Here is a 120,375-nt window from a genome sequence, read left to right as displayed (position 1 = left end):
TACGTCCAAAATTAATGAAATTGTCTCTTGTTAACTCCTTTTCTCTATTTTATTTTTTTTTTTCCGCAGCTCTTTTCTTCCCACGCTTGGAAAAATCATATCAGCCTCCCCATTTGTCAAATCCTTTATATTAATTGCAGAAAGTTGCCATGTTTTTCTTTTCCCATTTTTTTTTTTTTGGTGTCACCTGAGGACTGGGCAAAGGCATGGCCTCAGGGACCGATTTTGTCCCCTCCCATCAGCAGGAATCTCTGGGACAGGCTCCAGGGATGTTGGAGTGCCGATGGGATGTGACCCCGCCGTGGCCGTACACCCAGTGGTGTGTTTGCCCCTGCTCGGTCGCTCTTCTCGTGCCACCCGGGCGGTGTGACGTCCCCAGGGCATGGAGAGGGCACTTCTCCTTCTCCTGCCAAGTGACGCACCCGCAAGAAACGTGGGCTTCGGGGACGGTGAGCTCTGGGGACAGCAGGCTTTGGGGACAGCAGGCTTTGGGGACAGCAGGCTCTGGGGACAGTATGCTTTGGCAACAGCAGGATTTGGGGACAACGAGCTTTGGGGACAGCATTCTTTGGGGACAGCGTGCTTTGGGGATAGCAGGTTTTGGGGACAACGTGCTTTGGGGACAATGTGCTTTGGGGCAGCATGCTTTGGGGACAATAAGCTTTGGGGATAGCAGGCTTTGGGGACAATGAGCTTTGGGGACAGTGAGCACTGGGGAGAGCGTGCTTTGGGGACAATGAGCTTTGGGGACAGTGAGCACTGGGGAGAGCGTGCTTTGGGGACAATGAGCTTTGGGCACAACAGGCTTTGGGGACAGTGTACTTTGTTACTAAGAAGTTTGGGGACAGCGTGCTTTGGGGACAGCGTGCATTGGGGACAGCGTGCTTTGGGTACGGCAGGTTCCAGAGCCTCCTTGCCCTGAGGGACGGCGATGTGCATTTCTTCATTTTCCGCCATAATCCCCTTTTTTGGCCCTGCTCTTCCTTGTGCAGCCGCTGCCCCTTTGCCCCAACAGCCAGGACTGAGCCATGGCCTCGGAGGGGGAGTAACGAGGAGCCCCCCCGCCATGGAGGGCAAACACCCAAACCGAAGCACCTTTCTGGAGCTTCTCCTGCCCTTTCCCTGGGGAGACGCCAAGCGCTGTACCGACGTCACTCGCACCGCAGCTCCCTGGAGAGCGGTCACGCCAATTTAGCCCCACGCAGAGGGAACTGAAGCCCCCGTTGATGAACTGCCCGTCGATGGAGCAGGGCTGGCTCCTGGCGGTGCGTGGGGAGCATCCAAGAGATTTACTCATGACTACTCAAACTGGGGAGAAGGAACGAGTGGAAAAAGGGCTGCGACCAACCCTTGTCCCCTGCCGTCTCTCATCGCTCCGCTCACAGAGTCCGTCTTTCAGACCCCCGCTCTTCCCGACCTTGACTCCGCCACTGCAAGTCTCCCTCCGTCTGCCGTCGTCCTCCCTGCAGCCCCGTCGCTTTAATTTTAAAGAATTTTGGCCAGTCTCCTTCATTTTAAAGAACTTCAGGGAAGCAGCTCTCAGGAGTGGGGCCTCGTGGCACCATCTGCCATTTCGAGAGCTGCAGCGGGCGGCTCCGCACGCGTGTGTCGGTCTCTGGCAAAAAGGGGGAAAATGCTGCAGAGGCAGGTTTTGTAGATAAGCAAAAGGGTGAGCAAGTGAAAGGGCTTGCTAAGAAAGGGGGAATGGCAAATCCGAGGCGAACCAGTGAACATTCCTGTGTAAATCAGTGCTTGGACGGTGTCCGCGTGAGATGTTCTGAGCTGAGTGTCCTCCCCGGGTGCAGCCATGCAGGGGAGAGGCGAGAGCTCGGCATCCTTGGTAACAGCGGGTCCGTGTGTCACAGAATCACAGAGTCATTTAGGTTGGAAAAGACCTTTCAGATCATCGAGTCCAACCATCAACCCAACCCTGCCAAGGCCACCACTACCCCATGTCCCTCAGCACCACGTCTGCCCGGCTTTTCAATCCCTCCAGGGATGGCGACTCCACCACTGCCCTGGGCAGCCTCTTCCAATGCTTCACAGCCCTTTCCAGGAGGAAATTGTTCCCAATATCCATCCTAAACCTCCCCTGGCACAACTTGAGGCCGTTTCCTCTTGTGCCATGGCCTGTTCCTTGGGAGAAGAGCCCGACCCCCCCTGGCTACCCCCTCCTTTCAGGGAGCTGTAGAGAGCCAGAAGGTCTCCCCTCAGCCCCCTCTTCTCCAGGCTGAACACCCCCAGCTCCCTCAGCCGCTCCTCACCAGACTTGTGCTCCAGACCCCTCACCAGCTCCGTTGCCCTTCTCTGGACACGCTCCAGCCCCTCAAGGTCTTTCTTGGCGTGAGGGGCCCCAAACTGGACACAGCCCTTGAGATGGGGCCTCACCAATGCGGCTCCTCAGGCCGGGATGAGCAGGGTGGCACCTGGGGCTCCACATCATCTCCCCAGGCCATGCTGCAGGGCACAAACACCCTGGGGCTTGGAACTGGGTGGCATCTCCTCGAAAGGTCTGGGACCCTCCCAGCACATCCTCAGCACCTTTGTCTGCTCTCCCTGGAGAAAGCCTTGAACGCAGCCGGTCCCACCTTTGGCTCTCCAAGAACTTTCCTCCTTGAGCTGTCTCTCCCTCCACCACAGCCCTTCTCCTCTCTCTCAGCAGCTTCTTCACCCCCTTCAAGTCTCCCACCGGCTCCCTTCTCCTCCGGCTGCACCAGCAGCCCCTGTCCCCTGCCCTGGCTGCCCTGTCCCCAGCCGGAGGAGGGCCAGTCCCCTTCCCCAGCCAAAAAATCAGCAGTTTTCAAAGAAAGCAGCTTTCCTCATCTCTCCGCCCCGCAGAGAGGAGCCAGCCGTGAGGACGGGCGGTGGGTTTCTGCTATGGGTCTGCCGTGCCCATAGCAAACTCCCGGTGATGGATCCCAGCCCTCCCAGTGTCTCCCCAGTCCCGTGGTGGCTGACTCCACATCTCGCTGGGAACGAGAGAGGACGGTGGCAGGAGCTTGGCCACTGGGGCACGGGGATGGGGATGCATGGCTCGACCCGGGAACGGCCCGTGGACTCCCCAGCAGATCCGTCCTCCAGGAAAGTGATGATTTTGGAAATGCTGAGACTGGAGGCTGAGCAACCCGGTGAGACCAACACACGCCTCTGCCGCGCGACCCAACTGGGAGAGAAGGCGGCTGGGAGACCTTCTCCAGAGCTGGCACTGCAATGTCCGAGCGTGAGGAAGGTGCTTAAAGCCTCTGCGTTTCTATTTTCTTTCATTTTCTTTTTCTTTTCTTCTTTTTCCCCTTTTTTTTTTTTTTAAATTTGAAATATCTCAGAGCTGAGGTGCAAACCAAGAAGACCCTCTCCAATTCCCACGCCTCCCAGTGGCCCCTACAAGCGAAGATCATTTTACACGGATTATTTTAATACAATGTGCGGATCTCTGTGTGCAATAATATTTTTTTTTTAACATTGGTTCTCGGGAAGACCCTTCCCAAAGGCTTTCCAGGACAGGTCCCTGGTTGCCCTCCTCGGGCAGGAACGGCACCTACTATTCCCCCTAGACATAGACCTGGGAAAAAAAAATCCCCAAAAGCCTAAAAAATGTGAATCTGGGGATGTTTGTGGAGGGCGGGGGGTGCGGGGGGTGTTGGGGAGGGGCGCAGGCCGTGGAGCCAGGGCGGGCGCAGTGGTGAGGGATGGATGGGTGGATGCGCTGGGTGCAGGGGATGTTCAAGAGAAGGTGCTGGGGATCTCAGGGTGCTGGGGGTTCCGTGAGGTGTTCCCGGGCTTCCGTGGTTGCCCGGTGATGGTGTTTGTGAGCCAGCTGGGCCCAGCAGAACCAAACAGGACGGATCCAGGGGAACTGCAGTGCAGGGACCCTCCACAGCCCGGACACGACTGGCAGCAGGTATGGGCTGAGGACCACCAGACTGGCACCCTGGGGACCCTCACCCTGCCCCATGGGCCCTGCACCCATCATGGGTCCTGCACCCTGTCCCATGGGTCCTGCACCCTTCATGGATCCTGCACCCCATCCCAAAAACCCTGCCCCCTTCATGGATCCCGCACCCTGCTCTGTGGGCCCTGCACCCTTCATGGATCCTGCACCCTGCCCCATGGACCCTGCACTCTTCGTGGATCCTGAACCTCGTCCCAAGCACCCTGCACCCTTCATGAATCCTGCACCCCATCCCAAAAACCCTGCACCCATCATGGGTCCTGCACCCCTCATGGATCCTACACCTTATCCCAAAAACCTTGCACCCTTCATGGATCCTGCACCCTGCCCTATGGACCCTGCACCCATCATGAGTCCTGCACCCTGCCCCATGGACCTTGCACCTCATCGCAAAAACCCTGCACCCTTCATGGATCCTGCACCCTGTCCCATGGACCCTGAACCCTTAATGGATCCTGCACCCCTCATGGATCCTGCACCTTGCCCCATGGGTCTTGCACCCTGTCCCATGGACCCTGTACCCTTCATGGGTCCTGCACCCTGCCCCATGGACCCTGCACTCTTCGTGGATCCTGAACCTTGCCCCAAACATCCTGCACCCCTCAGGGATCCTACACCTTATCCCAAAAACCCTGCACCCTTCATGGATCCCCCACCCTGTCCCATGGACCCTGCACTCTTCATGGATCCTGAACCTTGCCCCAAACACCCTGCACCCTTCATGGATCCTGCACCCTTCATGGATCCTGCACCCTGCCCCATGGACCCTGCACCCTGCCCCATGGACCCTGCGCCCTTAATGGATCCTGCACCCCTCATGGATCCTGCACCCTGCCCCATGGGTCTTGCACCCTGTCCCATGGATCCTGCACCCTTCATGGATCCTGCACCCTTAATGGATCCTGCACCCCGCCCCCTGCACCCTGCACTCTTCGTGGATCCTGAACCTTGCCCCAAACACCCTGCACCCTTCGTGGATCCTGGACCCTGCCCTGTGGACCCTGCACCCATCCTCTCATCTGCATTTAACACGCGCTGTAGGAGCCGGGTGCTGCAGAGACTCCATCTCCCGACTGCTCTGCCCTTCCAGCCCCACGTCTTCGTGTTTCCTCGGGCTGTTTTACACGGGTCAGGGGTTGTCCTTTTTATCGGTGGTTGTAGAGGGTGGATTTCCTCCCCGCCTCGTGCATATCGCAGGAGGGCAATGAATAACGCACGCAGCCTTTGAGAGAGGCAGAGGTCTCCCGTGCACCCTGCTAATGCGCCCCCTGGTCCTGGGAGGATTTCGGGGGCTTTTCCTCTCCCTGATAGACCCCAAATGTGTCTCTTGCCCAAATGAGCTGCATCAATTTTTGCCCCATCTCCCCCCTGCCCCAGCCCCTTCCCATCGTCACCTATGTTCCCCCCTCTTGTTTTCTTTCATGTCTCCTTTTGTTCTGTGTAAGCAAAGACTCCTGCTGCGGCCAGTGCTGGTCCAAACTGCCAGGGGATGCCCTTGCCCCGGGCAGCCCTTGCCCTGGGTGGGAATGCCCATTCCTGGCAGATTTCCCCTGATATAAAGCCAGCCCGGGGGCCAGGAGGCTCCTCGCTGGTGGGGTTACGTGCGTGGCTGGCGTCCATCCCTCTCCCTGCTGCTCTCCGAGCTGCTGGAGTCCAGGTCTCCCTTCCAGGCAGAGCTGTATTTGTAGGAGCTCTCAAAAGACCAGAGGAAAAATTATATATACATATATATTTTTAATTATTGAATTTTTAAATATATATATATATATATGTATGTGTGTATATATGTATGTGTGTGTATATATATAATTTTTCCTCCAGTCTTTTGAGAGCATCATTTTCAGCACTGGTTGACACCCCACTCCCAGTTCAGATCTCACCACTTTAACCCCAAAGTGGGTTTGCTGCCCAGTCTCTCGTTTCTCCTCTTCTTCAGCTGCTCTGGCAACTCGGCAAAACGGCAGCCAGGCTGCGGAGACAACGGCCCCAATGCCAGGACGTCCGGGTGATGGGCTCCTCTCCCCCTGCCCGGGGCTGCAGGCTGGCTTTGGCTCTGTGGGGGCTCGCGGGCTTAAATCACGTCCCCAGTTTTTGGCACCTGGACAAGTTCACACAAATATTCCTCCAGCACTGTGGAGCGTGGCGAGCAACAGGCTACTTACATAGCGGATGTCCCTATTGACCACTTTGCTTTGGATTTGTGGCCAGTTGATACTGGTAGAGGTGAACAGCATTGCAGGGCAATGTCACCAGCTGCACGTAGAATCACAGACTGGTTTGGGTGGGAAGGGACCCTAAAGGCCACCCAGTGCCACCCCCTGCCCTGGGCAGGGACACCTCCCACCAGCCCAGGTTGCTCCAAGCCCCGGCCAACCTGGCCTTGAACCCCTCCAGGGATGGGGCAGCCACAGCTTCTCTGGGCAACCTGGGCCAGGGGCTCACCCCCCTCACACCAAAGGATTTCTTCCTCAGATCTCAGCTAAATCTCCCCTCTTCCAGTGTAAAACCAAGGTGTTCAAGGCCAGGTTGGCCGGGGCTTGGAGCAACCTGGGCTGGTGGGAGTTGTCCCTGCCCAGGGCAGGGGGTGGCACTGGGTGGCCTTTAAGATCCCTTCCCACCCAAACCAGTCTGTGTTTCTATGAAAACCACCATTTGCTTTCAGAAACACCTGTGGGAACGCCACCATGAGATACTCCCAGGGTCCCCAGACCGTGGCAGCGCGCCAAGCAGAGGACAAGGAGCTGTACCCACACGTCCCACTGCACACCCCCTTCAACCTGGACGTCAGCCGATCCCAGCAGCTGAGCAGGTTCTACCAGGTGAGGACACGACGGGTACCGTGGAGGGGAGCCAGGGTGGCCACAGGTCCTGCTGGCTACGGGGGGCTGGAGACAGATGTCCCCTCCTCTGCTCTCTGCCCAAAACCATGCGGGCAGGGATGGCACCTCAGCTGTCAGATCTGACTTGAGGCAGCTTGTGTGTCTAGAGAACAGGTCTAGAGGAGCGGCTGAGGGAGCTGGGGGGGTTCAGCCTGGAGAAGAGGGGGCTGAGGGGAGACCTTCTGGCTCTCTACAGCTCCCTGAAAGGAGGGGGTAGCCAGGGGGGGTCGGGCTCTTCTCCCAAGGAACAGGCCATGGCACAAGAGGAAACGGCCTCAGGTTGCGCCAGGGGAGGTTTAGGATGGATATTGGGAACAATTTCCTCCTGGAAAGGGTTGTGAAGCATTGGAAGAGGCTGCCCAGGGCAGTGGTGGAGTCGCCATCCCTGGAGGGATTGAAAAGCCGGGCAGACGCGGTGCTGAGGGCCATGGGGTAGTGGTGGCCTTGGCAGTGCTGGGTTAACAGTTGGACTAGACGATCTTAAAGGCCCCTTCCAACCTGGGCAATCCTATGATTCTATGATTATTAATTTGCCTGTTAGTGCAGCATCCCGAGTGTGTGAGGCCGCGCACGGCTGTGTCCGTCATTTCTGCACTTTAGAGCGGGGAGGGGATGGCCGTGTGCTTGCAATGGCAACCCCTGCAAAATCCTGCTGCCAACAAGACTCGGAGCGCTGAACTCAGGCTGAAACACCGGCATGCTTGTCTTTATCTGCAGCTGACCCAGCAGCACCGTGAGTTTTACCGGGACAAGAGCGGGGCGATGCAGATCGTTCCTTACTTTGTGCTGCCTGCGAAGGAAAAGGAGAGACATCCTCATCCGCTCGACCTGTGAGTACCGATGCCCCTAGGACGTGGTGATCAACCTGTGAGTATCAATGTCCCTAGGACATGGTAGTTGACCTGTGAGCACTGATGTCCCTAGGATGTGGTGGTCAACCAGTGACTACCGATGTCCCTAGGACATGGTTGTTGACCTGTGACTACCGATGTCCCTAGGACGTGGTGGTCAACCTGTGAGTGAGTATCAATGTCCCTAGGACGTTGTGGTCAACCTGTGAGTAGCGATGTCCCTAGGACATGGTGGCACCCAATTCCCAAGGGCTTGGGGCTGGTGGGATGAAACCAGAGAGCTGTGGGGGAAAGCCAGCCCCACATCCAATCCGGGAGGGGAGCCATGGGACGAGGGGATTTTAAACTGAAAGAGGGGAGATTGAGATGAGCTATTGGGAAGAAATTCTTTGGTGTGAGGGGGGTGAGCCCCTGGCCCAGGTTGCCCAGAGAAGCTGTGGCTGCCCCATCCCTGGAGGGGTTCAAGGCCAGGTTGGCCGGGGCTTGGAGCAACCTGGGCTGGTGGGAGGTGTCCCTGCCCAGGGCAGGGGGTGCAATGAGATCTTTAAGGTCCCTTCCCACCCAAATCATTCTATGATTCTAAAACCAATTGAGACCATCTACCTTCACAGCCATGGGTTGTGCATTACCGGCTGGTGTGCTCTGTGGCACAGCCTGGCACGGTGTCCCACGGCCCCTCTGGATGGAAACCCATGGCACTGGCAGCCCCCAGCACCCTGCTCAGCCCTCCAAGGACCAGAGGAGCCATCACAGGAGTGTATTGCTGTCAACCAACTCTGGTAAAAGCTGGCATCCAAAATTCCCTCTTGCCTTGAGCTCTGAGCACAACACCGGCCTCCTGGGGTGATGCCGCTGGACCTGAAATGGGCTGAAAATGCGCCTACGGCGCTGCCAGCTCGGGGCTGGGACCTGCGGTGGGAGGCAGCTGGAGCCGCCGCCAGGAGAAATCCGTGGGTGCCCTCTAGTGCTGTATTCCTGCGACTCAACAGGAGCGTAAAATCCAGGGAAAAAAGAGCCCCCAGTCGTCTTCAGAGGCCTTCAGATAAAGTATCCTCAGATATTTTCCTTATATCCTTGTGCCCATTGCTGCTTCTATTGCTGTGCACATCGAAATTCAAGGTGCAACCTCCAGCCTCCTACATCTCTACGTCCCCTAGATCCTCTCTTCTCTGCTACCTGCCCTTAGACAGACAATAATAAGATCCACCTTTGCCTTCTCCTCTCTCAAGGCTGAACAGCCCAGCTCTGCCTCGCCTTCCACATAGAATCATCGAATCACAGAATGGATTGGGTCGAAGGGACCCTTAAAGGCCACCCATTGCCACCCCCTGCCCTGGGCAGGGACACCTCCCACCAGCCCAGGTTGCTCCAAGCCCCGGCCAACCTGGCCTTGAACCCCTCCAGGGATGGGGCAGCCACAGCTTCTCTGGGCAACCTGGGCCAGGGGCTCACCCCCCTCACACCAAAGAATTTCTTCCCAATATCTCATCTCAATCTCCCCTCTTCCAGTGTCAAACCCTTCCCCCTCGTCCCACGGCTCCCCTCCCTGCTCCAGAGTCCCTCCCCAGCTTTCCTGGAGCCCCTTGAGGGACTGGCAGGGGCTGGAAGGTCTCCGCGGAGCCTTCTCTTCTCCAGGCTGAACCCCCCCAGCTCTCTCAGCCTGTCCTCCCAGCAGAGGGGCTCCAGCCCTCCCAGCATCTCCGGGGCCTCCTCTGGCCCCGCTCCAACAGCTCCGTGTCTCTCCTGTGCCGAGGCCCCAGCGCTGGAGGCAGCGCTGCAGGGGGGTCTATATCATGGGCTCCAGCCCATCTCAGTGGCCCTTGCTGCGGTACGTCCGTGTCTTCCTCGCATGGGGGAGCCTCGGACCAGCCACAGCACTGGAGGCACCAACCAGAGAATCTGGATGTTGCCTCTGCCCCCTGGATGCTCTCACAGCCCTGGAGGTGGCTGGACCCTCCTTGCTGTGAGATGGGAAGTCACGGGGATGCTGTGAGCTATGGCCAGCCCTGGAAATCCATGAATATGCAAAGTTTTGTGTATGGAGCTCAGAGAAGCTGCTTAAATTAGAGGTTAATTGATGGGCAAGGAGCATTTCATCGTGGCTGTGTGCTGTGGCTGTCTCGCGCTTTCTTATCAGCCCTTGGCTGCCCATGAGAAACGAGGAGTGGGGGAGGCTGTCCTTCACCCAGGCCAGGTCTCATGGCAAGGGGGAGAAATGCGTGGGACGAGGAGGATAGATGGAAGTGGATGGAGCAAACCAGATGCTGTCGGGGCCATGAGCACATCCCCCTTCCAGGAGTTTAGCTGGCAGAGGCCAAGGTCAGCCCTGGCTGATAAGAGCTGTTGTGAGCGAAGCTGGCGGTGATGGCTGGCACCTCCCTTCCTTTGGGATTTGTTTTCAAGCTGCAGATTTACCACCAGCCCCCGCCTTTCCAGCTGTGCCACAGCTGGCTCTGCACCCAGGCAGAGCACTTGGGCATCCTCCACTTCAACCTGGACCTGGATTTGGGCTTGACCTCAGACCTGCCTCGCTGTTGGGTGGCCCTTGGGCTGTGCCTGACCCTGACCGCCGTCTCCAGACCTGATCCTCACCCTGGCTTGCTGCTATGCGCCCCTGCTCCTTGTTGCTGAGGACCTCGCTGCTCCCTGACCCGTCCCCACAGAAGTGATTTGGCTTCGTCCAGCTCCCGGAGGGTCAGGCAATGTGTCCCCAAAGGGGCACAAGGAGTGGTGGCCTTGAAAGCAATCTCTACCATCCCTCTGTCCCTTCAAGCACTTTCCCATCCCCAGGGTCCTTCCTCGCTCAGGTGTGTGGCTGAACCCACCCGGGAAATGCCGATACGCAGAGCTGCTTCTGCATCGTTTGTGGCCTGGGCATCACGAGTGCTCGCAAACAGGAGAGCGCCTCTTGGCCTTGCAACATCAGCTCTGGACGTGACACGGACAAAAATCTCCCAATTCCGTCTGTCTTTCCTTGCACTTGGCAGAGAGTTACGCCTGTGCCTGCGCAATCCCTGCGGGCAAGGCTGTGGGTGCCCGTGTGGGGCTCAGGAGCAGGCAGAGCCAGCGGGAATCACAGAACCATAGAATTGCCCGGGCTGGAAGGGACCTTTCAGATCATCGAGTCCAACCATCATCCCAACACTGCCAAGGCCACCACTACCCCATGGCCCTCAGCACCGCGTCTGCCCGGCTTTTCAATCCCTCCAGGGATGGCGACTGCACCCCTGCCCTGGGCAGCCTCTTCCAATGCTTCACAACCCTTTCCAGGAGGAAATTGTTCCCAATATCCATCCTAAACCTCCCCTGGCACAACTTGAGGCCGTTTCCTCTTGTGCCATGGCCTGTTCCTTGGGAGAAGAGCCCGACCCCCCCTGGCTACCCCCTCCTTTCAGGGAGCTGTAGAGAGCCAGAAGGTCTCCCCTCAGCCTCCTCTTCTCCAGGCTGAACCCCCCCAGCTCCCTCAGCCGCTCCTCACCAGACTTGTGCTCCAGACCCCTCACCAGCTCCGTTGCCCTTCTCTGGACACGCTCCAGCCCCTCAAGGTCTTTCTTGGCGTGAGGGGCCCAAACCTGGACACAGCCCTCGAGGTGGGGCCTCCCCAGTGCCCAGTCCAGGGGGACGGTCACTGCCCCACTCCTGCTGGCCACACTGGTGCTGACACAGGCCAGGATGCTGGTGGCCTCCTTGGCCACCTGTGCACACTGCTGGCTCATACTCAGCCTCTGTCGACCAACACCCCCAGGTCCTCATCCGCCGGGCAGCTCTCCAGCCACTCTGCCCAGCCTGGAGCGTCCGTGGGGTTGGTGTGACCCAAGGGCAGGACCCGGCACTTGGCCTTGTTGAACCTCACACCATTGGCCTCAGCCCATGGAGCTGGGAATTGGGAGCCCTGGGGTTGCATCAGCCCAGTGCCAGGTCAGATTGAACATGTCCTTTTGGGTGGACAACACTGCAAGCTCTGCAGCTTCTGATGCTCTGCTGGTGTGAAGGGTGACAGGGTGCCCTTGGAGGACACCCCTATGGCTGAGCCCTGCCTGCAGCCCTCGACGCCCTGCCTGCATCCCTGGAACTCCTGCCCACAGCTCCGTACCTGCTGCCTGCACCTCTGTAACCCTCCGCGGTGCTCTGCTCCTCCCCAGACCACCGCTCAGCACGAAGACCCGCTGGCGTTTGCTGCGAGTGTCACCGATGAACCTGCAGACCTACCAGACCTTCCCCTCGGGGAAGAGGGTCACGTCCCGGGAGAGAGCCATCCGAGACAGCTTTTTTGAGTGCCGAGCCTAAGCGACAGCATCCACCCTGGCCTCGGTGGAAACCTGTTTTTTCCATCCAGGAGAGGAACAACGGGAAAATAAAGGCAAAGGAGCTGCCTGCAGCCTCAGGCTCTGTGTGCCATGGGGACCTGCCTGCGTGTGGCAGGGATGCTCTTTGTCCATGGCGTCCAAGGAGAGGGGGCAGCTGCCCACCAGGCAGCTTCTCCTGCCATGGGGCAGGGTCACCCAGGACCCTCTCACCTGGGCTGGGGGGGCTACTGAAGCGTTGCGATGGCGGGGAAGAGCACACGGACTTCAGTGTAGTCACCAGTGACCTCAGATGGGGTGATGAGGGACTCTGGAGCAGGGAGTGGAGTGATAGGACGAAGGGCAACGGTTTTACACTGGAAGAGGGGAGATTGAGATGAGATATTGGGAAGAAATCCTTTGGTGTGAGGGGGGTGAGCCCCTGGCCCAGGTTGCCCAGAGAAGCTGTGGCTGCCCCATCCCTGGAGGGGTTCAAGGCCAGGTTGGCCGGGGCTTGGAGCAACCTGGGCTGGTGGGAGGTGTCCCTGCCCAGGGCAGGGGGTGGCACTGGGTGGGCTTTGAAGGTCCTTTCCCACCCAAACCATTCTGGGATTCGATGAGCCTGTGGATGGCATGAAATTACCCAGGGTAACCAAGACAAGGCTGCAGGAGGGTCTCTGAGGAAGGTGCTGCTGAATCACCCACGGGTTCCCAGCCCAGCAGTACCACCCAGCAGCCAGACCACGGGTTTGCAGCGGGTGGGTGGCTGGCAGTGGTCAAAAAAGCAAATCAGCCTGTGGGAATAATTAGGAAAAGAGTGGAGAGGAGAGCAGGCAAAACTGGGAGTCAGTGGGGGGTTTGCCCTCCTTGCTGCCTGTGCATGGCGTGGCCGTCCTGCCTCCAGGAGATGCTGGAGCAGGAGACGGGGAGATGCTGGAGACAGGAGAGGGTTCAGAGAAGGTCATCAGAGCATTTAGAGGTCCACATGGCGTCCCTGCAAGAAACAGCCTTGCAAGACAAAGCCCATCATCCTGGGAGAGGACAGGGTGGCCAAAGCAGAGGGTTGGTTGCCCACTGCCTCATCCCACACGAGAGCAGGACAGGACCGCGGGAGGTTACCACATGTCAGGTTCAACGCAAACCAAACAGGGTAATTCTTCTCAGCCATGGGGTTCCCCTTCCCAGGCTGCTGCACGCAGCAAAACTTGACTTGGCTTCAAGAAGCTGCCAGAGAAATTGCTGGAAGAAAACTACTCCAAGGATGAGGGACCACAGGGACAGTGAGCCTGGGGCAGGTGTGCTTTGCCAGGAGGAAGAGGAGCTGAATTCCTCCATCCTCTGGGAGGGCTCGTGCTCCCTGGAAAGCAGGTCAGGATGGGTTCAACCGTGGCAGGGCTGGTAGGACAGTGTCCCAGTGCGGGCGAGGGGCAGCGCACAGCCTTAGCCCCGCTTAATTCATTCGAGAAGACCTTTTTTTTTTTGTGGTTTTGGAAGTGGGTGACATGGTAGGGCACAGTCAAGGTCTGTCACTGGTGGTGACAACCGGGGCTCTGCCCCTGTGTGCCACCCATCCATGAGGGGTCTGGCACCTTTGGGCCACCAGCGAGCACCTTTGCAAGGGTGAGACATCTGGTTACCTCTGAAGAGCATTTCATAGAGTCACAGAATCATGGAATTGCCCAGGTTGGAAGGGACCTTTCAGATCACCGAGTCCAATCATCAACGTAACTCTGACAAAACCCATCACTAAACCACATCTCTAAGCACCACGTTTACCCATCTTTTAAACACCTCCAGGGACGGTCACTCCACCGCTTCGCTGGGCAGCCTCTTCTAATGCTTTTGGATTTGGGTTTTGGATTGCTTTTTGGATTTCCCCTGGGTGTCAGCCCGTGCCCTTTGCCCGCGGGGATGGAGAAAGGGCCCTGACCCCTCTTCTGCACCAGAGCTCCATCTCCCGCGCTGGGGGGAGGGAGGCGGAGGCAGGAGGCAGGGGGTCAGGAGCAGCCTCGCGTCCTCACCCCGCTGCCGCCCCAGCCGCATCCCCAGGGCAGGTCCACGACCATCTTTCCTACTGGGCAGGTTCATAACCGTCCTCCCATCGGGTTCCCATTCCTGATTCAGAACACAAAAGTGCCCTGTTAACGAGGGGCTCTTTGCAGCAGCTATTTTGGAAAGCCAGAGATGGTTTTTTAGTGGCTTCTTATTGATTTTTTTTCCCCCCACTGGCTGACATCTGAAGCGAAATAACCCTTTTAAACCTATCTCCTCATCACTCCTCATCCAGTTGATGGGGGCTAACTGCCGCGGCACTCCAAAAGCTGGGGTTTAACACACCAAGGAAAGTCCTTGTGTTTTTTAGCACGTTTTAAAATAATTTTAAACTCCAGTCAGGTCACCATTCGCAGTCAGACGGAGCTGTGGATGCTTTTAGGGCTTGTTCCTTGGCCAAGATCAACCGCGCAGCATCTCTGCAGGGGGGAAGGATGTGTACAGCAGCCACGAGGAAGAAACTCACTTTGTGCCGGTGGTGCAAAGGCCAAACACCAAGAAACATCCATTTGTTTGGGCTAGAAGGCGAAATTCCTTCACGGCATCCTTTCCAACAAATTTCATTTGCCTCCCTGGACGTGTTGACCCTGACGTGGCTGCTGTCGCGGGAAGGCCCTCGTCTGGGTGCTGTGTCGTACGATGGACCCCGGAGTTAAACAAGAGGTTCGAGATCTTTCGTGCGAAGGGCCAGGCTGGGTGGGGGATCAGCAGCTCGCGGGGGTCACCCCTTGCAGGTCCAGGATCTCCTCCTGAAATTGCTTTTAGGCACCCGGAGGGATGGGAATGCAGCATCTGCCCACCCACCCGGGCAGCAGAGGGGGGCTGTGGGTATCTCGGCCCTCACCCCGCTCCGAGCAGCTCTCCGGTGGGTTGGTGGGGGCCGCTGGGGTTCATGGAGTGCCCCCGCCTGCTCCCCCCAGCTCACAGCTCCCACCCCAGGGTGGCCGAGCCCAAATCCTCCTTCGCCGTTGGCTCTGGACTGCGGCCAGCTCAGAACCTAACATTTTTAGATGCCGAGTAAGGACTTTTTTTTACCTTTTTATTGCCTTTTCACACTCTTGTGAGCTCCCTCTGCAGCTCCTCACCACCAACCTAAGCCCCTCAGCACCACCAGCCCCCTCCCCCAGATGCTGGAGGAGCTCCATAACCCTGTCCTTGAAGCTCCCCGGCGCTCCTCCGCACATCAAAGCCAGTGCTGCAAATAAATCTCTTGGTTTTTTTTCTTTGCTCTAGCCAAGACTTCCAAGACAAAGTCATCCTTTCAGCTGCCCCGGCACGTAGAGAAACCCCTGGTCTTTAATAATAGAATCATAGAATCATGTAGGTTGGAAAAGACCCTTGGGATCATTGAGCCCAACCATCAACCCCACTCTACAGAGTTCTCCCCTACACCAGATCCCCCAACACCACATCTAAACGACCCTTAAACACATCCAGGGATGGTGACTCCACCACCTCCCTGGGCAGCCTATTCCAGTGTCTGACCACTCTTTCTGGGAAGAATTTGTTCCTAATGTCCAGCCTAAACCTCCCCTGCTGCAGCTTGAACCCATTCCCTCTTGTTCTATCGCTAATTACCTGGGAGAAGAGACCGGCACCAACCTCTCTGCAATGGCCTTTCAAGTAGTTGTAGAGAGTGATGAGGTCTCCCCTCAGCCTCCTCTTCCTCAAACAATGAGGAATAATCCATGCACGGCGCGGTCCCAGCACCAAACCCCACGAGGTGGTTCCCCATCTGTGGTGGAGAGAGACAGAGACCTCGCTGTAAGGCTCAAACTAAGGATTTATTTGAGCTTCACTCCCAGGTCCAGCACGCCACCATTGCAGGTTTTATGGATCCGACGGAGGAATGCACTATTGCAGTTTAGGAAGCAATTCACGGGATAGACTAGTACAACCTACAAGGGATTCACAGGATGGACTAACACAAACCACAAATGTACTGGATATTAATAACTTAAAGGAGTGCACTAATTATGATCGTAGAATCATAGAATCACAGAATTGTTAGGGTTGGCTTCGAGAAGACCTTCTAGTGACCTATCAGTATCTTAAGGGGGCCTACAAGGAAGCTGGGGAGGGACTTTTTAGGATGTCGGGTAATGGTGGGACTAGAGGGAATGGATTAAAACTAGAGATGGGTCGATTCAGACTGGACATTAGAATCATAGAATCATAGGGTTGGAAGGGCCCTCTGGAGATCATCCCGTCCAAACCCCTGCCAGAGCAGGGTCACCCAGAGCAGGTGGCACAGGAACGCGTCCAGGCGGGGTTGGAATGTCTCCAGAGACGGAGACTCCCCCACCTCTCTGGGCAGCCTGTGCCAGGGCTCTGCCACCCTCACAGCAAAGAAGTTCCTCCTCATGTTGAGATGGAACTTCCCATGGTCAAGTTTGTGCCCATTACCCCTTGTCCTGTCCCCGGGCACCACTGAGAAGAGCCTGGCCCCATCCTCCTGACACCCCCCCTTTCAGTATTTACAAGCGTTGATAAGGTCCCCCCTCAGCCGTCTTTTTTCCAGACTGAAGAGACCCAAATCCCTCAGCCTTTCCTCATCAGAGAGATGTTCCAGTCCCCTCAGCATCTCGGTAGCCCTTTGCTGTCCCCTCCCCAGCAGTTCCCTGTCCTTCTGGAACCGGGGAGCCCAGAACTGGCCCCAGTGCTCCAGGTGTGGCCTCCCCAGGGCAGAGTAGAGGGGGAGGATGACCTCCCTCCACCTGCTGGCCACACTCTTCTTGATGCCCCCCAGGATGCCATTGGCCTTCTTGGCCACGAGGGCGCATTGCTGGCTCATGGCCATCCTGTTGTCCCCCAGGACTCCCAGGTCTCTTTCCACCGAGCTGCTCTCCAGCAGGTCACCCCCAACCTGTCCTGGTGCAGGGGGTTATTCCTCCCCAGGTGCAGCACCCTACACTCGCCCTTGTTGAATTTCATAAGGTTCCTCTCTGCCCAACTCTCCAGTCTGTCCAGGTCTCTCTGGATGGTGGCACGGCCTCCTGGTGTGTCAGCCACCCCCCCAGCTTTGTGTCATCGGCAAACTCGCTGAGGGTGCACTCTGTCCCCTCGTCCAGGTCATTGATGAATATATTGAAGAGGACTGGGCCCAGTACTGACCCCTGGGGAGCACCACTCGTCACTGACCTCCAACTAGGCTCTGTGCCCCTAATCACCACCCTCTGAGCTCTGTCTTTCAACCAGTCTATCCACCTTACTGTCCATTCATCAAACCCACTCTTCCTAAGCTTCCCTATGAGGATGCTGTGGGAGACTGTATCAAACGCCTTGCTTAAGTCAAGGTAGACCACATCTACTGCCCTCCCCTCATCTATCCATCCAGTCACGCCATCATAGAAGGCTATCAGATTAGTCAGACATGATTTCCCCTTGGTGAATCCATGTTGAGTACTTCTGATAGCTTTCCTTTCCTCCACGTGCCTTGAGATGACGCCCAGAACGAGCTGTTCCATCATCTTTCCAGGGATGGAGGTGAGGCTGACTGGCCTGTAGTTCCCCGGCTCCTCCTTCTTGACCTTTTTGAAGACTGGAGTGACATTGGCTTTCCTCCAGTCCGCAGGCACCTCGCCTGTTCTCCAGGACCTTTCAAAGATGATGGAGAGCGGCCCAGCAATAACTTCCGCCAGCTCCCTCAGCACTCTCGGGTGCATCCCATCGGGGCCCATGGACTTGTGAATATCTAATTGACCTAATTGGTCCCTCACTCGATCCTCCTCAACCCAAGGGAAGTCTTCCTCTTTCCCCATTACTTCCCCAAAGCCTGGGACTCCTGAGGGTTGGGCCGAGCAGTAAAGACCGAAGCAAAGACGGCATTCAGTAACTCCGCCTTCTCTGCATCCTCCGTCACCATGACTCCTGTCTCATTCAACAGTGGGCCCACAACTTCTCTGCTCTTCCTTTTGCTTCCAATATACTTGTAGAAGCCCTTCCTGTTGAGCTTGACATCCCTGGCCAGGTTTAATTCCAAGGCGGCCTTGGCTTTCCTTGTTTCATCCCTGCACGCTCTGGCAGCGTTCTTGTAATCCTCCCAAGGGGTCAGTCCCTTCTTCCACTTATTGTAGACTTCCTTCTTCCACTTCAGCTTTTTCAGAAGCTCCCTGCTCAACCATGCAGGTCTCCTGCGTCCCTTGGCCGATTTCTTTCTCTTAGGGATGCACCGATCCTACCATACGTCAGGAAGAAGTTCTTCACCATGAGGGTGGGGAGACACTGGAACAGGTGGCCCAGGAGGTGGTGGAAGCCCCATCCCTGGAAGTTTTTAAGGCCAGGCTGGACGGGGCTCTGAGCAACCTGGTCTGGTGGGAGGTGTCCCTGCCCATGGCAGGGGGTTGGAACGAGCTGATCTTTAAGATCCCTTCCAACCCTGACGATTCTATGATTCCTGGAGCCCCTTGAGGGACTGGCAGGGGCTGGAAGGTCTCCGCGGAGCCTTCTCTTCTCCAGGCTGAACCCCCCCAGCTCTCTCAGCCTGTCCTCCCAGCAGAGGGGCTCCAGCCCTCCCAGCATCTCCGGGGCCTCCTCTGGCCCCGCTCCAACAGCTCCGTGTCTCTCCTGTGCCGAGGCCCCAGCGCTGGAGGCAGCACTGCAGGGGGGTCTCCCCCGAGCGCAGCAGAGGGGCAGAATCCCCCCCTCGCCCTGCTGCCCACGCTGCTGGAGATGCAGCCCAGGCTGCGGGGGGGTTCTGGGCTGCCAGCGCACGGTGCCGGCTCCTGTTGATAGGGATCTCTCAAAGCCAGATGAAGCTGAGTTTCGCCTTTGTGCTCCCAACCCTGTTTATCCAGGTGATCCCATACACCATCCTGGGAAAACCTCTCCCTCTTCTCCCCCATCCATGAAAGGCGGTGGCAGCAGCCAGGGAGCCCAGGGGTTACCAAACCACGTCCCCAGGAGATGACTCCTCGGTCACCGCGTCCCTGGGCAGGGCCGCCCGGCAGGGAGCTGGCAGGAGGGATGATCTTACCGCCAATACCCGCCGCGGGGTCTATTTTTATCCCGGGACGTGCTTTGTCCCTGCCCGGCACGTCCTCAGTGCAGGACCGTGGTGTGCGCAGGGCACGGTGCAGGTTCGGTGCCTGGCAGGAGTGAGAAGAGGGGTGCCTGCATACACCCTGCAGGGCTTAGGTACAGAGAAGTGAATGAAAACAGATTTACTAAGAATCCCGTGGCGAAGAAACCTTCCTGAGAACATCAGGGTGGCTTTTCCAAGCTTTTAACCGTGCTGGCAATTATTGGGTCCAGTCTAACGGAGGCAAGAGCGGCTTCAGCGGCTTTCCTGGCTCCCTCCCCCTCCACCTCCCCAGCAAGTCTCGTGAAGGCACCAAGAACACCTCGGCCCTTCCAGGAGAGGTTTTGAACAGCCAGTTCTGCTGTTCCCGATTCAGCAGCCCTTTAGCGCAAAGAGAAATGAGGATGTTTGCAGCCCGCGAGCACCTAAACCCTCCGGAAGAGGCGTACCGTCCTTTAAACATCTCTGGATGCCTTTAATAGGAAATATCCAAGGTAGGGGAAGGCGAATGCCCTGCAGCATCACCTTGCCCAGCCTTCCCCGGTGCAGCCAGAGCATTAGGGTGAATTATTGGCGTTTTTAGCCCGTGCCCCCTCCCTGGAGCTCTCGCACCCCTGGCGTCTGCTCTCCATCAGCCCAGGAGGGTGGGTGCGTCTCCCCTCCCCCTGCGCAAGCGGCACAGATCCAGCAAACAGCCCCGTTTCCTGGCGGTTCCCCCACGGCACAGGGGTTTGGGGTAGCTGCCGCAGATGGGCTGCAGGGTGGCAATCTTGGCACGCTGAGGACTAACACGATCCTGTTGAAGCGCATGGGGTTTTTTTTGGCCGTTTGGAGCTGCAAAACTCTCCCTAGAAGAAGCAGCAAATTAAAACTGCATCGAGTTTATACCCATAAAGCCTCTCTCAGGGGTCCTGCGGCTTTCTTGTGCTCATCAGGGCTTCGATGGCCAGGTCGCTTCGCTCCGCAGCCCTGGCACCTCGCAGGCAGGGTGGCAGCAGGGGCGACACCAGGGTGCTGGGGTGGAAGGAGCTCCCCCCCCCCCCCAAATCCCTGCTGTGTTTCCGAAGCAGAGGAGATCTGTCTGGCAGCAGGGGGTCTGTCCTGGGGACGAGCCTGCTGGGACGTCTCCCCTGCTCTTCTCCCTTTAGAGGGCACCAGCAGCCCGCAAACCGTGCTCCGTGGTCACCTCAGGCGGGAGGTGGGTTATGGGACCCCCAGTCCTTTGGGCTGGTGTCCGAGCTGGATACCGAATTTGCCTCTCTGCATCTCCACTCGCGTTTTGTCCCACCCTGGTGCCGCGAGGTCACAGAACCATAGAATCACAGACTGGTTTGGGTGGGAAGGGACCTTAAAGCCCACCCAGTGCCACCCCCTGCCCAGGCGTCGGGGGAGCCTGAGGCACCCAGATCCCATGGGGACCGTCGCTGCCCTCGGGCATCCCTCCTGCTCCCGGCACGGGGCAGGGGAAGGAGAAGGTAGAAATAACGGGGTCCCTCCTACCCGGGTGGCAGAGCTAGGGCAGGGACAGCCTCCCTCCGGGCAGGGGAGGGTGCCAAAATTTGCGAAACCCACCTGCATTTCCCAGCTGCCTTGTCTCCCAGCCCTCCGAGATGGGATTCCGTGTCTGCAGGACCCTGCCCCAGGCGCCTGGGGAGAAGGGAGAGCTACAAACTCCCCCGGGGGACAGGGACCCCCATGGGGCTGTCACCGTCTGGGCCATGGGGACTGCGGACTCAGCCCTGTCTGGGGTTAAACCCCACCATCCAAGCAAGGCTGTTGCGTGTCCCCAGCACGGTGGGAAGGAGTTGTCCTTTGCGGTGCAGACAGATCCTGGCTGCCACGTCCTGCTGCTCCTGTGGGGCTGGAAGGGACTGGAAGATGCTGGAAGATGCTGGAAGATGCTGGAAGAGGCTGGAAGAGGTAACCCCAAATGTGATGGGGTGACAGGAAGGGGAGGAGCAGCAGCCAGGTTAGAAATAAAGGGTTGGAGCATCCCCTCTGCAGCAACAGCCAAGGGCAGGGTGTGAAGGTGGCCTTGAAATCGCCTGAGATGGCTGGAGTTCCTGGGGAACGTGTGTCCAAGAAACCCCTTTCATCAACTCTTCAGGAGGGGAAGCCCACCGGGCTCTCCCCAAGGTGACCTCAGGAGGTCCCCGAGGAGGTGGTGGTGTTGGGGGGCCACCTGCAGACCCCCCCGAGAGACATGAGAGACCTGCTGGGGGGGATGTCCTGTTGTTACGGAAATCCCGCGTGCCAGCCACCATCGCGGAGCTCGACTCCAGGTTTCCGCCCAAGCCCAAAGACAGATTCCTTCATGAAAGCACTTTTTATTAATAGCGCTACAGCTGGAGCTGGGTGCCTCCAAAGAAGGACCCTGAACAAAGAAATCCCCGGGCAATTATACCCTTACAACCAAAGTTCCCCACCCTCAGGCGACAGATCGGACCAATAGGAATATTAAGGGCTGGGGTCTTCTTGCTTTTTGGTGGTTTGATTACTTTGCTGTTTTGTTACCGAGGGGTTGCTGCGTGGTCACCTCCTTACACAACACGCAGTGGCTCTACATCCCATTTCACATCCCCTGAGCTCTGTTTCAGCTGGTTCTGTAATTAGCTCCGGCATGTTGTAATAGGGTCGTTACACTTCATATACCACCATCTATAGGCTTTGTCTACTCCAGCTATTAATGTTTAAGCCACCGCTGCAAAGTTTTGACTAAGCTTTTCTACAACACCTGGGTGGAGGAGATGGTCTGGGGCACCCTGAGCAGGGACCCAGCACCCTGCCCTGCATGCCATGCTGGTTCCAAGATAGATATCTTGGAGGTGGAGGTGCTGGGAGCAGGTCCCCCTTCCCGTGATGCTCTGTAGAGAGGCCAAGCAGAGCCCCAGGGACCCATCCCGGGCACCAGCGAGAGGTCACCGAACCTGAGAGACTGAAAAAAACAAACCAAAACTTGTGGCGCTCCAGGGACCGGCGTTTTGCACAAGAATTTTACTTGGCTGGAAAAGCTCCAACCATCAAAATGATGATGAAGGGATAAAATCCCAAGTGTCAGGGAGGACTATATAAGGCGGTGCGTAGACGGTACGATGTCGTCAGTCATTAAACATGCTCGGGAGCCCTGAGGTGCGCTGCCACGGCAGAAATTTGAGGGCCACCACCTCAAAGGCTATGCTGGTGTCGCTGGGAGCACCCTGTGATTCCAGGTCCAGGATCTGCACTGCTGGCTGCTGGGATCCACCACTGGATTCAGGAGGAGGAACATGGGCATGGTCACAGGGCTGATTGGGAAGAGGTGCCCACCAATGAGGACAGTGCGAGTGTCACCGGTGTGTCACTGAGTGAAAGAGTGAAATCCTCATTAAACCTAAGGGATCGTGCCGAGCACTCTCCTACAGCTCTAGGGAAGGGGACACCAGCTCCTCCAAGCTGCAGGTCAAGGTGCTCCTCTACCCTGAGCAAAGCTGCGTGCCAAAGAGGTCTGCAGGGGACTGGGTTCATCACAAAGCTGGTGAGGGGTCTGGAGCACAAGTCTGGTGAGGAGCGGCTGAGGGAGCTGGGGGGGTTCAGCCTGGAGAAGAGGGGGCTGAGGGGAGACCTTCTGGCTCTCTACAGCTCCCTGAAAGGAGGGGGTAGCCAGGGGGGGTCGCGCTCTTCTCCCAAGGAACAGGCCATGGCACAAGAGGAAACGGCCTCAAGTTGTGCCAGGGGAGGTTTAGGATGGATATTGGGAACAATTTCCTCCTGGAAAGGGTTGTGAAGCATTGGAAGAGGCTGCCCAGGGCAGTGGTGGAGTCGCCATCCCTGGAGGGATTGAAAAGCCGGGCAGACGTGGTGCTGAGGGACATGGGGTAGTGGTGGCCTTGGCAGTGCTGGGTTAACAGTTGGACTAGACGATCTTAAAGGCCCCTTCCAACCGAGACAATTCTATGATTCTACGATTCTATTCTATGATTCCTACTTGCAGCTGTGGTTTGGGGACCACAGTGTGCAAGCCACTGTCCTGGGGTGCTGCTCCAGTGGGCAGCATTGGCCACGTTGGAGGGGTGGCTGCTCTTGAGCAGGATGGGGTGAGGAGCTGCTCGTCTCAGCTCACCCATCTCAGGCTGCTGGTGCAGGGCCATGGCGCTGAGCTCTGTTCTGTGATTCTATACTTCCATGATTTCCCTGCTGGGTCAGGCCCAGGCTCTAGGATGGGTCTAGCCCATAGCAAGGAACATTTCCTATTTCTCCTCTTCATGTGGCCCGAGCCTGCAGACTCACACCCTCCTGAGCTGCCCCTTTTTTGGGTGGAAGAGCCCTGCTCTGTCCTTCCTCTCCTCCTAGGGCAGCCAAGCCACTCCACTCCACCCCATGCCATCTCACAACGCTTTCCCTGGGACGTGCTTTCCAGAGCTGCATGACACTCTCAAACACACGGTTGGAAGCAATGTCCTCCTTCGACACCCCCAAATGCCCTGTTGGAAGTAATGTCTTCCTAGAACATCCCCCAGACTCATTGTTGGAAGTGATGTCCTCCTTCGACACCCCCAAATGCCCTGTTGGAAGCGATGTCTTCCTTCGACACCCCCAAATGCCCTGTTGGAAGTGATGTCCTCTTTCTCTCACTCTTGCTTTCCTGGGAAGCCCTAAATGAGGTTTGCCCTCAAGCCCGGGCACCTCTCCAATCACCCAGAGCGTGTTTAAAGCCCGTTGTGGCTCTCTCCTTCCCTTGTACATTACTTTGCACTCATCGATGTCGAATTTCATGACCCATCTCCTGCCAAGGCAGCCTGCAGTGGGAGTTCCTTCTTCACCTTGCCTGGCTGCAGGCTGGGTTTGAGTGTCCCAGCCCGCTTGGTGCCACTTTTCCATGTTGCCTGTGAGTGCTGTTGAGCACAGAGCTGTGGAGAGCCCCACCGTCACCTCTTCTCCGCTGGGAAGAGGACCCATGCCTACCTCTGCTTGCTTTATCCGCTGGCCTCCAAGCAGCTCCGAAGCCACAGGAGGACGGCCCAGCCCATCCACGTGGCTCTCACAGCCTTTCCTTTGGGTCTTGGTCAAACCTGTCTGGAAAATCTGAGTATACCCTGTGTACTAGCAGAGACTCCTGCCTTTCACACAGGCAGGGAGAACGTGAAGGCAAACCCTTCCCTGCCTGTCTTATTCCCTTCATCCCTTCAGTCACAGGTTGCCCAGAGAGGTGGTGGCTGCCCCATCCCTGGAAACATTCCCAGGTTGGACGAGGCTCTGAGCAACCTGGTCTAGTTGAAGATGTCCCTGCTCATGGCAGGGGGTTGGACTCGATGGCCTTTAAAGTCTCTTCCCACCCAAACCATGCTGCGGTTCTGTGATCCACCGCAGCAGAGATGTCAGGGATAAATGACGGGGTTGTTTACAGCACTCTTCCCACCCTCCAGCGTGTCCCATTAATTAAGTCAGGCTCGGTGTTTTGCAAACGCGGGTTGATTTTGTCCAGACCCAGATTAGCTCTGACCAAGCCTTCCTCCTCCTCCTCCTCCTCCTCCTCCTCTTTTTCTGCCCCTGGGAAACCTCCCTCGGACCCCCCCTGCCCCTTCCCCACCCTGCCTACTCCCAGATCCCATCTCAGACCCCTCCTCAAGGTGGGGTCCCCCCTCGCCACCAGCCGGGGCATTGGCCGGCACAGCCGCCGGCACCGATTAACCTGGTAAGGGTTAACCCGTGTCCGCACCCACCCTTACAGCCCCTGCCGTGTTTTTCCAGCTGCGGAAGCGGGCAGGTGGATGTTTACGGGATCGATCCGATGCTCTTTACCCTCTTTTGACAACTTGTTTAATCTTCCCGTGCTCCGGCTCCCCGAGCCGGTGACGTTGGCTTTTCCCCACCTTTCCGTGTTTAGACCGGAGCTCGTTTGGGCCGGAGATGTGTTTTATTGCGTTTTTCAGCCAGCCAGCGGCACGGAGCGCGCCTGGCGCTGGGCAGGGCTGTTGGATCCTTGCATAAAACAGACGATGCGTAAGAAAAAAGTGTTTGTTTTCCCACTCCCAACGCGAAAAAAAGCACCCTCTCTCCTCCCATCCCCAGCTCTGTGCAAAGTCCAGCTGCACGGAGGCAAACCAGAGCCCTTCCCCGGCGGTGCTGGTGCGCTCGGTGCTGGGTTACCTGCACCAGCAATCAAGGCAGGGAGCCTGAGCCGCCTCCGTCCTCCGTCCTGCCGTTAGGGGAACACGCGCGGTTGTGTCTTCTTCATTGTCTGCTCGGCGGGTAACGGCTGCAGGGGCGGCCCGGGCACAGGCTCGCTCGAGCGTTTTATAGCCCTCCCGAAAATGCAAAGTGTTCATCTGAAATGATCCGTGGCACAGACACCGACTGTCTCCCGCTCGCTCTGCGCCGGGGATGCTGCGGGAATAAATAAGAAGGGGGGATGCTCAGCGCCCGTCCTCTCGCCTGGGGGGGCTGGTTTGGTTTCCCCAGGGGGGACATTTCTGCTGGGGAGGAGAGAGAGAGCTGCGAGGCATGGGGGCCAGCACCCCAAAGTCATAGAATCACAGAAACCTAGAATCACAGCATCGTAGAACCCCAGGGTGGAAGGGACCTCAAGGATCACCTGGTGCCACCTTTCTTGGCACGAGCACGGTCTAGACAAGATGGCCCAGCACGCTGCCCGGCGGAATCTTAAGTGTCCAACGGTGGGGAATCCACCACTTTCCTGGGAAGATTATTCCAACGGCTGATTGTTCTCATCGTGACAAATTTTCCTCTTGTATCAGTCAGAATCTCCCCAGGAGTAACTTGTACCCACCACCTCTCATCTTTCCCAAGTGATTCCTTGTCCAAAGGGAGCCTCCATCCTCTTTGTAGCCCCCCTTTAAACACCGGAGCGTGGTGATAAGGTCTCCCCTAAGCCTTCTTTTCTCAAGGGTGAACCCAGTTCTCTCAGCCTTACAGCAGGCTCCCCCGTCCTTGGATCATCTTGGTGGCCCTTCTCTGGACCCTCTCCAAGCCTGTCCACATCTCTTTTGCAAAGTGGGGACCAAAACTGAACGCAGTGTTGCAGACGTGGCCTGACAAGCACTGAGTAGAGTGGGATAATGACTTCTTGATCTCTGCTGGTGACGTCCTTGGTGATGCAGCCCAGCATCCAGAGAGGACAGGCTGTGCTTGGGGATGGTTTCCCTGGGTGGTGTTCCCCTGCCGTGAGCAGAGTTTTGGGAAAACCCAGAGCTGAGCTCTGGGACCCAGGCTGGGATGCAGTGGGCTCGCTTCACCCCCCAGGATACCCGCGGGACACACGTTGCATGGTGTGGAGACCAGGGCGGTGGGGTGTCTGCACTGACAGGTGGGGATGGGAAGTGCAGAAGAATCATCTGGGTTCACTCACACTTCCACAGATGATTCAGGGGGTACAGAGGAGGCCCCGGAGATGCTGGGAGGGCTGGAGCCCCTCTGCTGGGAGGACAGGCTGAGAGAGCTGGGGGGGTTCAGCCTGGAGAAGAGAAGGCTCCGCGGAGACCTTCCAGCCCCTGCCAGTCCCTCAAGGGGCTCCAGGAAAGCTGGGGAGGGACTCTGGAGCAGGGAGGGGAGCCGTGGGACGAGGGGGAAGGGTTTTACACTGGAAGAGGGGAGATTTGGATGAGATATTGGGAAGAAATTCTTTGGTGTGAGGGGGGTGAGCCCCTGGCCCAGGTTGCCCAGAGAAGCTGTGGCTGCCCCATCCCTGGAGGGGTTCAAGGCCAGGTTGGCCGGGGCTTGGAGCAACCTGGGCTGGTGGGAGGTGTCCCTGCCCAGGGCAGGGGGTGGCACTGGGGGGGCTTTAAAGGTCCCTTCCCACCCAAACCGTTCTGTGATTTGATGATTTCAGAGCCCTGCTGAGGATGCAGCAAGGCAGGGAGATGTCCAATCCGGCCGGGGGGTGACTGCGTGGGAAGCATCAGTGCCTGTGGCCGTGCATGGCACGGCAGAGCTGCCTTCTGCTAGAAAAAAAATAATTATGGGATCAGGAAAAGCTCATTGCTAAGAGCCAGCACGACTCCTGGCCACTGGGAAGGGGCTGCAAAAACATCAGTGAGCCAAGAAGCATTGCTCGGTGTGAGCGGGTCGGGAGTGAATGTTTTCCTCTCTCCCCCCAGCCAGAAAATGTGCAGCCTCAGGATGCTCCAAGTGAGCCTTTTCCAGAGGAAATCTGCTCTTCGGGGCAAGAATCCCCCAGGGAAGCAGGGCTGGGGGTGATGATGCTCCCACCCACCGAGGGGGATGCTGGGGGGAGCAGAGGGGAGGCAGGGCATTTCGGGGGGACACAGGGCGTTTCGGGGGGAGTCACGGCGGTGCCACGCCGGCGATGCTCCTGTGGCTGACGTGCCGCCGGCCGCCACCAGCACGGGGGTGATCACAGCAGTGCCGCTGAGTGGGGGAAAAAAGCACAAAGTCTGCCACGGCTCGGCGTGTTTACACAGCTCCAAATGTCAAGTGGCGAAGGCGAAAACAGCGGAGAGGGAGATTAAAACACGGGGATAATTAGCACGGGCTCTCAGGCAGCGCGGGGGTGACGGCGGTGACACGGTGCGTGGGGACGGCTGGAGCGGGGGGAACCCGCCTTGGCGCCCGGCCCGGGAGGTTTTGGCATCGCTGAGTTTGGTTTTTCCCCCTCAGAACGTGGGGCCACCGTCCGGGCGTGTGGCTCTGCCTGGCACGAGCATCTCGGCCCCGAATAAACAACATCACCTGTGCCCTCTCCCAGGCCGGGGGGTGTCGGGAGGGCAGGACGGTGATGCTGCCTGTCCCCGCTGCCGCCTCACCGCCAGGCTGTCGGGGCGAAGGGATGCGGGCACCGCGGACGGCGGGTACCAAATTCTCGTGGTTTAACCCCAGCCGGCAAGTAGGACCACACAGCCACTCACTCACCTGCTCTTCAGGGAGAAGAGGGAGAAAAGGAGGGGAAAGGGAGGCACCCGTCATCCCTGGAGGGGTTCAAGGCCAGGTTGGCCGGGGCTTGGAGCAACCTGGGCTGGTGGGAGGTGTCCCTGCCCAGGGCAGGGGGTGCCACTGGCTGGCCTTTAAGGTCCCTTCCCACCCAAACCGTTCTGTGACTCTGTGAAATAAAAAAAAAAACACTTGTGCGTTGAGTTAACAACAGTCTAATAGGACAACGTCAGAGAAGGAAAATAGCAATAACAATAATAATAATGGTAAAAGAATATACAAGACCAGGTAAGCAGGTGAATTGGCACTGTCCCCAGCAGTGATCGCAAGTACCCTCCTCCCCGCAGCGAACCCCGTTTATATTCCGAGCATAACGCCTATGGTACGGAATATTCCGCTGGCCGTTCCCTCCTTCTGTCTACGCTCCTTCTCAGCTCCTATGGGCAGCTGAAAAAAAAGTCCATGAAAAACATAAACATCGCCTGGCAACAACTAAAACAATACGCGCTATCGACATTCCTTCCGTACCAGATCTGAAAGCGCAGCAAGCAGTAGGAAGAAAATTAACTCTGTCCCAGCCGAAACACAAGTGCAGCATCCGATGGGGACGCGGGAACGGGGCATCTCCCCCAAACCTCGGCGGGATGGGGAGCGGGGGGGAATCTGCTGTGAGCTCCCATCACAGCAGCCCTACCTGGAGCGGGGCCCCATGGTATCAATCGATACCCAGAAAATAAAAAACCTCCCCAAAACACACCCTTCCGTCCCGCCCCTCCTATGCAGCGCTCCTCCCATTTTGGGGGGAGTTTTCTTTTAACTTTTAATGCCTCTGAGAGCTCTTCACTCTTAAAGCATCTGTTCCGGGAGCTTGTAAAGTTGAGCTGGGAGATTTGCGCAGCCCGTCGTGCAAAGAACTTTAATTAAACATGTGAAAGTCAAACACACTCGGGGTAATTCAGACTGACAGCGTATCTAAATATATTTCGTTCCTGGATTTTAATTAAGTCCTCCAGAGCAATCGTTTTGATTCCTTAAGCACAACTCAATCTTTTTCCTTTTTACTTTTTCAGCTGTTCCTTGGGACAGAGGAGCGTGTTCCCAGCCCGGGTATTTGCATTTGTATGGTTTCACATATTTTATGCTCCAGACAGGTGATGGATGCTCATGACGTCAGGAGGAAACCTGGATGGGTCCCAACAAGAGACTCTCTCTAATTGTAGAAAAGGCAAGGTGGCTCGTTTTTACCATCTGAGAGAAACGATATATTTTCTTTTTCGGAGATCATAAATATCCCAGAAATGAGCCATCAGCACCGAAATGCCCTGCAGGAACGCTACAAAGTACTCGGATGCGCCTGAGATGAGCGCGAGGGAGATGTCTCAGCGTGGTTTGCCTTGGTCCATGGCTGGGGTGGGATGAGGGATGGAGAAAGGTCCCCAAGAGGCTCTCCACCCCCCGAAGCAAGCTGTCCCCAGCTGCTCCTCTCTTGCCTCTGAAAGCAAATTTGTGGTATTAAGGGAAATAGCGGTATTAAGTGAAACACATTTCTTCCCCCTTGCATCTGCCCTCTTTTCTCTAATCAGCGTAATCCTGTAATTACGCAGCGAGGGCACTAGGAATTGGTGATGGCAATTGCTAGACCCTTGTTGGGACTCCTTGGGCTCCAGGACGGGCTCGTGCCCGGCTGTCCCAGGGCACTGCTGGGGTCTGGGCAGAACCATCCTCTTCTCCAGTATCTCCCAGTTGCTTGCTGGGGCTGGGGCTTGGCTTGGGAACCCCCAACGTCTTGCTGTGGGCTCGCCGTGAACATCTGTCTCCCACCCGCCCCCTCTGCCCGTGCCATCTGTCCTGCGGAGGGGAAGTAATTAAATGGGACTGTTCATTAATATGTCCTTGATGCTACAGCACCCTGGGAAAGGAGGAGCCTCTTCCCTAACGGGGACTTGTTATATTATATATTATATATATATAATATATATTATACAGCGGAGAGTGGCACAATGTTACGTGCACGGCTCGCAGGGCCCCCCGGGCGTGGGGGCAGATAAGGAAACTTTGGGGGCAGATAAGGAAACTTTGGGGGCATCTTATTTCCATCGTTTTATGCCTCTTATTACCATCCTTTGACTTCTTTCCTCTCTCCCAGCCACTTCCCCTCCTTTCCCCCCCCGTCTTATTTTGGGCAGCCCCTCGTGCATCGTTGCTTGTAGGGACCCGCTCTTTGGCTGCGGATGATGCAAGGTGCAAACCCTACCCGAGACCACCCAGCAGCGAGCAATTTGGGGAGACCCCGTATCACGTATTTCATTTTTTTTTTTTTTTGGCAAACAAGCTCCAGCGCAGCTGTTTGCCCATCGCGGGAGTCGTCTGGGAGGGCCTGGAGGAAGCTCTGCTGGAAAGAACAGAGTTGCCCTGGGGTGGGGAGCGCAAAAGGCAAGCCACGGCTGAAAATGCAAGGTCAAGATTCAACCAGGGCGATTGGAGCCGGCGGGGGATAAAGAAAGCGAAATCCAGGAGCAGCTCTTAAACAAGTAGATGGTCTTAGTTTTTTGTCTTTAGGAAACAGCTTTGACAGCCCCTTTCACTGCTCCACGGCTTTCCCAGAGCTGGAAAAACTACGAAGCAAGGAAAAAAGACAAAAATAAAATAAAATATGGAGAGCAACAGGGAAGATGTGAAAAGAGCTGAGTCTTCAGCATGATTTGTTTGTATTTTGAGCCAAAAGAAGAGAGAAAAATCCCAGCAAAATCTTTCTGGGTTCTCCAGATGTTTGGGGAAGCTGCATGGAGATGAGGTTAGGTGAGGTCTCCCCGTAGGGTTGCTTTGGCAGAGGACAACCTTTCACCTGAGTTCAGAGCCAATTCCCAGCTCCTCACAGATGTAAAAGCAGGATCTCCTCACCATGGCCAGGACACAGCAGCTCTGCCTCCTCCAGAGCTTAGCCCTGGGGCTCAGGGAACACCTGCTGGACGCAGAAACCCAACCCCAGCATCTTCCCGAGTAGCTGCAGTCAGGAAGGGGATTTTTCCTCAAAAGTTTTTCAGTTTTGCATGGAAGTCCAAAAAATGTCCTTAGGAGAACAGCTGGGGAAGCTCTTTAGGACTAATGTCATGCACATCAAGCAGGACGACGTCCTCCTCTCTGGAACTGCTGTGTAGCCTTCAGACCTGGATATCACGTTTGATGCTCATATAATGATAACCAAAGGGTTTGCACCTTGCTCAGCCCTAAAGGAGCGCAGGCCACAGTTAAAGGGATTTAAATGTGATGCCCAGGCCAGGGGCCAGCAGATGTCTGAGCCCAAGCGGTGGGGAGAAGATAAGAAGGTTGTAGTGAGGTGGGGGTCAGTCTCCCCTTCCAAGGAACAGGCCATGGCACAAGAGGAAACGGCCTCAAGTTGCGCCAGGGGAGGTTTAGGATGGATATTGGGGACAATTTCCTCCTGGAAAGGGTTGTGAAGCATTGGAAGAGGCTGCCCAGGGCAGTGGTGGAGTCGCCATCCCTGGAGGGATTGAAAAGCCGGGCAGACGTGGTGCTGAGGGCCATGGGGTAGTGGTGGCCTTGGCAGTGCTGGGTTAACAGTTGGACTTGATGATCTGGAAGGTCTTTTCTAACCATTCTGTGATAAGAGGTTGGGAGCTGAGCACGGAGGGGGCTGTGGGTGCCAGAAGCACTGCACCAGGCTGGGCACCGGGTCCTAACACCTTTCTCCACCATGTTCCACATGCAGACATCCAGGGTGGTCCATGTCCTGATGGAGGGTAAGGAGAGGCACCTCCTGAGCTGCCCCCACAGAGCCCTTCCACGGTTCATCCTTGAAAGCCTCCAGGGAGGTTTCCTAAGGGGATGGGACTGAACATCCATCCTGTTGGAAAGGTTGTCCCAGGAAGCTCTGATCTTATTCCTACCTTCATCTTTGAACATCTCCAACTTTAATTGCCAGCTCTTTCCACCCGCCTGTGCCTGCTTGATTAAAGAGCCTCCGCTCCCAGTCGCTTCCCCCCAGGAGAGGTCATTACACGCTGTGATAAGTTTTCTCCCTCATCTTTATTTCGATGGGGGAAGGAGCCTGAGCACGCTGCGGGAAGGACTTTGCAGCTGGGGATGAACATCCCCAAAGACTGGGGATGTTCTGGCAACTCCTGACTCTGGGTCATCGTTGCCCCTTGCAGATAGGGACCCTGTTGGGTAGAGAGGTGGTGCCCGTGTCCCCATCCATCCCCTGACCGTACATCCATCACACCGGCACCCTGGGGCGGAGGGGGATGATGCAAAGGGGTGAAAAGGTAAAAAAAAAACTTGTTGCTATTTCTGCCTTAAACCACAGACTGCTTAATCGTCCCCAAAGTGATGCGCCACCGCTCCGCACCAGCGTCTCAGCCCCGCCGTTATTCTCCCATCCATCATCGCGTCGGAGGCAAAAAGCTCTCAGGAAGGATTTAAGGTTGGCTCTGGGCGCGTCGAGGGGAATACCGAGCAGCGCGGGGCTGGGAGCCGTTCGTTAACCTTGCAGCAGAAACATGCATTTTCCTTCCCACCGGGCAGATAAGCCAGCGGTATTTCTCAAATCTTACCATGTGCCATTCCTTTGTTGGGAAAATATAGACATTATTCACAGCGCACATAGACTGTTGGCATCGTGTCGTCTCTTCCAGGGACACGAGATACGCCTAGCATGGATTTTCTAACACGGCGTTTAATCCCTAAAGCGTGCAAAATGATTAAAAAGGGAAAGGACAAAGGGAAAATTAAAAAAAAAAAAAGGAAAAAAAAAAAAAGAAGGAAGAGATGGCTGCATGCTGTGCATATCTAATCCCCTTCAGATGCGATGTAGCAGACAGGTTGATACCGGGTACCCGCCTCTTCTGGACTCGCCAGGCTGTCTGCACGGAAGATGCTGCTCTCTGCAGACAGGGGGAAACGTGTTAAACCCCACACCCTCAATGGGAAGCTCAAAGTGATTCTCAGATCGTCCTCCAAGGCCCTTGCGTGTCTCTCCGTTGGTAGGACAGATGTTTTCCCGGGTGGGAGGTCTCTCGAACAAGCTGTTCTCGCTTGCTGCTGGACGGATGCTGCTGCCGGTGTCACCTCGCATGAACCAGAGAGTCATGGTGTCCCTGGGTACCCTTGGTGGTACCCTTGGTGGTACCCAGGGAGCCTCCATGCGCCTCCGGGTCCTTCAAGACCACGGCGGGAGATGGTCTGCTGGGCTCATGGAGCAACATCTCCATCTGGACCTGCTGCTGGAGGGGGAAGAGATTTAGCATTTACCTCCCTGCCTTGTCCCCACATGCTGCTGGGGTTCGAAGGGCTGTGGCTGGTTCCCCAACCGCACCTCCTGCTCCTTGGATGACACAATAAAACTCCTTCTTTCTCCTTTTTCTCCATTTTAGACAGCCGGCATACCCCTTTAGGAGGCACAGGAAAATCCAAACCAGGTTATGCTCCACATACTCTGGCTTAATGAATTTCCCTCTTCCCAGAATAACTTGTGGGGATTTTGACTCCTCGGTTCAGTCGCTAAACCAAATTATCCCTTATTTACCCTGCTCTGCTCAGCATCGCTCTTGTGAGCATCCTCCTTTCAATTACGGCCGCTTCAGAGAGCGGGTTTCCCAGGGCAATGGATTAAATGTGAGTAAAGTAGCCCATTTGTTTCCCTCCTGCCTGCCGCCGGTGGGAGGTACCTCATGGACAAGGGCTGCAGATCACATTTACCTTAAGCCCAGATCAGAATGGGCACCTGCACACACCGGCGTTGAAAGAGTCGTCACTGGGCTGGAGCCGTGGATAAAACAACGCCGATTCACTGGGATCGCTGGGGTTCTGCTGGATTTGGGGGAGGTTAGCGGGCGGGCAGGTGGCTTTTGTCTTGAAATTAGAAGCTCCGCTCGCGGGAAACGGAGATGTTGGAGCATTTCCCACTGGAAGAGCTGGAGCCTCACGACACGCGGGGCTGAGGATGGGGACAAAGTGCCTCTGCAGCCTCCCCGGCGGACGCTGGCGCTGCGCGGGTGAAGGGAAAAGTGATGCTTGGACATTTTCTGCAGTTTGGGATGAGCAGGGTTAGGAAGGGGCTGTCACCCTGCTGCCACCTTTGAGCCTTTGAGCTTCGCGGAGACACACAGCACAAAAACCCCGTCCCCAGGAGACGGTCTGTGCAAGGGGACACTTCACCCCATGGGGACGGTGACACCGGGCTGGCAGCATCCCTGAGCACATCCGCTGTGGTCCTGCCTCCAGCTCTGCCCAACACCGAGTCCTGGGGTGAGACCGTCCTCCCCGGCCCTGCTCCGCCGTCCTCACGGGGGTCCCTGCTTGATTTGGGGTCGCGGCATTTCCACGGACATCCCAGCCTCAGGCCCGGCCGTTCCCGGCCCCCCGAGCGCTGCTGGTGCTTCTTGGCACTGGGTTGTCTCCTCCAGTGCCAACCCTTGTGCTTTTAACTGGGCTCGCTTGTCCCCAGGACTTTGCTCTCCACCACCTTGGGAGACAACAGAGCCACTTCTCCCCCTCTCACCCCATGGGGCTTTACGGGGGGGTCGGACGTTCGGCGCCCTTCTAGGACAGGGACAACTTCCCTCCCAGCAGTACCTGCTGCCCCATGCCATTACTTTGGTCTCCATGGTTTCCCTGCTGGGCGTTACCATGGTTACTTGATTCATTTTTTTCATTAGGAGACACAAACTCCGATAGTTCTTGCCTTGTGTCTGCCACCTCCTCGAGCTCTCTGGGCTGGTTGGAGGGGACGGAGCGCGCTTTGCCTGGGACAAGGGTGGCAGCGGGGCTTCCCCGAGCCCATCCAGCCCGGAGGGACCTGGGGCAGACCTGGAGGCTGCTGGTGGGCTTGGCAGACTGTGTCAACCCTCTGCATCCTGGCTGGGGGAAAAGAGACGGGAAAGTGGATGCTGCGACCTGGATTTTCTTTCCGCAACGAGGTTGCATTGAGTTGTGCCCGGGGCACGGAGCATCCTCGCTCAGCAGAAGCAAGGCTATCCTAGTCAAAAGCCTCCCCAGGGGCACGAGCTATCGCCACCTTCTCCACCTCCTAGTCCAGGTGCGTCTTTTCTCTGCCCTGTCCCCTCTCGTAAACAGGGAGCGAGGCAGGAAGAGGGATATGCTTTTAGCAAATCTAAACAGACTTCACCCCACTGCATCCGTTTCCTCCGCGGGCGGCTGGAGGACAGAGTGATGGATGGGCTAGTGCGTCTGTTGACTCATTTCCAGACAGGGCTTGGAAAAGACGGAGGAGGAATGCTATCAGCACCTGCCTGAAAACGTCCTCCCCTTGCTGGGAGCAGTGGCTGGGGCAGGAGTCCCCCCTCCAGATGAAGGTCCCAAACTGCGTCCTGGCACCTGCACGTGCTCGTGGTGCCTGGAGAGCATGGAGACCCCATCCAGGGGGGCTGGGCAACAAAATTGCTCTGGGCTCAGATCCAAAGCCCAGACAAAGGCACAGATCTCCCCCAAAACCCTCTAGCCCCATGTGGATGCCTCTGATGCCCACGGCCATCTCCTCTTGTTACGATCCCTGGCATCCCAGCCTCCCTCAAGTAACGGAGCATCTCCGGGAAACGGCTCCAGCCTGGCTAAGAGGACGGAAAGAGGTTCCTGCCAGCTTTGTCCCAAGCACCCTCCTGAAGGGCTATGTGTGGAAAGCACCAGTAGCCTGAGTAATACATTGCAAGTGCCATGCTTGGAGGAATTAATTTCTCTGGGGAACTGGAGAGATAATTATTGCCCTTTTAGTACGTAACTTGGACACGTTGGCGCTCTCCAGCCTCTCTGGCCCAGGCTTGGCTTGCCCGCGTTCTCTCAATCATCAAACGCATTTGGGCGGTGAAATTTCCAAGAAAATATAATAAACTGGTCCTTAGAGACTCCATTTCACGTCGTGTCAGAGATGAAAGCTAAGAGGAGCGGGGTCACACGAGAACTCCCTGCACTTGCAGATGCTGTCTCCACTTGGAACATGACTCAGCCTGTCCTCAGCGGAGGACGGTGCTCGGCAGAGCTGGATGATGGGAAGAGGCTCATCAGGCCATCCTGCTGTGAAGGTCTGGATGTCCCCCGTCCCCCCCGCGGTGCAGAATCACCCTCTGCCACCTTGGCTCCGGGGCAAGGCTCCAGGGACCTGGGTGATGCTCCCCAGGCACCCACGTGGGAGTCGCTGGTAGAGATATCAGCAGGTTTTTGGGCAAAATAATCTCAGGGGCTGGAAGAGGTGAGCAATGTCCTTTGTACCGTGCAAGCCCGGAATAACGTAAGGAAAATATTTAGAAGCGATGAGAGCAGCTGAGCGTCGGTTGTTCACAGCATGAGCCTCTCCACCGCCCCGCCACCCAGCAAGGAAAACCCCCTCTTGTTTTTCTCCATCTTGGAAGAGGATGGAATGAGATGATTTCATACAACTGTTGCTCTCCTTTGTTTTGCGGCTCCTCCATGCGTGAAAGGAAGCGAGGACTCTCCTAATTAAATTGTTGTCGGGTAGATGCGTGAGCCACTGGGGAGTGTAAAAGAATAAAACAAAATAAAGACTGCAGCTTCCCTGAGACGTTTTCATTCAGGAGGATGAAACTGTGCGGGGCTGTTATTTTTTCATCCCGTTTTAGTAAAGAAACAATTAAACTCCCCTCTTTGTAGAAGAAGCAGGACTCCAGAAGGCAGCAGAGTGAAAACGTCTTTTCTGCAGAGAGAAGACATGAAAACAGAGGGAAGAGGGGGGAAATGGGATCCTTGGTCCTGCCAGGTGGGAATCAGTGACCGAGCATGTTTGGTGCATCCTGCTGACACTTGGGAGAGCTGGGACATCCCGTCAGGGCAAGGAATCCTTTCCCTGCTCCAGCTCCCGCGGGTTTTACCTCCCAGAAGGTGATGCCACCTTTGGCTGCTGCAGCTTCCATCCTTTGGGGGAGGCTTTTGATGAAGAACGGAATGGAGCTAGTGGGTCGTACCATCAAGGGCCCTGTGAAACCCAATGCCACCTCGTCTCATCTTCTCATCTTCTCATCCCATCCCATCCCCAGAATCTGAACTAATTCAGGGTTAAAAACACTATTTCTTGACATCTTGCTCCAGAACGATTCTGCCTGAATGTGGAGAACGGTCTCTGTGTAACGATCCAACGGGAGTCGTGAAAGAAGCTGGAGGAACTCCTTCACCAGCCAGCACCACAGACTGAGGCAGGCCATTTCTTGCTGAAAGAGTAAAAATGTTCAAAACCTGAGGGAAATCCCTTTCGAGGACTCATGCTTTAAAAATGCGGGTATGATTTGTGGTGCGGGAAGATCTGAGATGACCTCCAAGCGCCGACGGCTCTCCTGCACCGTAACGAAGAGCAGAAGAACAGCCGATGGTGGGAGGACAAGGTCCGCGTGGCCCGGTTACGTGTTCCCAGCACATCAGCCGATGTCTGAGAGCTGGGCCAGAGCGGTGTATGTCACTTTTATCCACCCTCCACCGAACTGCGTTTCAAGGAGCCATAGTTGGAGTGGGCACTGGGTAACACCCCGGACTTACGTGCTTTTCCTGAGCAATCACTGCTGAAGTTAGAGAGGACACATTTGGTCAAGATGAGCCTTGGAGTGGGCTGAAAACGGCCGTTCTTGGGTTACGAATGTCTTCTAATTCACAAGCTTAGTTTACTCATTTGCAGCGTGTTTCTATTCCCTGTTGTGCTGTAGCGTGGACAACTCGCCTCCCCACCCCTGGTGCTCAGCACCACACATTTATTGGGCCCCTTCATCTCTTGCAGCTGCCTTTCTTTCCCTGAAGTCAGTACTTCAGTCCTGACAAACAGCCCGACAGATGGATGTCCCAGTGTTATCCGGAGTGGCTGGACTTTCAACCTGGGGAGAAGATAACAGGCTTCAAACACAAACAAGGAAGTACTTCTTCATGTCACATCTGTCATTAAATGGCGTCAAAGACATCAAAAAGTCTACAGGTGTTCAAAACAGAGCCAGGCTGATTCATGGGGGACAGGTCCTCCGTGGTGGGTCATCGTGCATGTAACGTCTGGCTCAGGGAGTCCTTCCTCTGGCTGCCGGCAGCCGGGGGTGTCTGAGCAGAGAAATGATCCATCGTACGTGTCCATCATAAGGACTTCTGCTCCCAGTCATGCTTGGAGGCAGCATCCAGGGCAGGAGGATGCCCCTACAGCTGATCTTGCCTTTGTGATGAGGCATGTGCTATCAGCCTCCCAAAAACCTCTCAAGTCACGTCAAGACTTGCAGGCTCTGGCTCTCAAAGGGTGCTGGGGAACTGCTGGAACTGCCTCCCTTGCCAAAGGAGGTAGAGAATGGCTCGGATGACCCAAAATGGGGTTTTCAACAGCTCCGCAGAGGCGGGAGAGGCAAGCAGCGTAGTTCAAGTTGTGTAAACATGACCCCCTCTCACTGCCTGCCAGATATTTTGGTTCCCGTCCTCCCAGGGATTAATCTGTTTGTTTCCATTGTCCACAGCGGAATCAGGTTGTGCAATCTCTCTTGCCTTGCCTTATTATGATTTCAAAACTTCTCCGTTTCAGATCCCTTAATCCACTTGCTACCATAAAATTCAATTACGTGTCTTAGGCAGATGTCCCTCACCATTGCTGTCAGAGTGTTTATGAAACTGCTATTGCTGCGGAGGGTGAGCGTTTCAGCTCTCGTCCCCGGTGTCCTGGAGACAGAGCAGCCTCCCTGTTGCTGTTTGAACTCTGAGAGAGGCAGAGCCCGGTGCTCTGAGTTGGGACTTGGAGGTGTTCACCCTGACTCTGTCACCAGCATCCTCGCTGGGTGCTGCCCTGGATGTGGTGATGGAGTCCCACCACGGTGGCTGGGAAGAGCTGATGCTTCCCAAGGTGCTGCCTCACCCTTCCTGCTTCCCTCCGTCTTCCCAGCCCCCCCAGGACATGTCGTGGCTGCTAGCCCTTGGGTCAGCTGCAGTCCTGGACCAGAAGGATCCTGAGAGAACATCTCCATTGCACCCATCCATGGACAGTGCCAACTTCTCCTACATGTTTAGGAGCTCTGTATGGGGGAGACAAGCTGAAGGAATATCTTACTACTGTCCCTGCGCTGTTGGCTGCATCCATACCAGTAACCACCAGCAGAAAATACCACCTGCAGTCAAACAGGTTGGGTCATGGGCAAAGCTCTTCTCTGAGCTTGGATAACTTTGGAAAACCTCTGCTGTGTGTCAGCCCAGATTGTTTGAGCACGTTGCAATGTGCACGGAGGGTGGGCAAACAGAACTGGTAACCAGGTGGGCACCACCGCACCGGTGAGAAGACTCTGCAGAGGGAAAGAGCCCACTCTTCCCTCTGGGCTCACCAGGACAAGGCAGGGATGGGGCGAGAGTGGCATGGGAGGGTGAGGTTAGGTGACATGGCATGGGAGGGCGAGGTTAGCTGAAGCGGCACTGGAAGGGGAGGCTGGGTGACATGGCACAGGAAGGTGAGGTTAGGTGACATGGCAGGGGAGGGTGAGGCTAGGTAATGTGACACAGGACGGTGAGGTTAAGCACTGGAGGAACAGCCTCAGATGAGAGAAATTCTGGGACAGACTGGGAGGGGTAGAGGCTCCATCTCAGCATGGGATGATTAGCAAACACCTCTCCGGGGTGACATGGGAAGAGCTGATCCCAGTTTGGGGCAGGACTGTCCTTCCCCAGCCCCACCAGCCTCAGCCCTGCTGATTCTCCCACCGCTCCGACACTGAGCGTACGTACTCCAGGTGATGGGAGGCTGTCGCTTGTCCTGCGGGCTCCATCATTACACCATGCTCCAGTTTTCCAGGGAAACCGGAGTTGGTTTCGGCTGCCTGCTCCTGCTGCCACCGCCAAGCATCCTGCTCCAAGAGCCGTGGGTGTGGAGCTCAGGACTGAAGCTTAAACCATCCTGCCTATGTAATTGAATTAAGCTCCTTAATAAAGCCAGTTGTTATTTCCTTAATTCGCTACAGACTCTCTAATGCTATTACCTCAACACAGCACCGTTTAAATACCTTATTATCGATCGGTTTGCAAAGCAAACTTGCCGTTTACTGTGACACCGGCCACTGGGGAGACCAGATCGAACACGGGTGGACAACGCTGCCTAGTGTGCAAGAATGCAAAGACGCAACCAAGGTTAAACCCAAAGTTAAAGACAGCCAGAGGCGGTGGCTGAGACCCAACCAGGGTGTCCGTGTGGCTGATGGGGCACAGACTGGAGCATCTACTCCAGGCCAGCATCTCCTGCTCTCCAGATTGCTTATGGAAAAGTGCGTGTTCAGGTCGGATTGCATCCAGGCTCTGGATCTCAACCGTACTCAATGCCTTAGAGCAGACAGCAGCTGGACGCAGTTCCTCCCTCCAGTTTGTTGTGGCTGTTCTCAAGCAACGGATGGGTACGAACACCTGAGGGTCTTTGGGGCTATGCCCGACAGCCTCTGGGTTGTGATGTTTGGCGTGGTATCTCTGCATCTCCCCTTCCTCTTCCCCTGGCAGAGCTGACGCAGTCTAGGTGTCTTTGGCTGCAGCTTGACCAGGAGCTAGGACAGCAAGGGCCTTGATGCACAGCTCCAAACCGTAAGCACAGCTGAGAACAGCGCTAAGTATCCTGATAACATCTGCAAGATGTGACACAACAGTACCAGAACTCCCAGACCTTCCTTGAAAAGTCTCATCCCCCTTGTTCCCAAAGTGGGAACAAGTGTTCCCAAATGGGAACAGCCTTATGCAGCAGTGGTAAAGGTAGCTGAGATGCTCCTGGTGCCAAGACCATCGCTGTCCTTTGCTTTGATGCACAGGGAAGTACCAAATGAGGTGGGCTGAGGGAAGGAAATCAGCCTCCACCAGGTGCCACGGAGTGGAGTGGGACTCCCTGGAGTATGGGATCCTGGGAAGCGGCTTCGTCCTGGGTGCAAATGCAGCATTGCAACCTCTGTCCTGCTCCAGGACCCTGAAGAAGAGACAAGACTGGTGTGACACCAGCCCACACAATGCCATGTCTGTGTATACTACATCTTTGCTGCAAAAAGAGAGAGAAAGAGAAGGAGCAAGACATCGCAGCCCACATGGGGGTTTAATTGCAGATCATGATCTTGGGGAGGGAAATCCTTCTGTCTCAAGGACCGCTCTTTGGCTGACTGAAAAAAACCCCTTGCTCCATGTGGGACAGCTTCTTCTGGCAGGACGGTTGCTCAGGAAAGGATGTGATGGACCTTCCTCCCTCCTCCACGCTACTAGGGCATTGCCCCACACAGTCCTGCTCTCCCTGCCCCCAGAGCCCATCTGCAACCTTCTTCTCAGTACATTTTCCAGCTCCACCATCCATTCAGTCCACACCTACCCAATAGCCATGCCTGCCCATGGCTCCGTCGCGTGTCCAGGGCCAAAGGAGGATGGGTTGAGATTGGGGTGTTCTGCTGGCCACAAGAGCCTGGGACCTGCTGGTCTAGTTAACCCCAACAAGCAGTGCCTGGAGGACACCTGGAGGTTAGCCTGACAAGACAAAATATATCTGTACGCCTCCCTGGGTCGGTGGCCTCGGCTCTTTTTGGAGGAAGGAGGAGAAAAGAGTGTTTCTAGGACATGACACGTCTCAGCTAATAGAGATAAACTCCTCCTGGAAGGGCTCATTTCTCTCCATCTGTGCCACAGAAGCACGAGGTGCTTTGCCTCCAGGTAGGCACGGAGACTATTGGACATCTCAGAATTGTGCCACACCTGCGGCGCCCCACAGCAATTCATTTACTTATCATCTCGCCAACCTGAGCTGTGTATTAGATGAGGAGAAAAGATGTTCCTTTCACTTTCATGTAATGGTTTTACCCTGAGGGACGGCTCGGCTGGTCTGGGCAGCTCCGTCCCTTTGTTTTCCAGATGACTTGGCATTCCCTTGGAGTCATGAAAAAGCTGGAGATATGACACAGAGGTACCTTCAGCACCTTTGTATAAAAGAAACGTCTGCCCAGACTTGCTCAAATTACCCCTCTCAGGATTACAGAAGCAGCTCTGCTTCTAACCAGAGGTTAGGGGCCGGCCACACTGTGCCTGAGCATCATAGAGTCATTGAACCGTCTTGGTTGGAAGGGACCTACCACTACCCCACGTCCCTCAGCACCACGTCTGCCCGGCTTTTCAATCCCTCCAGGGATGGCGACTCCACCACTGCCCTGGGCAGCCTCTTCCAATGCTTCACAACCCTTTCCAGGAGGAAATTGTTCCCAATATCCATCCTAAACCTCCCCTGGCGCAACTCTTGTGCCATGGCCTGTTCCTTGGGAGAAGAGCCCGACCCCCCCTGGCTACCCCCTCCTTTCAGGGAGCTGTAGAGAGCCAGAAGGTCTCCCCTCAGCCCCCTCTTCTCCAGGCTGAACACCCCCAGCTCCCTCAGCCGCTCCTCACCAGACTTGTGCTCCAGACCCCTCACCAGCTCCGTTGCCCTTCTCTGGACACGCTCCAGCACCTCAATCATGTCCCACATCCCATGTGCCATGGTTGAAGCCGCAGCAGCAGCAGAGCAGCACATCCTGGGCAGGAGAGGAAGAAGTTCTTTACACTGAGGGTGGTGAGACACTGGCCCAGGTTGCCCAGAGAGTGGGTGGAGGCCCCACCCCTGGAGACATTCAAGGCCAGGCTGGATGAGGCTCTGAGCAACCTGATCTAGTTGAAGATGTCCCTGCTCACTGCAGGGGGGTGGGACTAGATGGCCTTTAGAGGTCCCTTCCAACCCAACACATTCTATTATTCTCTGAAGAGCCATGCTGGTGGCTTCTGCCTTCGTGAGACCCAGCACCAGAGAAGACCAAATGTCAGCTGCTCCCGGGGCTCGGCGTCTTGCAGAAATCAAGGACTGCCCCCGGTGTTGATGTGCTGATGGTGCAGAATTAGGCTCTTACCCAGAAAGCTGAGGTGGCCGCTGGCAAAGGAGGGAATCCAGGAGATGACATTTCCGTTAACTTGTGATTATTATCAGGAATTGTTTTTGGTGACTGCCCAAGTATTAAGCAGTAATTATATAACCATGGCAATAGGGTAGTAAATGTTGATGGAGGACTGACGTAAAATTGAGTGATTTGAGTAGTCCATAAGAACTCAGTATCCCCCAGAGTAAAGCAAACACAGCTCAGAAATAGCTTAGCGGTCTCCAAGGGCAGAAAGACCTTATCCAGGGGCAGTTTCTTGGAGCTGCTGTGGACAGGAGGTGATTTGTACCCATACACCCTGCTCCCATTTCACTCTCCCAAATGAAAAGGGTTGATGATGCCATCAGGAACGCACAGCTGCACCAAGGATGCCTGTCCTGGATCAACCCCTGCCTTGGCCAAGGGTGGCGATGGGTGTGTTGGCCATGGTTCGCCCATGCCAGGGCCATATGCTGATGGACAATGGGCTGTAGCAAACAGCTTTGGCTTCAGCAGCAGGGAAGCAAAGTTAACGAGCATCATCTCTCGCCCTCCGCCAAACGAATCCTGTTCTCCACGCAGCAGTTTTGGGACAGTTTGTCGGGAAATGACCTGGCAGAGGCACCAACATGCTCATGGTCCCAGCTGCAGCAACAGGTTGAGTGAACCTGGGTCCCCTTCCCTGGTGTCCCACAAAAGCAGCCGATGGCAGAGTCCTCCAAGCCCAAGGGGCTGAGATAAGGTTGCAGCAACAACTTGAAGTCCCGCTGACCCTGGACTTTGAATGTTTATATTTCCCCTTCTTTTACCGGCTTTTGGCTCTCATGACTCTTTCTACCTTCCTGCACTGATTTCTGCAGCACGAGCATTAATTATTCTCCCCATGCAGCCAAACACTATAAAGTGACTCAAACAGATTAGACCAGGTCAGAAATAGTATCTTTGCAAGGATCTTATTTATCCAAGGATTTAGATTCTGCAAGAAGAAAAATAGGATTCTTTAGAGGAAAGCAGAGTTTAAAAATAAGCCCTTTGATTGCTTCAGAGGCAAAAAAAAAAAAAAAATCAATTCCTCATCATTCTTGAGAGCAGCCAAGAACCTGACACAGAGCAGAGATGCCAATTAGAGCCACGGAGAAAGGGACCGATGTGCTTTGCCATGAGGCACAGCATGGAAAGATGAAGGACTGGAGAGTCTTTTACCCACTGCGGAAAGTCAAGGGGAAAACAGCCAAAGAACGCTTTACGCCCTCATTGTCTTTCATCCAAAGCTGTCAACCCCATCCTCCTCCTGCTGCCAGCTGCCGGTTCCCACACCCCGTCTCCATCCCCCTTCTGCAGGTGGAAAAGGGATGGGTGGGATGCAGGAGAGGCTGGAGAAGGGCAGGAGCAGGGCAAAGCTCCTCGCTCCCCCCAGCACCCCAAACCTGCAACAAAAAGGGATGTGTTTGTCCCTCTCTGCTTCGGAAGTGCTTGCGTTAAATAGCAACGAATGAGGAAAGCAACCTCAGCACTCGCTGCGTCCCGTCCTGCCTCCGCCAGCTGCAGGCAGGCTGGGAGGGGACGGATGGTGACATTTCAGGCCACCCTGGGACCCAAACCCAGGGATGGAGGACCCTCAGCTGTAACGCTCAGCGGTGGCATCGCTTCCCTGACACACATTGCTCTCCAAAGGCGTGCCGGGGAACCGAGGTGCTTGGACTTCGGCTGCTTCCCTCTTTCCATGCCGGGTGACCTCCATTCCTCTCCTGCCATCCGCGAGCGGCTCGGCACCAGACCTGGGCGGTGTTTGTTTTTTCGCTCGGACAACTCGCTGGGTTGCCACCTGAAATCTTCCTTCCCCTCGCAAAACGTTACTCAGTGACACCGCGGTGGCATTATCCGCCGGGTTTATCTGCACAGCCAAACCTTGCCTGCAGGGCCTGGCATCGCCGTTGGAAGCTGCAGCCACCCCGCGGGGCCGTTTAAAAGCAGTAATTGCATTTTGGGGACCTGCTGCAGCAATGTCTGCTTTCCATCAAACACCTGGCTGGTCTAATTAGTCTCTGCTCACACACACCCGGTCGGTCCTGGCCCTTGGCTTGCTAGAGATGCTTAAAAGCCAGCCTCGTTGATCCTGGTGCCAGGGATGCTCAGATGCAGTCAGGACAAGCATGGCTGGTTCTCATAACCGTGTTTGGTCCATGGCTTTATCCAAGGACTCTTGGCCAGAGGGGTAAAAAGGCCTGGGATATTGCTCTTAAAACTGCCCCCAGGAAGGAGAGAGGGGTACGGGAGGGACCAGGGGAGAGATGCAGGAACCTTGTGCTGTGTGAGGCACGGATGGTGCAGCATCCCGTCTCCCAGGGCACCTCTACTGAGTTTGTGTGGCAAGGTTTTGGTAGTCAGGTGGGGGGCTACAGGGGTGGCTTCTGTGAGAAGATGCCAGAAGCTTCCCCCACGTCCGATAGAGCCAATGCAGCCAGCTCCAAAAGGGACCCACCACTGGCCAAAGCCAAGCCCATCAGTGGCGGTGGTAGAGCCTCTGGGATAACATAGTTGAGCAGGAGGGAAAAAAGCCCTGTGGAACAGCAGCCGGTAGAGAGGAGGGAGAATACGTGAGAGCGACAACTCTGCAGACACCAGGGTCAATGAAGAAGGAGGGGAGGAGGTGCTCCAGGAGCCAGAGCAGAGATCCCCCTGCAGCCCATGGAGGTCCACAGTGGAGCAGAGATCCCCCTGCAGCCCATGGAGGTCCACGGTGGAGCAGAGATCCCCCTGCAGCCCATGGAGGTCCACGGTGGAGCAGAGATCCCCCTGCAGCCCATGGAGGTCCACGGTGGAGCAGAGATCCCCCTGCAGCCCATGGAGGTCCACGGTGGAGCAGAGATCCCCCTGCAGCCCATGGAGGTCCACGGTGGAGCAGAGATCCCCCTGCAGCCCATGGAGGTCCACGGTGGAGCAGAGATCCCCCTGCAGCCCATGGAGGTCCATGGTGGAGCAGAGATCCCCCTGCAGCCCATGGAGGACCCCACGCCAGAGCAGGGGGATGCCCGAAGGAGGCTGTGAGCCCGTAGGAAGCCTGTGCTGGAGCAGGTTTGCTGGCAGGACTTGTGACCCCATGGAAGGACCCACGCTGGAGCAGTACATTCCTGAAGGACTGCACCCCATGGAAGGACCCACGCTGGAGCAGTTGGTGAAGAACTGCAGCCCATGGGAAGGACTCGCACTGGAGAAGTTCATGGAGAACTGTCTCCCACGGGAGGGACCCCAGGCTGGAGCCGGGGCAGAGTGTGAGGAGTCCTCCCCTGAGGAGGGAGGAGCGGCAGAGACAAGGTGTGAGGGACTGACCACAGCCCCCGTTCTCATCCCCCTGCGCCGCTCGGGGGGAGGAGGGAGAGAAATGGGGAGCGGAGTTGAGCCCGGGAAGAAGGAAGCCGTGGGGGAAGGTGTTTTAAGATTTCATTTTTATTTCTCAGTACTCTACTCTGGCTTCTAATTGGCAATAAATTAAATTAATTTCCCTGAGTGGAGCCTGTTTTGCCCATGATGGCAACTGGTGAGTGATCTCCGTGTCCTTATCTCAACCCGTGAGCCTTTTGTTATATTTTTCTCTCCCCTGCCCAGCTGAGGAGGGGGTCAACCAGCCTCGCATCCAGCCAGGGCCACCCCACCACAGCACCCCATCTTCTGCCCCCCAGGCAGGGATGGCCTGCCCCCCTTGGCTGGCCTTTTTTGGGTCGAGATCTCTGGAAGATGCTTTCTTCGTGGACCTTCCTTGCCACCTCTCTCTGCTTTCTCTGCGGCACAGGCAGCTCCGGGCAGGAGCGGAGGGGGTTGAAGGTGGTCCAAACCCTGCTCTGAGCTCCAAGAACAAGAGTCTTCTACACCAGAAAACAGCCAAGAGGGACAAAGAGTGATTATCTTCACGTTATTTGCCCATCACCCAGCCATTAGCTCTAAGACGATGAGCAGGGAGGTGGCTATCAGGGTCTTTTATTTTTTTTAACGAGTATCTCCATGTCCCTTAGGAAGACTGCTACCTCGGATCTAGTCTGAAGGGAGGAGGAGGCTATTAGGAGGGAGGTGGGCTGCCGTGGCCGATGGAGGGCATCACCCAGCCTCTGAGGGTGATGAAGCACTTTGTATGGGCAGAAACACAACCTGCTGCTCCGCTCGTACAGCCCGTGGCTCCGGCAAAGCCGGCATGGGCTCTTGATGATAAATGGGGCAGCACCGTCCTGCTAAACAGGGTCAATAAGATAATGCAGAGCCAGAGGGACCGGCCGTGCGCAGACACAGACGTACAAATTTAAGCATTACAAGGATAAATGCCGGTGCTTGCCATGGTCTCGTTTGGCAAGACGGATTGTTTTCTGTCGCAGGCTCACGGAGAAAGCGTCGCAGAAGGAGGGAAGGGGAATATTGCTGCCTGGAAGGGCTGGGGGGTGCTCGGGGGCGATGCCAGCTCTCACAGCTCTGGCGTCGGTGGAGCTGTGCAAGGATCGGTTTGAATGAGGATGAATCGTTTCAGCCATTTCCTTGCATTAATAAAGATGAAAATCATAGAATGATAGAGTCACAGAATGGTTTGGGTGGGAAGGGACCTTAAAGCCCACCCAGTGGCACCCCCTGCCCTGGGCAGGGACACCTCCCACCAGCCCAGGTTGCTCCAAGTCCCGGCCAACCTGGCCTTGAACCCCTCCAGGGATGGGGCAGCCACAGCTTCTCTGGGCAACCTGGGCCAGATATTTTATCCTGGGTACTCCTGAGGGCTAGAAGCAGAGTCCTGGGTACCCCGTCTCCACCCGCGAACGCATGCTTATCGGGCAGAACAGTCCTGAGGCCGGTGACAGCCTTTCAAGGGGGGTTGGGCCAGCAGATGAGCAGAGCTCAAGCAGCAGAAGCATCCAAAGCACAGGGCTGGGCTGAATTTAAGCACGAGGATAAATGCTGGTGCTTCTCACAGTCCTTCTTTGGAAGGACGGATCGCTTCCTTCAGGAAAGGGTTCAAAAATGTGCCAGGGGAGGTTTAGACGGGACATGAGGAAGTGTTTCTTTACCGAGAAGGGGGTCAAACGCTGGAACAGGTTTCCTGGAGAGGCGGTCGACGCCACAAATCTGGCAGTCCTTAAAAGGCATTTGGACATCACCCTTAATACCATGCTTTAACTTTTGCTCAGCCCTGAATTGGTCAGGCAGTTGGACTAGATGATCGTTGTACATCCCTTCCAACTGAAATAGTCTATTCCCTCTCCCTTCCCTTCCCTTCCCTTCCCTTCCCTTCCCTTCCCTTCCCTTCCCTTCCCTTCCCTTCCCTTCCCTTCCCTTCCCTTCCCTTCCCTTCCCTTCCCTTCCCTTCCCTTCCCTTCCCTTCCCTTCCCTTCCCTTCTTACTCTTACAGAAAATCATCATCCCACGTGCGGAGCAGAAAGCAAGTGCTTTTCAACACCAAATTGACATTATTGGGGCAATAGGATAAAGATAATCCAGGGAACGGGAAAAATAAATAATTTGGCTGGGAGAGTAAGGGAGAGCGCCACGCCGAGGAACCCAAATGCCTCTGCGGGGACCCGGCTCAGGTCCTGGGGGTTTATTGGCCCTGAATCTGCCCTTGGAAGCCCTCATGGAGACCCAGGCAGGGTGTTTGCGTGCTGGGGAGGCTGATGGGGCAGGTTTTATCCTTGACGAAAACCCGTCTCCTGTCCCCAAAGGACAAACAAGCCCAAACCCCAGCCCTGGAGCCCCCCCCAAGGCGAGATACCCAGGAGCATCCGTGTCCCATGCGGCAGGGCACCCGAGCCAGCGCTGCCTGCGGGGGTGTTTATTCCCAGGCAGGGATGCTGCCAGCTCACCCCCGGCCAGGGGCACACACAGCGGCTGTCGGTGTCCTGTTTCGGTGGCCGTGACCCTCTTTGTCCCCCCGGCAGCCAGCGAGACAAGCAGCAGCAGCTGGATAAGCCCCCGCATACGGGACCCGACACAGGATCGCGTAGGTGATAAAAACAAAAGCTTTGAGCACCCCTCCGCGCTCCAGCCCTTCCTTTCGGGCTGTCCAAGGAAAAATGTCTCAAAGACGGAGCAAAAAATCAGGGGTTTGTAGCCACGTAGCTGCCGGAGGGCTGCAGCACCCCCGTCCTCCCCCCCGGTTCCTCCTGCTCCCCTGCCCCGTGGTGCAGGCAGGGGTCAGCTCATCCCGGAGCGGGGTCTGGATTGGCAAATTTTGGCTGTTGTGCCCGGCATCGCCTCCCCAGCCCCTCAAGGCCACGACTCTGCCCGCCCGGAGCTGGCAGCATCCCACCCGCTCCAGGGCAGCTGGTGCATCCGTCCCTTCCCCGCGCTGGCACAGATTAAATCCCGTTTGTACAGTCCCGACCTGCAGATGGGCCCCGGGGGTTGCTTCTGTTCTGGCAAAGTAACCGGGACAGGATGGTCCCTCCGCGTGGGGCAGATTCCTGCAAAGTGAGTCACGGACACACAACAGCAGCCAGTGTCCTGCCCGGGATGGTTTCCCCTGAAATATCCTTTCGTCCTCCCTTTACAAAGCTCTGGCACCCACACCGAGCTAAAACGAGCCTGTGATTCAGGTGGTCGGTCATGGTCTGCGTGTCTCCTGCGAGAGGAGAGGGGCGGCGAGGGGAGCAGTGTGTAAGGGGGTTCTTCTCTAAGTAATTCCTGGTGGGGACCCGCTCTGCTCTCCACCCCAGCACAAAGCCAGGCTGGGGATGGAGGGATGGAGAGCAGCCCTGAGGAGAAGGACTTGGGGGTGTTGGTGGGTGAGAAGCTCCACAGGAGCCGGCACCGTGCGCTGGCAGCCCAGAACCCCCCCGCAGCCTGGGCTGCATCCCCAGCAGCGTGGGCAGCAGGGCGAGGGGGGGATTCTGCCCCTCTGCTGCGCTCGGGGGAGACCCCCCTGCAGTGCTGCCTCCAGCGCTGGGGCCTCGGCACAGGAGAGACACGGAGCTGTTGGAGCGGGGCCAGAGGAGGCCCCGGAGATGCTGGGAGGGCTGGAGCCCCTCTGCTGGGAGGACAGGCTGAGAGAGCTGGGGGGGTTCAGCCTGGAGAAGAGAAGGCTCCGCGGAGACCTTCCAGCCCCTGCCAGTCCCTCAAGGGGCTCCAGGAAAGCTGGGGAGGGACTCTGGAGCAGGGAGGGGAGCCGTGGGATGAGGGGGAAGGGTTTTACACTGGAAGAGGGGAGATTTGGATGAGATATTGGGAAGAAATTCTTTGGTGTGAGGGGGGTGAGCCCCTGGCCCAGGTTGCCCAGAGAAGCTGTGGCTGCCCCATCCCTGGAGGGGTTCAAGGCCAGGTTGGCCGGGGCTTGGAGCAACCTGGGCTGGTGGGAGGTGTCCCTGCCCAGGGCAGGGGGTGGCACTGGGTGGCCTTTAAGGTCCCTTCCCACCCAAACCAGTCTGGGATTCGATGATTCCATGACACATCTTACTGCAAAAAGGCTGGAAGGAAAACTGGGAGGCTGGAGTGAAACTCATCTGCCTGAACCCCCTGAAGGTCCAGCTGAGTCACCGCTGCATCAGGGCTAAAACAAACCTTGGGAGAACAGCCATTAGGCAGTGTTAGCATTCCATTTGTCCGGTTGGGGGTGTCTGCAACTTAGGGGGAGCTGTGGGGCTCAGCACCAGTGGGGCAGGATGGGGGCTGCCCAGGAAAGCCCCCTCCCCACATCTCACCCTCCTTCGGATGAGCATTCAAGTCCCCAGGCCCGCTCCGGCACCAAACTGCGCTCTAATTGCACATGGCTCCAAAATTCAGGTGGCACCTCCCCACCATGGGCTGAACCCTCCCCGGCCCCAGCCCCCTTGGTGTCACCCCAGCCCCTGCTCCTGCTCCCTGCCTGCGCAGGGATGTGGCAGGGATGCAGCCCTTGTCCTTGGCCAGCCCCGACCTACTGCCGGTGTGGACACAGAGGAGGCAGAGGAGGGCATGAAGGTGGCGGGATGAAGCCCAGAGCTGCCCCTGCAGACACAGAGGAGGCAGAGGAGGGCATGAAGGTGGCGGGATGAAGCCCAGAGCTGCCCCTGCAGACACAGAGGAGGCAGAGGAGGGCGTGAAGGCGGCAGGATGAAGCCCGGAGCTGCCCATGCTGGAGGCTGGAGCTGGGTGAGCATCCCAAGCACCATCCCTGTGGCGTGGTCCTCACCTGGGTGAGTCACCGTCCGCCACCGAGGGCCGGCAGCGAGCCGGCAGGCTTCCTACGAGCTCTTACGTGCCGTCTCTGGGGAGGATGGGAGACAGCAGTGACCTGTTTTGCCTCTCAGAGCAGGTACCTCCCTGGCACCGCCTGTCCCCAGCCCCTTGCTGCCCTTCCCGGCTGCCCCTGCCCCGCCATGCCGGGTGCAGGGAGTACCGGCATCCTTTCTGGGATGATCCTCTCCACGACGAGCCGCTCACTGTAAAGGGGCAGGAGAACCGGAGCGATGATCTCAGTGGAGACAAGCGGGGCTGTGGCGTTGTCCCTGCCGGAGGTGACGCCGGGACAGCTTGGCAGGGCTGCCAGCCCCTCTGATCCCACCCCGACTTGCAAGGACAGGCATCACCTCCTCCTCTCCATGCCCCCGCTGAGCCTCCGACACCATCCCAGGGTCCCCGCCAAGGAGATGGGGACCTCGACATGGCTGGAGCAGTTCGGCTGAGGATACCTTGGCCGGGCCACCGCAGTCCCTGGAGGGCTGCATCCTCCATGCCACCTCCCGGTGTCTCCCCCCCGAAAGCTCCCATCCATCCCCATCCCAACCCCGCCAGCTTTTCCTATTTAAAGCCCAAACCTCCTTTTCTTTTTCCTGCCCGGAATCCTAATCCTGGGGGCGAGGAGGCTGGGCACGCCTCGGTGCGGCACCAGGGGCACCAGGTACATCGTGCTCCCGGCCCTGGCAGACGCCGCGGCATCGGGACAAAGCCGGGGCCAGCAGCGTTATTTGGCCTCTGTGCCGCAGCGGGGACTGTTTAATACCTACCACGCCACGGGCTTCGGATGCCGCATTCGGTAGCTGTGCCCAATGAATTATTTATTCCCTGCCCAGCATTTTTATTCCCCCATCCAAAGGCCAAGCGGGAGCAGGGTTTGGGGAGAAGGGATGCCAGCAGCAGATGGCAAGCGTAGAAGACCAAAAAGAAAAGAAAAAAAAAAAATTAAAAAAAAGCATGACATGACGGGATTTTATATAAAAGGGACAAGCTGAAAGGCAGTGCTGAAAACCAGAGAAAAAGATCAAATGTCTTAAAAACGTGGGTGACACGGCCTTGTGAGCGCTGCCGCCTCCCCATTCCCGCGCTGGGTGCCCTTCCCTGGGCATCGTCGCAGGAGCTGGAGCCTCCGGTCCCTTGTCCCCAGTGTCCACAGGACTCAGACGGCCCCGATCCCGGCGTGAGGGTCCTTTGGTTACCGGGGGAAAAGCCTGTGCCTGGCCTTAAACTGGGAGACGTCTCTGTCGGTCCCGGAGGAGGCAGGCCATGGGCTGTGCCGGCTCACGCCTGGGCTGGGATCGCTTCCGCTCCTCGGGCGAGCCGGGGCTCCCGCCGGCGAAAATGAGCCTCGGTCACGTAATTAAGGATTGAGTCATCAGGCACGAGGAGGAGGGGGTCCAAACCCGTTGTCCAGGCAACCGGGATTCTGGCGCTTCCTCCATTTCAGATGCTTTTCCTTTCTTTCCCCCCCCCCCCCCCCCTCTTTTTTTGCATCATCGGTGATTTCTGAATGGAGTCAGCGGGGACGGCACGGGCTGGGGATGACAGCGTCGCCTCCCACGCAGCGCAGCCCTGTGACAAACGTCTGCGGGTCTGGGGATCTTCCCGTCGGCCCACTCCTTCCAGGGGAAGCCGGTTATTCAACCGGGGTAATTCCAGGTCGAATTTACTTTTTCTGCGGGCGAGGATGAGCTGGGCTCTCCCGACCCTCTCCAGGCCGTTCAAGATGGATGAGTGGGCGCTCGTCACTCCTCCAGCTGCTCCCCTGTCCCCACTCGAGGACGCGAGCAGTATCCGAGGGCCCTGGGCTCCCACTGGGAAGGAACTGGGGGATTTGGGAAGGGAGGAGCAGCATCCTGCATCCTCCTACCCCCGGCACGCCAGGCAGCAAGGGATGCTCTGCCGCGGCGCTCTGGTATTTCCCAGCTCTGTCCCATCCCAGAACAGTGACGGGGGCGGTCTGCCAGGGGCTGTCACCCACGGCCCCACACAAGCCCCAACTTATCAGGGTCTGGGGTCTTGGTAGAGGACACAGACAGCCGGCATCTGAACACCTTGCTGGTGGGATTAAACATGCGGATTTGACCTCTGGGGCTGCTTCTTGCCATTTTGGGTACAGGGGATCGCTGTATCTAAAGGGTCCCTGCAGAAGGACCATGAAGGTGTTCAGAGGGCTGGAGCCCCTCTGCTGGTAGGACCGGCTGAGAGAGCTGGGGGGGTTCAGCCTGGAGAAGAGAAGGCTCCGCGGAGACCTTCCAGCCCCTTCCTATCCAGAACGATAAAATCCCAGACTGGTTTGGGTGGGAAGGGACCTTAAAGGCCACCCAGCGCCACCCCCTGCCCTGGGCAGGGACACCTCCCACCAGCCCAGCTTGCTCCAAGCCCCGGCCAACCTGGCCTTGAACCCCTCCAGGGATGGGGCAGCCACAGCTGCTCTGGGCAACCTGGGCCAGGGGCTCACCCCCCTCACACCAAAGAATTTCTTCCCAATATCTCATCCAAATCTCCCCTCTTCCAGTGTAAAACCCTTCCCCCTCGTCCCATGGCTCCCCTCCCTGCTCCAGAGTCCCTCCCCAGCTTTCCTGGAGCCCCTTGAGGGACTGGCAGGGGCTGGAAGGTCTCCGCGGAGCCTTCTCTTCTCCAGGCTGAACCCCCCCAGCTCTCTCAGCCTGTCCTCCCAGCAGAGGGGCTCCAGCCCTCCCAGCATCTCCGGGGCCTCCTCTGGCCCCGCTCCAACAGCTCCGTGTCTCTCCTGTGCCGAGGCCCCAGCGCTGGAGGCAGCACTGCCGGTGGAGTAACCTGCCACCTGCTTCCCACCCTGTGTCCCCTCCAGGCTTCTCTGATGGCTTGTGGTGAGGTTGTGTCTGGCGGTGGGCTGTCCGCTCGCATCCCGGCGGAGAGGTCGTGTCACACAGGTGTCTCTCTCATTGGCAAAGTCACCCTGAAACTCAGTCTCCGTGATCCCACAGGGACCAGCGTGGCCGCGGTGCCCCGGGGAGCCAACGCCGCAGCTGGGGATGTTGTAAATCAGGGAGAGGCGGCTTTAGCTGTCACCGCTCCGAGGCACGGAGGGTATTTTTAGCAGCTTTGCTCTGCGGGCTTGTGGTGGCATCACCCAGGGTGCTCGCACCACACTCGTCCCTGCCAGGAGCGGTGGGGCAGGGGCTGCGGGCTCAGGGCTGGACACCTTCGAGCGTGCCATGGGGCTGTCTGGGACATCGGGGACTGTGCTGATGGTGGCAGGGGAAGCTGGAAAACGTTCAGGAGAGGACCCTGCTCCAGGAGGACCTTCACACATGGTGTAACCCCAGCCCAGGGACCCTCACGCAGGGTCCCAAGAGCTCCTTGGGGACAAGAGCCGACGCAAGCTGTCCCCATGGACCCACCCTGCAGAGAGCCTGAAGACACGGAATCAGGATCCCATCTTTAGCAGCAGCCCTGAGCAGGTGCTTGGAAGCGATTAAAAAGCCCAGAGGAAGTGAAAGGAAACCCTAATCCCCACCAAACCCCCTCCAGCCACTGAAAAGGGATGCCCGTGGCCCTCCGCGTGTCCCAGCGCTGACGAACCCAGGAGGGTCCTGCCCAGCCCTGCCCCATCCCACCAACGTCCCGGCTATTCCGCGGCATCTCCTGCTGACCCTGTGCTCTTCATGCTGCCGTTCCCCACCTCCTCCAGCCCCCACAGGAAACCGTCCGCAGGGAGGGTGTGCTGCCGCAGAGGGGGAGCTGGTCCCTGCAGCTTGGGGCTGCTGGCTTTGCTTCTCCCCGGGTGCCTGGAAAACATGGTGGCGAGCTGGGACGTGCCAAAGAAGGTGCAGAAAATCACTGGTTTCACGAGGCGAAGTGGCCAGCCATCTGCAAGAACAAGGACCGATGTCATCCCTGGCTCACAGCCGATGGGACGGGGACAAGGACACCAGGGAGGTCCCTGTGCCTGTTCCCAGAGCTGTCATCGATCGTCTGCACAACTCTGGAAGAGATGGAGAGTATCAGCCTCCCCCTCCGCTGACCGCAGCCGGGCTCTGAGGGCCTCGTAGATGGAAAGCATCAATATTTGATGGCTCCCGTCAGCTGTTTTTGCTCTCAAGGTGAAGGAGAGCACACCCCTGCGTCTGCCCTGCCTGCGTCTGCGCGGCGCTGGGATGTCGCAGAAGGGCCAGCGCCATGTCCCCGCGTGCCAGACGCCGGTCCCCTCCCCACAAAAAGCGTCACCCCAACTCATACAGAGCCGCCGTCCACCCCATCCTTCCAGGCGGCAAGGGAGCTGTGATGGGACGTAGGACACCCTGCCTGGCCACAAACCTCTCCTCCCTGCCCCATGGCCGTGGGGCACGGGGCAAGAGCCATCGTGTCCTGCCACGGTGACTTACCCGAGGAGATGGGTCTGGGAAAACCCTGCGGTATCTGCCTCTGATGGCAAATAGTTTCGCCTAAATTGGGCATGGGGCTCGGTTTCAGGAGAAGCCAAGCGCTCCGCCGCGTCGCGATGCCATTTTGGCAGAAATGCGGGCTTTTTTGTGCATTAGGTTGTTCCCCTTAAAATAGCAGTTTGGAGTTTATTCTTCGGATCCCTTTTCATCGAAACAATAAAGAAAGAAAGGGAGGGCGATTAAGCTGGAGTTCCAGCGCACTGGTGCATCGCCAGCATGATCAGCCTGTATCAGGGGAGGGAGGTGGAGGGGCTCAGGGCTTTCATCGGCGTCCAACTGGCAAAGTCAACGTTGGGCATCATCCTGGTGGGGATGTTCCTGCCAGCCAAAGCAACGCCTGGTTCTGAGCATCCCAGGCTGGCCAGATGTGCCTTCCATCCTTCAAATGGGCTGCTGGAGCCCCAAAAGTAGCTCTGGAGGAGTCACAGGGGGACAGCGGGAGAATGGAGGTACCGTGTCTGTCTTCTAATCCCTACGAGCTCTCAGCTGCTGGATGAATGGCAAAGGGAGCTGCCTGCAAAGTGACGATCCATGGGGCTTGCGACCCGGCAGCGGCACATGGCGAGGGCAGCTCCTGGCACAAGGCACACGGGGCAGAGCTGCACGGGTGACGGAGCTGACGGAGGATGAGACTTTTGGGATGAGGAAGCCACTGTGGCAACTGCTGACACTGGGGGAAGAGTCACCTGCAACTGAGGAGGGGTCTCCTGCCCGTAGGGGGGACCCTGTGGGGCCCAGGACTGCCCTGGGGAGTCAGGGTGGAGAGGACAAAGAGAGTCCGGGATTGTGGCAAGGTCTCCTGCAGCCTCAAGGTCTCCTCAGCTCAAGACCCAGCAGGAGATTAGCCAGGGTATGGCTTTTTCCCCACATCCAGGGAGGTGGTTGAGTCACCGTCCCTGGAGGTATTTAAAAGACATGTAGATGTGGTGCTGAGGGACCTGGTTTAGCGATGGACTTGGCAGTGTGAGATTAACGGCTGGAGTCTTAAAGGTCTTTTCCAACCTAAACGGTTCTGCGACTCTCTGATTCTATTTGCCAGGTTTTCCGTGAAGCAGAAAGCTCCTCTGAAAAAGATAATAATTAAGAAGTAAAACCTCTCCAAAGCATCACGCTTCTGCAGGACCCCGAAACCAGAGAAAAGGAGCACGAAGCTCTCACTGAAGCTGTTGTCGCTTGGTCCCCTCCTCATTCGCAGCCCAAAGACCCCTCTCCCTGCCCGGGACCCATTGCAGATGCTTACATGGATGCGTGAGATGCATCACCTGCAAGAGCAGGTATTTTACCTGCGAGGATGAACGTAAAGGGAGATGAAACATCCAGGCTCTGAGGGGAAATATCTTGCTTTCAAGAAAGCTGGTTCCCCGGTCCCCAGACACCGAAACTGCCAGGCTGCGTCGCCAGCAGTGAGAAACCCACGGCAGACTTGCTTCCTCACACGGGATGCTCGCTACCTGCCGGGAGCTGCCTTTGTGCGGTTATTTGAGTAATTACAGAGGAAAACACAAAATCACAGTGTAAGTGTCGTGGGCGTGCTAAGAAAACGTGAATTAGAAAAGCTGGTAACGAAATACTCGGGGAGGGTGGGCAGGAGACTGGCCACGAACAGCCCCCCATCTCCCACGTACTAGAAAAGCGTCGTGCTGCCGGTGCTGTGACCCCGTTATTCCTCAGCTGGGGTAGTTATTATTATTATTCTGACCGGCTCCATGCAACCCACTCCCCTCCTGCCCCCAACGCTTTGCCTGAGCGGACTCCTCCAACACCTGCGACACCTCCAACAATCCCCTCCAAGATGAGCTATGGACCCACGGTCCTGTTTGCATCAGGGAAGAACCTTTATGGAATCATAGAATTGTTATGGTTGGAAAAGACCTTTCAGATCATTGAGTCCAACCATCAACCCAACCCTGCCAAGTCCACCACTACCCCATGGCCCTCAGCACCACGTCTGCCCGGCTTTTCAATCCCTCCAGGGATGGCGACTCCACCACTGCCCTGGGCAGCCTCTTCCAATGCTTCACAACCCTTTCCATGAGGAAATTGTTCCCGATATCCATCCTAAACCTCCCCTGGCACAACTTGAGGCCATTTCTTCTTGTCCCATCGCCTGTTCCTTGGGAGAAGAGACAGACGCCAAGTTACTTCATAAAGCAACTTCACCAAGGGGCAGGAGAGATGGTGAGACCAATGGTGGGACAGAGCCTGGCGTCTGCCTCTTGCGCCTCGTCAAGCTCATCCCCCCAGCAGAGATTTGTATATATAGAATCAAAGGATCACAGGGTCATAGAATGGTTTGGGTGGGAAGGGACCTTTAAAGGGCATCTAGTCCAACCCCCTGCCATGAGCAGGAACATCTTCAACTACACCAGGTTGCTCAGAGCCTCGTACAACCTGGCCTGGGATGTTTCCAGGGATGGGGCAGCCACAGCTTCTCTGGGCAACCTGGGCCAGGGGCTCACCACCCTCACACCAAAGAATTTCTTCCTCATATCTCATCTAAATCTCCCCTCTTTCAGTTTAAAACTGTTCCCCCTTGTCTTATGGCTCCCCTCCCTGATCAAGAGTCCCTCCCCATCCCTCCTGTAAGCCCCCTTTAGGGACTGGAAGGCTGCTATAAGGTATCCTAGGAGCTTTCTCCAGGCTGAACAACTCCAACTCTCTCAACCTGTCTTCATAGGAGAGATGCTCCAACCCTCTGAGCATCTTCATGTCCCTTATGTCCCTCTGCACCAGCTCTGCAAAGGGGGACCCCGGGGACTGGCTGGAAAGGTCTCAGCCAGATGACCAGGAAGCCAAACAGCATCCCACTCCATCCCTGCCACCAACTCCCTGATTCTGGCTGATGTGCAAAAGCTGCCCCGGTCCCCACTGAGGTCCTCACCACCGTCACGAGGCTGGGATGGAGCCTGAGCCCATCAGGGCTCGTTAGCACCGGCGCAGCCCATCCCCGGCCCCTCTGGGCTCCTCTCTGCTGGTCTCCAAGGGGTTTGTAACCATGGGCGCCGTGCACAGCCCCGGGTAATGAGCTGGGCAGGGACCACAGCCTTGGGAAGGGCAGAGCGTGGAGCTGCCTGGGCTGGCTCTGCAGGGGACAACTCAGGTCCCCATCTGCCCTGGGGACCATGACCCAGGGCTGCGGGATGCGCACTGGTGCCCGTCGGGTTGGGTCGTGCACACCGCCCGGGGAAGCGGTGGTTTCGGGAACACGCTGTTCCCTCCCTCCCCTCGCTTGTCAGAGTTTATTTTTGCTCTCCGGTGGAAATTGGATTTTCTCTGATTTCATTCCTCTGCTGTCATATCAGGCGGTTGTGGCTTTCATGCCTCTCTCCGCTCCCCGATGCTTTTCTGTTCTTGCTTCAAACAACTCTCGGTGTGACAGCCGAGAGCTCGGTCATCTTCATGTCTTTTATTCCCCTGCACTCACTGCTGGGGCCAGTGCAGATGCTCTGAGATCCCACACTGGTTCGCCAGTGCCTTTGCTCCGGCTGCTTCCAGTGGTCCAGAATATATGACCCGCGGCAGCAGTTGGGAGGAATGGGAATTGCTTTAGTGTAGAGAAGAGACAGTGCCAGGGACACCTGACCCTGGTTTTCAAATGCAAAACATATGTCTGCAAATAGGAAGGGACTATCCTGTCTCCGGTGTCCTGGTGGCCAGCAGGGAAAAAAAAAAAAAAAAAAAAAAAAACAGGCTCAAAATGCAGCAAAGTTAAGGAAAATCTTTCTAGAAAGAAGAGTAAACTGCTGGTCTGGACCTTCCAAGGTCAACGAAGGGAGATTTTCAAGAACAGGTTAACGAGCATGTGTCAAGGAGCGCTCAGGACAAGCAGAAGGTTTTGCCTGGGGGCAGGAGATTCCAATTTTACCTCCTCTCTCAGTCCACAAACCTTGGAAGTCCATCCCCCTTAGTAGCCGAGTCCCAGGCCCCGTGGGCTGCTGATGTGTTGAGACCCAACAGCAGCTCACAAGGCTCAGCAGTTCAGCTGAGCGTGGACTGAGCCTTGCTCCCTGCCCTCCTCGCTCAAGGGCGTGTGGCATTAGCTCTGGGCTTGGGTAGTTGCGTGGGTCACCCTTCTGCAGCCATCACTTGGGCTGCCCCCACTATCTTACACAGTCTGGTGACCACCAGTGGAGCTACAGTGGGCCACGCTACCTCTAGAAGACCCAGCCTGGTCTTCTCAGCATTACGTGTAGGTCCACTAACCAGTTACACCAGCACCCAGCTATGGACTGAACTTGCAGACACAGCCCCGGTACAAGGGATTGTGCTCCTGCCCCACCACTCACTCCACTCCCCTCAATGCCACCTCTGGGTTGGGTTTGCTTGCAGATATCCCATGTGGACAGACCCAATGCACCCATCCCGGTGCCTGGTGCTCCTCCTGGGAAAGTCCAACCCTGCAGGCCATTTCTTGAGCTTGGCAGCTCCTCGGCATGGTAGCTTCCACACCCAGCTTCACGCATCTCCACTGAAGCTGCTCACCCTCCCACCCATTGCAAGCCCCTGGAGGAAAGCAGGAATTCCTTGGTGCAACGAGATAAACTTGTCATGCCTTGATGAACTAAGACAAGCTGCTCTTTGGAAATGCCCTTTGAGCAGAAGAAGAGTGTGAACAACCTCTCATGATGTTACAGACTCAAGTCAGTCACCCAAACGTAGGTGGCCGGATCCACCTGAGGTACCCACAGGACCTGGGAGGGTGCCCAAGACATCCCAGTGGGCTGGCTGAGGTGGCAAAAGATTCACAGAAGATCCATGGCTTTCTGGACCAGCAGATGGGACCTGAGGGTGTTGCGAATGACACTAGACACCTACTCGTGGACATCTGGCTCACAACCCGGGATCATCAAATACCTACTTTTGGTCTGAACATGCTCCCTTGAGTTCTCCATCTCCCAGCTCAGGGTTGTTTTGGGCAAGTACAACTGCCTTCATCCTCAGGTGCTCAAAACCAGACAGTAGAAGGAGCAAAGAGACTCTTTGAAAAGCCGGTCCTCTTGAGACATCCCTGACTGGGCACTGCTGACCCAATGCCACCTCCAGCTCACCTTGGCTTTGCTCGGAGCTACATGGCCTGCAGACCCAGAGCAAAGCCACAGAGATGAGCACGTCTCTCATCCAATTTTGCCGGGCATCGTGGTTTGCATTTTCACTCGGTGCTTTGCTCCTGTGGCCTCCTAGAAAGCAACCTTCAGTTGTACCCTATGATTCATGCCGCATCCTTGAGTAATCCCTCTCTTCTTCACTTTTTCCTCCCTTTTTTAAAAGGAAAGAACCCAAATATTTGTATTTCCTCTTGGCAGAAGGTGGCTCCCAGCCTTAGATCTCAGCAGGACAAGTTGATTATAGATTTCAATTCCGTATTTCCCTGGACGCCTGTGCCTGTGACTCATCTGTGACGTCTCTTGCCCTTTTGCTGCTCGGAATACAAATGCCATAAGTGTCCTGGGTGCTGTAGGACCCTGTGCCCAGTTTTTGGCTGGAGCGTGACTTTCCCCGGCTGCCTGCAAGAGGCGAGGAGTCCCTCTCTTCCCAGCCCAGCGACCGTCCCCTTCTCTCTGCTCTTTCCCAGGCTTTTTAGTGCAATCCTTGGCTGCCTGAGCAAGGATGAACCGCTGCCAACCGCGTGGACCGATGCCCAGTTTCAGGCCGGTTGGAAGAGAGATGAATTGGGGCTTTGCCCTTCATATCCACACGCTGTTAAATACCCGATATTGGCTGATGCCAGCGCCGTATGGCAGGAACCGCGGCAGCCAGAAGCCGCTGGGTTCCCGGCAAGGGCTCTCGCGCAGCCATGGTGGGAGAAGGGACGTGATCTGGGTCACAGCATCCCGTGGATGAGCCATCTGGATTGCTGAGCAGGACATGGGAAGGGGCTGGATCCAGCTCTGCCTGTGACCTGTGGTCCTGGGACACAGCCTGGATGCAAGGCAGCGGGTGGCCTGTCCAGCACAGAGGCAGTAACGGGGCAGCCCTCAGCTAGAAAGAAGAAAATGAGGATTTTATTAAAGCACCTCCATCCTTTCATCCTTCCCAGCAGCTGTGGGGACACAGTGGTCGCAAGGGCCAAACCATGGCCAAGGACTGGCTGAGATGAGATGATCCTTGCTGGCTCCAGCACCAGAGATGCTGGTGTCCAGATGGTGACTCCCATGACACTTGTTTCTCCCCAGCTTCGCTCCAAGGTCCTGCTGCCCACAGTTGCCCACACCATGCGCATCTCCAGAGACTTAGAGATCCTATGCCCTCTGGCAGCCCGGGCATGCTCAGCTCTCAGGAAAAAGAGTCCTTTTAGGAAAACACATAAGAGAGCCTGAGCAATGGTCCCAAAGTTGGTGGCCCCTGCTCCAACTTTGGGGAAGGGATGATTTCAGCTCAGCCCCAGGGACGGCTGCCTCCCCAGGGGACTTCGTTGGGCAGCTGAGGGGAAGGAGAAGAGGACTTCTGCCCTGTGGAACCACCACCTGGGCTTTCCTCCTTCACAGGGGCTCTCCAGGACACCAGTTGCACTCCCTTTCCTCCAGGGATTTCCCTCTTCTCTGCAGAACGTCCAGCACTTGGATGCTCCCGCGAACAGAAGGTTTCATCCCTCCATCACCAGGGACGTTCCCAGCCCTGGCAGCACCCATCCCATGTGCTTTCCTCCAGAAGGTCCCTTATAAAAGTCATCCAGGGCCAGATCCAGCCTGCCAGGGGTGAGGGTCTGGTTGAGAAAACTCTGGGCAGGGCGCTGAAATCCCAGGTTGTCGTGACAACAAACAAAATGATTTGAGAAATAGGGTTGAAATCCTCGGCTCCACACGCAGCACGACGCATTTCACTGCGGGCTTTTAGGGGAAGAGGCTGCAGCCACCTCCTCCCCGCTTCCCCAGCGATGGTGGGTCAGGGTGGGCTTCACTCTTACAGCTGCTCTCCCTGGTATCTCCTGGGAGGTCAAAGAGATCCCGCTGGTGGGATCTCTCCTTCCCCAGAGACAACCGGGACGGGCTTGGCTGCAGGGGGCAACCAGTGTCATCCCATTTTTATGGCACTGCCCCATACGCCAACCCTCCTTCATGTCTCTTCTCTCCTGCCCCCTTGTTGCCCTCAGCCTCGTAAGGGAGCAGCAGCGTGACCAGGATAATGCTCTTCCACGCTGTGGCCAGGGAGCAGCGAGAGGTGGTCTCACTTGGCTCACTAGTGGTAGGAGTTTACAGGGTCTCAGGACGGCAAAGGAGGGTTCCTCACATCTTTCCAGCTGCCAACAACCAGCAAGCACCAGCCTGGGATACAGGAGGGGTCCCATGCACCTTCATTGCCCTTCTCTTGGCAAAACAACTTCTCCAGACCATCTGAGCCTGCCTTCCTCCACGTGCTTCCTCGCACTCTCGTTAGGCTGGGTCCATCCTGGGCATAGAATTGTAGAATTGTTATGGTTGGAAAAGTCCTTTAAGATCACCAAGTCCAACCATCAACCCAGCACTGCCAAGGCCACCACTACCCCACGTCCCTCAGGGGTGGCGACTCCACCGCTGCCCTGGGCAGCCTCTTCCAATGCTTCACAACCCTTTCCAGGAGGAAATTGTTCCCAATATCCATCCTAAACCTCCCCTGGCGCAACTTGAGGCCGTTTCCTCTTGTGCCATGGCCTGTTCCTTGGGAGAAGAGCCCGACCCCCCCTGGCTACCCCCTCCTTTCAGGGAGCTGTAGAGAGCCAGAAGGTCTCCCCTCAGCCCCCTCTTCTCCAGGCTGAACACCCCCAGCTCCCTCAGCCGCTCCTCACCAGACTTGTGCTCCAGACCCCTCACCAGCTCCGTTGCCCTTCTCTGGACACGCTCCAGCCCCTCAAGGTCTTTCTTGGCGTGAGGGGCCCAAACCTGGACACAGCCCTCGAGGTGGGGCCTCCCCAGTGCCATCCCGCGCTCCATCCCACAGCAGTCCCAGTCAGAGCCAAGACCACGGGCACTGCTGGGGTCTGGCATGGTGTGACCGTTCACCTCCTGTATCCTTCTTGTACATAACCCAGGATCTTTCCCAAGGCGCCGGGTGGGTGCCAGCAGCGGCTCCTCATCTGAGCCGGGCTCACAGCAGGTGCCAAAAGCCGGAGCACTGTGCGCTTGGCAGGGGAATGGGTCGTTGGCAGCAGCTCGCGGCTCAGCTCGACCTCAGCCAGCCAAACAGCCCTGTTGTTATTGCAGCTTTGCTGGGCTTTACGTAAGCCTGGCACGGCCCTGGAGAAATCTTCCTGGCGTGGGGAGGCAGCGGGGAGGCAGAAGAGCTTGCAGGCGTGAGGGCAGACCCCAGAATCACAGGATCACAGAATCGTAGGGGCTGGAAGGGCCCTCTGGAGATCATCCCGTCCAACCCCCGGCCAGAGCAGGGTCACCCAGAGCAGGTGGCACAGGAACGCGTCCAGGCGGGGTTGGGATGTCTCCAGAGACGGAGACTCCCCCACCTCTCTGGGCAGCCTGTGCCAGGGCTCTGCCACCCTCACAGCAAAGAAGTTCCTCCTCATGTTGAGATGGAACTTCCCATGGTCAAGTTTGTGCCCGTTGCCCCTTGTCCTGTCCCCGGGCACCACTGAGAAGAGCCTGGCCCCATCCTCTTGCCCCCCGTCCTTTAGCTATTGCTGAGCATTGATGAGATCCCTCTCAGCCTGCTCTGCTCCAGCTGAACAGCCCCAGGGCTCTCGGCCTTTCCTCATCAGAGAGATGTTCCAGTCCCCTCAGCATCTCCGTAGCCTCCGCTGTCCCCTCCCCAGCAGTTCCCTGTCCTTCTGGACCCGGGGAGCCCAGAACTGGCCCCAGTGCTCCAGCTGTGGCCTCCCCAGGGCAGAGCAGAGGGGGAGGATGACCTCCCTCCACCTGCTGGCCACACTCTTCTTGCTGCCCCCCAGGATGCCATTGGCCTTCTTGGCCACAAGGGCACATTGCTGGCTCATGGGCACCTTGAACACGCCAAAAGGTTGCTGTACCTCGCTGAATCACACCCATTTTGGGGTACTGCTGCTGTGTTAGAGGTCCTGGGGAGGGAGAAGATGCTGCTCTGGAGTGCACGTGCAGCCCCTGCGTGATGCTGGGAGCACAGGGCTGGGGGACACAGCGGCTGTCCCCCACCCCGAGCAGGCACGAGGGTGGCAGCCCCTCTGGAGCCAGGCTCTGGGGTCACAAACCCAGGCCATGCCTCCTGCTCCCCCACCCCGGGACGTTCCCGGCTCCATCCCACCCCGGGGGCAGGTCGCACGGGCTGGAGCCCTGTGCTTCAGATGGCAGCTCGGGGTGGGGGATGGGACACGCCACCACTTGTTTCGTGAGCAGAAATGATGCCGTTCTGGCTGTGCTGGTGGTCCACTGCACGGGCACCCCGTGCCCGCGATAGCTGCGCGCGCGGGGACCACGGCGCCAGCCCATGGGATGCGCACGGGCAGCCCCATGCTGGGCACCAGCTTCTCCCAGATCCCGGGGGTGGGAAATAAGGACCATCCTGACAAGAGGCAGCCCAAGCCCAAGCCGTGCCAGTCCTCCCGTGTCCTTTCCATGACATGGCGAGATACCGGGCTTGGGTTTTCAGACGGGGGGAATCCAGATAAGGTGTTTTGGTCCTGAAAACCAGATGTTTGGGGCTGGGAATCCTCCTTGCGTGATGCCGTGCAGGCGAAAACAAGCCACCCCTCCGCCGGGGTTATCGGCCGCTTGCGAAGCTCTCCCTCGGCGTGTTCCTGAGTGCGGGGTTGTTGCCTTTGTGTGTGTCGCTTAAAATCAGAGCAAATGCTGGGTTTTCGTTGTTTTGACTGCCTTGCTCTATATTTACATTGCTTGCCGTTTATTAGCATTCTTGGTTCTGTCTCTTTGTGACAGCAAAAGTATGTACTTCAAATGAATCACAACATGTGTTTGGGAAAGTTTTTCGGGTGGCTTGCAGTTTTTCGGCGGTTTGATCTCGTGTCTCGGCCCCGTCGGAGCGTGTGCTCTTAAAAAAGCACTCGCGAAAGAGAATTCCTCTGCTCGCCGGCCCTGCCAGAGCACGGGACGTGAAAAAACTTCAGATCAGCTCTGACAGGCCCTCCCTCGCCCCATTTTAAGCTGAACAACTTAGGTTCGCTCGATCTACTTAAATAACGATAGTCTTGGCCTTTCTGTAGCCGGCTAAATGTTTTATGTCTATTTGAAGGCCAGCAACTTGCCTCCCTCCGTGCTTCGGGGCGAGCAACCAGCGTCCCGGAGGGTGGTTCATCTCCCCCCGGTTTAAAGGCGGTGCAGAGGATGTGCTGAATCGCCGAGCTCCTTCTGATGGACGTGGGTTTGGGAGGTCTCCAAGGGGGCAATGACCTCCTGGAGAAGGGAAGAGCTAAGTCACCGGGAGCGGAGTCCGCTCTTCCCAGCTCCGCTGGATCCGGAGGACAATGTCCGTCCAGAGCCTCCCTGTTCCTGCAGGACCTGGGCTGGGAAGGTCCACGGTGCCGGGGTCAAGCAGAGCAGCTCCGTGATTTATCAACAGGGCTCCTAAAGGAACGCCGAAGTGTGCAAGCCCCTGCCAGGAAAAAGCTTTGCCCATCAAACTATTAAAAAAAAAAAGTTCATTACATCCCTGTACTCCTCACCCGTGTGGTCACCTTACCCCCGGGTGGGACCGAGCAGCCTCGACAAGACCCTCTGCCCATAAAAGCGGCTCTGCAGACGGCAGACGGGCGCTGCTGGGCTGGAGCGGGGGTCCGTGGGGTGCCTTTGCCCCGTACCTCCCCGCAAGCAGAGCTCTGAGCTTCATCCAGGCCAGCTCTGCCCTCTCGTCCCCGGGAAACAGCCTGGGGAGGGCTCACATCCGACGTGCTTTGGCACGGGATCTGCCCAGGAGCGGGAAGCGACGGGGTCTGGCAGCGTCCTGTGAAGACATTCCTAGCAGGGACCCAGGGCTCTTTTTTTGGGAGAAGATTTGCTGGGTGTGAACGCGGAGGATTTGAGATCTCTTCTGACAGCGCTGCTGCCCATCCCCGCGCCCTCCGAGGTTTCACCCGTGCTAGAGGAGGTCAGCCCTTCTCTGCCGACGGTCTCCAGCTTCCCAGAGATCCCGAGGCAGCGCGTGGCAGGTTATTCCTGGCATTTCGCAGGACTGGGAGCAGGACTGGCCTCCCAGGCGCCTGCTCCTGCCACCCCACTGGGAACCAGCGAATTCCCAGTGTGAGAAGGACCCTGAGAAGGTCCCCCCCCGAGAAGGACCTAACCGAAGCCCTGCGTCTGAAGAACATCTGGGATGAAAGCACTTTCCCAAGATTTCGACCACAATGTGGGTGTTTTGGCGTGTGCTTTGGGACATCCCTAAACTCCTGACACTCTTAAGTGTCCGGATGGGTGTAGGGCTGTTCTGCTCCTGTTCTGGTCTGGGGCTGTCCCGGTTCTCCACGAACAGAGACAAAATCCAGATGAATTTTTGATCCCACCCAGTGCTGCTGTCAGGAAGCTTTTCCTTTCCTGGTACTTCTAGGTGTCTGTCATTAGGCTTCAGGGTTAACAGGTTCCCTCTTCAGCCGAGGCAGACGCAGACACAGGCAGAGCGGGGGAGTCCGAGTCTCCTCTCGGCCGATGGGGGTAGCTGGTTTGGGGACCACCACGCCTGGCAGTTTGGGGTGTGCTGCTGAAACTTTGCTCCTTCCCCAAGGTCGCTGCCGGTTTGATCTGTGTGTTATCCCCCGTGCTTGGAAAGAAGATATCCAGGCCCTGAATTCCCCGGAGTGACGCTTCCCTCCGCTGGTGCCGAGATCTGCTGGCCGTAGCCCAAGGGCTGGCAAGCTCCGCCGGCCACTAGCCCAGCGGGCAGAGAGCTCTGAGCTCGGCCGGGGCTTCCAGAAAGGGCCGAGGGCTGGCTGCTGGGGTGCTGCTGCTCGCCTGAATGCGAAAAAGCAAGGGAAAAAAAAGATATATAGCCCCAGAAATGAAAAAAAAAAACCCCAACCCTGCTCCTCTCGCTGAGCCCGGGATCAGACCTCCGTGTTCCTGACGGGTGAATAACTTACAGCAAGACGATGTATTTATAGCATCCAGCTCATGAGTTTTTAATTAAAATTCCATTTTCTTTTGCTCCAGATGGCACGAACAACCGTTTTGGTGTTTTCGTTGGGTTTTTTTTAAGGGATCACGCGGCTCTTGCCGGGTTGGGTTTGTTTTGGGGGTGCAGGGAGGGGTTGTTTTGGGAAGCAGTGGGGGGGGGGGCTCCTCGTGCCCTGCGCGGCACGTCGGCTGCCTTAATGGACTTGCTGGGGCGGAGGAGGAGGTGGCCCGCTCCCCCCTCACCTCTGCAGACAAGTGTCAGGTCCTCGGGGACCGCGTCCATCCAGCCGCCATGGCGAGGAGAGCGGCTCAGAGGGCAGGAACGGCTTCACGTCAGAAAAAATCAGATCAGGAAACCGAGCCATTTACCGGAGCTAAATCGAGCTGGCTGGAGACGCTGGTGATGCATTCGGGAGCAGCGATGCCAGCGAGGCCGGGCTGGGTGCCGGCTGCCGGCTCACGCTGCCACCCCGGGGTGCGGGACACCCCACCATCCCCACCGCCATGCGCCGCTGGGACACAGTGAGATTTGGACGGCCACTTTCCAGCCTAGTGCTGCCCCAGACCGCACTGGGGACATCTCCTTTGCCCACCCAACCATTCCCAGGGAGCTGGAGCAGCCTCCTGGGCTCTATCAAACCCCTCTCCGAAACCTGGGGATGATGGACACGGAGTTGTTGGAGCGGGGCCAGAGGAGGCCCCGGAGATGCTGGGAGGGCTGGAGCCCCTCTGCTGGGAGGACAGGCTGAGAGAGCTGGGGGGGTTCAGCCTGGAGAAGAGAAGGCTCCGCGGAGACCTTCCAGCCCCTGCCAGTCCCTCAAGGGGCTCCAGGAAAGCTGGGGAGGGACTCTGGAGCAGGGAGGGGAGCTGTGGGACGAGGGGGAAGGGTTTTACACTGGAAGAGGGGAGATTGAGATGAGATATTGGGAAGAAATTCTTTGGTGTGAGGGGGGTGAGCCCCTGGCCCAGGTTGCCCAGAGAAGCTGTGGCTGCCCCATCCCTGGAGGGGTTCAAGGCCAGGTTGGCCGGGGCTTGGAGCAACCTGGGCTGGTGGGAGGTGTCCCTGCCCAGGGCAGGGGGTGCCACTGGGTGGCCTTTAAAGGTCCCTTCCCACCCAAATCATGATTCCGTGATGGGCTGCTCAGGGACTTTCCCTGGGAAATAACCTGCCAAAATAATCATCTGGTGCAGGAAAAGTTCCCACTTCACAAGGCTGGTGCTGCCGGGGTGGAGGAAGGACAAAGCCAGACATACCCCAACCCAGCAGCACAAGGATGTGGCGAGAGAAGACCAAGTTCAGATCCTTGCTTTGGGTGTCCTCCTTGCAGGAGCCCTTCCCATAGCCTGGTTAGGAAGCACCAAGAGGACTTCGCATCTTGCTCCTGCGATGAACACGGCTTTCTGCATGAACGACAGAGACGTATCATGGAAACCTTCTGGCTCAGTGGCCCTACAAAGATCCCCAAGCCCTGTATTTTGTTAGCAAACACACCCGGTCATACAATGCGTGGTGCTGCCACAGCTCCTTGGGACCTCTGCATGAATCCCAGCAGCAGGAGTGGGTAGAAATAGAGCAGCAGAATCTCGGCAGATGATGTCCAAGGGATGTACAAGGGACCATCCTTCTGCCCTGGGGTCTCAGAGGACCCTTGGTTATTGCCCTGCCATCCCATCTCATCCCAACCCAACCCATCCCATCCCAACCCATCTCATCCCAACCCAACCCATCTCATCCCAACCCAACCCATCTCATCCCAACCCAACCCATCTTATCCCAACCCAACCCATCCCATTACATTACATCTCAACACGACGCATTCCATTCATCCCATCTCAGCCCATCTCATCCCATCCCACCCCAGTACATCCCAACACATCACACTCCATTCCATCCCATCTCATCCCAGCCCAACCCAACCCATCCCATCCCATCCCATCCCACCCCATCCCATCCCATCTCACCCCATCCTACCCCACCCCACCCCACAGGCTGTTGCTCTCCCAGCCCGCCCAGCCTCTGGTTTGCAGAAGAAGGTGGCTCACGGGAGGTTCTCAGGACATCCAGCCGCAGGAAGGGCAGGGTGGTACCCAGGCTGCGGTGTGAACCGTCCCGTCAGTGCCAGTCCCACCCAGGAGACCCAGGGTGCAAGGGCTGCCGGTGCCCCCCGTCCCCTGCCCAGGCTACCCTGGGAGAAGGAGAAGGGGGCACCTGCGGGGACAGGCAGCCACCGCCACCACCAGGGATGTCCTTTCCATCGGACAGTCCCCCTGCCGAACCTGTTTCCCTGAGTCCTGCTGGCAGAGCTCCTGTCCTGACCCCCTGGATCCATCTCCCGGGCTGGGGTGGGAGCTGGTCCCGGGGGCGTTGCTCTGAGAGGTGAGGACGGGGAACGCGGGCGCTGGCGGCTCGCAGCCCCCAGCCCCGTCTCTCAGAGCAGAGCTGTGAAGCCACTTTCCCCAGGACCAGCCCAAGGGCGGTGGCAGGGACGGCTGGAGCAGGGCACAGACCCCGGCTGTGGGCAAGGAGGACGGTGCTGCCCGGGGGAGCCTCGTCAGCCCCCCCCCCTTCCCCGTGGGACTCGGTGTCTGGCTGTCGGGGCAGAAATGCATTAGGATCCCGCAAAGACAAAATAAAAAGCCTTTGGGGAGTGACTCGGCAGCGCAGCCGGAAGAGAGACAGCACAGTTTGCTTTTTAGGAGGTCTTTTTGGTTTCTTTTTTTTTTATTTATTTTAATATTTTATTTTATTTTTGGCAGCTGCCGCGGCAGCAGGGAGGGAGTAAATGGCCTTGCTCGAGCCCGGATGCATTTGCGGCTTTCAAGAGGCAGAAATGGCCGGAGTTGGAGAGTCTCTGCGCTGCGGAGGGCATGAGTCACAGCCAGGCAGCCGGCTGCCGAGGGGAGGGGAGGGAGGAGAGGGGGGGCTGCCAACCCAGCAGGGAGCTGGGATGGAGGAGCGGGGAGTTGGGATGGAGGAGCAGGGCTGGAAGAGCAGGATGCTGGGATGGAGGAGCTGGGTGCTGCAATGGAGGTGCAAGGAGCTGGGGTGGAGGTGCAAGGAGCTGGGATGGAGGAGCAAGGTTGGAGGAGCAGGATGCTTGGATGGAGGAGCAGGATGCTGGGATGGAGGAGCAGGGAGCTGTGATGGAGGAGCAAGATGCTGGGATGGAGAAGAAGGGTTTGAAGAGCAGGGGGATGCTGGGATGGAGGAGCAGGGAGCTGGGATGAAGGAATAGGGTTGGAAGAGCAGGATGCTGAGATGGAGGAGCGGGGACTTGGGATGGAGGAGCAGGGCTGGAAAAGCAGGATGCTGGGATGGAGGAGCAGGGAGCTGGGATGAAGGAATAGGGTTGGAAGAGCAGGATGCTGAGATGGAGGAGCGGGGACTTGGGATGGAGGAGCAGGGCTGGAAGAGCAGGATGCTGGGATGGAGGAGCTGGGTGCTGCAATGGAGGTGCAAGGAGCTGGGGTGGAGGTGCAAGTAGCTGGGATGGAGGAGCAAGGTTGGAGGAGTAGGATGCTTGGATGGAGGAGCAGGATGCTGGGATGGAGGAGCAAGATGGTGGGATGGAGAAGAAGGGTTTGAAGAGCAGGGGGATGCTGGGATGGAGGAGCAGGGAGCTGGGATGAAGGAATAGGGTTGGAAGAGCAGGATGCTGGGATGGAGGAGCTGGGAGTTAGTCTGGAGGAGCAGGGTTGGAAGAGCAGGATGCTGGGATGGAAGAGCGAGGAGCTGGAATGGAGAAGAAGGGTTTGAAGAGCAGGGGGATGCTGGGATGGAGGAGCAAGGTTGGAGGAGCAGGGTGTTTGGATGGAGGAGCAGGATGCTGGGATGGAGGAACGATGTGCCGGGATGGAGGAGAAGGGTTTGAAGAGCAGGGAGCTGGAATGGAGGAATAGGGTTGGAGGAGCAGGATACTGGGATGGAGGAGCAGGACGCTGGGATGGAGGATAAAGATGCTGAGATGAAGGATCAGGATACTGGGATGGAGGACCAAGGTGCTGGGATAGAGGAGAAGGGTTTGAAGAACAGGGAACTGGGATAGAGGAATAGGGTTGGAGGACCAGGGTGCTGGCATGGAGGAGCAGAGAGCTGGAACGGAGAGGAAGGGTTTGAAGAGCAGGGAGATGCTGGGATAGAAGAACAAGGAGCTGGGATGAAGGCCAGGAGCTGAGATGGAGGAGCAGGATGCTGGGATAGAGGACCAAGGAGCTGGAATGGAGAAGAAGTGTGCTTGGATGGAGGAGCAGGGTGCTGGGATGGAGAAGCAGGGTGCTGGGATGGAGGAGAAGGGTTTGAAGAGCAGGGAGCTGGGATGGAGGAATAGGGTTGGAGGAGCAGTGAGATGCTGGGATAGAGGAACAAGGTGCTGGGATGAAGGCCAGGAGTAGAGATGGAGGAGCAGGGTGCTGGAATAGAGGACCAAGGAGCTTGAATGGAGAAGAAGTGTGCTTGGATGGAGGAGCAGGGTGCTGGGATGGAGGAGCAGGGTGCTGGGATGGAGGAGCAGGGTGCTGGGATGGAGCAGCATGGATGCAGAGTTGGAGTGGCAGAAAGCTGGGATGGAGTAGCAGAGCTGGAAGGGCAGGATGCAGGGATGGGGGAGCAGGGTGCTGGGATGGAGCAGCAAGGAGCTGGGACGGAGGAGCAGGGTGCTGGGATGGAGGAGTGGCTGTCGGGGCAATCCAAGGGCCCATTGCATGAGCCCTCCCCAGTGTCACACCAGAAATGAAGACACCTGCTCCCCCCGTGCTTGTCCTCAGCCCGGGCTGGGGGGCTGCTCTCCTTTCCCATTTTCTCCGGAAGCAGAGAGCTCAGTCCCTTTCCGGAGCCAGACCTCACCTATCCAGGATCTCCATTCCCGGGTCTGGCAGCAGGAAGGTGCTTCATCTCCCTCCCTGCACTTGCCAGCGGGCTTGAACCCCTCTGCCCACCGGTGGGGCAGTGTGGGGGGGATGCGTTCTGCCCTCCCTGTGCCTCCTGGATGAGCCCCGGAGCAGTCCGGGGGGACGGAGAGCCGTGGCAGGAAAACTCTGCCCATCTTCTGCGGGATGCTGGGCTCTCCAGGCGGGCATGGAATAAGGCGTCAGGGCTCGGTGCCGCGGCTTTCCCACACCTAAAGGGGTCCCAGAGCAGGACAGAAGCTGCCGGCAGCTGAGATTGATGGCTGAGGATGCTCCTGGAGCTCCTATGGGGGGCTCAGCAGGGAGCAGGGAGAGTTTCGGGGTGCGAGAGCCGCCGGGTGCTCCCCAGAGGGAGAGGTCGCCTCTGCCTGTTCCCCAGCCCGCCCGGGGGTGGTGGGCGACGCGGCAGCTGCCGGCGACAGCTTGTGTTGTGCTGTGTTTGCTCACACCCCGCGGCTCCAGCTGACGGCAAGCAGAGCTTGTGGGGGGGAAACAGCAGCACCCTGCCAGACACAGCACCCTGTGAGCTACAGCAGCCCATGAGCTACAGCACCCTGTGAGATACAGCACCCTGTGAGCTACGGCATCCTGTGAGCTACAGCACCCTGTGAGATACAGCCTCCCGTGAGCTACAGCACCCTGTGAGCTACAGCATCCCATGAGCCACAGCATCCCATGAGCTACAGTACCCTGTGAGATACAGCACCCTGTGAGCTACAGCATCCTGTGAGCTACAGCACCCTGCGAGCTACAGCACCCTGCGAGCTACAGCACCCTGTGAGATACAGCACCCTGTGAGCTACAGCATCCCATGAGCTACAGCACCCTGTGAGCTACAGCAGCCCATGAGCTACAGCATCCCATGAGCTACAGCACCCTGTGAGCTACAGCACCCTGTGAGCTACAGCTTCCCGTGAGCTACAGCACCCTGTGAGATACAGCATCCTGTGAGCTACAGCACCCTGTGAGCTACAGCATCCCATGAGCCACAGCATCCCATGAGCTACAGCACCCTGTGAGATACAGCACCCTGTGAGATACAGCATCCCGTGAGCTACAGCACCCCATGAGCTACAGCACCCTGTGAGCTACGGCATCCCATGAGCTACAGCACCCTGTGAGCAGCAGCACCCTGCCAGACACAGCACCCAGTGAGTTACAGTACCCCAACAGCCACAGCACCCCCTGAACTACAGCATCCCATGAGCCGCTGCACCCCACCAGCTGCAGCACCCTGTGAGATACAGCATCGCATGATCTACAGGCACCCCATGAGCTACAGCACCCTGTGAGCTACAGCACCCCGTGAGCCACAGCCCCCCCGGAGCTGCAGCACCCTGTGAACCTCAGCCCCCCCGACGGCAGCACTGCTCCTGTACATTATTGCTCCAGCTCCAACCTCCAGCTGCAAGGGGAAATCAGAGGGTGCCGTCATCCCCTCCGGATCCTTGGATACAACCATCGCCCTCCCTCCGGAATGGCCGGAGCCTGGCGGATGCTTCCCCCGTCCCCGGGGGCAGGTCCCCACCACCTGTCCCCACCACGCCGAGCTGCTCCGTGCACTGGGCTCTCCTCCTTCCCGCAGAAATCCTCCCCAACCTGGCAGCAAAGCGTCCCCAAAGTCATGTGGCTTTTGCTGGCCGAGGGACCAACCTGCCTTTGGCATAACCCGTGGGCTGAGGGCGGGGGGGTCATGCTGGAAGGAGCCAGCGTGCTGCTGGGGGCACAGGAATCCCAGCTCTGCCTCCTGCCCGATTCCTATTTCAGCTTTTTACACGCTTCACCTCCCGGAAAAATCTTTGGGTTTTCCTCCTTTTGCTTTCCCTGGGTGTAAACCAGGTGGAAGCCGCCTCCCGGGTGGGCTCAGCGTCCCTCTGCCCCGGGGGCAAGCGAGTCCTGGCTGCCCCCTCCCTCCTCTCCCGCCCCTTCCCACCTGCACAGCTGGGAAACCAAACAGAAATATTCCGGGGGGGGAGGCAGGGAGAAGAGCACGGCTGGGGCACGGGGCGGGGGGGGGGGGGCAACTGCCACCTCCTGGCAGGGGGGAAGGTCCCCTGGGAAGGTGACAGCGAGAGTTAATTCAGTGTGACCCCGGAGCATCCTCCCTCCCCGTGCCCCGCCTCCGGGCTGGGGCGCTCCATCATTCCCGTCCCCGACTGCCCGCCCTCCAGCCCCCTCGGGGCAGGAGTTTTGCGTGTGTGTTCCCTACCCCCCCCCCCCCGCCCCCAGCCCAAATCTGGACACGATGAGGAGCCGGGAGGCAGCAGATGCCGCCGCGGCCGCGCCGTCAGGGCAGAGCCGGGGGCCCGCGGTGATGCTGCGGTAGGACCGACCCCCCCCGGGGGACCGGAGGGGACGCGGGCGTCCTGCCGCGGTGACACGTGTCGCTGCTTGCCGGCAGCTCGCTTGAGGTGCCAGCACATGTGCAAAGCGCAATTGCTCCTCGTTTCGGGTGTCAGCGGCTGACGAAACCCTGCCGGGGCCACAGGGGCGAGCGCAGATCGTTCCCTTGGCCAGGCGGGCAGGACGGCCAGCCGGGAGGAGACGGCTCCGGGGACACCTTCCAGCCCCTGCCAGGCCCTCAAGGGGCTCCAGGAAAGCTGGGGAGGGACTCTGGAGCAGGGAGGGGAGCCGTGGGACGAGGGGGAAGGGTTTGACACTGGAAGAGGGGAGATTTGGATGAGCTATTGGGAAGAAATTCTTTGGTGTGAGGGGGGTGAGCCCCTGGCCCAGGTTGCCCAGAGAAGCTGTGGCTGCCCCATCCCTGGAGGGGTTCAAGGCCAGGTTGGCCGGGGCTTGGAGCAAGCTGGGCTGGTGGGAGGTGTCCCTGCCCAGGGCAGGGGGTGGCACTGGGTGGCCTTTAAGGTCCCTTCCCACCCAAACCAGTCTGTGATTCTATGATCCATCCCCGCCTTCACCCAGGAACTGGGTATTTGGGACCTTTCTCCCCAAGATCTGCCACCCCTCGCCCAGCAGGGACGGAGCGGGGAATGGTGCCCCACACGGCAGCGTCCCCAGAGCTGGGCCAGCCCGAGGGCTCCTGCGGCCGGGCATCCTCCCCACCCCGTGACCACCCCGCGCGGGGGCTGCGTATTCGGGCTGCTGGCTGTGGACTGGGTGAGGGGTGTGAGTGTGCAGCCGTGCGTGTGCGGTGCACGGCGCGGTGGGTGGGGGGGTGCGCACACACACACGAGCATCCGTGCAGATGGAGGTGTGATGGGGGGGCTGCTGTGCCATGTGTGAGTGTGCGCAGGGGTGTGCATGTGTGTTAACACGTGCATGTGTGTGATGCTACGTGAGTGTGCGTATGTGTGCATGTGTGTGTGTACGTGTGCGTGTGTGTGTGTACGTGTGCATGTGTGTGCGTACGTGTGCATGTGCATATAAGTGATTGTGTGCAAGTGTGGGCAAGGGGGTGTGTATGTACCTGGGGGGGGTGTACATGTGCATATAAGAGTGTGTGTGGGTGTGTGCAAGGATGGGCGAGGGGATGTGTATGTGTGTGCGTGGGGGGGTGTGTACATGTACATGTGTATGGCTGCGTACGTGCGCACACAAGCGTGAGCACATACGTGTGCACAGGCACGGGTGTGTACATGTGCGCACGGGTGCGAGTGTGCATGTGTGTGCACGTGTGTGTGCATATGCCTATGAGTGTGTCTCTGTGGGTGCATGTGGGTGAGGGGGTGTACACGGGTGTGTAGCTGTGCGCATACCTGTGTGTACACGTACGAGCGTGTGTATGTGTGCATATACGTGTGCATACGCGTATGAGTGTGTGCGCAAGCGTGGTGAGGGGTGCCCATGGGTGTGCACGCGTGTGGACGTGTGTCTGCGTGCACCTGTTTCTGCATGTGCACCCGAGTGTGCGTGCGTTTGTGTGTGAGTGTGGGTGAGGGGGTGCACGCGGGTGTGTATGTGCGCACGTGAGTGTGCGTGTGTGCATATACGTGTGCTTATGCGTGGCTGTGTAGGCGTGCACATGGGTGTGCGTGGGTGTAGGTGTGCACGTATGAGTGTGTGCGCAAGCCTGGAGAGGGGTGCACATGGGTGCGTGCCCCTGTGTACGCGTGCACCCATGTGTGCATACGCGTGCGAGAGTGCGTGTTTGCGTGTGCAAGTGTGGGCGAGGGGGTGCACAAGGGGGTGCGTGAGTGCGCACGACCATGAGCGTGTGTATGTGTGCATACACGTGGCCGTAGCCATACGAGGGGGTGTGCGCGTGTGTGTGCGCGCGAGCGTGGCCAAGGCGTGCACGTGGCGGGGGGGGTGTGCGCGTGTGTGCGTGTGCACCTGCGTGTGCGTATGAGTGCGTGTGTGCACAAGCGTGGCCGGGGGGTGCACACGGGTGCGTACGTGTGTGTGTGAGCGTGAGCAGTGTGTGTCCCGGTACCGGTGTGGGTGCCGGTGCTGGTGCTGGTGGGTGTGGGTGCTGGTGCAGATGCCGGTACCGGTGGGTGCAGGTGTTGGTGCCAGTGCCAGTGGGTGCAGGTGCTGGTGTTGATACCGGTGTGGGTGGCAGTGGGTGTAGGGGCCGATACCGGTGTGGGTGCAGGTAGTAGTGTGGGTGGTGGTACTGGTGTGTGCAGGGGCCAGCGTTGGTGCCAGTGGGTGCAGGTGCCGATATCGGTACAGGTGGGGGTGCCTGTAGCAGTGGGTGAGGGTGTGGGTGCGGTTGGCGGCAGGTGTGGATGCTGGTACCGGTGGGTGCGGGTGCCAGCGTGGGTGGCGGTATTGGTACTGGTGTGGGTGGCAGTACTGGTGCTGGTGGTGGTACCAGTGGGTGTGTGTGCTGGTATTGGTGTTGGTGTGTGTGTCGGCACCAGCGGGTGAGGGTGACGGTGTAGGTGCCATACCAGTGGGTGCGGGCACCTGTACCAGTGCTGGTGTGAGTGCTGGTGCAGGTGCCGGTACCAGTGGGTGCGGGTGCCGGTACCGGTATGGGTGCCAGTGCAGGTGTCAGTGCAAGGGCCAATGTGGGTGCAGGTGCCGATATTGGCACTGGTGCCAGTACCGGTGCAGGTGTCAGTGTGGGTGCCGGTGCAGGTGTCGGTACCAGTGGGTGTGGTGCCAGTAGCAGTGTGGGTGTCGGTACTGGTGGGTGCGGGTGCCTGTGAGGGTGTTGGTGCGGGTGCTGGTACCAGTGGGTGCAGGTGTTGGTACCAGTGTTGGTGCGGGTGCTGGTGTGGGTGTCGGTACCAGTGGGTGTGGGTGCCAGTGCAGGTGCCAGTACAGGTGCGGGTGCCGGTACCAGTGGGGGTGTCAGTACGGGTGGGTGTGGGTGCCAGTGTGCATGCAGGTGCCGATATTGGCACCGGTGCTGGTACCAGTGGGTGCGGGTGCTGGTGCGAGTGGTGGTACCGGTGTTAGTGCGGGAGTTGGTACCAGTGGGTGTGGGCGCCAGTGTGCGTGCAAGTGCCGATATTGGCACCGGTGCCGGTACCAGTGGGTGCGGGCGCCAGTACTGGTGTCGGTGTGGGTGCCGATGTGGGTGGCGGTGCGGGTGCCAGTACCAGTGGGTGCGAGTGCCGGTGTGGGTGCCGGTTCCAGTGGGTGTGGGTGCTGGTGCAGGTGCCAGTAGCGCTGCGGGTGTCGTACTGCTGGGTGCGGGTGTCGGTGTGGGTGCGGGTGCCGATACCGGTGCGGGTGTCCGTACTGCTGGGTGCGGGTGTGGGTGCGGGTGCCGATACCGGTGCGGGTGTCCGTACTGCTGGGTGCCGGTGTAGGTGCGGGTGCCGATACTTGTGCGGGTGTCCTTACTGCTGGGTGTGGGTGTGGGTGCGGGTGCCGATACTTGTGCGGGTGTCCGTACTGCTGGGTGTCGGTGTGGGTGCGGGTGCCAATACCAGTGCGGGTGTCCGTACTGCTGGGTGCGGGTGTCGGTGTGGGTGCGGGTGCCAATACCGGTGCGGGTGTCCGTACTGCTGGGTGCGGGTGTGGGTGCGGGTGCCGATACCGGTGCGGGTGTCCGTACTGCTGGGTGCGGGTGTGGGTGCGGGTGCCGATACCGGTGCGGGCGCGGGTGCGCGCGTGTGCGCGTGGCGGGGCGGTGGTGCTGAAGGACAGCTCCGCCCCCGCCCGCCCCCGCCCCCGCCCCCCGCCGCCCGCCCCGCTCCGCTCCGCTCCCTCCGCCGCCGCCGCCGCCGCCGCCGCCGCCGCCGCCGCGCCGAGCCCCGCCGGGCGCTCCGCCGTGCCGCCGCCGCCATGCCCCAGACGGCCCCGCCGCCGCCGCCGCCGCCCGCCGCCGCCGCACCATGAAGCGGCAGAACGTGCGGACGCTGGCGCTCATCATGTGCACCTTCACTTACCTGCTGGTGGGCGCCGCCGTCTTCGACGCGCTGGAGTCGGAGGAGGAGACGGCGGAGCGGCGGCGGCTGGAGGCGAAGAGCCAGGAGCTGAAGAGCAAGTACAACCTCAGCGCCGAGAGCTACCGCGAACTCGAGTGGGTCGTCCTCAAGCTCAAGCCGCACAAGGCCGGCGTCCAGTGGAAATTCGCCGGCTCCTTCTATTTCGCCATCACCGTCATCACTACCATAGGTACCGGTTAACCCACCCCCGCCCCGGCGCTTCCCGGTGTCCCCGGTAGACCCTTTCCCGCTTCCCGGCCGTGGGATAACGGCCCCCGGTCACGCTCCGTGAAGACCGTCCATCCCCGCGGTATCGGGGCGACCTGCCCGCCCGGCTCCTCTGCCACCGGGAAACTCGCCCTCCCCCCCAGCCCGAGCCCATCCCCATGGTATCGGGGCGACCTGCCCGCCAGGCTTCTCTGTCACTGGAAAACCCCCGAACCGCCCCCCCCCCCCGCCGCCATCCCCGCGGTATCGGGGCGACCCTCTCTCCCGGCTCCCCCGCCACCAGGAAACAGCCACTCGGACTCCCCCCAACACCACCCCCCCGCCCCGCCCGTCCCCGTAGTACCGGGGCGACCCGCCTGCCCGGCTCCCCCACCACCTGAAAACCACCCTCCGGATCCCCGCCCATCCCCGAGGTGTCGGGGCGACCTGACCCCCCAAGCCCCCGCAGTCCCTGAGAAAGCCCCGCCAACCCCCTCCCCGAAACGCCCATCACCGCGGCGGCAGGCTTACCCGCCTCTGCCACCGGGAAATCCCCCCGCCCGTGTCCCCTCTATCGGGGCGACTCTCCCGAAGGGCTCCTCCACCACCGGGAAGCCCCAGCCCGGTTCCTCCCGAAGGCGCCCGTCCCCGTAGCGTCAGGGCTACACCCGACCTGCCCGTGGCCCCGCTGCCCTAGGAAACCCCAGCCCATCTCCGAGGTATCGGGGCTACTCGCCAGCCCCGGACACCTCGCCGCCCCCCCCCCTCCATCGCGCCCATCCCCGAGGCATCGGGGATCCCTCCTGCCCCGGCTCCCTTTCCCCGGAGAATGGCGACCTGCTCATCCCCGTGGTCTCTGGTCTCCCTGCCCCCCTGCTCCCATCCCCGCAGCCTCTGGGCTCCCCACCAGTATATCCCCCGGCCTTAGGGACCCCCGCACGGGGCGGGGGTGGCTGAGCTGGGACCCCCTTTCCAGCCCCGTAGGGAGGCTCCCGCAGAGTCCGGCGGGGCTGGGGGGGTGCTGGGGGGGGCGGCACGGTGGGGCTGTGGGACAGCGATTCCCTCGGCTGACCCCTTCCCTGCAGGAAGAGGAGGAGGAGGAAGGTCCCCTGGGGCCAGGGGTGCCATCCCTCACAGTCTCCTGCCCTTCCCAGGATGGTGGGACCCCCAGCCCGGGGGGGGCGGGCAGGGATGTGTCCTTGCCTACACGGACGCTTTGGCCCTACAAAGGGGGTGTCAGCGCAGCACCCCGGTGCTCAGGGGGGTCTCGCTGCCCTCACCCGACCCCGCTCAGGGTGCCCAGGGCGCTCCCCCACCTTGGGAGAGGGGCTGCAGGAGCTGGGGGGGCGGGGAGGGGGGGCTGCAGGGTCCCCCCGGGTTCCAGACCGCTGCTCTGTGCATTCGCCCAGTCGCATCGTCAACCCGCCTGTCCTTTGGGTCCCCTTGACGGAGGTGGGGGGGAGGGGGGGGAACTGGGGTGTCCCACCACCCCCTGCTCCCCAAACTGCCCCATCCGGAGCACACCACGAGGGGCTGGAGGGCCGGGGGACAGCCGGTGGCTGGACCGGGATGGCGCATGGCCGGCTTGGCCCTGGCAGGTGGCTCTTTGTTTTGGGGGGTGAGATGTGAGTGTTGAGGTGGCTGTTGGTTTTTGGGGCTGAGATGTGGGTGTTGGGGGGCCTCTTGGCTCCCGGGGACGAGACATGGGTGGTGGGGTGGCTGTTGGTTCCCAGGGCTGAGATGTGGGTGATGGGATGCCCACTGATTTTGGGGGCTGAGACACAGGCTTTGGGGTGGCTGTTGGTTTTTGGGGGTGAGATACAGGTTTTGGGGTGACTGACTGTTGGTTCCTGGGGCTGAGACGTGGGTGTTGGGGTGCCTCTCGGTTTTTGGGGCTGAGATGTGGGTGTTGGGGTGCCTCTTGATTTTGGGGGCTGGGACACGGGTTTTGGGGTGGCTGTCGGTTTTTGGGGCTGAGATGTGACTGTTGATGTGGCTGTTCATTTCTGGGGATGAGCTGCAGGTGTTGGGGTTGGTTTGGGGGGCTGAGATGCGGGTGTTGAGGTGCCTCTTGGCTTTTGGGGCTGAGACACGGGTTTTGGGGTGGCTGTTCATTTGGGGGGCTGAGATGCGGGTGTTGAGGTGCCTCTTGGCTTTTGGGGCTGAGACACAGGTTTTGGGGTGGCTGTTGGGTTTTGGGGCTGAGATGCGGGTGTTGGGATTGGTTTTGGGGGACGAGATGTGGGTGTTGGGGTGCCTCTTGCCTTTTGGGGATGAGACCCGAGTGTTGGGGTGGGTGTTGGTTTTTGGGGCCGCGATGCGGCTGTTGGGGTTGGTTTTGGGGGCTGAGACGTGGCTGTTGGGGTGGTTGATGATTTCGGGGGCTGAGACGTGGCTGTCGGGTTGGCTCTCGGTTCCCGGGGCTGATATTGGGGCGCTGGAGCGGCCGGGGGCTGAGCGGCAGCGGGGTCTGGCCTCTCCCGGCTGGCGGGAGCAGCTGGGAAAGGCTTTGAAAGTGAAGACAAGCAGCTTATGTTTGACGTGCGAGGGAGGAGGAGGAGGAGCGGCGGGCAAGGGGGTGCGCGGGGGGCTGGGGGGAGGCGGCGAGCGGGCGGCGAGCGGGAGGCGAGCGGCGTCTCCAGCCCACACAAAGGATGCTGCAGTGAGGCGGGAGGGAGACAAAGCCAGCCCCGTGTCTGCAGGGTCCCCAGAGGCCACGGCTCAGCGCCAGGCTGCGGGGAGTCGGGGGTCCCCCTCCTGCCTCCCCCAGGACACCCGGCGGCGATGGAGAGGGGACGGTTGAGCCCCGACGCAGGCGTTACGCCCCACAAAGCACCCCGTTAGCTGGGGTTTAAAAACTCAAAACCCTCCAAAACCTCAAAAACCTCGTCTGGGGCTCGAGTCGGCAGCTCAGGGGACCCTCTGGGGTTGGGGTGATGACACCCGTTCCCAAAATACCCGCGTCCGGCCGCAGCGGAGCGGGAGGGAAACGCAGAGGGAACGTCCCCAGACGGGGCTTTACGGCTCGGCGGGGGTCGAGCCCTCCTCTCCCGGCAGCTCCAGCCCCTCCGCGGTGGCCCGGGGTGCGCAGGGGGACAGAAATACATAAAGCGATATTCTTTTTACCAAAATCTCATGATTTTCGAAGGCGTTTTAGCCGGCCTGTCGCGACGGGGCCTGGCTGCTGCCAAAGGGGCCCAGCGCGTACCAGCAAAGAGAGCAAAATCCTCAAAAGCCTCGAGAGGGGAAAGAAAATTCCATTATTCCCATGAAATGGGATTTTCCGGTGGGGGGGTGGGGGGGGGGGGTGGTGAAAAAAAAGGCATTGTTCCAGGGAAGCGCCAACCAACAGGCGATTTACCCTCTGTAAAGCTGCTGGTGGGGTTGGGGACTGCGGAGGGGACAATGGGAACCCCGGGGTTCCGATCCCGGTGCCGTGGCCGGTTTTAAAGGGGGGCAGGAGGAAAAACCGGGAGGGCGACGGGTGCCACTGGGAAAGTTTTCCTTATATTTCTTTTTTTTTTTTTTTTTTTTTTTTTTTTATCTGGGAAAAGAGCCAAGAGGCCAGCCAGCTGCTCCGAAGGTCTCCCACCCCCCCCCCACCCTCTCCTGCAGCCCTCCCCGCCCCGAGAAGCCACCCCAGCGCCCGGGGACCCCCAAAGCACGGCGGCGGGGTGTGGGCGACCGGGATATTTAGGACGGCTGCCACCCGCTGTCCCCCTCCCCGCAGGGCCGGGGGCGAGGGGAGCCGACGGGCGGGCAGGGGGGGAGCGTGCCTGTCCTTGCAGCCGGGCAGAGCCGGCCCCCCCGGGCCCCCTCCCGGGATGTCACGCCGGACATGTCCCCTGTCACCTCCGTCCCTTGTCCCCGCACCGGGGACCTCCAGGGCTGGCTGCCATGGCTCTCGCTGGATCGCTCCCAAAAAACATTTCCCTCCCCCCCCCCCCCCGCCCCCCGGCCATGCTGTGTGCGGAGAAACGAGCGGCCATGTGGGCCGGGGCAGGTGGCGAATGCCACCGCGGTGTCACCATCTGTCACAGCCCTCCTCCCTCCCCGCTTGTTTACCGAGGGAGCAGGCACAAGGCAGTACCGGCACAACCCTCCCGGTACCGGCAGCAGCACCGGTGGGAGGGGAAGGACCCCCGGTTCTCTGGCCTTGGAGGGGGCAGCACAGGGAAACGTCTCGAAGAAGGCTCAGGACCAGCCGTGCTGGGACAAGGAGGGGTTTTGGGGCTGCAGTGGGGCTGGTCTTGGTGGGGGGAAGGCCAGGGATGGGGCACCCACCCCCTCCAGCCCCTCTGGACATGTCTGTTCCCATCCTGCGCTAGCCGTGCCCGCTAAAAATGATGGCAGTGGAAATCAGTGTTGGCACCCAGGAACATGCCTTTGATAGGTTTCAGAGTTAACATGCCGGAGGGAAAAACTGTACCACTCTGTTCCAGGGCTGGGATTCCTCCCGCCTCAGCCCAGACACCCCCCCCGGGAGGTGATGCCAAAGCAGCAGGGGGAGAGACAGGCAGCGTCTCACCCCTTTCACCCCCTGGGGATGCGCGGGGTCTTCTCCAGAAGGGTGGCCCTGGCCAGCCCGGCGCCTCCTCGGTCGCTGCAGGGGTTGGTTTGCATGCCCCAGCCGTGCTCCCGAGCCGTGGGAGGTCAGGACCGTTTTCCTTCCCTCTCCAGACAGGCATCAGGCCACCCACCTTTGCCTGTGGTGTGCTGGGATTGCTGGTTGCGGCGTTCACTCTGAAACCTAATGAGGGCATATCCCCCTCTGCCGCTGATCTCCGGAGCAGGGAATGAGCGTGAAGAGGGTGAGTGGGGAGCTGGCACGTAGGCACCGAGACCGGAGCCGTCCCCGAGCCCTTCCCGGCAGAGACGTGTGATTTAAGGGTGGCCATCGTCGCCCGCTGCCCCAGCAGCACCTCAGGACATTTGCCGGGGACACAAAGCTTCTTCCCGAGGAGGCTCCAGCAGATCTGTGGTGTGGTGGGGAGGTATCACACGTGTCCCCTCCCGTGGGATTCATCCCAGGGAGCCTCCAAACCGGGGGGCTCGGTGGCATCCCTCCCACCTTCCCCCTCCCCCCGCCTCCCCTTCGCCCAGGCTATAAATCTCCCGCTCCGCTCCATCCCGGAGTGATAACAGCAATTAATACCCGCTCCCTCCCTGCCCCCCCGCCTGGCCTCTCCCAGCTGATGCCTCAGTAAACTCGCCAGCAAAGCCTGACTCAGAGCAAGGCGTAAACACCACGTGCCGGGCGAAGATGCTCCGAGGAGAGGGGGGTTGGTCACCCAGGCAAAAAGAACCCAATTTCTTTGAATTTTGGGGTCGTCCCCCCACACCGCAGTTACCAAACCCTAGGGCTGGTTGCTTGGGCTCGGCGCTGCCCGGTTTAGTGTCGGGAGGCCGGATGGGTGCCGGAGCCGTGGGGAGAGCCCCGCTCTGGTGGCGTGTGATTTATGAACCGGCTTAAATATTTATCAGGCAGCTCTCGGGCTGAAGCGACTGCGGCGCAGGATTTATAGCGGGCACCGCCGCCTGCCATAAATCACGGTCGGGAGGGGAGATGGAAGGGGCAGGAGCGGAGCGTGCCGCGGCGGCGGGGGGCTGCGGAGAGGGGCGAAGGAGGGCGGCCGTGGGGCAGGAGGGCCCAAATTGGGGCTGTAAGTGGTGCAGGGCACTGGTGCGCGGTGCACGGCACTGGGGCGTGTTGCTGGTGCACGGTGCTGGGCGCTGGTGCAGGGCACTGGTGCGCGGTGCACAGCACTGGGCACGGCGTTGGGTGCTGTTGTACGGTGCTGAGTGCTGGTGCATGGCACTGGTGCACGGTGCCGGACTCTGGTGCATGGCACTGGTGCACAGTGCATAGCCCTGGTGCACGGTACTGGACTCTGGTGCATGGCACTGGTGCACGGTGCTGAGCGCTGGTGCATGGCCCTAGTGCACGGTACTGGACTGGACTCTGGTGCATGGCACTGGTGCACGATGCATGGCACTGGTGCACGGTACTGGACTCTGGTGCATGGCACTGGTGCACGATGCATGGCACTGGTGCACGGTACTGGACTCTGGTGCATGGCACTGGTGCACGGTGCAAGGCACTGGACATGGTGCTGGGTGCTGGTGCACGGTGCTGGGCACTGGTACATGGTGCTGGGTGCTGGTGCGTGGCACTGGTGCACGGTACACAGCACTGGGCATGGTGCATGGCACTGGTGCATGGTGCTGGGTGCTGGTGCGTGGCACTGGTGCACGGTACACAGCACTGGGCATGGTGCATGGCACTGGTGCATGGTGCTGGGTGCTGGTGCGTGGCACTGGTGCACGGTGCATAGCACTGGTGCGTGTTGCTGGGTGCATGGTGCTGGGTGCTGGCGCAGGGCACCAGTGCACGGTGCACACCACTGGACGTGGGACTGGGCACTGGTGAGTGGTGCTGGGTACTGGTGTACGGCACTGGTGCACGGCACTGGTGCACGGTGCACACCACTGGACGTGGGACTGGACACTGGCGCACGGTGGTGGGTGTTGGCACGCGGCACTGGTGCGCGGTGCACAGCACTGGACATCTTGCTGGGCACCGGTGCATGGTGCTGGGCGTTGGTGCCTGGCACTGGTGCACGGCGCTGCACGTGGTGTTGAGCACTGGGGCACGGTGGTGGGTGCTGGCGCATGTCACTGGTGCACAGTGCAAGGCGCTGGACGTGGGACTGGGCGCTGGTGCACGGTGCTGGGTGCTGGTGGATGGTGCCGGGTGTTGGTGCCTGGCGCTGGTGCACGGCGCCGCACGTGGTGTTGGATGCTGGTGCACAGCGCCGGGTGTTGGTGCACCACGCTGGGCGCTGGTGCCCGGTGCTGGGTGCCGTTGCACGGCGCTGGGTGGCATTGCACGGCGCTGGGTGCCGTTGCACACCCCTCCACACCTTGCCACTACGCAAACTGGGCACTGGGAGGAGGGAGCTGCATCCTGCCCTTCCCTGGGAGATGGGAAACAGGGAGAGCTGGGGCGGAGCCATGGGGAAAGATGGATGGATGGATAGATGGATGGATGGAAGGAAGGAAGGAAGGAAGGAAGGAAGGAAGGAAGGAAGGAAGGAAGGAAGGAAGGAAGGAAGGAAGGAAGGAAGGATGGAAGGAAGGAAGGAAAGATGGATGGAAGGAAGGAAGGAAGGAAGGAAGGAAGGAAGGAAGGAAGGAAGGAAGGAAGGAAAGATGGATGGAAGGAAGGAAGGAAGGAAGGAAGGAAGGAAGGAAGGAAGGAAGGAAGGAAGGAAGGATGGAAGGAAGGAAGGAAAGATGGATGGAAGGAAGGAAGGAAGGAAGGAAGGAAGGAAGGAAGGAAGGAAGGAAGGAAGGAAGGAAGGAAGGAAAGATGGATGGAAGGAAGGAAGGAAGGAAGGAAGGAAGGAAGGAAGGAAGGAAAGATGGATGGATGGAAGGAAGGAAGGAAGGAAGGAAGGAAGGAAGGAAGGAAGGAAGGAAGGATGGAAGGAAGGAAGGAAAGATGGATGGAAGGAAGGAAGGAAGGAAGGAAGGAAGGAAGGAAGGAAGGAAGGAAGGAAGGAAGGAAGGAAGGAAGGAAAGAAGGAAAGATGGATGGAAGGAAGGAAGGAAGGAAGGAAGGAAGGAAGGAAGGAAGGAAGGATGGAAGGAAGGAAGGAAAGATGGATGGAAGGAAGGAAGGAAGGAAGGAAGGAAGGAAGGAAGGAAGGAAGGAGGGAAGGAAGGAAGGAAGGAAGGAAAGATGGATGGATGGATGGATGGATGGAAGGAAGGATCCCTGGCATGAGGAGCTTTGCAGCGAGAGCCATCGGGGAGCTTTAGCTCAGCAGGGGGGAGGCGGCAGGGTGACAGGGTGACCGAATCAAGCCCTGACTCCCCGGGGACACGACGCCTGAGCTTGTGCCACATCCACGTTCTGCTTGAGCTCGGAGGGACCCAGGGCAGCACGGAGCGGTCGGTCCTTTGGGGCCTGAGTCTTGCAGGAGGCTGGGGGCTTTGTCACCCCTTGGAGGGGCTCAGGGTGCGGGATGTGGCCCCTGGGTGCTGCGTGGGGTGGGGGGGTCACTGCCTGTGCCCCAGTCCCTCTGGCCAGGGGTGGGGGCGGATGCAGGCAGGGCAGCCCCCCCCCCAGTCCCGGCAGAATCGGTCCTAAAGGCCTTAAATGACTTTTTATTCCCCCCCCGGAGGCCCCTTTTCCCTGCGCCGGTGCAGAAAGCGGCTCCGCTCTCGATTTCAGCCATCCCCAGGGCTGCGGGGGTGTCCCCAGCCGCAGGTCTGTGCTGTGCCATGGGGTTATGGGGTGGCCCCCCCAAAAAAAAACCCAAAAACCAGCAGGACCAGCCCCACCAGCATCCAGCCGTGCCCATCACCGGGGCATCCCGCCTTGCCCACCAGCGCGGAGAGCATCCCCCCTCCTGCCGCAGGGCCCCGGAGGGTGGGGGGGGGCCCGGCTGCACCCCCCTTTTGCAGGAGGAGGGGAGGGATGGAGGAGGGGGGGTGGGGGGTGGAGGGGGCCAGGAAGGGGCTGGCGGAGCCCCAGGAGTGAGGGAAAAATTGCCAGTTTTGGCGCAAACAGGGCGCTTGGCCGGCGCTGGGATTTTCCATGACACCATCCTGACCCCCCCGCTACGGCGAGGTCTGGCCCCTGCCTGCAGGCAGTGGTGCCCGGGGGGGACACACACACAGAGGCACCGGCTGCACCCCCAAACCCTCCTGCTCTGCCCCCTCCCCGGGGTGTGGGGCTGCCCCCCGCCCCCCCGCTGCTGTGGGACCTGGGGTGGGGGTGGCTCTGAGCCCCTCTGGGGAGGTGACACCCCCCCAGGTGTATAGGACAAATCTGGGGGGAAGGGATGACACGGGGACCAGGGGGTGGCAGGGGCGCAGATGCCGCTGCAGAGGAGGGGAAGGGGGGCTGGGGGGGTTTGGGGCCCCCACCTCCCTCCCCCCCACCCCACGGGGGAGGTGGTGTCCTGGGGGGTCTCCAACACCAGGGTCCCTTCCCACCCCACGGAGACACGAGTCCACAGCCAGGCCCAGCACCCCTTCCCCGGTGTGACACCCCCCGGTGTGACACCCCCCACCAAGGGTGACAGCCCCCCAGGGCAGTCCCCAGCACTGGGGAGGGAGGCTGAGCACGGGGTGGGTCAGGGGGTGGGAGTAGGGAGATGGGGGCAGGGGGGATGGATGGAGAGGGGTTGAAAGTGGGCAGAGATCTGTGGATGGATGGATGGATGGATGGATGGATGGATGGATGGAGGGATGGAGGGATGGATGGAGGGATGGATGGATGGATGGAGGGTTAGGTGGAGAGATGGTTGGATGGATGGATGGATGGATGGATGGATGGATGGATGGATGGATGGAAGGTTGGGTGGAGGGATGGATGGATGGGTGGATGGAAGGATGGGTGGATGGGTGGGTAGGTGGGTGGAGGGATGGATAGATGGCTGGATGGACAGATGAGTGGGTGGGTGGATGGAAGGATGCATAGGTGAATGGATGGATGGATGGATGGATGGATGGATGGATGGATGGATGGGTGGATGAATGGATGGATGGATGGATGGATGGGTGGGTGGGTGGGCAGGTGGGTGGATGGAAGGATGGGTGGGTGGATGGATGGATGGATGGATGGATGGATGGATGGATGGATGGATGGATGGCAGGGTGTGAGGATGACAAGCTGGCCACTCCTTCCCCGCCCTGGTGAAGACGCAGTGAGGACAGTCCCTGCTCCAGGCCCAAGACCCAGCTGGGACTGGGGCAGCCTGGGTGCTGTGAGTCCCAGGGCTCTCTCCACCTCCTTATCACCCAAGTTCAGCCTGGTCCCAGGGAGCTGCTGCCGGGGTCTGTCCCTCTCCTCCTGCTGCCTCTCACCCTGCCCTGCCCAGGAGGTGTCCCCGGGCTGGACAAACCCCTTCCCGCTGCCCTCAACCCCTGTTCGGGGGGGGGACAGAGGCATTGCAGGGTGCCTGTGTCCCCACGCAGCACCGTGCCCCGTCGTGCCGGGGCCGTGTTTGCTCAGGGCTGGCAGCGCCGCTGCCACATGCTGCCTTTCCCAGCCGCCTGCTTGTTTGCTCCCAGGACATCTCCCAGGTGGTGCAGGGATGGATGCTGCACCCCACGGGATGCCCACCCACTGCCTCCATCTCTGGGGGACCCCCAAGGGTTTCCCCATGAGGGCCGGGAGAAGGGGGTGCCTGGGGCAGGCACCTGGGGGGGGCTCAGGACCAGGGGCTTCGGGCTTTGGTTGCTTTTTGGGTGCTAAAGGGCTTTGGGTGCGTGGGGTTGCTGTGTGTTCGCCGTCATGCCAGCCAGCTGCAAGCGTGGGGTCTGCTCGGGGTGGGTGGTCTACGTGGAGGGGGGTGACATCTCCAGGGGATGAGACTTTTCCTCCCTGGGGCCCTCCTAATTGTGGATCCTTGGGCGTCTATGGCTGCAGTCGGACCATTCCTTCCTCCCCAGAATGCATGGAAACATTCTGACCTTGGTGGCTGCCGCTGAAGCTGCTGGGAAGTGGGGTGGGAAGGGAGACAGGGCTCTGTGGGCTGTGGGGTTGCATGAAACCAGGCTTGGAAGGACCAAAGACGGGTTTGTCCCAGGCTTGGAAGGACCAGAGTTGTCTTCATCCCCATCTGGGACGGAAACTGGGGCTGCTCCAAGGCGTTGGAGACCCCCAGAGGGGTCAATGCTTTGGTAGATGCCCCAGCAGCAGGGACGCCTGAACCTTCCCCACCGTCCCTCGTCGCCCCCGCAGCCTCACAGCCCGGCAATGGACAGTGGAAGCTGCAGCAGGTCAGAGACCAGGGTGAAGGGCTCCGGCATCCCTCTGCGGGGGGGCCAGGCTATTGCAGTGGCAAGAGGTGGCAGCTGGGCTGGGTAAGGGAGGGGGACAGCAGCCACCAGCCCAGAGACACCCAGGCTATGGGGGGTGAGGGTGGGTGCAAGGAGGAAGAGACCCTGTGCCCAGCGCGGACCCCGGGAGCATCCCCTGTGTGAATGGGAGGAGAAGCGTGACGGCTCTGGCAGCAGCACATGGTGGTGTCCTGGCGTGAGCCACCGCTCGTGGCCACCAGCCCTCGCTCGCTGCCAGCCTTTGCCTTCCCCGCAGCAATTCTGTAAAGCAGGGAGCTGGTTTCCTGACTGCTTCAGAGCCCCAAAACCCCAGCCCAGCTCCCAGCCCCTGCCCTCAGCTGGGACTCTCTGTCCCCTGCCCTGGCTCCTTCCATCCCCTGCCCTTGCTCCCTCCATCCCCTGCCCTGGTTCCTTCCATCCCCTGCCCTGGTTCCTTCCATCCCCTGCCCTGGTTCCTTCCATCCCCTGCCCTGTCTCTCTCCATCCCCTGCCCTGGTTCCTTCCATCCCTGCCCTGGTTCCTTCCATCCCCTGCCCTGGCTGCCTCCATCCCCCTGCCCTGTCTCTCTCCATCCCCTGCCCTGGCTCCCTCCATCCCCCTGCCCTGGCTCCCTCCATCCCCTGCCCTGTATCCCTGCCCCAAATCCCTGGAGGGCTCAGCCCCTTCCCATACCCCTTCATCACCCAGTGCCACCTCCCAGGGACCCTCTCCCTGCCTTCGCAGCCCTTTGCACCCTTCAGCCTTGTAACACCTCCGCTCTGTGGAGTTTTCCCCCGCCTTCCTGCCGTCCCCGGCAGCTGCCCCGCTAATCCCCACCATCCATCGCTCCCGACAGCCTGGGATTTGCTCCAGGCCAGGGGCCAGCCGAGACCTGCACCTGCTCCCCGCAGCCGCCGCCAGCTCCAGCCCTGCTCCTCCGCAGCCCTAAAAAGGAGAGGAGCCGGCCGCGTTCCTCAGGGACATGTCATATTTTCTCCCTGGGGACACCCGCCGTGCTCCCTGCCGGCTCGCAGCACCCTGAGCGGGAGCCCGTGGCACCCTGACGCTGCTCTCCCTTGGCAGCATCCCTCCTGGGATGCCCCTTTGAGGAGCATCCCCCCGGGGGGGAGGTTATGGGGGGGCTGCAGGAGCGGGACGGGTGCCGGGATGCTGAGCCCCGTCTGCAGGGAGGGCAGGAGCGTGGTGGGGAGCCTCGCGGGGCCAGGACATGCCACAGAGTCACACATGCCGGTGCGGCGGAGCAAACAGAGCCACTGTTGAACCTGGCAGCTGCCGGAGCTTTGCCGCATCCCTGGGAGCTGAGCTCTCCTCTCCGACGCATTCCCTTCCCATGGTGGATGAAACCCCAGGTGGAAAAGGGGTCCGGGGGGGAATTCACCCTCTCTGTCGCCTTCCCAGGGCCTCCCTTTCCTCACCGGCCGGAGATTCCATATCCCGGCGACCTTCCCCCCGTCCTCAGACGTGCTGGAGATCAGGCAGCGCCTGCTAAAGCCGGGAAAGGGGGGGGCTGGCAGATTGACGGACGCTTGGACGCGCCGCGAGAGCTCATAAACTGCCTTCCCTGGGGAATCGGGGCTAAATATAGCTGCGGGAGGCTGCGCTGGCGCAAGGCAGGCAGGACGGGGCTCGCAGGCAGCACTGGAGGCTCGTATCCGAAAAGCCCGTCCTTGATGCAGGAGGAACGGGGAGCCGCGGGCTGCGGGGAGGGGGACGGGGGCGTCTGGCAGAAGATGAAGAGCAGGACAGGCAGACGAGCAGGGCGAAGGCTCGGCGCCCGCCCCGAGGGCAGGGGGACGTGACCCTGGTTTGAAATGCACTGCCTGGCTCTGCTTCGGCCAGCCAGGTGGCATGGCATTGCCTCCGTGTCCCCTCTGCTGCTGGGGAGGGGACAGCAGGCAGCGGGCAGGGAGGGGACACAAAGCAGCAGCCCCTTTTCCATCAGCGAGGGAGGTGGCAGGCTGGCACCTGGCGCTGATGAGAGCAGTGATGTTCTCCAGCAACCCTTTCTGGTGATGTTCTGGAGTGATGCTCTCGGGTGACGCTCTCTGGCAATGCTCTCTCTCTTGTGACGCTCTCTGGCGATGCTCTCTGGTGATGTTCTTCAGTGATGCTCTCTGGTGATGTTTTCTGGTGATGCTCTCCAGTGATGTTCTCTGGTGATGCTCTCTGGTGATGCTCTCTGGTGATGCTCTCCAGTGATGTTCTCTGGTGATGCTCTCTCTCTGGTGATGCCCTGTCTCCTGTGATGCTCTCTGGTGATGCTCTCTCTCTGGTGATGCTCTCTGGTGATGCTCTCCGGTGATGCTCTCTGGTGATGCTCTCTGGTGATGCTCTCTGGTGATGCTCTCCGGTGATGCTCTCTGGTGATGCTCTCCGGTGATGCTCTCCGGTGATGCTCTCTGGTGATGCTCTCTGGTGATGCTCTCTGGTGATGCCCTGTCTCCTGTGATGTTCTCCGGTGATGTTCTCCGGTGATGCTCTCTGGTGATGTTCTCTGGCGATGCTCTCCGGCGATGTTCTCCAGTGATGCTCTCTGGCGATGCTCTCTCTCCAGTGATGCTCTCCGGTGATGCTCTCTGGTGATGCTCTCTCTCTCCGGTGATGTTCTCTGGTGATGTTTTCCAGTGATGCTCTCTGGCGATGCTCTCTGGTGATGTTCTCTGGTGATGTTTTCCAGTGATGCTCTCTGGCGATGCTCTCTGGTGATGTTCTCTGGTGATGTTTTCCAGTGATGCTCTCTGGCAATGCTCTCTGGTGATGCTCTCCGACTCCCATGGCAGCTGGCGAGGTCCCGCCAGCTCCTCAGGGCTGACTTGGGCAGAGATCCAACAATCCTTGTTTTCACCTCGCCCCGGCCCAGCCTAATCCTTGACCCGGCGAGGCTGCCGGCAGGGTGACGGTGGGGGATGCCGCCTGCCGCCGCCCGGCCGGGATTAGAGAGAGCCGGGGCAGGGCTGGCTGCCGGGGCTCGGGGGCGGCTGCGGGTGCTGGCTCTGGTTTAGCTGCAGCGGGTGCCGGGTCAGGTGTGCTTGTGCCGGCACCCCCAGCCCCCTCCCAGGGCTGAGGGGTCAGTGAGCTGCAGCCCCGGCCCCAGCGCTGCTCCTGCCTGCTCCTGCCTGTGCTTGGCTCCTGGCAATCTGCCGAGGGCAGCCTGTGTCCCAGCCCCTGCCTGCTCCTGGGAGCTCAGGGTGCTGGAGAGGGGGAAAAGGAGAGGGAAGGGGATGGGGAAGGAGGAGAAGCGGAACGGGAAGGGGAAGGGGAAGGGGAAGGGGAAGGGGAAGGGGAAGGGGAAGGAAAAGGAAAAGGAAAAGGAAAAGGAAAAGGAAAAGGAAAAGGAAAAGGAAAAGGAAAAGGAAAAGCAAAAAAGAGAAAGGGAAAGAGAAAGAAAAATAAAAGAAAAGGAGGAGGAAAAGGGAAAGGAAAAAGGAAAAGGGAAAGGGAAAGGGAAAGGAAAAGGAAAAGGAAAAGGAAAAGGAAAAGGAAAAGGAAAAAAGAGAAAGGGAAAGAGAAAGAAAAATAAAAGAAAAGGAGGAGGGAAAGGGAAAGGGAAAGGGAAAGGGAAAGGGAAAGGGAAAGGGAAAGGGAAAGGGAAAGGGAAAGGGAAAGGGAAAGGGAAAGGAAAAGGGAAAGGGAAAGGGAAAGGAAAAGGGAAAGGGAAAGGGAAAGGAAAAGGAAAAGGAAAAGGAAAAGGAAAAGGAAAAGGAAAAGGAAAAGGAAAAGGAAAAGGAAAAGGAAAAGGAAAAGGAAAAAGGAGAAAAGGAGGCAAAGGAGGAAAAGGAAAAAGAGAAAGGGAAAGAAAGAGTAAATAGAAGAAAGGGAGGAGGAAAGGAGGAGAAAAGGAGGAAAAGGAGGAAAAGGAAAAAGAGAAAGGGAATGGGAAAAGAAAATAGAGGAGAAGGAGGAGGAAAAGGGAGAGAAAAGCACAAAAAGGAGGAAAAAGAAAAAAGAGAAAGGGAAAGGAAAAAAGAGAAAGGAATGAAAAGGCAGAGGGTGAGGGAGAGGGAGAGGGAGAGAGAGAGGGAGAGGGAAAGGGAGAGGGAAAAATAGAAAGGAAAGGGACAGGAGAAGGGAAGGGGAGCAGCTGGTGCCTGGCGGCGAGGGCACCACCCCTGGCAGCGCAGGAGCATCAGACAGCAGACAGTGGGGCAGGGGGACATGGGGACACGGGAGCCAGCCGCCCTTGTCGCTTGATTCCTTAAAAATCCCCATTTTCCCCATCTCCTGCGCCTCTCCACCCGGCTGCTCTGAGATGGGCCATAGAGTCATCGAGTCACAGAATGGTTTGGGTGGGAAGGGACCTTTAAAGGCCATCTAGTCCAGCCCCCTGCCCTGGGCAGGGACATCTTCAACTACAGCAGGTCGCTCAGAGCCCCATCCAACCTGGCCTGGGATGTTTCCAGGGGTGGGGCATCCTGGGAAGGGTATTTCAGGGAAGAGCAATCACCAATTTCCAAAACCCAAAGGCTGGAGAACATCCCCCAACCCCAGCCAGGGTCCATCAAGCATCCTCCAACTGCCCCCACCCCAACCCAGGGATGCAGCACCTTGTCCATCACCCCCCGCCAGCCCCCCAGCTCCTTTCCCCACGAGACGAGGGCTTTCCCCCTTCTCCGGCCCCCTCCCCTTCATTTTTATGTGGAGACCCCTTTGTCCCCCCAGTCTGCCCAGCCATCCGTGGTCACTCCTTGTGCCTGAGGGAGAGGATGGCACCAGCCAGGGTTGGGATTCACCATTAGAAACTCAGCTGGGGAAGCAGTTTGGGGCACTGCACCCCACCTCGGACCACCAAGCTGATGCCGCTCTGTGGCTTTGCTCCCCAGGTTACGGCCATGCAGCCCCCAGCACGGATGGGGGCAAGGTCTTCTGCATGGTCTACGCCCTGCTGGGGATCCCCCTCACCCTCGTCATGTTCCAGAGCCTGGGTGAGAGGATCAACACCTTCGTCAAGTACCTCCTCCACCGCATCAAGAAGTGCCTTGGCATGAGGCGGGCGGAGGTCTCCATGGCCAACATGGTCACCATTGGGTTCTTCTCCTGCATCAGCACCCTCTGCATCGGGGCAGCCGCCTTCTCCTACTACGAGCACTGGAGCTTCTTCCACGCCTACTACTACTGCTTCATCACCCTCACCACCATCGGCTTCGGGGACTACGTGGCCCTGCAGAAGGATGAAGCCCTCCAGAACAAGCCGCAGTACGTGGCCTTCAGCTTCGTCTACATCCTGACGGGGCTGACGGTCATCGGGGCTTTCCTCAACCTGGTGGTGTTGCGTTTCATGACCATGAACGCCGAGGACGAGAAGCGGGACGCCGAGCACCGGGCGCTGCTCACCCGCAACGGGCAAGCCAGCAGCATCCACGCCACGGACACCACCTCGGCCGTGCCGGCGGCGGTGGGGGGCGGCGGGGGCAGCGGGGGAGGCTTTCGGAACGTCTACGCTGAGGTTCTCCACTTCCAATCCATGTGCTCGTGCCTGTGGTACAAGAGCCGGGAGAAGCTGCAGTACTCCATCCCTATGATCATCCCCAGGGACCTCTCCACCTCGGACACCTGCGTGGAGCAGAGCCATTCCTCGCCCGGCCGTTGTCCGGAGACCCCCTCCAACAGATGCTTCTGCAACGCCCGCCGGTCGGCCATCAGCTCCGTCTCCACCGGGCTCCACAGCCTGACGGCTTTCCAGGGGCTCATGAAGCGCCGCAGCTCCGTGTAGCCCCTTCTCCATCCCCGCCCGCGGCCCATGGACCCCCCCACCTCGGCCAAGGAACCTTCTGGTCACGGCAGGAGGAGACCACTCCAGGGTCTGGCTGCGGAGGGGGGAGACAGCGGGCTGGGACCCCCGGGGTGGTCCGTGCTCCTCTGCCGGGATTCGGGAGGGACGAAGGAGCAGCGCCGAGGCTGCCCCCCGGGTCCCCTCCGCAGAGAGAAGAAGGGAGCTGCTGGTTTTGTTTTATTTTATTTTTAACTTAAATTAATTCTATTTTATTTTATTTTACCAAAAAAAAAAACCAAAAAAAAAAAACCCACAAAAAAAAACCAAACCACTCCTCGAAAATGTGAAACTTGGAGAGCTGGAGAGGGTTTTTAACCTGATGGGGTGGGTGCCTGGGGGGGGCCATACCCCTGCACCTCCCGCCGGGATAACCACCTCTGTGGAAGGGGCTGGGGACCCCCACGGCCCCACGGCGGCCCCACGGCGGCCCCACGGCGGCCCGAGCGTGCGAGGCTGTGTGCGATGGCACGGCCATGAAGCCGGACGCGTGACTTGATGTGCACCGGGGGGGACGCGGGGCGAGGAGGAGGTGGGGGGCTCCCGGCAGCCACCGCGGGCACCAAGGGGGGGTCCCGTCCCCTCCATCCTCTGCCTCCTCCGGCGCCGCCCGGGGGAAGAAGGCGAGTCACCGCGGGGCGAGGGATGCCCCTGCCGAGGCGAGCGTGCGTCAGTGGGCAAATCAGGCTAAGAGGGGCTTAGACGGAGCCTCCTCCACCGCTGGGCGCAGCAGCCGGCCCCCGCGGCCGAGAAAACAAGCCGTGAGTCACGTAGGCGGCCGCAAAGGCCCCGGCAGCCCTCCGAGAGCTCTGAACCCCTTTTTTCGGGTGGGCAAAACTGGGATTTTTGCCGGAGCCATCCCCCCCAGAGGCAGGATGGGCAGCGGCAGCGTGGGACTGGAGGGGTCTCCATCCTCCCCCGTGGTCCGTGGAGACCAGATGGACCCCGGTCTCCATCCTCCCCCGCGGCAGCTCTGGGGCCGGAGCCGTGACCCTCGAGGAGCTTTTTTTGGGGACAACCCGGGGCGTTATAAGGCTTTTTCACCCTTCGTTCTCCTCCACACCCCCGCGGGTCGCGCCGGCCCCCTTGCGACCCGCACCCCGAGCCCAGAGCAGGGGGTGTCCCCAGGGCTCCCCCCATCTGCCCACCCAGCACAACCCGGGGGGTCACCTCCATCGCGGCCGCCCCGTCACGGCAAGAGGGGGGCGAAAACTTCTTCCCTTGCCCCCCAGCCCCCACGGGGAGCACCCCCATCGCCCCCCCAGGACCCCGCTGCCCCCCCTGCCAGCACCTGAAATGCAGGCTGTCCCCCAGCCAGCGGGGACGCCAGGGGACACCGTGACATTGCGCTGGCCCTTCTTTGAGCCCCGGGGGGTGTCAGTGGGGACTGTGGGGACAGGCGAGGCGCCCAGCCCGCCCGTTCCTTTTCTCACCTTTTAACAGAAGCAAACCAACGTATTTCTGATACTTGATGACCTGTACATACTGTTAGATACCAGAGAGGATATTTATTATAAATGACGCTACCATCGTATCTATAGAAATCTATAAATATCTATCGGAAAGGGAGTCTGGGGAGGGGGGGGGGGGGGCGGGGAAACTTGTTGACGGGCTCCGGGGAATTTCCTTTTCGGTCTCTGCATCTTTCTCATCCTTAGGGCACCCGCGGGGAACCGCACTCCCCACCCCCCGGCTCCCCCCCCGGGAAGGTTTCTCTGGTTCTCATGCCAAAGTCTATTTGTACCGCTGAGTTACTTTCCTGAGCGAGAGAAATAAAGGCTGGTTCGAAACCTCGGCGCCGCTTCGGCTCCTTCCCTGGGGCGCTGGGTGAGGACGAAGGGGCTGGGAGCGGGGGGTCCCGCGCCGCAGCTCTTGCCCCCCTCTCTGCGGGGAGCGGGAAGTGGGAGAATTCCTTGGGGATAAGGCCGTGTCCCGACTTTTCCCGCGGGCGAGGGAGAGGGGGAAAGGAGAAGCTCAGCTTTGAGCTCCGCCGGGCCCGCAGCATCCTCTGGGGGGCTCAGAAGGTGAAGAACCTCGGGCTGCCTCTCCCAGCCCACCCTCACCCACTGGCGCGAGGCTGGAGGGGGCCCTGCAGCCGCTTCTCCCACCCCACAGAATCACAGGATCCCAGACCGGCAGGGGTTGGAAGGGCCCTCTGGAGATCATCCCGTCCAACCCCCGGCCACAGCAGGGTCACCCAGAGCAGGTGGCACAGGAACGCGTCCAGGCGGGGTTGGAATGTCTCCAGAGACGGAGACTCCCCCACCTCTCTGGGCAGCCTGTGCCAGGGCTCTGCCACCCTCACAGCAAAGAAGTTCCTCCTCGTGTTGAGATGGAACTTCCCGTGTTCCACTTTGTGCCTGTTACCCCTTGTCCTGTCCCTGGGCACCACTGAGAAGAGCCTGGCCCCATCCTCCTGACACCCCCCCTTTCAGTATTTACAAGCGTTGATAAGGTCCCCCCTCAGTCGTCTTTTTTCCAGACTGAAAAGACCCAAATCCCTCAGCCTTTCCTCATCAGAGAGATGTTCCAGTCCCCTCAGCATCTCGGTAGCCCTTTGCTGTCCCCTCCCCAGCAGTTCCCTGTCCTTCTGGACCCGGGGAGCCCAGAACTGGCCCCAGTGCTCCAGCTGTGGCCTCCCCAGGGCAGAGCAGAGGGGGAGGATGACCTCCCTCCACCTGCTGGCCACGCTCTTCTTGATGCCCCCCAGGATGCCATTGGCCTTCTTGGCCACAAGGGCACATTGCTGGCCCATGGCCATCCCGTTGTCCCCCAGGACTCCCAGGTCTCTTTCCACCGAGCTGCTCTCCAGCAGGTCACCCCCAACCTGTCCTGGTGCAGGGGGTTATTCCTCCCCAGGTGCAGCACCCTACACGTGCCCTTGCTGAATTTCATAAGGTTCCTCTCTGCCCAACTCTCCAGCCTGGCCAGGTCTCTCTGGATGGTGGCACGGCCTCCTGGTGTGTCAGCCACCCCCCCAGCTTTGTGTCATCAGCAAACTCACTGGGGGTGCACTCTGTCCCCTCATCCAGGTCATTGATGAATATATTGAAGAGGACTGGGCCCAGTACTGACCCCTGGGGAACACCACTCGTCACTGACCTCCAACTAGACTCTGTGCCTCTAATCCCCGCCCTCTGAGCTTTATTGTGACCCAAAAGGCCCCCAGGAGACCCCCAAAACCCAGCAGAACCATATCCCTCCTCCTCCTGCCCACAGCAGCATCTCTGCAGCCTTCGCTCCATGACACAGGCTGGAGACCTCCTCCTGCTCCCTACGACTTCCAAGAAGCCCCCAAAGATTGCAAGCAGTTGCCATCTGCTGGGTGACCCGGAGAGGAGGACAGGGCTGAGCCCCCCTGTCTCGTCCTGTGTGGGGAAACTGAGGCACAGACAGGAGACGCACAAAGAGGAGAGCTGGGGGTACCTGGAATGACATTTGGGCATCTGGGTCCAAACCTCCAGGGGGATTTGGGCATCGCTGATGGCTGGGGTGCACCAGGATGGACAGGGATGTGCCACCTCCATGGCTGGGGCCACCAGCAGAGCTCAGGGCTGCTCTCCTGTCTTTGAGTGGATAAAACCTTCTCCCTCCAAACCCAGGTGAGAGCCACCACCTAATCTAATAACGCTAAGCCTGCGAAGAGCAGATCTCTCTTGGCAGCAGCCGATGGAAAGAGAAGCTCATCCAAGCAGCAGCTCTCACCCTGCCCGAGGGTGCACCCATGGGTGCTTCCCCAGCCTTGGGTCCCTCTGTGAACCCTTCCCTCCTGCCCCTGGCATGCAGCTGGAGCGGGTGGAGGTGTCCCTCCATCCTCCTTCACCCGTGATGCTTCCCATCGGGAATCCATAGTGCTGAGCTCGCTGGAGGTTTGGTCTGATCCAGGACAACCTTTCCCAGCGTGTAACTGGTCCTCCAGGCTCCCAGTCCACCGCAAGCACCCGCCAACCTGCCCAGCGCTGCACAACCCCCTGGTACCACGGCAGCTGGGGACCAAGTCAGTGATGGGTTGGGGTGGACCTGCTGGGATGCTGCTGGTGGCACTGGACTGGAAGTGCTGGAGATGTCCAGAGGGGCCTGGAGAGAATGGAGGAGTGGTCAGAGGGGAACCTCAGGAAGTTTAGAGCACAAGTCTGGTGAGGAGCGGCTGAGGGAGCTGGGGGGGTTCAGCCTGGAGAAGAGGAGGCTGAGGGGAGACCTTCTCGCTCTCTACAGCTCCCTGAAAGGAGGGGGTAGCCAGGGGGGGTCGGGCTCTTCTCCCAAGGAACAGGCCATGGCACAAGAGGAAACGGCCTCAAGTTGTGCCAGGGGAGGTTTAGGATGGATATTGGGAACAATTTCCTCCTGGAAAGGGTTGTGAAGCATTGGAAGAGGCTGCCCAGGGCAGTGGTGGAGTCGCCATCCCTGGAGGGATTGAAAAGCCGGGCAGACGTGGTGCTGAGGGCCATGGGGTAGTGGTGGTTTGGGCGGTGTTGGGTTGGTGGTTGGACTCGATGATCTGAAACGTCCCTTCCAACCAAGACAGCTCCATGATTTGACGAGGAGAAGTGCGAAGTCCTGCTCCTGAGGAGGAACAACCCCGTGCAGCAATGGCCACCCAACTGGAAAGCACCCTGGCAGAAGAGGACCTGGTGGGCACCAGGTTGACCATAAGCCAGCAACATGCCCTTGCTGCGAAGAGTGCTGAGGCTATGCTGGGCTTCATCAGGCAAAGTATTACCAGTAGATCGAGGCGGGGGGACCCTACCCCTCTGCTCAGCGCTGGCGAGGCCGCATCTGGAGTGCTGGGTCCAGTGCCGGGCTCCCCAGTCCAAGAGGAACAGGGACAGACTGGAGAGAGCCCAATGAAAGACCATGAAGAGGATGAAGGGACTGGAGCACCTCTCCGAGGAGGAAAGGTTGAGGGAGCTGAGGAGCAGAGAAGGCTCAGGGTGGGTCTCACCATGGCTGTAAGAACCTGACAGGGAAGAGGATGGAGCCAGGATCTTCCCAGTGGTGCCCAGTGACAAGCCAAAAGGTTCGGCCACCTCCAGCATGTCCCCCAGCCCCACCATCCGCTTTGGGAAAGCGGAGAATCCCCAGGGGGCCAATGGGAACCCGCAGGGGCTGGTCCTCTCCAGCGGGCAGGTCGCAAGGGGATGGGGTGGGAGCTGGGACCCCCCCCCGTGGCAGGGTACTGCCATGTCCCCAGGGGGTTCAGGGCCACCCGAGCCACCCGCCCCCGCTGCCTCATCCTGGGTGATTTTTCTTTGTTTCTCTCTCTCAGCACTTAAATTTTCCTTGTCAGCCGTCACCCAAATATTTACAGTCCGAGGGAGGGACTTAAAATTCCTCCCCGGTATCGAACAGCACCACGGGGGGAGCTCAGCCCCGGCGGCCGGGACTCATCCAGGCCCCGAGGAAGAGGAGGAGAGAGGGGTGGGGAGCGAAGGCCACTACCCCAGCCGAAAAGGGGGTAGGGAAGCAAGGAGAGAACGGGGAAAATGGGGGTTTTGGTGGGAGAAAAAAGAAAAATAAATGAAACTTCACATTGGTCTGGGCTGTAAAGCCATTTTTGTAAATAGGAGTTTAATTTTTAAAAAAAAAAACAACTTATTAAACGTTTCTGTTTTCCCTTCCCAGCTCATTACACCCGGTGAAAAGCTCCGGCTGGGGAAGGGGAAACCTTATTTTTATTACCCTGAACTTTTCCCCATCCCACGCGTGGCTCTGTCGCCCTGCGCCGGGGGCCTGTGAGTGCTGAGGGTGTCCTGAGGCTTGGGACCTCGGGGACGGGGACATGCTGGGTGTCACCATTCCCTGTCCCACCCCGATCTGAATCTGGGGAAAGAGGTGGGAGAGGTGCTGGAGAGGAACCTCCGGATGCAGCCATGGGATGGGAAGTGCCATCAGCGCTGGCTTGGGGACCCGGAGCTGTGATGGGGACACTGGGGTGACCAGGGGGGCAGAGGGAATCTGCTGAAGCCGGTGGCATCCCCACCATTGCGTCATCCTCTGTGCCACGATGTCACTCCAGGGTGATGGGGTGGTGTCAGTCCCTTCCTAACCTCGCCGCAGCCCAAAAGTTGGGCTGCCGGGAGGAAAAGGGGTGATGGGTGTCCCTAATGTCCCATCTCCTCCCCCCCGGGGACCCCGGGTGGCCCCACATGGGTGTCTGTGTGGGGCTGGCAGCGGTGCGGGAGGGTGGGCACCCATGTGCTCTGCCACCGCTCGCCCTCATGTCCTTGGGACACTCACCCGTCCCACGCCCAGGGACACACGGGGGACCACGGGAGACCATCCCCATCCGTCCCGTCCTCCCTGCCCAGTTGGCCCAGCCCGTAGTGTCCCCACGGGTGCCACCGGTGAGTGGCACAGTGGTGGCTTTCCTGCTGTGCCGCCTGCCACCATCGTATTGCCCATATGTCCCATGGGTGAAGGCTGTGGGGAGGGACGGAGGGGGACGGGGGGGGGACAGGGGGTGTTTGTCTTGCTGGCCGGAGTGCGGGGTGATGAGAAATGGCCACGCACTCGGTGGCACCAAAGAAGGAGAAGCCGGCTGAGGAGGCGGCCGCATCCCGCTTCCTTCGCCCCTTCCCTTCGGGCTGCCCAGGGGTCCCCGCCCGGGGGGGGGGGAGTGGGATGAGCTGGGGGGGTGGAGTGTCCCCGGGGGTCGCCGAGGTAGATGCACAGCCCGAACGGCAGTGGGTTCCAGTGGCTGCCGGTGTCCCGGTCCCGCGGGGTTGAGGGGGGTATGTTCTGCGCCGGCCCTGGTTCGGGAAAAGCCCCCCCACCCCCGACTCCCGGAGCCACCAGAGCCAGCGCTCGCTGCCCCCCGCATCCCTCCCCGGGGACACATTTCGGTCCCCTCCCCACCACATCCCTCCCCAGGGACAATTTTCGGCCCCCTTCCCATCGCACCCTTCCCCAGGGACGAGTTTTGGCCCCTTCCCCATCGCGTGCCTCCCCGGGGACACATTTCTGTCCCCTCCCCATCGGGATTTTTCATTCCTCTCCCCATCACATCCTTCCCCAGCGACACTTTTCAGCCCCCTCCCCATCGCGTCCCTCCCCAGGGACAAATTTCTGTCCCCTCCCCACCACGTCCCTCCCCAGGGACACTTTAGAGTCCCCTCCTTGTCACATCCCTCCCCAGGGACACATTTTGGCCCCCTCCCCATCATGTCACTCCCCAGGGACATTTTTCAGCCCCCTCCCCATCGCGTCCCTCCCCAGGGACATATTTCTGTCCCCTCTCCATCACATCCCTCCCCAGGGACACTTTTCGGTCCCTTCCCTGTCACATCCCTCCCCAGGGACACATTTTGGCCCCCTCCCCATCATGTCCTTCCCCAGGGACAAATTTCTGTCCCCTCCCCATCACATCCCTCCCCAGGGACACTTTTCAGCCCCATCCCCATCACGTCCCTCCCCAGGGACACTTTTTGGCCCCCCTCCCCATCACATCCCTCCCCAGGGACACTTTTCGGCCCCCTCCCCATCGCATCCCTCTCCAGGGACACTTTTCAGTCCCCTCCCCACCACATCCCTCCGCAGGGACACATTTTGGCCCCTTCCCCATCACATCCCTCCCCAGGAACAAATTTCTGTCCCCTCTCCATCACATCCTTCCCCAGGGACAATTCTCGGCCCCCTCCCCACCACATCCCTCCCCACCACATCCCTCCCCAGGGACACTTTTCAGTCCCTTTCCCATCATGTCCCTCCCCAGGGACACTTTTCGCCCCCCCCCCCCCCCCATCGCATCCCTCCCCAGGGACACTTTTCAGTCCCCTCCCTGTCACATCCCTCCCCAGGGATGAGTTTCGGTCCCCTCCCCACCACATCCCTCCCCAGGGACACCTTTCGGTCCCCTCGCCATCACACACCCCCCCCACCAGGGATCCGTTCCCGTCCCCCCCCTCCGCAGCATCCCGGGCCGTGCCCCCCCCCGCGGCGGGAAGGGTTAACTCCGCCGGGCGCAGACAGCCTTGGCGAAGGCCCTTGGCGTGGGTGTCCCCCCCCTGCCGCCTCCCACGGGTCACGGCCGCCGGGGCTGACGTCGGATGGAAAAACAATTTATCTCCGGCTGCCGGGGAGGCCCGGGGGGGGGGGGGGGGCGGACCGAGGTTGGGGCGGGGGGGGGCGGCGGAGCCAGCTGCTGGGTGTGGAGGGGCCCCACCGGCACCCCTCGGTCAGGGGTGGGTGGCGAGACCCCGCGGGCCAGGGCTGGCCCCCACCGGGGCTGGGGGGAACTGCGCCCCGAGAACAGCCCCGGGGAGCTGGGGGGCGCTGGGGGTCTGCGCCTGGTGCTGCGTCCATGAGCGGGGCTAGTTGGGCATGGCTAGCCCGGGCAGGGCTAGCCCAGGCAGGGCAAGCCCAGGCAGGGCAGGGGTAGCCCACAGAAGGCAGGGGTAGCCCAGGCAGGGCAAGAATACCCCAGGCAGAGGTAGCCCGGGCAGGGTTAGTCCGGGCAGGGCAGGGGTAGCCCACACAGGGCAGGGGTAGCCTGCACAGGGCAGGGATAGCCCGGGCAGGGGTAGCCCGGGCAGTGGTAGCCCAGGCAGGGCAGGAGTAGCTCAGGCAGGGTTACCCCAGGCAGGGCAAGGATAGCCCAGGCAGAGGTAGCCTGAGCAGAGGTAGCCCAGGCAGGGCAGGAGTAGCCCATGCAAGGAGGGGGTAGCCCAGGCAGGGTTAGCCCATGTAGAGGTAGCCCAGGCAGGGTTAGCCCATGTAGAGGTAGCCCAGACAGAGTAATGTTAGCCCGGGCATGGTTAGCCCAGGCTGGGCAGGGTTAGCCCGGGCAGGGCAGGGGTAGCCCAGGCAAGGTTAGCCTGGGCAGGGGTAGCCCAGATAGGGCAGGGTTATTCCAGGCAGGGTTATCCCAGGCAGGGCAAGGATATCCCAGGCAGAGGTAGCCCGGGCAGGGTTAGCCTACACAGGAATAGCCCAGACAGGGCAAGGGTAGCCCCGGCAGGATTAGCCCACGCAGGATTAGCCCACGCAGGGCAGGGTTAGCCCAGGCATGGTTAGCCTGGTCAGGGGTAGCCCACACAGGGCGGGGGTAGCCCGGGCAGGACAGGATTAGCCCAGGCAGGGGTTAGCCCAGGCAGGGCAGTGGTAGCCCGGGCAGGGTTAGCCCGGGCCGGGCAGCCGGGGAAGGTAACCCCGGGGGGGCAGGAGGGTCCGTCGTTCCTGCCTGGCCCGGGCAGGACGGCGGAGCCCGAGCCCCGGGGGCGACCGGGAGCCCAACCTGCTCCGCCGGCGCCATCTGCCGGCCCCGCCGCGGCGGGGACGGGCGTGACACGGGGACACGGGGACAGGGGGACACGGGCACACCGCCCGCGGGGAGCGGGGCACCGGGGGACCGCGGCGTCGGGACCGGGGGCACCGGGATGGGGGCACGGGGTTGGCGGCGGGGGGAGCGCAGGGCGGCGGCCTGGGGAGGGAGGTCTGCGGGGATGGCGACGCGGGGACCGGGGCACGGCAGCACCGGGGCAGGCGGCACAGGGCCAGCCGAAAAGAAAATAGGCTTGTAGGCTCCTGGGCAACGCAACAGCGAACCGTGACCAAGCTTAATTTTTAATATAGAAAATAATTACATATCAGTGAGTAGATATAGTATTGTAGAACTGATTGTTAATATGCCGGTGGTAAGAACAACGCCGAGCAACGTACTGCTCGTTTGTCCTTCGGATAGCCCTCACCATGGCTGGCTCAAAAACCCAGTCAGGCCGAATCAACGGAACAGCGAATGTAGATAGCAGGCATAAGACAGAATCATAGGAAATAAGCGATTAACTTGGAAAAGGTCGGGCATTCAAAAATAGACATAGACTAAAGCATGTAATTAATAGAATGGCTTAAGTTTCCAAGAATCCTACAGGTAAAGATTGTTTGAAGAAGACAAGAGACTGTGGTGACCACAAACCATGCCGGTGAGCTGCACTGGGCAGCACCACAGGGCTACCCCCTGCCCTGCCTGGGCTACTGCTGCGTGGGCTAACCCTGCCCGGGCTACCTCTGCCTGGGATATCCTTGCCCTGCCTGGGATATCCTTGCCCTGCCTGGGATAACCCTGCCTGGAGAGAACAACAAAAGGAGAACTGGAACGAGACGATGAAGAATCACCCGAGGCAGAGGAACTGTATGGACTTTTGAAATTACTAAAGAATAGGGAACTGAAAAGCCATAAGGGAACACCCAGACCCTCTTGGACAGAAACGCCAAGTACGTGATTGTTTTAACCGTATATACGTATATATATATGAGATTATTCCTTGTCAGACTTCGCCACTCACTGAGGTGAGGGACCAACTCTGAGTTGTTAATAAAGCAAACCCAGAGGTACCCACCGAGTACTGAAATTCTTTAACAGACAGGGCCCACCGGGCAGGTGGCACCGGGACCAGCAGCACCAGCACAGGGCCCGCCGGGACAGGTGGCACCGGGGCAGGGAGCACCGGGACCAGCAGCACCGACACAGCCAGTCCTGAGACCGGCAGCCTTGCCACAGCCAGCCCCGCGACAGCCAGCACCGGTACTGGTAGCACCGGGACCGGCGGCACCGGGACAGGCAGCACCGGCACAGCCACCACCGGGACAGCCAGCCCCGGGACAGCTATCAGCACCGGGACAGGCGGCACCGGGACCGGCAGTACCGGCACAGCCAGCCCCGGGACAGCTGTCACCACCGGGACAGGCGGCACCGGGACCGGCAGTACCGGCACAGCCAGCCCCGGGACAGCTGTCACCACCGGGACAGGCGGCACCGGGACCGGCAGTACCGGCACAGCCAGCCCCGGGACAGCTGTCACCACCGGGACAGGCGGCACCGGGACCGGCAGTACCGGCACAGGACCCACCGGGCATCGGCAGCCCCGGGGCGGCGCACAGGGCCCGTGCCCCGGCAGCTCGGCGGGGGCGGGGCCACGCAGGCCGGTGGGCGTGGTTTACAGGCTGGGGGCGTGGTCATGTGCCCGTGTGGGCGTGGTTACAGGCTGAGGGGAGGAGCGGGGCCAATCGGGGCGGAGCGTGACTCACCAGGGGGCGTGTCCGTGGCGGCGGGGGGCGTGGCCATGCGGGCGCGGGGCGTGTCCGTGCGGCGGCGGCCCCGGTGCAGGGCGGGAGGCGGCGGGAGGCGGTGGCGGCGGGGCCATGGCCTGGTCCCGGTACCAGTTGGGCCTGGCCGCCCTCATGCTGCTCACCGGCTCCATCAACACCTTGGCGGCCAAGTGAGTCCTCCCGGCGGCTGGGGGAGACCCGCACCCCCGGGGGCTGGCGGCGGACACGGCCCCAGCTTGGGCCTGGGGCTGGGCCCACCGGGGCCCTCCCGGGCCTCAGGGCGGCCTGGCACCCCCCCCACCCCCCTTAGCCGTTTCCCCCGGCGTGTCGGAGCCCGGTCTTCAGGGCCCCCGTCCCTCCTTCCGTCCCAGCGTTGATCTTCCCGAAGCTGCGGGGGTGTCGCACCCCGGGGTGGGCTCCAGGTCCTCCCCTCCCCACGGCACCCCCAGCCCCATGTGGGACCTGGGGGGCCGCCCCGGGCCGGGTCGCGGCCCAGGTTGTGTTGGGCAGAGGCCTAGGACCTGCCCCGTGCCCCCCCTCCAGATCTGGGGGGGCTGCCGTTGCACTGGGGGGTTGTGGGGTGCCCCATGGAGACCGGGGCTGCTGCTGCTTAGGGGTCACAGCTCCTGGTGATGGGGGAGGAAGGGGGGGCTGCGTGGCCGGGGGTGTCTCCAGCCTTCTTTGGGCGCTGCCGAGGGGTGCGGGTCCCCCGCCATGGGTGCTGGGGAGGAGCTGTGCGAGTGCCCCCCCCCAAAACCAGGACCCCTGCACCCCTCTGCGCTCCAGCTCGCCCCAAAGGCCAGGCGGGGGCTGGATTGAGCCCCTTCCCACCGACAGCGCCCTGGGGTGCTCCCGGCCCTCGCAGCGAGGATGAGGACGGACGGCGTTCCCAAGAGTCGCCGGGACAAGGCAGACCTGCCCGGCCGGCTCGTCCCGGTGCCTCCAGGCAGACGCGTGGGCATCAGCGGGGTTTCACCAGGTGGCCAAGCTCCAGCTGGCCCCGGTGACACACACAGCAGACCGAGGTCCCCGGGGCGGGTGGAAACTGAGGCACGGAACCGCCGCGGGGCAGAGCAGAGCCGGGGGGTGGCACCGAGCTCTCGGCCAGCTCACGAGACCCGTGTGTGGCCCGGCAAAGCCTCTTGCAACACAGGGACCAGCGCTGGCCCGCGGCGGAGGGGCTGCAGCGTGTCACCCAGGGCTGACTCATGCTGAAATCTTGCTGGCCTGGCGGAAAAGCCCCTCGCCGGGTGGCGAGAGACAGGCTGGGGATTGCCCTGGCCTCCGCTCGCGCCCCGTTTCCCCCAGCTCAGCAGCTCCGTGGCCGCGCAGCGTCAGCAAAAAGCTGCCGGAGGGGAGTTGGGTGCCTTCCCTGCCCGTCTCAGGGTGTCCTGGGGGCAGGCAGCCGGACACCAAGGGGCTGGGGTCCCCTCCTGTTGCGGATGGTCCTTAAAGAGGGGAGATCCTCCCCAAAACGGGCCGTGGGAACCTGTGCCACAGCCTCTGTTCGTCCAGCGTTGCCCTCTGTGCTGTTTGGGTACACAAAAAAGGGGGGTTGTGCCCCAAAACCGGGAGAGCTGCTGCCCCCCAGCCTGGTTTCCAGCATCTTTTATGGGCCATGTGTCCTGTAGCCCCCAAGTCTTCAAGGACGGTGACACAGGAAGGAAGGAAGGGGTCGGGATGACCCCCCCACCGTGCTGTCCTGGTCTCCCGGGGAGGTGACAGTGCTGCCTGGCCGGCTCCGGCCGCGTGTGCCGGCAACGATGGGCGCGGGGACACCGGATCGCGGTGCTGTGTGACACAGCGGTGTCCGTTTCCCTGCCTGTCACTCAGGGCTGGGAGCCGGGCCAGGAGCTGCTGTCAAGTCAGGGCAGCCGTGTCTCTCCTTCCCCATGGGTGTCCTGTCCCCGGAGCCGTCACCTCAGGGGGGCCGGTGGCCCTGGGCTGGCTCCGGGGGTGCGCTGGGGCTCCCCACATCCCCCTGCTCTAACCACCACCCTCTCCTCTGCCTCGTAGGTGGGCTGATAACTTCAGCGCGGCCGGCTGCGGCGGGACGGAGGAGCACAGCTTCCAGCACCCCTTCCTGCAGGTGAGTGTCCCCGTCCCGGGGCAGGATGGGTCCTGCCGGCAGGGCCACCCCCCTCACCCGCCTCTCCCGCAGGCCGTGGGCATGTTCCTGGGTGAATTTTCCTGCCTGGGGGTGTTTTACCTGCTGGTGTGGAGGGATCGGCGGAGGCCGGAGCCCAGCATGGCCCCGTCGCAGCCCTTCAGCCCCCTGCTCTTCCTGCCCCCCGCCCTCTGCGACATGACTGGGACCAGCATCATGTACGTGGGTAAGTGCTGGGGACCGGGACGCCGCCTCCGTCCCCCCTCCTTGCCCCATCCCTGGGGTCGGATGCGGCTGTCGGGCTGCAGGATTCCGTGGTGCGTTCAGTTCTGGGGGGGCGATGACCACGCAGCCGGCGAGAGGGGTCTGAGCAAACGCTCCCCACCCATGTAACGAGTTGTGGCAGGGCTCAGTGAGCCGTGTTCCTCGGGGGGCACAGCGTTCCCGTGGGGCTGCGTCTTGGCGCGAGCCTCCCTGCTGCCAGCTCTAGGAGTCCTAGGGGACAGTGTCGCTGCCCCTTCCTCCCGTTAATCGCTGATCTGCTCTTAATTACTGCAGCAGACCGTTAAGCAGAGGGGCGGTGGCGTTAGCTCCGGCAGCACACGCGACTCATGGGTCTGTCTCTCTTCCCCCCGCGCAGCCTTGAACATGACCAGCGCCTCCAGCTTCCAGATGCTGCGAGGGTCCGTCATCATCTTCACCGGGCTCCTCTCCGTGGCCTTCCTGGGCCGCAGGCTGGAGCTGAGCCAGTGGCTGGGCATCCTGGTCACCATCGTGGGGCTGGTGGTGGTGGGGCTGGCTGACCTGCACAGCTCCCACGACCAGAAACACAAGCTCAGCGAGGTCATAACCGGTACGTGGTGGCCCTTGGGGGAGGCGGGATGGCCACGGCGAGGCGGGGGGGGGGGGAATAAGCCCGTCCCCGGGCCTGTGCGGGGCTCCCTGGGCACAGCTGCACTGCGCTGCCCGTCCAGTGGGTAGGGGGACAGGGAGCTCAGCCTCTCCCCTTCCTTTCCTTCTCCTCTTCCTCCTTCCTTTCCCTTCTCCTCTTCCTCCTTCCTTTCCCTTCTCCTCTTCCTCCTTCCTTTCCCTTCTCCTCTCCCTCCTTCCTTTCCCTTCTCCTCTCCCTCCTTCCTTTCCCTTCTCCTCTCCCTCCTTCCTTTCCCTTCTCTCCCCACTTCCTTCCCTTCTCCTCTCCCCTTTCTCCTCTCCCTCCTTTCCTTCCCTTCCCTTCTCCTCTCCCCCTTTCCTTCCCTTCTCCTCTCCCCTTTCTCCTCTCCCTTCTTCCTTTCCCCTCTCCTCTCCCTCCTTTCCTTCCCTTCCCTTCTCTCTCCCCTTCCGTCCCTTCCCCTCTCCCTGCTTTCTTTCCCTTCCCCTCTCCCTCTTTTCCGTCCCTTCTCTCTCCCCTTCCTTCCCTTCTCCTCTCCCTCCTTTCCCCTTCCCTTTCCCCTTCCCTCCCCTCTCCTCTCCCCGCAGGTGACCTGCTCATCATCATGGCGCAGGTGATCGTCGCCATCCAGATGGTGCTGGAGGAGAAGTTTGTCTACAAGCACGACGTGCACCCGCTGCGGGCCGTCGGCACCGAAGGTCTGTCGTGATGTCGGCTCGGGGTGGGGGGGGCTGAGCTTTCGGGGGGGCTGCAAACCCAGCCTGTGGGGGGCTGCTTTGTGCCATGGGGGGGGATCGCAGGCTGCAAAGGGGGTTTGGGTCCCCTGGGGCAGGGAGGGTTAGCCAAGGGGGGGATCATGGAATTGTAGAATCACAGACTGGTTTGGGTGGGAAGGGACCGTAAGCATCACCCAGTGCCACCCCCTGCCCTGGGCAGGGACACCTCCCACCAGCCCAGGGTGCTCCAAGCCCCGGCCAACCTGGCCTTGAACCCCTCCAGGGCAGGGAAACAGGCAGCCCTGGGTGGTTCTTGGAGCCAGCACCCATCTGACACCCGCTCGCACCCAGGTTTCTTCGGCTTCATCATCCTGGCCCTGCTGATGGTGCCCATGTACTACATCCCGGCGGGCGGCTTCAGCGGGAACCCTCGGCGGACGCTGGAAGACGCCCTCGACGCCTTCTGCCAGATCGGCCGCCGGCCCCTCATCGCCCTGGCGCTGCTGGGGAACATCAGCAGCATCGCCTTCTTCAACTTCGCCGGCATCAGCGTCACCAAGGAGATCAGCGCCACCACCCGCATGGTGCTGGACAGCCTCCGCACCCTCGTCATCTGGGCCGTCAGCTTGGCCGTGGGCTGGGAGACCTTCCACGGCCTGGAGATCTTGGGCTTTGGGGTGCTGCTGACGGGTGCCGCTCTTTACAACGGCCTGCACCGGCCCCTGCTCGCCCTCCTGCCCCGGCAGCGGGAGGAGAGCGGCGGGGCGGCCGAACGGGAGGCTTTGCTGCGCGGGGAGAGCACGGCCATCAACAACGGCGAGAGCTGAGCGCCGCCCCCCGCCCCGCCACGCTGTCCCCGTGTCCCGCTTGGCCCCCCGGGGTTTATATCCCCGGATCCTGCCCTCCTCGGGAGGGGATGGGGACGGTGCCATCGGTCACCGTCCTGCTGGAAAATCCTCTCCCCTGCCCCGCCGCCGGAGGGGATGGCGAGGCTGTGCCTGCCCTTCCCCATGGGGAACGGCCCCCCCGCAGCCGGCTGCTGGAGCCGGGGGGAGAAATGGCAGCTTCTGCCCCTGTTCCCAAGGGGCTGCGGGGGGGGGGGATGGTGTGGGGTGGGGCTGGGGCTGGCCCCCCTGCTCCCCGACCCGCGTCTCCCCCCAATAAAGCACATCTGCCCCCGGCGCGCTCCCTGGGTGTCTGTGCCGGTCCTGGGGACGACGTGGGGTGCCAGTGGGGCTGGGGGATGGGGTCTGGACCCCCCGCCCAGGGTCCCTGCTGGCCCCGCCAGGAGGCGGGGGGTTGAGCTCCCCCTGTCCCCAGGGGGGGTGGCCGTGCTCCTCGGTGTCCCCGAAGCAGGGAGAGACCCCAGACCCCTTTCACATGGGGTGTGGGAGAAGGCGGCGAGCCCCAGCGTCCTCGTGGGGGGCTCTTGCTGGTTGGGGGTGGGGGGGAGCAACTTCTTGGCTTCCCCCCTCCCCGTTTTGCAATATCCACTGCTTTTTGCAACCTTTATTTGCTTTTTTTGAGCCGGGGGGGGTGGGGGGAAGCGTATCCCAAAGATGCGGAGGAGAGCGCGGTTGGCCTGTTCGACTCTACCTTTATTTTCTGTTTGGTTGGGGCCCGCGGTGGGACCCCAGCAGCGGCTTGGGGGGGGGGGGGGGGGCGTTCTGTGGTGGCGGCGTTTGACCCCCCCACACACCTTCCCCCGGTATGGGGAGGGGGTTTGGCGGGGCTGCGGCGGCGGCGGGGGGCATCGCCCGGCTACTCTCTGCTGGAGGAAGGATGGAGGGGGTCAGCAGCCGCGGCATGGCCCCCCCCAGCCCCGAGCCCTGCCGTGGGGATTGGGGGGGGGGTGTCCCGGACTCACATGGTATTTTGCTTGTAGTGCCGAAGCGCCTGCTCGGCCACCATCTCCATGAAGCGAGGGTCGTCCCAGGAGATGTCCCCCGGCACGGTGAGGGACAGCGGCTCCGAATCGAAGAGCTGCACCGTCACCTGCGTGTCGGGGGGGGCCGAGGGGTCGTCGGGGTTGGGAGCCTTGGAGAGGACCTGGAAGATACGGCGGGAGGTGGCGGGGGACAGGCATAAAGCAGGGAGAGCCGGGCTAGCCCCCCGCGCCGGCCCCCTCGCCCTGGCAGCCGGCCCCGCGGCCGGCTATTGTGCCCGAAAAGCGCCTGGTCGGGCACACAATCGCCTCTTTCTCCCCCTGACCCACTTTTGGTGGCTGTCAGCCCTCTTTGCGGGGGGGGGGACGACACGGGGGACTGGAAGCCTGCGGGACTCACCGTGGTGACCTGGAGGAAGCCGTCGGGGGCTTGGGTGAGGTTGGCCAGGCGGGAGACCCAGCCGAACTGGTGGTTGAGCTGGTCCAGGAGGCTGCTGGTGTTGAGCATCTCGGCCTGGAAGGAGCGCAGGAGGTCGTCGTAGCGGCGGGTGAAGCGCTCGGCCAGGCGCAGGGCGTCCTCCAGCTGCTCCCGCAGCTGGCTCTGCGCGGGGTCCGTCTGCCAGCAGTCTGCGGGAAGGGGTTAGGGGGCAACAGGGGGGGGTTTTGGGGGGTCAGGGCTCACCCCCGCCCCGGGGTACCCCACAGCATCTCATCCGCCCAGCCCCGCTGCCTGCATCCCCTCGTGCCCCACCGCAGCTCGTCCCCTGCTCCCACTGCCTGCACCCCCTCGCCGTGGTGCCTGCACCCCCTCGGCACCCTACGACATCTCATCCCCCCGCCCCTCATCCCAGTGCCCGCCCCCCACCTCGCACCCCCCATCGCATCTCATCACCCTGCCCTGGTCCCTGCACCCCTTTGCACCCCTCTGCATCTCATCGCCCCGGCCCCAGTTCCTGCCCCCCCTCGGCACCCCACAGCACCTCATCCCCCCGGCCCCAGTGCCTGCACCCCACAGCATCTCATCCCCCCCCAGTCCCTGCACCCCCTCAGCACCCCACAGCATCTCACCCCCTCGCCCCTCATCCCAGTGCCCGCACCCCCTTGCGCCCCCCATCGCATCTCATCCCCCCCCGGTCCCTGCACCCCCTCGGCACCCCACAGCATCTCATCCCCCCGGTCCCAGCCCCTGCACCCCCTTGCACCCCACAGTATCTCGTGCCATCGTCCCCGTTGCCTGCCCCCCCTTTGCACCCCTCTGTATCTCGTCCCCCCCGTCCCGCTGCCTGCACCCCCTTGCGCCCCATCACAACTCAGCGCCCAACCCCGGTCCCTCCACCCCCTTGCACCCCTCTGTATCTCGTCCCCCCCGTCCCGCTGCCTGCACCCCTTTACACCTCCCCACGTCTCATCCCCCAGGTCCCACTGCCTGCACCCCCTTGCGCCCCATCGCACCTCATCCCCCCACCCCTGGTGCCTGCACCCCCTTGCATCTCATCCCCCCCGCCACCTGTGCCTGTACCCCCTTGCGCCCCACAGCATCTCATCCCCCCAGCCCCAGCCCCTGCACCCCCTTGCGCCCCACAGCATCTCATCCCCCCAGCCCCTGCACCCCCTTGCGCCCCACAGCATCTCATCCCCTTGTCCCCGCTGCCTGCATCCCCTTGCACCCCATTGCAACTCATCCCCTCGACCTGGTGCCCGCACCCCCTTGGCCCCCCACTGCATCTTGTCCCCCCCGGCCCCGCTGCCTGCACCCCCTTGCACCCCACAGCATCTCATCCCCCTGGTTCCTGGTGCCTGCACCCCCTTGCGCCCCACAGCGTCGCATTCCGCCAATTCCTGCAGCCCCTTGCACCCCATCACCTCTCATCCCCCCACCCCCGCTGCCTGCACCCCCTTTGCACCCCACAGCGTCTCATCCCCCCATCCCTAGTGCCTGCACCCCACAGCATCTCATCCCCTCGCCCCTCATCCCAGTGCCCGCACCCCACAGCGCCCCACTGCCTGCACCCCTTTGCACCCCACAGCACCTCATCCCCCTGGTTCCTGCGCCCCCTTGCGCCCCACAACATCTCGTTTCCCTGGTTCCTGCACCCCCTTACGTCTCATCCCCTACGTGTGTCCCTCCCCCGGCACGGTCCCCATCCCGGGGTGCCCCATCCCGGGGTGCCCGGCTCACCCACGGCGAGGATCTCCCGGCACTTCTCGCACTCATCCCGCATCCGCAGGCAGCCGGCCGAGTTTCTCCGGATCTCCCGACACACCATGCGCTCGTCGCTGGAGTTACGGGACTCTGCGGAGAGCCCAGCCCGGCCTCAGCACCCCGAAACGCCCCGGGGCTGGGGGGGGTGGGGAGCACTACAGACACCCCCCCCCCTCCCCCCAACCCTGGCCACAGCTGCAGGGCCGGCCCCGGCCCACGCCATGGGGGGGTGGACACAAAAACGCTTTTTCCCAGGAATTTTGGCCACCCTGGATTCGTAGCCAGGGCCGCGGTGGCAGACGGTGACGGCACCGGCGCTGCCAGCCCAAAACAAACACCTTCCCGGGAGGGCGGCGGCGCCGGCAGCCAAGATTTAAGAGGGAAAGGGAAAGATTTAAGAAAGGGGGAAACCCAAAAAAAAAAACCCAGCCCAGCTCCGCAAACAGCGGAGCCTGTGATGCCTGGGCTCCCGTGGGGATTCTCCGATGTCTCGTATTAGGGTTGAGCTCATCCTCCCAAAGGCACTCGCCCCCTAATGAGAAGGGGGGGCGGGGGGGATTGTCGGGAAGCCTGGAGGTAAAATTGCCGCTTCCAGCCAAATCTGGGGAGCCCACGGCCCCCCCCCCGCCCAGCCCACGGCGAGGGCCCTACCTGGGGCGAAGGCGCCCAGCGGGTGCTCCCAGCCGCCCTGCGCCTCCTCCAGCATCCGCTGCGTCATCTCGAAGAGGGGCTGGAAGAGGCGGTGGAAGCCGTGGTAGGGATGCTGGAAGAAGGGATGCAGCTCCCGGGAAAACCTCCCGCCGCGGGGGAAGAGGCGGACGTGCTGGACCGGGGGGCGGAAAGCCTCGCGGAAGGCGCCGAAGGGGGGTCGGAAGAAGGGGTACATGCGGCCGTAGACTTGGGTGCTGTCCTGGAAGATGTCATCCACCCCGTCCTCCAGCAAACCGAAACGTTCCTCCAGGTCCTCCAGCTGCCGCTCCTGCCGCTGGTCCCGCTCCAGCAGCGAGTCGATGCGCTCCCCGTTCACCCAGATGGAGAAGGGGGAGGAATGGTTGAGGAATTCCTCCAGCTGCCGGGCAGGGAAGAGGGATTAGGGTGAATTTCCCCCCTCCGGTGTTTCGGCAGGTGGGGATATGGGGGGCAGACGGGGCACCCCACTCACCTGCCGCCCCACCAGCCCGGAGCCGCTGTGGCAGGTGCGGGAGTAGAAGCGCATGCAGGTCTGCTTGAGGCAGGGCTTGCATTCCTCCCAGAGCGCCAGCATCGTCTCGTTGCACACCTCCTGCCGCCCCGCCAGCTGCTGCTCCTTCTCCCGCGCCAGCTCCACTGCCTCCTGCAAGGCGCCCGCATCCAGCCCCCGGGGCATCCCACCCCTCCAGGACCCACATTCAAGGGCATCCCACCCCTCCTGGGACCCATATCCCCAGCTCCGAGGGCATCCCACCCGTCCTGGGACCCACATTCGAGGGCATCCCCTCCCTCTTGGGACCCACATCCCCAGCTCCAAGGGCATCCCACCCCTCTGGGACCCACATTTAAGGGCGTCCCACCCCTCCTGGGGCCCACATCCCCAGGTCCAAGGGCATCCCACCCCTCCTGGGACCCACATTCCCAGCTCTGAGGGCATCCCATCTCTCCAGGATCCACATTCGAGGGCATCTCACCCCTCCCCGGACCCACATCCCCAGTTCTGAGGGCATCCTACCCCTCCGGGACCCACATCCCCAGCCCCCAGGGCATCCCACCCCTCCGGGACCCACATTCGAGGGCATCTCACCCCTCCGGGACCCACATCCCCAGACCCAGGGCATCCCACCCCTCCAGGACCCACATTCAAGGGCATCCCACCCATCCTGGGACCCACATCCCCAGCTCCGAGGGCATCCCACCCCTCCAGGACCCACATTCAAGGGCATCCCACCCGTCCTGGGACTCACATCCCCAGCTCCGAGGGCATCCCACCCCTCCAGGACCCACATTTGAGGGCATCCCACCCCTCCCTGGACGCACATCCCCAGCTCTGAGGGCATCCCACCCCTCCAGGACCCACATTTGAGGGCATCCCACCCCTCCCTGGGCCCACATCCCCAGCTCCGAGGGCATCCCACCCCTCCCTGGACGCACATCCCCAGCTCCGAGGGCATCCCACCCCTCCAGGACCCACATTTGAGGGCATCCCACCCCTCCCCGGGCTCACACACCCCGGGTACCGCATCCCCCAGAGCCCTCAGGCTGCCCAGGGGCCGGCCCCCTCCTCATCCTCACCCACCTCCTTCCTCCTCTTGGTCTCCTCCAGCGTCTGCAGGATGGCCTGGTGCTCCTTGCTGGTTTTGTCCATGAGGGTCTTCATCTGCTTCACCCCGTTGATGGCGTTTTCCACCTCCGTGTCGATGTATTTGCTGCCGGCTGCCGACATCTCTGCGGGGGGGGGGGGGGGGAAGAGCATCCCTCGGCCGGCCGCTCCCGGTGGGGGGGGGGGGGAGCGGGGGGCAGTGGGACCCCCCCACCACCACCCCCACCCCCATCGCACGCAGATATTTGTGGGCGCTGCCTCCTCTTTGCTCGTTCCCAGTTCACAGAACTCAAGAAAAGTGACCCAAAAACCTCGCCCCCCCAGTATTTGGGCGGCGCTGCCCAGGAGTCCCCCAGCTGCCCCCCAGGAACGGCACCGTGCCGGGGCCGGGGGGGGGCCGTGGGGCTGTGCTGTCCCCACATCGCCTCTCGCCGTGCCCGGCCCTGGGGGGTCACCAGGGGCTGGATCTTCCTTTATAACCTCCCCCCCCCCCCCCAAAAAAAAAAGCATCCAGCCCCAACCCCCCACCCCATCGCGCCCCATCGCAAGGGTGCTGTGGCCCCCCATGAAATGATGCTGTGCCCCCCACATCCGGCCCCCCCCAGAGACGATGCCGTGCCCTCCCCCAGACCCCCAGGAGTGACGCTGTGCCAGACCCCCCCACAGGATGACGCCGTGCCCCCTATGGAATGATGCTGTGCCCCCCCAATCCAGCCCCCCCAGGGATGATGCTGTGCACCCCCACATCCAGCCCCCCCCAGAGACGATGCCGTGCCCTCCCCCAGCCCCCCCAGGGATGATGCTGTGCCTCCCCCCCTCCCCCCCCCAATCCAGCCCCCCAGGGATGATGCTGTGTCATTCCCCCCCCTCCATGTCCTCCCAGGGATGATGCTGTGCCCCCTGATCCAACCCCCCCCCCATCCAGCCCTTCAGGAATGATGCCATTCCCCCATACAGCCCCCACACAGGATGATATTGTGTCCCCCCCCCATGCAGCCCCCCAGGGATGATGCCGTGCCCCCTCCCCCATAGGTACAGCACTCCCCCCACCCGTCCCTGCAGGGAACAACACCCCCCTCCCCCCAAAATTAAAACCTCCCCCCCCCCCCCCACTAGCCTGGGGGTCCTGCATCCTCCCTGCCCTGGGCACGGTGCTGCCAGGCCCCCTGCGCCCCCCCACCCCACCCCCACCCCCATGGCACCCACCCGGGCTGTGTGTGTGTGTGTCCGTCCCCCCCCCAGGCAGCCCCCCACTCACGCTTGAGCTCGCTGGGGGGGACGAGGGCCTGCCCCCCCCCGCCGAGGAGGAGGAGGCCGAGCAGCGGGAGCAGCAGCCGCGCCATGGTCCCGTCCCGCAGGCAGCTGCCTGCGCAGGCAGAGCCGGGGGGGGGGGGGGGGGGCGCTCAGAGCAGGATCTGCCCCCCCCCCGCCCCGCAGACACGGGGCTCTGAGTCACCACTCTGTGTGTGTCGTGTCGTGTCGTCCCCCCCCCCCCCCCCCGGCACGATTTTGGGGACACAGCCATGGTTGAGCGGTACCCGGGGGGATGCGGGGGGGGGGGTGTCCCTGGGCAGTAGGGTTCCCCTCGCAGCCCCTGGCCGGGGTTGGGGGGGGGGTACGGAGCCCTGTCACCACCCCCCCCGCCCCCGTGTCCCGTCCCCCCGTCCCCCCCCCCCCCCCCGCCTGCCTGCGGGACAAACAAGCCCCAGGCCCGGGGCCAGGCGGGGCGGGCGGCCAAGACGGTGACCGGGCACGGATTTCCCCCCCCCCCCTCAACACCCCGCGGGAGCCAGCGCTGCCTTTCTTCTCCCCCAGCCCCCCCCCGAGGGGATGGAGAAGGGCTGGGGGGGGGGGGGGGGGGAAGGGGCTGAGACAGGGCTGGGCTCCTGCCAGCTGCAGGCAGGGGTGGGCAGCGATAGGCACCGCAGCCCCCCACCCCCCCGGCCCCCGCCCCCCCACCCCGCGAGATGTCCCCCCCCCCCTCGGCCTGGGGGTCGCCAGCCCCCCTGGGGTTGTGCAATGGGGCTCCAGCCCCCCCTCCCCCCCGCGCTGCTGTGTCCACCCCCTGCACTGCTGCCCCCCCCCCCCCCTCCCCACTGCTGCCCCCCAAACAACCCCCCCATCCCGGCCCAGCTCCATCCCGCCCGGCCCGGGGCATTGTGGGAAACTCCTGCCCGCAGAGGCCAAGCATCCTCCCGCTGCATCACCTCCTCCGGCACGGCCTGGGGCGAGGGGGGGGGCACCCCGGGGTGCCCCACAGCGGGTCCCCCGCCACCAGGGGTGCCTGTGCCCCCCCCCTTGGCTGTCCCCCAGGCATGGGCTTGCACCCCCAAACTGGACATGAAGCCCCCATCCCTCCCACCCCACTGCACCCCAGCCAGGGTCCGGGGGGGCTTCCAGCAGTGGCTGAGACCGGCCAGAACTCATTGCGTGGTGGGGAAGGGAATAGGGGAAGGGAGAGGGAAGGGAATAGGGGAAGGGAGAGGGAATAGGGGAAGGGAGAGGGAAGGGAATAGGGGAAGGGAATAGGGGAAGGGAATAGGGGAAGGGAATAGGGGAAGGGAATAGGGGAAGGGAGAGGGAACAGGGGAAGGGAAGGGAGAGGGAAAGGAGAGGGAATAGGGGAAGGGAGAGGGAAAGGGAATAGGGGAAGGGAATAAGGGAAGGGAATAAGGGAAGGGAATAAGGGAAGGGAATAAGGGAAGGGAATAAGGGAAGGGAATAAGGGAAGGGAGCGGTACCTGCACCCCGGCCGCCCTGGCGAACTCCGCCGCGGTCGCCCGCCCCCGCCCGCCCCTATTTATCCGACCGCGGCGGGTCCGCCCCGCTCCGGCCCCGGAGCTTTCTCGAACCGGCGGGACCGGCCCCGGCCCGGCCCGCCCCCCCCCGTCCCCCCCCCCCGGTGTTCCCCCCCCCCATCCCGTCCCGTGTGTTCCCCCCCCCCCCCGCCGGTGCGCCCCGACGCCGCGGGGATGGGTGCGGTGCCCCAAAACGGGGCGGAGGGGGGGGGCGGGACTTGCACCCTTCCCGGGCGCCCTAAATCCGAGAGCTGCAGTCTTGCGGGGGGGGGGGGGAAACATCGCCGGACACTGCGCACCCCATTACCCCCCCCCCCCCCCAAAACACCCCCTTCCCAGGAGAACCCTATCCCCCCTCCCGCTCCCCCGGGGGATGGGGGGTGCTGCGGCTGCGGCGGGGGGGGGTGGGGGGGCTAGTGCAAACGGGGCATCCCATTAGCGGGGGGTGCGTGGGATCCGCCTCCCCCACCCCCGCATCTCGTCCCCCTCCCCCGATCTGCAACATCCCCCACTGCCACGGGGGAAACTGAGGCACGGCCCCCCCCTCCCCTCCTCCTCTGGTCCGTCCCCCCCCCCCGAGATCCCTCCCACGCTCCACCACAGCCCGAAACCGCAGCTCCCCCCCTTCGAGGGGGTGTGTGTGTGGGGGGGGGCGGCTGTTAAACAACTTCCCGGCTGCTGATTACGGCCCAGCGCAAAAATGCAACCTTGGGAACTGGGGGAACTGGTTGGCGCCCAGTGAAGGGGCGGGGGCGGCGCGCAAGGGGGCTGGGAAGCTGCTGGCCAAGTGGCCAAACCCCCCAGTCCCCCCCCACCACCACCAGCACCACCATCGCCACGGCGGGGGGCGGGAGCAGCCCAGGGCCCCGCGGCACAGCGTACGGGAGCGGAGCGGTACGGGGGAGCGGGGGGGGGACACACGGGGGTGCACGGAGCG

The 120,375-nt window shown here is 60.3% G+C and overlaps 5 protein-coding genes across 6 annotated transcripts; 3 read left to right on the top strand and 2 right to left on the bottom strand.

Moving 5' to 3' along the window:
- The first annotated feature begins 6,633 nt into the window (after positions 1-6,633).
- On the top strand, positions 6,634-11,966 carry CIMIP2C (ciliary microtubule inner protein 2C). Its single transcript, XM_063330930.1, has 3 exons — positions 6,634-6,768; positions 7,546-7,658; positions 11,822-11,966. Exons 1-3 carry the CDS (start codon positions 6,634-6,636, stop codon positions 11,964-11,966), a joined length of 393 nt encoding a protein of 130 aa, XP_063187000.1.
- Positions 11,967-22,132: 10,166 nt separating this feature from the next.
- Positions 22,133-78,531, bottom strand: LOC134513764 (mucin-2-like; the record flags this gene model as incomplete). Its single annotated transcript, XM_063330929.1, has 8 exons — positions 22,133-22,280; positions 32,767-32,821; positions 33,043-33,160; positions 47,567-47,626; positions 47,833-47,899; positions 49,331-49,382; positions 50,677-50,805; positions 75,696-78,531. Coding segments are annotated over 8 exons (3,465 nt in total), but the record flags the coding sequence as incomplete, so codon positions are not given.
- KCNK3 (potassium two pore domain channel subfamily K member 3) lies at positions 78,483-97,298 on the top strand. The gene is made up of 2 exons (XM_063330782.1): positions 78,483-78,863; positions 94,558-97,298. The coding sequence occupies exons 1-2, from the start codon at positions 78,581-78,583 to the stop codon at positions 95,445-95,447; spliced, it is 1,173 nt and encodes a 390-aa protein (XP_063186852.1). The 5' UTR covers positions 78,483-78,580; the 3' UTR covers positions 95,448-97,298.
- A 9,292-nt stretch (positions 97,299-106,590) lies between these two features.
- Positions 106,591-111,467, top strand: SLC35F6 (solute carrier family 35 member F6). The gene is made up of 6 exons (XM_063330783.1): positions 106,591-106,717; positions 108,564-108,636; positions 108,709-108,880; positions 109,295-109,507; positions 110,131-110,241; positions 110,611-111,467. Exons 1-6 carry the CDS (start codon positions 106,641-106,643, stop codon positions 111,084-111,086), a joined length of 1,122 nt encoding a protein of 373 aa, XP_063186853.1. The 5' UTR covers positions 106,591-106,640; the 3' UTR covers positions 111,087-111,467.
- Positions 111,468-111,879: 412 nt separating this feature from the next.
- Positions 111,880-119,475, bottom strand: CLU (clusterin). 2 transcript variants are annotated; one of them, XM_063330780.1, is made up of 9 exons: positions 119,382-119,475; positions 117,899-118,006; positions 116,617-116,765; positions 115,510-115,680; positions 114,999-115,416; positions 114,324-114,437; positions 112,545-112,771; positions 112,127-112,308; positions 111,880-112,027 (listed from the first exon to the last, which is right to left on the bottom strand). In XM_063330780.1, exons 2-9 carry the CDS (start codon positions 117,981-117,983, stop codon positions 112,021-112,023), a joined length of 1,353 nt encoding a protein of 450 aa, XP_063186850.1. In that variant the 5' UTR covers positions 117,984-118,006; positions 119,382-119,475; the 3' UTR covers positions 111,880-112,020. The 2 variants fall into 2 exon arrangements, with proteins under 2 accessions (XP_063186850.1, XP_063186849.1); XM_063330779.1 differs by having other exon boundaries at positions 111,895-112,030.
- Between the last annotated feature and the right edge of the window lie 900 nt (positions 119,476-120,375).

Source organism: Chroicocephalus ridibundus, chromosome 3 (assembly GCF_963924245.1).
Source record: "Chroicocephalus ridibundus chromosome 3, bChrRid1.1, whole genome shotgun sequence".
Classification (NCBI taxonomy): domain Eukaryota; kingdom Metazoa; phylum Chordata; class Aves; order Charadriiformes; family Laridae; genus Chroicocephalus; species Chroicocephalus ridibundus.
Note: the sequence above shows the minus strand (reverse complement) of the source record. Positions and strands in the feature narration are given on the sequence as shown.

Coding starts and splice junctions, on each gene's coding strand:
- CIMIP2C (XM_063330930.1), top strand. CDS start 6,634: ATGAGATACTCCCAGGGTCCCCAGACCGTGGCAGCGCGCCAAGCAGAG. Junction 6,769..7,545: donor AGCTGAGCAGGTTCTACCAG/GTGAGGACACGA, acceptor CTTTATCTGCAG/CTGACCCAGCAGCACCGTGA. Junction 7,659..11,821: donor CATCCTCATCCGCTCGACCT/GTGAGTACCGAT, acceptor GCTCCTCCCCAG/ACCACCGCTCAGCACGAAGA.
- KCNK3 (XM_063330782.1), top strand. CDS start 78,581: ATGAAGCGGCAGAACGTGCGGACGCTGGCGCTCATCATGTGCACCTTC. Junction 78,864..94,557: donor CACCGTCATCACTACCATAG/GTACCGGTTAAC, acceptor TTTGCTCCCCAG/GTTACGGCCATGCAGCCCCC.
- SLC35F6 (XM_063330783.1), top strand. CDS start 106,641: ATGGCCTGGTCCCGGTACCAGTTGGGCCTGGCCGCCCTCATGCTGCTC. Junction 108,881..109,294: donor GACCAGCATCATGTACGTGG/GTAAGTGCTGGG, acceptor CCCCCCGCGCAG/CCTTGAACATGACCAGCGCC. Junction 109,508..110,130: donor GCTCAGCGAGGTCATAACCG/GTACGTGGTGGC, acceptor CTCTCCCCGCAG/GTGACCTGCTCATCATCATG.
- CLU (XM_063330779.1), bottom strand. CDS start 117,983: ATGGCGCGGCTGCTGCTCCCGCTGCTCGGCCTCCTCCTCCTCGGCGGG. Junction 114,438..114,998: donor GCTGGGCGCCTTCGCCCCAG/GTAGGGCCCTCG, acceptor GGCTCTCCGCAG/AGTCCCGTAACTCCAGCGAC. Junction 112,309..112,544: donor GCTTCCTCCAGGTCACCACG/GTGAGTCCCGCA, acceptor CGTATCTTCCAG/GTCCTCTCCAAGGCTCCCAA.